Below are 121,896 nucleotides of genomic sequence, written 5' to 3'. Positions count from 1 at the left end.
CTTATGTGGGCAAACCAACTTTCTATGTGATGAGATAAAAACATTACAGCTCATGGGGGGAAAACTCTCCACTTTGATGGTTTTGCAAAGAGATGTTGATATCTCAAATGATTAATTCCTGAAGTGTTGATGGGTAAGAAAACATATTTGTTTATAAATAGTAATATATAAGTGATCTGGTATATTTGTATTTAAATGTGTGATGTGAAAAAACTCATAATTACAGCAGGCACTTTGGCTTTTTCTGCGATCACATGCAGCTCCTTGAAGGACACTCTGAAGGGTATCACTCTGTGCTGCATGTCTGTGCGTCTCTGCAGAATCGTGGTATATCCGTCTAATATCAGTTAGCATGCCATTGCTCACGGTGCATGCACAACATTTCATAAATCTGTCCTCATGTGTGAGTTGCTGCGCCCCCTGAGGGTTAAACATCATTCACTGTTTTTCCCATCAGTATGTGAACTTCCCCAGCCTTTCTCAGGGTCATACAACCTCCGTGATGCATAACGCATTTATGACAAAAGGAGCATTCGTGAGATTGCACACAAACATCCCTCTCCATCACGCTTATCTGGATTATGTGTCGTTTTGTAAAAATAAGATTCATGCATCCCGACGTGGCTGTGTCACTTGCTGATCCATCATGTTATTTGTTCTCAGCTGTTTTGACACTTAATCCTTTGCATCATTGGCCATATATGTTGTATTTTGCCACAGAAGCATCACATGTTGACTACAAGGAGGATTTACATTGGTGTTTTCCATCCCCGTTGGTCATTAGTGCTTATAACTGTAATAAGCTGAAGACGTGCAAACGCTTTATAGTTTTATACAACAGTTTATTTGGAGGTGTGGCAATGCTTCAGTGTTCACTCAGGACAGCGCTTCTCAAGATAATCTCCGACCAATCCGATTGATCTTTAGAAGATTGCACTTCTTAGTGTGTAGTGACAAGGTCCCTGTGGAGAGGGCTAATTCAGTAGCTGTGGGAAATGCCACTTGTTGCCTGTCCTCCCATGGAGGCCATTCCTGTTGCTACTGGTGTTGTTATATTATGATCGCCAGAGAGTCTTTGGTTGTAATTCTTCTCAGCCCAGATGAGTCAGGAGAAAATAACACTTGCCATGTAAGTAGAGTGTTGTCCTCTCCATCCATGTGGACTTATTTTGCTTTGATTTGTCCAGGTCGATGCAGTCATTGGTTTTAGCTGAACAAAAATGCCTCAGGGAATAAATGTACTCTGTGTGCTTTACCTGCACAGTTTATAGGTTTTAATTACTTGCTGCTCTGTCACGGTAAGGTTCAACTGTTATTCACAACAAGCATCCTTTCTGCAAGACGAAGTAGTGAAGGTTTTAAGGGAATTAACATTTCCATTTGTTTCTGTAAACTTTGTTAATTATTCAAGATTTATTTTTTAAAATCTTGGTATGACTGTTTTTATTGTCCAGGAGATCACTATATGGACTGTACCCCTACAAGTCCAGCATGCTTGGACTGGAGACTCTGGGCGATCCGTCAGGTGACTGGGATATAGTGGAAACCATTGGCAAAGGAACTTATGGAAAAGTCTACAGAGTGACCAACAAAAAAGATGGGAGTCAGGCAGCAGTGAAAGTGCTGGACCCGATTAATGTAAGTCCGATTGAAGTGTGTTTACTGCTGGACCCGGCTTCTTGTTGACCGTTTTCAATCTCACAGAACTGGTTAGGGTTTAGATGCAGTATCTGTTCAGGCTATTTTTGCAGAATAGTAATGATGTGTATGTATGATGTCAGAAGGTTTGAGGTGTATGAGTTTGAGCTGATGCTGTTTGGCAGCGAAGTAATGGTGATTTTAAGGTGTTTTGACTGTTGTGGGAGTAGATCTAGCTCTGGATGAGCACCCATTAGCTCAGTGGTTCCCAGCTTATCTGGTTTATAGCACCCTGAAATGACACTATTTGATTTAACCAAGATAGCAGACAGAAAGAACAAATGAATGTTTGCAAATGCAGAAGAAATCTGTTGAACAACTCCTCACCTGACTGCCATGACCTTTGTGATTATGAGAGGAATATGCTTTGTAGATTTGAGCTTTTGCTGTTTGCCCTTCCTGGTGCTACCTCCGAGAGATTTGTGTTTCCTCTTGGTCTTGAACCAGGGATCATTTGCATGTTAGGTGAATGTGTAAACCACTACCTACACATGCAGTTAAGACCATGGAAAATACAAATACCTGAATTTCACTAAACTTGGTGCACAGACTTCTTGGATATGAAGATAACATATAAACTGCACAGCAGTTATTTGTCAGATAATTGCATTTCAATAAGAGAGAGAGATCATTTGGAAAAATAAATTATTTATTCAAAGACAGAATTTGAATAAAAGCTAATTGGTGATCAGACTCACATGAACCATTCCAACAGAGCAGACACCCATCAGTGATAGAAACTGAAGATGAAGATGACAGCTTAGATGGGGCTCCGAGAGACTAGGGTAAAAAAAATAATTATAGTTGAGGTCTAACCGACCACCTGTTTAGATACCCACATGTTGCTCACAGGAACCACACATGACTTTAAGTCTTAATACAAGTTAAGCAGCTGAATTATAGAAGAATGTATCCCCATGGAGTTGTCACAAAAGGGAGAATTGGAGACAAATCCTTTTTCTTTTTGAAATGTCACTGTCAGCCTCCTAGAGTCACTTGCATGGCAGTGGACCGTGCTGTTAATTGAATCTGAGGGCTTTGACCCACATGTTGGGAACCACTGATTTAGATTAGGGCATGCTAATGTCATGATGCACGTGTAAATACAGCCAGTTCTGCCAGGTGTTATCTCATAGCTAAACAAAAGCATAACTAAACCTGCCTAAAACTCCTAAGAGGTTTTACTCTGCAAATCCATTTTTAAACACTTTCTTTAGTTGAACCTGCACCTTTTTTTTTTAAATTGTTTGTTACCTTCTATGGCCTTTTTTGGCTCTTTGTACATCACTCACAAACCTATCTTGTAGAAGTAAAACTTAGCTTAAAGATGTAATTTAACTGCTGGCTCATTAAACCTCCAGGTTTTTCTGATGAATGATATGATATCTGACGTTGCATGTATGGCTCACTATAACCTTTTATTATATAGTGTTGGTGAGGAAGTTTCTACCTTGCAAGACCTCATAATACTGTGACAGAAAACTAAAACCACTGTGTTTTTCTTTGTAACCAACTTGTCTCAGCATTCGAGCCATTCAAACAGAGTAAGTTGCCGGTACTTTTCCCCCTCTCCATCTTGATGCAGTCGTACTTGCACTTGCTCCTGTGATATATATCAATGTCTCCCCTTTTCATTTATTTCCTGTCGTGCTAAATTTAACGTGCTCTTACCAGAAACTGTAGCTCCTGCATCGCCTGTATCCTCTCTGTATAACCGTCCATTTGTTTGCGTGATAAGGATACTGTAGACTCTGAATTGGCAGCATATTGTGGGAGTGTGACTCGGTCTGAGGCGAGCCTGTGATTGTGTCAGTGGAACAATCCCCATCCTGGCAGCGCTATCCACCATGATGCGCCCCTGATGGCCATGAAGATGAAGCTGCCTCCTCTCCCATCCCTCTCCCTGATTAGACTGCTGACACTATCACTCAGACATCCAGGAAGAGAAATTCTGCCTCTCTGACTGTTGATCTTCCCTCCCACTGAGATTTACTTTGATAGAAAAGTGCTTCCAGAAATAGTTCAGCACAGCGGCCCATCCCTTCCTTTTTTACTGAGTTTATAACCCCATCTTTAGGTTTCTTATTATAGTAGCCTAGTTCACTAAAAATGAAACGCAGCCTGAAATATTGAAGCACAAATACACCTTTTATAACACATCACAGTGTTGATTTATCTCTTTCCTTGCTGTACTTAAACACTGCTTGTTTGCTGATGCTGTTTAAAGGATGTGGATGAGGAGATTGAGGCAGAATACAACATACTGAGGTCCCTGCCCAACCATCCTAACGTGGTGAAGTTTTATGGCATGTTTCATAAGTCGGACAAATTAACTGGCGGACAGCTCTGGCTGATACTGGAGGTGAGCACTTTATTATGTATATTTGTATAACACGTGTTACACTTTTCATACTTTATGAAGGGCTTATTGTCAGTTCTCATTAATGCAACTGTGGTTGGGAAAATTATTGCGACCATGTTCTATAAACTGGCAATCTGAAGAAACTGAAGACAGGGACCAGGTCTGCCACAGCACACAGTTAGTTGCTGGCTTCAAAGTGACTTTGGTGTTTCAAGACAGCCATTAAAACAGTCACTCTGTCAGTCTGTTATCAGTATGTGATCTCATTGGCCCTGACAGGCTAAGATCAAATGTAATGTGTTGGCACTTATTTAGAAACTGGCTGACTGCAGTCTTTCTGAGTCAGACTGCGATTGTCAGGAAATAGGTTGCCTCCCGTCGAGCAACCTGTGCAATCGCTTTGTGATCAACAGCTAGTCTCCTTGCAGTCTGTTGCTTATAGCAAACAAATTCAGTGCAATCACCAAATTTTAATAGTTGCAAGAGGTTGCTGTCTAGTTTTTACTCTAGTGTGATTGAGCCATAAGAGTTAGATCCTTATGTTTGTAGGTTAAATATGAATCTACACCATAGCCAGTTAGCTTAGCATAACAAAAGAAACAGCTAGCCTGGCTCTGTCTGAAGCTGTCTAAATCTGGCTCTCAGCCCCTTTAAAACTCAGTAAAGATGATATTCTGTCACTATTATTTAAATCCCTGCAAACAACAGTGTAGAAAGAAATAACACATTTTGGTTTTATTACCAGGTTTATACCACTTGGAAGCTTTTGCTAATGCTTCATGTCTGCTTTGGCTCAGTGGGAAATGGGCCATTTGTGTGTCAGGTGTACTCTTCAGTTTGGCCATAATAATGGTGGATAAAGCTGTCATTTACCTCAAAGACCACCCATGTCTCTGACAGTCCACAAACGGCAGAAAGGAAGAAGCGTGCTAGTCAATAATAGCATTACAAGTTTCAGAAACAAAGAAAATGAGAGAGAAAAACGCGTTATTAGGCCTGAGGGATACACAGTGTGAGTTTGGTGGGAAATGCCAGGGTTGTATCAAGCTTCAAATTAGCCATGCGTGTATGCACAGTTAGTGCAATGATTGTTATACCAAACAATCTGTTACCTGAAGTGTCTTTTTCCTGTATTTCGTCACAATTTCATAATCAAATGGCTCAAGTTAATAAAACCACTCCTTAAAAAATGAAGTTTAAAACTCTGAAATCCTTTTTCACATAGATTGGTGACAAATTAAAGGAAAAACATTAATCCACTGGGTCTCACAGTCCGAGAAACCTGGGAATTAGTTATGCCAGCAAAGACATTTTGCTGGGATAGCTTTTGCATTTAGTCAGAAGGTTAGTGCAAATCAATATAAAGTGTTCTGAGTTGTCAGCTTTACAGCTTTTCAGGATCAGGATCACAGTGACTGGTTTGATTAGAAGTCACCAGTTCTTAACCTATTTGAATGCTCTGAGATGTTTTGGAGTGATGTGTTAGGTTAGCTGATTCACAGACATGAAGAATCTTTGCATATTGACGCTGCTCTCTGACCAAGTACTGACCAAACACAATAACACCACACTGAGACACTTTATGTTGGTTTACCCTTTAATTTGTCGCTCTTCTGTATATAAGAAAGCATTGATCTGGGTCTCAGTTAGCCAGGAAACACCACCTACATGAATGTCAATGCTATTGTGCTGCGTGTGTGTGTGGGCTAGCTCTTTCCATGAATCATAATCTGGAGTGGTGAGTGATGGACGAGTCACTGGAGTTTCTCTGTCTCCCTCCCAGCTGTGCAACGGCGGCTCTGTCACAGAACTCATCAAAGGCCTGCTGATGCGTGGCCAGCGTCTGCAGGAGCCTGTTATCGCATACATCTTATGCAGTGCCCTGTTGGTAAGATGGCCCTCTGCAAAGCTGCAAATGCAGGGGGAGGAGGTGGGACACCAACATGCAGAGAGCGTGCTGAGGATTTATTTTCAGCTGGGGAAGTGTGACAAGCAGTTATTAATGTCTCTCCTTCCGAACAGCTGTGGGAGTTCTTTTATGTAGTTTGTACTGCTCAACTTTTTTTTTTTTTTTACGCAAATGACTAATTGTGTGTCGTGATTCATGCTCAGCAGCACCTTGCATTATCTGTCCTCTAATTTAAAAGGGGCTCCAGCATTTGCACAACAACCGGATTATCCATCGTGACGTCAAAGGCAACAACATCCTCCTGACTACTGAGGGAGGAGTCAAACTGGTTGACTTTGGTAATGATCTTTGAAAGAGGCAATTTAGCCGATCCAATCTTTTCTCTGAAGTGCGCTGTTATAGATAAATGACTCTTCTTTTGTGAGTGATCTTTTGGAAGTGTCAGCAACATTGTTTGTGAAGGCAAACACAAGCGCAGGATAAATCATTTAACCCACACTTTAGTCCCATGCTCACCATAACGTCTTTTAATTCATGGACCGTAGCCTTAGCCCGAAGCTGTTATTGCTCATTTAAATTGCATTATTTGATCCTTTGCATATTAAAAGAAAGCTGCTATGGCAAATGACTTTGAGTCACCCCCAGGCATGTTTATGTCCCCTGTGTCATGGAGATGAAGTGGACTCATGCTGATAAAAATCTGTCCTACATAATTTGAAATGATTATAGCCCATTGTTATTGCTGCTTGGCAGGTTGCCACACTAAATTATATGCCAGGATTTATTGATTAGTTCAAACATTTACTGTCTGCTGTAATTTATCCCAAGAAATATTCATGCTAATGAAGTAAGATCGAATTTTGCAATTTCTTTTCCATTTTTTTGTAGGTGTTTCAGCTCAACTGACGAGCGCACGACTGCGGAGGAACACGTCAGTCGGGACACCGTTTTGGATGGCTCCTGAGGTCAGAGTCTAAGGACTGCACACGCATGTTCATGTCTGGTAATGGAGCAGTAAAACATGCACACGTGTTTTAGTGGCTAATGGATTCTTTTTATATACATGTACAGTGTGATGTAGCTGTTAAACAGAGCGCCTCAGTTATTTCCGTGTGACTCTCCCTCCCATGTGTCATTGTGTATTCCTCTCCACGGGTGCAGCTCTTGAGGTCGCCTCAAGGTTAATAGCTGGGAGTCTGTGGCCCCTCGGCTTACTCTTTTGGCAGAAATGAGGTGCGGTGATTGAGCTGGTAGGGAGGGACCTCGGGGGCAATTAGAATAAACTCAGCTGTAAAATGTAGAGTCAGTTATAATTGTTGACTGTGGCAAAGAGAAGCTCGTACCCGGAGCTACTGCACTGACCTGCCTTTCAGTGCTTGTTTTTAAATGGGCTGTGAATAAGCTTGGCTCACTGTTTTTGGCATTAAGAGGATTTTTTCAGGTTCACAATGCTTTTTTTTTTTTTTTTTTAAAGTAATTTTCTTTGAATCATTAATCTGAATTCAATACCCTAAACATAAAACAAAATTAATCTCACCCCTCTTTCTAGAAAAACGGACTTTCCACTCTGTGACTGTCTAAAATGAACCCTGTGAATTGTTTCCAGGTCATAGCCTGTGAACAGCAGTACGACTACTCCTATGATGCCCGCTGCGATGTGTGGTCTCTCGGCATCACAGCCATCGAGCTGGCGGACGGAGACCCCCCTCTGGCTGAGATGCATCCAGTAAAAGCCCTTTTCAAGATCCCACGGTGAGTCCAGTAGAGGGCGCTCCTGCCACACAGCTGGAGGCAGCTGCCACAGGGACATAAAAAAAACCCTTTCCTTACTGTCAGGAGGAAAATTCTGAACTGAAATTTATGATCAAATGGATAAAAGGTAAAAATCACTGCGGCTTCTCTGACAACAGATTTTGTGCTGAATTTAGAAAATAAAAAGCTGAATCGGTAGGCTCTGCTTCACTCTCCCAGTTGCCGCTGCATTTTCGTCTTTGCCGTCTGAAAGGACGCATCTGCTGAATAATCAGTGTTTAAAATCTCCATCATCAGAAACGTAGAAGTGTTTGGCGTTAAAATTAATGCAGTGATTGAATCTGTAAAAATATTCACTGCTGGAAACCGTGTGTGTCTGATGATCATCTGAGAGCTTAGTGGCTACACGCAGTTGACCTTTTGTTATCAGTACAATCGCGCAATTATCTCTCAGTTAGGTAGAGATATGCCCCTTCTGATTGCAATTTGCATTGGTGATTAGCTCCATTCACATTGAGATGAGGCTGTCACCTCCTCCCAGTCACAATATTATCTCCTCCCTGCCAAGACTCGGGAGCAGGCCTTGTGTAGCAGGAATTATGGGAGCTAACGCAGCATTTCATCAGCACCAAATTTTAACCAGAATGAAAAAATAATTATACGAGAAATTACAGCTGATGGCAGAGCGCGTGGGTGAAGATTTTGTCAGGCTTTGACTCTGTAACACATTTGTAACTCTTTTTCTCGCTTCGGGATCGAGTTTGGAGGATTCATCATTCATGTCTTTATGTTTTGCAGTCTTCAGGAATAGTTTTCCAGGCTTCTTGAATGATATTCAAAGCTCTTCTTTGGATGTCAGCTGCCTTTTGCTTCAATAATGTTGAGGTTTGGGCTCTGAGGAGGCCAATCCATGACTGATAGTGTCCCACTGTGTGCTTTTCTATTAATGTTTGCTTTTACTGCACTGGCAGTGTGTTTGGGATCATTGTCAGGCTGAAAAATGAATCTGTTGCAAATCATAAACCAGTCTCCATGACGTTTTACAGGCAGCTGTAGACACTCACTGTTGTACCTCTCACCTATACATACATATATATACATATAGATGAAAATTTGAGACAGAAATTTCAAATTCTTTCCTATTTTTTAAAGACATGACTTTCAGTCTTTCGTCTTTTATCCCTCAGTTTCCTAATATTTGTAAGGACACACTGCACAACATGCTGTTATATATTTTAGGATAATGCCTCTTTGGGAATCACCTCGATAGTGCAAAAACTTTATTTTGGGCCTATCAAACTGTGCCATCTTTGGCATATTGTCAATTCAGCTAAAGACATGGAAACAAAATATGTGTTTTTGTGACAGGCTGCTGGTAACAAAGGGCCTAAAGATGCACTTTAAAATGTTATGTGTAGATGCGACACTGGTTCATCCCTTGAGTTAAGCGCCTTTCAGATGCATGTATGATTCAGAGGTCAGTGTTAAGTAGCTTAACAAAAAAAAACCCCCAAAAGTCCTCTAAAAAATGATGAGGTACCACAACTGAACTGGACTGAAAATGAATATAAAAGCACCCAGTGTCCAAAGAAACGTTTTAAAGACCTTCACAAAGCCGGGGCTGTTAGTCAAGACCACAAAAATTAAAAGAAAGTCTGGCTTATTGGAGGCAAAATATAAAGAAACAAGCTGCAGTCATACTTCCCTATTAATCACCAGCCATAATATTAGACTTTTCTATTTCACCAGACAGTTTTCAATCATTCCTTGAGGTTTCTTTGACCTTTTGCCCTTTATGAATAACTGTGATGATGATAGAATTGGAAACAAATACTTCAGTGACATTTCGTCATCTCTTTTCCAATCAAAATATGTATTTTAGCTTTTTAGTGTAAAACGGGACCTTAAAGATTTAGAAGTTGTTATAAATCACCACGAATGTGTCGAACCATGAAATGATTCTGTTAACATGTCATTTATCTTAAATATGTTTTCCCCCATTGCTGCAGGGGCGCAGACAAAATCATGAGAAAAACCTTTTATGACTTTGTGAATAAGGAAATGAGTTTCACCTTTGGGTCTTCGGCGGCAGTGAGAGTGATTCATGAGGAAATCCAAGAGATTCATCGTCACAGGTTTCGATCAATCCACAAATTTTTTTTCCTTCTCAATTTAATACGTCACAAACTATTACTAGAGGAGCCTCTACCTGGAGTATTGTCCTTGAGTGGTGCATGTTTTATGAAACCTGTGTAAGCGCGAAAACATGTAATAAGCATTTTCATCTCTCTTGTATTTTACAGTTGCACGTAATGTGTTTCCAGGCTAAAGGTTTCACTGTCGGGTAGTTAATCTTTTCTGTATTATCCACTTTGTCATTCTTTCTCAACTGAAACACATCCAGATAGTAAAAAGGAAGACAAATACGCACGGTTGTGGATCACATTCCTTGCTTTCCTATGCTGTTTGCTGGACAGTCTCTCGAGTCAAGCTGTGGATTTAATTGTCCATGTGTGGGGCCACTCCTGAGCCCAGCAGCAGATAGCCATTATGTCACCGCTTTGGCCGTGCTTTTGGTGGAAATGATTCTCATCCCAGCAGGCTACCATGGATGATAAGAGAAGCTCTGACAGCTGTCAGAGAGGACACTGATGAGCTCGATGAATTAGGGGCACCTTGGTAAATGGTCTGTTTGTGCGACAGAAAAATCACACACTTGATGAGTTGTGACACCCTGTTGAAGCATGCGTATGCTTGTTGCTTAATTTCTAAATTGAACCCAAGGTGTCCATGATGCTTTTTTAACTATTACCTGCTGTTTTGAGTGCGTATGACAGATGTATGATGATCATGGTGACCATGAATGAAGGTAATGGAGCATGTCAGAGGACAAAGCTGTAAAATCAACTGCAAAACTAATTATAGATACTCAAGATGAAGACGGTGTCTGATATTTAATATGCGGAAAGGTTAATTGCTTGAGCCAGTGCTCTCGTTGCCACACAGCCTCACAGTTTCCATGTAAAGTCGAACCAAAGTGTGTGTGTCCAAGGGTGTTTATTCAGCGTTACCCCTGTCAATATTAGATACATATTAGATAGTACATGTATGTGTCTGAGTAAGACCAGGACAAGCAGAATATAAGTAAATGATGGCTCGTCAGAGGCAACAAAGGCTAACACAATCATGCAGCTGAAGGAAAGATATCCAGACTTGTGCGCTGTTGAGTGTTATAGTGTGTGTGCAGCAGAACAGATGTCAACAGAAGTGGTGTCCCCTATTGCTTTCAGGATACCATATTTTGAAGCCTTGGTGTCAGCGCTTTTTTCTGCCAACATGCTGGTCCTCTAAATATGGGAAACACTGCCATATTTAGACCAGAGGATGGAGTGCTAATTCAGCAGCTGATGCTAGCAAGCTCGATCAAGAAGCTGCTTTCATAAGCTGCGTGGGTGGAGCGCACAGAAACAGACACCCGCTAATAAAGCAGGATATTAATACTAGTATTACTATCTCTATTTTACTCACCGAAAGTGCAGCATAAACCTGGTTATTTGCCAAATATTAATTTAAAAAAACAAACTTTGAAAGCCACCACAGATAGAGACGAGAGGTCCACATGAGGAACTGGAACTGTTGTGGTTGGCGGCAGCAATAAGTTGAACTCAATATTAGTTTTATTTTTTTGTAAATGTTCAAGGGAGATTGAGGTTATTGTAGCTGTCATAGGGCAAGAGGTGGGGTACACTCTGGACAGGTTACCAGTATATCTATAAAAATGTGGACTAGGTAAAGTAAAACCTAGTCAATATTCCCATATTTTCCCATTTTAGCGTCAGCCTATCCAAGCATACATTTGCCTGTGTGAACAAATCACTCTCCGTTGTGGTCCCTTTCACTGATTGCATTGCTGCCATCTCCTCTGTAACCTCATGTACACAGATTAGTAGTTGGCATATGCCATGGACATAACAGCTCTCATCCAGAGCCAGGGAGAAAAGTCAGAATTGCACACTTTGTTTATGGCCATGTTCCCCGAGTGTTATGGATCCCATCTCTGCTATATAGATTACTTCCTGGTTCCAGAGTTATCTGAGTTTCATATTGTAATTTTTTGTAGCGATTTCTCCATTAAAGCCACTATTTAAGCTTAAGCCTTGTCTCAAGAGTCATGCATTTGAGTCATGCATTCAGCCTGTCTCGCAGCTACTCTTGACAGATTTCCCGCAATGTCCTCGATCCATCTTGTCACGGTTCACTGCTTCTTTTTTCTCAGGGAATACGGCAGAGTCCACCAAACAATCTTTGAGAAATTCTCCATTAAAGAATAACTTATTGTTTTTTGCAGTATTGTGGGAAATTGCTGAATTCTGGTCTTTTAGCACAGGAGTGTATGGGGATTGACTCGTGTTTGCAGCCTGCCTCAAGTGGCCATTGAAGGAACTGCAGATTTGGCACTTTAGCTTGGCTTCATTTTTCAGTCCTGAATGTTGCTGGTTGATATAGAAATGTTAGCATGTATGTGCCCTGTGCTGTAACCAGTGGTTAGAAATTAGTGAGTTTCCTTATTTCTCAAACTGTGCCCCAGCAGAAAAGGCCATTCTTCTGTAGAGACTAGGTCCTAAAGCTGCAACACAATCAAACCAGAAATTTTGAAAGCTATAAAGGAATTTATTTTGTACAGCTTCCCTCTTTTGCAGGAGCAACAGTGTCTATAAAAATATGAACGAAGAGTGTTGTTTGAATAAAACAACGAAATAAAACAAAATGTCAAAATACGGATTATTCCTTCCCCTGAAATTAAAATAGCACAAGGGAGAAAATTGCTTACTCAATGGCTTGCTGTGCCTCTGATTCACCAATTAGGATTCCTCATGAGTTATGCATTGACCTGACCTCCTAAATGCCAAAACAGAGGCCAACAATTCTCCAATTTTTCCTAAAGTCTTTTCAAAATAAAAGCCATCTAGGTTGTCAGACTGTCCAAGTGATTTGTACAAATCTTTACTGTATTATTTAAAAGGTCCAGACTTTGGTAGCCTCGTAGCTTGTTATGACAATGATCTGTGCCTAAGGCTGTTTTTAGGATTTGTTTTAAATGCTATTTTTTTTATTGCAATAACTGCTGATGAACATTTAACAGGTTATGGAGCTAAGACTGAGAGAAAACGCATCCATCCTTAGTTGCTTTCTTGGCTCAAAATCCCTCATCCAGCAGCAAAAAGGAAACATTTTACATGTGGATGATCAGGGTTGAAAACCTGCCACATTTTCTGTCACAGAAGAATGGCAGAAATAATGCTGAATTTTGAAACCGTGTACCCCACCGATGTTTTATCAAATCGCTCATTGTTACTGTAAAAAACCTGCCACATCGCCTTGATTTTTCTATATTAGCATTTTATGTAGGAAAAAAAAGTCAGTGTAGTGAAGTAATTGTACACTTAAAGTTCCAGATTTCCCATTATCTGACACTGACGATCCCTGACAAGAAATCACTGTCTGGTTGGATGACTTTCCAATCACGATTAAAGGCTTCTCATATCTCCACCTTTGATGCAGTTATCTCACCGTCTCTGTGTGCTGTCCTGGACTGGAGCACTGGAGATGTAGCTACCAAGGACATGATAAATGTAGCCGTAGTTTCTCAGTGTTCATGCATGTATGCTCAAAGAAGTACTGGTGCTGTGGCGGCAGTGATGGATGAGCCAAAATTTTAAGTATGTGCTCCATTCGCTGAATAAGTCTTTATTTGGGGCCCTGGTACTCCTTCTCTGTTAAGCTTATATAAAGCCCACTGTGTCTCTGCTTAATGCCCTCTGCAGTGTGTACTGCAAGCTGGAGAATACATCAGTAGTGTGTAAGGTACTGAAACCATAAGTGTGGCTTTATTTGATTTGTGAAATTTAAAGGGTGTCACTGCTTGTTTCAGATGTTGAAGAATGGTCAGGTTATATAATGACGATGTTGACTGTAATCACACGTGCTGCATTGTGTGTCCAGGCTGGAGAATAGACTATGGAGAGGTTTAAAGTACTTCTTAAGTTTCTCCTTGAATAAAAATTGTAATATTTTATGTCCTATGGTAAATACAGGACTTAAAAATTATGCCTATCTAGTATCATATTCAGACATTTTACTGACTTTATTTTTGTCTTGCTACAGCTGTCAGGGGTTGTTGACACCTCTCTGGTTTTGCCTCGATTTGACTCGAGCCTGACAGTACGAGCTCTGCCTGGTCCAAAATTTGAATAAGCCATTCTTGTTTACAATACGAGCTGCCAGTACTCGCAAAAACTGAAGGAAAAAATGCGGCCTGAGTTCGCTAAGCACAATGAGCGCTCTTGACAGTGTTATCAGCAGTGCGCTGCTATATTGACTACGTAACGTATAAGCAGTATGGTACAACATCAAGGCTAGAACGTGTCTTCGGGCTCATATTAGAGGTTGCATTGAGGCAGTCAGTTACTGGCTTTGATCTGCACTTTGGAAAGGATTGCCTGTCTGAATTCTTATCAAAGACTCGACTAACTTAGTGCTGTAGAAAATGACAGATTTTGTGCCCTAACACCCCCCTCGCCCTTGTATTTTTAAAAAAAGATATTAAACATATGCCGTGTTTGTCATAAACTAAACATGTTTTCATTTTTTAATTCAAACTGTGTTTTCCCCCTCTTTGCTCTGCTTGTCTGGCAGCTTTCTAGAGCAGCATGTGCGATCTAATTAACACAGTCAGTAAATGCATTGACCAGGTGTGTCACTGTTTGCCTGACAGTGACAGAAAGCTCGGCCTCCGGCTGTCAGGCTGACGGCTCCTGGTGAAGATGACTGTACTCTGGCTCTTTCCAGCCTTGGCTCCTCATACAGATCTGCTTCCTGTCATCGTGCGCACTTGAAAAGTGTTAGGCTCATTATGGATGGCCTCCGTAAATGCTGCTGACAGAGGTATAACTAGCTCCCATAATTTTGGCTCCCAATGGCAGATGCTTCCTGCCAGACAGTGGAGGAGCAGTTATCATTTGTCACTTTTTCTCTGGCTGCCACAGACCTGGACCCCGATCAGCTTGTCCTCGGACCATCAGACTCTCAGAGGAGTCTGATGGTCGCACTCTGTCAGCCGTCATTTGTCAAATGATTCAAGAGACATGCTGACAATCTTGGTCATTTACAGCAATACTCATTTAATGCGAATTTCCTTTAATATCTCCTTAGCTTTTGTTTTTTTTTAATGTTGTTTTGATTTGTGTTTCAGAAATCCCTCACCCACATTACGACATCCTGAAGAGTGGAGCAGGAGTTTCAGCCATTTCATCAGCCAGTAAGTCTCCTCTAACTTCAGCCTGTCAGCCTTTGTCATCTTACAGTCAAGATGTTGTAGAAAAGTGTTCGTTTTCACAGAAATGGCTGTGAGGAAAATTTTCTGTTCTTGAAATGCTGCTTCTTTTTTCTCCTTAATACAGTTTGTGCTGTGGATAGAAGTCTGAGCTTCTGTCCACAGCACCTTTTTTTCCAAATCAATTCCTGTAATGCTTCTATTTGTTTCTTGTCACCATAAATCAGCAAATTCTGTAATTTCCCGCAGGAGGCCCAAAAAGTTATCTGCTATGTCATAAAAGTGAAACTGAGACAACATCTGCTCTCACAGCAGGACTATGATCCACAGTGGGCTTCAGCTTTACAAGCTGTAGCTTATGAATTAAACTTTTAAATTCCACTGAAGATCTTTGAGGTGACCTTAAAGAGGCTGTGAGTACCAAGGCAACCTAAAAATACTGTATCTCAGAACTATGGGTGATCTACATTATTTCATATTAGTGCCATTGATACTCAATAAAGGTCTGAGATTAAAGCCATAGATTTACAAGAAGAACTTGACATACACCAAAAGTCTGTAAAATTGTATAGATTTACATTTACTGGATAAAGTAATACTACCTTTCAAAATATGTTCATGAAGAATGTTAAACATTAAATGTCCCTGGAAAAATAATAATAATAATAATTTTAAATATAATACTTTCATTACATTGCCTCAAATAAAAGAGGAAACTTCAAATAAGAAAAGGTCAAATGTACAAAGCAATAAAAACTGTGGATAATTAATTGAATAATTATTAATTCATTAGTTATTAGTTTTCACATATGGCAGTTTTTTATGTCACCAGTTGTCTGTTCATGCACAGAGTATACTGAAAGAAAAGCTGGGCTTGTTTTTGTCATAATTATGTGATACACCCAGTGAGTACTGGTCAGCTGGACCTTCAGATAATTTTATGATGAGAGCTGTTTTCTACAGACAGATAACAAAAAAACAGAATTAATTGAAGAGGTCACTAAAACATGACCTCTGAAATTTAATTTAGACGCGACTCTCATAAACCTGTTTTCGTTTTGTTTTTTGTTTGCTTTTATTATTTTTAGTGCTTTATTAATGTCGTTCTGAAGCGTGTTGATGTGTGTTTTTAATGGAGACCCCTAAATGATCAGCTGCCCTTACCCTAATGGGAATCCAAATAAACAAATAAAAAATACCAGGTCAGTGCCTCCACACATAAGACAAATTCCTTTTTTTTTTTTTTTTTTTTGCATTACTATTTTAGTAGTGCAATGAGTGTGTGAAACTATAAAACCTATATGGAGACAGATCTGTACATCAGGGGGAAATGTGCATGTAAATATAGAGGGAACTGAAATTGATATTTTATTGCCCGATTCTATCAACCTCTCTTTCTATTCATTGACTTTCTTTTGTATAAATCTGCCACACAGGAACAAACTAATTCACCTGAGTTATCAGTGCTATCTGAGGGCCAGATAACTTATCATTTCCTACACTGTGCAAAGCTAATAATGTCAGAGGTGGCTTGTAGTGGAGGCCTAGAAAATACAACCCTAATATCTACTGCAGAGAGGCGTGCAGGCCTTAACCGTAATGAGAAAATAAATTCAATTTGTTTGGAGGGTTATTTGTGTAGGGATGGTTTCTGATTGCATTGGTGGAAAAAAGAGTAAAAGCAAGCAGACGTCATCTGCCTCAAAGGCCTGTTGGATCTTTTTTATCACTTCAGTTTTTGATTGGTCAGGAGGCATATTTCTCCTTAAATCAGCACACAGTACAGATATTACTTTTTTACAATGTCATTGTCATGGTTTTTATTGGCTACTCTTTGGATTGCAGCTCTGTAATCTGGGTTAATGGATTGTGTGATATCATATCAAAGTTAATCTCCTCAAACAAAGCCCACCAGAGTTCAATGTGAGGAGGCTGGACAATGTTATCAAGCTTTGCAGGCTGTTTGTGAACCCTGTCAGGCTTGTTGTGTGTGTGTGTATGCAAGGAGGAAACTGAGGCGGAGGGTGGGGAGGAGATAATAAATCCATCACCGGTGTCTGCACTTGTGCAGCCAAAGAACTGACTCCTATGACAAAGTGGCCTGCCTTTCAGTCTCCCAGCAGCACAACCTTGCTAATAGCAGCAACCTCCACTTAATGTTCTGACGCTAATGAATTCATGGAATTAACTTTCTGAGCCTAAACTGATAAAAGAAACAGAATTTCAGTATAGATTAGGTGTTAGAAGCTAGATCAGTGTTTTTACTCCTATCTTTCCTCTGAGTGCAATTGTTGGTGTTCAGAATCTTTTAAGTCTTTGGCTGTAAACGAACAGCACGAATCTGGATGTCTGGTAGATGTATCGTGGCACTCGGGTAGTGATTTCCAGTCTAGCAATATATCAAAACTGTCAGAGGGTGAAGCCAAATGTGTTCTGCGGGTGTTTCAGTGTGTGTGTGTGGCGCTGAAGAGTCAATATTAGAAGAGCGTTTGTATCAGCAAACTGACATCAGTGGCTGAAGGGTTGCTGCAGGCAGGCCTGTATCACAAAGTGACATCACTTGCTGGCAAACACTGCACATCACAGATAGGACCTGCCGCTGTGCCACAGCAGGGCTTGTTTGGACTTGGGGCCATGGTGATAGTGACCATGTGGTCCTCGGAGAAGGATCGATTAGTGACCCACGCTTAAAAACACTTGCAAGTGGCACCGCACTGGTATGAGTATCACTCACAGTTGATCCAGACAAATCAGCTCCCCGCAATGTTCAGGTGACTGCAGTTAACTGTTTAATTCACTCTGATTTATAGACTGATGAAGGACAGTTTGTCTGTCTGAGGGTTTTAGAGGTAACTGTGTGATATTTTGTTGCTTTAAGGTGTCTGATAAAGGATTTTGAGGCACGTCCATCTGTGACCCACCTTCTGGAGCACCCCTTCATCAAACAGGCCCATGGCAAGGACATAGCTCTCCGTCAGCAGTTAGCAGCTCTCATCCAAGAGCAACAACAAATAGGCTGCAAAACCAAATCCAAGTAAGTATCCCAAATCTTATGTTTTGTTTTTTTTAATTTCCCTGTTATGAAATAGTAAAGATGCAAACTGTATTAGTTCATTTGGATTTTGAAGATCTGTTTCTCTGATAGGCATTGATTGGGTGCTGATATTTTTTCTGTCCAGTAGGGGGCAGGGTCTCATCTTCTTACACTCCAGCACAGGAATGAAGATGAAACAGAGGGATGGAAATTACAGTATGTGATTAAAGAGAAGTAAGGGCAGTGTGACTAATTCAGAAGGAGTTATTGTGCTGAGTAACCTTAGATTAATAAGTCCCAATTAGTCCAGTGGATGTACTTAGTACACATCACTTCTCCAACCAATTAACCCAATGATGGAATAATTAAATATAGATTTGCACCCAGAAATAAGTGACATGGCAGCATTACAGCCTGTTCACTTTTAATGAGCTAATTATTTATTTTCTTCATTAATTAAAATAGCAACTACCTTACAACCTCCTTATGTGTGTAAAAAATGAACGCAGCCATATGAAAAGGCACATCTTGAAAGTTAAATCTTCACCCTGACACTCACATGGCAGCAAGCGACAGAGCAGAAAGTCTCCTGTTTACTGGAGAAATACTGACTTTGGCATTGCTTAATCTTCATTATAAAGGAGTTTGCTGAACCTGCCCTTGACTGAGAGTCTTGATGTTGTGCCAGCTCTGTTTACTCCCGGGAGTGTGCAGAGTCTGTGCCTGAGCCTGATCCCGAATTCCTGTCCACAGTGAAAGTGGATAATGGGATTAGGAGCTTGTAGGGCGAGAACTGGGCTCGCCTGGTTTAGTCTCTCATGCCACAGATCAGCAAACAATGACTCCAGATAAGAATAAAGACATAGAGAACTTAAAAGTAGCTGCCGTAGGTGGAATAGTGTGATTTACTTCAAAGCAGGAGCGAGTGAGACGCTAGAGGTCTCAAGTCTTTCTCTAAGGGACATGATGACGGGGATCGACTTTATAGGGACCACATACTGAGCATATTTCTGTGCTGTTGCATTTACACTATATTCAGAATAGAGAATTAATTCAAAAAGTAGATGAGGAAAAAGCTCCTAACCTGAAGCTTGAATTTATATTTTGAGCTAGTCTTATGATTGTATATTTATTATAATGGAATATGGATGCATGTTACAAATGTGACAAAAGAAAAGAAAAAAAACAATTGTTTGTTTGTGTTTGTTTTTGTTGAAGCCCCAAACCACCAAGCATTAAAACGGGTTGCACAATGCAACTTAACTAGTCCACGTTTAGAGATTACTTGTTACTGTTACTTAACCTTGTTTTATCATAAGCTCTGCAGGCTTACGAGTCAAAGAAGTGAAATTAAATATGGCCCACTTATCTGACCTGACACTTGATTAAATGCTTATTAATATTGTTTGAAAACTGGGACGGCTTTCAGCTGCATGTTACAAAAAATAGCATAGACAAGTGAAAATGTCATGATACTAATACTGGACTGGTTAGGTTAAGATATGTTATGGCTATCTCAGTATTACTATAAGATTTTGCTGAGTACATTACAATAATCGACAATCGGCAATATTATTATTGTGGTTTCTAAAAAAAATCTGTCAAATTAATTTTTAATTGTATTTACTTTTTCTTTCTTGTTTGGAACGTTAATAACTCTGGAAACAAAAGTGGTGAAAGAAATGTTAACGCTATCCAAAATGCAATATTGCTCCCTGTGTTGTAGTACCAACCACAAAGCTACTGGTTACTTATAGAAGTGCATGCTGCAGTATTGTTTAGTCTGTCATGCTGCTAATAAACTGATGTACTTAATCACACTTGCAAAAGCAAAAATAAAAAAAACAAAGTAAATAAAAACTAGGGGTGTTAGATGTTGTTTAGATATAAATGCACTGCTTCCCCTTTCAGCCACACACTTTCCACCCCATTCAAGTATATATAATGAAAAATTGGTATGAAAGATTTTGTTCAATTAAATATAAAATCACATGGTCAAAGAGGATTTCACAATTACCTATACGTGTAAATAACATGCTGGAATTTTTTTCCAGCAAGACTCATTCTAGTAGCTTTAAATGCCTTTGCCTTAAAGTACAAATATACAAATATTTTTCTAATATTAAAATCTTGATATGGTCTACAAATACAGTAACCTTGATTTCACAAGGTAATGTGACAATTAGTGTAATTTATTATATGGAAATGCAAATACAATTTGGAGATGCATAACAAAATGAGTGTATTGGTATTTACTAAAGCAGATGTTACTGTTGTGAAATTAAAACATTACAGAGCTTAAGTGTCATATATGTACATAAGGAAATGGGTCATTTTAGCCCAATGGTGTGGTTGCTGTGCAACATGATGTCATAATAGAACCTTCAGTAATTTGGTGTATTATAAAAAGGTTATCATAGGAGGCTGGACAGTGAATATTTATATTATTAGCACAATATAAATATTTGATATCAGTAGTCATAAATAGTAACAAAAAAGTAGGGTAATACCTAAATAACCACCTAAATTTAAGAAAGATTGTAAGTTAGATTTTTTTATGCTGTCTTAAGCAACTATTTTTGGCAGTTATCCTCAGATTTGTGACACTTTATTGACTTTCTGTTTAGACTGTAAATGGCCTTTGACTGGATGTTGCTACAAATGGCTCCCAGCAAGATTTTCACACTGAAGTCTTTATTGGAACAAAGTGGGTTAAGCTCAGCAAAGGGCTAGATTGACTAGCTAGTACTGGTAGTTACTCACTTGTAAAAGGCTTTGTATGCAGACTTAACTATTGGAGTTTGGATTCATGGTAGTATATGGGATTATTGACTCCACTAAACCATATTAAAAATGGTCAAAATTTTATGGCTGTTAGGTTTGGCTGATGTCAGTCTCTTCTCTGTGGAATTGACTACATTCATGTTGTCCTAAGTGACTATTATTGGTAGTCATGCTAAAATTTGTGATGCATTACATGTCATAGAAATGTCAAAATGTCCACTCTATGTTGTGCATATACACATACAGCACACAAAGCAGTAGGCAGTCACAAGCACCGCTCTGTTTTACTCTCTTTTCACACTCTGTGGTTTCCCCTGAGGTTTTCGTGGAGCCAGCTGGAGGTTTGTTGACCTCTGTCCACGGGGGCTCTTTGGAGAGTGATAGGTCAAAACATGAATAAAGTGCAACCACATCCTGTGATAATAGGAGTTTTGTCCCCTGGGAAAGCTTGAAGGGCCTCGTGAAAAACGTGGAAGTGACTGGGTATTACATCCAGCCAGTCACACTACTGTTTCTCATTTAGTGGTCACTTTACAGGCTTAAAAGGCATCTCGTGTCCTTGACTTCATACAGGCACGTCCGGATCAATACTCGTAAAACCCTCATAATAGAGAGCTGTCCTGATGATGATCTGGTGAACCTGGAGTTCTTAGACGAGGTAGGATTTTATGTGTTTATCTCGTCATGCATTGATCAGCCCAAGCTGAAAAGTTGTTGATTTTAGGCTGCGTGTGTGTGTTTTCTTTTCTGCAGGAGACAATCATCAGCCATCTCCACAAGAGGTATGATGAGCTGCAGGTGTACACTTACGTCGGTGACATCCTCATCGCTCTCAATCCTTTCCAGAATCTCAGCATCTACTCTCCTCAGGTCGGTAACACATCAGTCACAAATCGTTTTTGTGTTTTTTACAAACACAGTGGAAATGATGAATGGATGCCAGTCATGATGCAGTTTCTGCTTTAGTGGATACTGTATTTGTAGGGCTAGTTATTGTTATTATTATTATTTTGTTTTTGTTCACAGTAACAGTAACTATTATGGCAATTGTCATATTAGTTAGTGCAACAGTCTGGCCCCCAAATCAGATTTTTAAAAATTAATTTTCTGCTCAGTCAGTTTAAATCAACTATTTTTAATCTTTTAAATTACTCTAAACATCTCTAATGCATAGTCAGCAACTTTGCATGCATTTTTCCTCAAATTTTCTCTTCACTGGATATCCAATATTGATATTATGTGACGCTGCAGAGTTTTGTCTTCTCCAAGCTGTTGGTTGTTAATTTCTTCAAAGCCGTAATAAAAATAAAAGTCTTCGTGAATACTTTTATGCCCCTTTTAGTTCTCTAAGCTGTACCATGGCGTAAAGCGAGCTGACAACCCTCCACACATCTTTGCTACTGCAGATGCAGCTTACCAAGGCATGGTGACATTCTGCAAAGACCAGGTATCTTCCAGAAAAGTGACTGAATAGGTTGAAGCATTGTACCGTGCAATCCTAAAACTGATAGAATAATAATGAGAATTATTTTGTAAAAAGCACTGTAGGTTTTACAAATGCTTTAGAGCAATTTCTTTTAATTACAATCAGTTATTTTCATGTCGATTTGGAAACTTTTGGACAAAAGCAAAAGAGCAAGGAAATGTTGGTAAATAGCATATGAAAAAAATGATGGTATATGATGTCAGTGTTCCCGCTTGATGAACTGTTATCTCGTTTGTTTAGTGTATCATCATTAGTGGAGAAAGCGGTGCTGGGAAAACAGAAAGTGCTCATTTAATTGTTCAGCATCTTACTTTCCTGGGAAAGGTACTGCATAGTAGCTCTTTGGTCACTTTTTTCCCTCATCATTTCTAACTTGTTAATACCAGACTTAACTACTTCATATAACTACTTCATAAACTATCTTAAAAATCTACCAGAGTTCATGAAATAATTATTTTGTTGCTGTCAGGCAAACAATCGGACACTCCGTGAGAAGATTTTGCAGGTTAACCCTCTCGTCGAGGCCTTTGGAAACGCTTGCACGGCAATCAATGACAATTCAAGTCGCTTCGGCAAGTACCTGGAGATGAAGTTCACGCCGACAGGAGCAGTTATTGGGGCCAAGATATCTGAATACCTGCTGGAGAAGTCGAGGGTCATCAAACAGGCTCCGTAAGCAGCTGCCCTTGCTTTTTTCCTTCCTGCGGTTGGATTTGAGTAATTCATCTAACTTCTGCTTGTTTTTCCTTCAGAGGGGAGGAAAATTTCCACATATTCTATTACATATATGCCGGCCTTTACCACCAAGACGAGCTGAAGACTTACAGGCTGCCAGATGGGACACCTCCCAGGTTTGTGATGCAAATAATCCCATCATTCGCTCCTCACAATGTGGAAACTAATTTGACTGTCATAACATGAATCTGCAGGTACATTGACAGTCAGCACTGCAAAGTGATGCAAGACATTGTGTCAAGGAAACAATATAAAGAGCAGTTTGATGCCATTCAGGAGTGCTTCCGAAATATCGGCTTTACAGAAGAGGTACTAAACACTCAAGTAATCAGATATGCAATGTTTGGGCACAGATCTATTGAGAGCTGTAATATATAAAATACGTAATATGTAACAATTTTCTTTTGATATCTTGTTTTTAGGAGGTCGACTCTGCTTACAAAATTCTCTCAGCAATTTTGAATACTGGGAATATTGAATTTGCCTCCATCACATCCCAGCATCAGACCGATATTAGTGAAGTGCCTAACTCAGAGGCCTTAAAGAACGGTGAGATGTTAGGCAATGTGTGTTGTAAGCATAGACTGTAAATAAAAAATGGTCATCGGTGACTGACACGAAAAAGTCATCAGTACTTCCCATAAACTTGTACGACCTGAAGTGTTTTAGGAAGTTAATCACTGGCTGCAAAAAACCCCCAGGATTGTACATCTTTAGTTGCTTTAAAAACAAGAACTTGTAGGGTGTAGTGTGAGTTTGAATGTATCTTGGATATTCTCTAAACCACACATGGTCAAAAGTATGCATATAGGCTCAGACATATACATTACCTCTCACTAATATTTGGTTAAATGCCCCTTAGCAAGCTGCACCTTAATCAGCAAGCTTGGATATTTGACCACTCTTGTTGGGAGAATTGGTAGAGCTCAGCTGGCTTTTAAATAAAGTCCACAAATTTTTATCCATCCCCAAAACAGTTTAGATGTGTTTGGGATCATTGAGCTGTTGATTTGAGGTCATGTTGTAGAATTTGAGAAAAGGGAATCTTTCCACTTTCCACTTTAAATATCTGCAGTATAACCATGTTATAGTTTGTTATTATGGTATTGTGATAAGATGCAGCAATCTCTTCCCTGTGCAACTGATTGACTGTCTCGCCTTTTTCTCAGCTGCGTCTCTCCTCAGCATTGGACCCGAGGAGCTCCAGGAAGCACTTACCTCTCAGTGTGTGGTCACGAGGGGCGAAACCATCATCCGCTCCAACACCGTGGACAAAGCCGCCGATGTCCGAGACGCCATGTCCAAGGCCTTGTACGGACGCCTGTTCAGCTGGATAGTGAATCGCATCAACTCACTCCTGCAGCCTGACATGAATGTCTGGTCAGTGCGTGCTAGTGATGAACAATTTGTTTGCATGCCCACTGTTTTTGTCTTTTCTGTAATTTCTTGGGGTGGATCACTCAGTTTCTGCAAAGCTCTGATGACCTTTCTGGAAGTCTGCAGAGGTAGATGCAAACATGAAGAGGAGAATATCAATGGGAAAGCACAAGACAAGCAAAAGGAGAGCAAAAAAAAAAGAAAAAAGTTTTAATAAATTTTTGATACAGAGTTGCGTGCAGAGAAAATAATGTTCAGATGATTAAAAAGACTTCAGAGAGACTGCAAAGAGCCTTTTCATTGATCCAAAAGAATTCCTTCATAAATATGAGCATTGACTGTCAAGGAGTCGTCTCTCAGAGATGAAGCCAGAGTACCCGTCTGCATTCCAGTCATCTTAGCCGTTTCCTTATTGCCATTAATAACCTGGTAGCACTGGTTAAAGGTGACCTCTACATACTGTGGGTAATGACTGATCATGAAAGTAGCAGCTCCAAGCACTGAATATAAAATACAGGATCATAAATCTCTAAGCTGTGTTGCAGAAGTGAGTATTGTTAGTGCAGACATTGAAAATAACTGGAGGTTAAATCAATAGAGACTGAAATAAAAGCCATTTAAGAAGATCTGACTTTTTCAAAGACGGTGTTTATGATTTCTCGTCAGACTAGGCCATCCAGACCAGATTCCATATTTGGGTGGAACTTGGATTATCATTAAAGTTTTATCAATTAATATGGCTGCTGGGGATTTGCTTGTTCCATCGCATAGAAGAATAAGTTTGTTTGTCCCCCTTTTTTTCCTTTGAAGTGCCGTAGAGAGCGGCATGAATGTGGGAATCCTGGACATCTTTGGATTTGAAAACTTCAAGAAGAACTCGTTTGAGCAATTGTGCATCAACATCGCAAACGAGCAGATTCAGTTTTATTTCAACCAGCACATATTTGCTCTCGAACAGGTGAGTTCTTCATGCATCAATAGGTTTTAAATGATCCGCTCTAATGCACAAAGTAGAAGATACCACTGTAATGTGTTTGGGGTGAAAGAATAACACAAAATATGCAGAGAATATTCCATTTAAAACACTATTATGGAAATTAGTCACTTAAATAAATTTGGTGTTTACACAGCTACCAATGCAGAAAAGCTCTCAACATAAATTTTTCCTACAAGTCACCCCAAATTACTCTCTTAATTGATTTAATGAAGCTGTTTACCCTGAAGTGTGAAAAGCCTTTTTTCCTTGATGGAGATGAATTGACATCAGTCAGAAACCCTTTTGTTTGAAGTAACTTTGCAACAGTCCTTTTTAAAGAGTGGCTCGGTTTAGTGATGTGGCACATTTTCTCATTAGTTAGCTCAGTGTGCATTTCTTTAGAAAAATACAAACTATTATTTATTGAGGCCAAACTCCGCACGCCATATGGACTAATAATAGCCTCTGCACTTTCATTTACATTCTCATTTTTAGCTCTCTCCAGGACCAGAAGTGTTATTGGAAGCTACATTTTCCCCGTTCAGATTAATTATAGCAGTGATCTCTGAAAAAAAGGCCTTTAGCTTGTGGAAAACATCCTCCCCTGATGTAGGGCTAATGCTCTGTGGAAAAGGGATCTTTATTTTGTGTGTGGATGTCTTCAGTCTTGCTGTACACAGAAACTGATTATTCTGACTTAATGATTTAAACATGAGGATGGTTTAGATCCATTGGTTCCACTTTATTAGTAAAATATATATTTAAAACAACTTTTTGATCTGAAATTAAATAGATGCAATAATGTGATTTGACTCTGGGTTATTTGCACATTGAAATAAATTATGAATAAGTAAGTGGCTCTATTTGTTGGTTTGGAGCTGTTCTGTTTTATGCATTCAGTAAAAGACTCGATTACGCTGTAAACTTCAGCCGTAGACACACACAGCTGGCTGCAAGTGTGTGGTTTGCTTGATTAGAAACTCTTTTTTTTTTTCTTTTTTTTTTTTAAACCACACATGCACATTGCATATTTAGCCTAGATTGTTTAATTGGGTCATTTAGGGAAACCATAACTAGATTATTATTCTGCATTCACTGGTTCTAATTAGATGGAATACCAGAGCGAGGAAGTTGATGCCAGCCTGGTGGAGTATGAGGACAATAGGCCCATTCTGGACATGTTTCTGCAGAAGCCCATGGGTCTGCTGTCCCTGCTGGATGAAGAGAGCCGCTTCCCTCAGGCCACCGACCAGACCCTAGTGGGTAAGATTGGAACTACAGTCGCAAACATGCTGAGATGTAGCACATAAAATAACTCAGTTACATAAGAGTTCACAGATCAATGCATAACGAGCCTTCACGTGTCGTACTTTTCTTCTACATGTCTTCTTTACAGATAAGTTTGAGGACAATTTGCGCTGCAAATATTTTTGGATACCAAAACGAGTGGAGCTTTGTTTCGGAATTCAGCACTATGCCGGACAGGTATCAGATACTTCATTGGATGTGTTTAACTAACAATCTACTGCCTTGATGATGATGGGTGTGAGCATATGTAAACCAATGTTCAGGCCTTTGAAATGCTTGGTAAAACCTTCTATTTTGATTATGCCTTTACTTTGAGTATTTGAAAAACATCTGCATACTTTATGGACGGATTTTTCTCTACATCTGTTTTGGGGTCTGATTAGGTTTGTTGTGACTCAGAATTTGAACAAATTCTTTACAAAATTATTACATCCCATATAGAGAAAAATAGGAAACAAAATCTTAGTTGATCCTTTACATTTTCTCATAATGTTAACTTTTTTCATACTTATTTCTTATAAATATCTTATATGAAGAAAACGTGAAAAGAGACACTTTTTTGAGTGGATTATAATATGAGACATGCGAACATATGAAGAGTGGCACAGTGCAGCAGTGGTTAGGACTGGAGCCTCATAGCAACAAGGTCCTGGGTTCAAATCTACCACCCAGCTGGGGCTCCCTACAATGAGTCTACCCTCTTTCCCTGCACCTGCATAATAATAATAATATTAATAATAATGGATTGGATTTATATAGCGCTTTTCAAGGCACCCAAAGCACTTTACAATGCTACTATTCATTCACTCTCACACACTACTGGTGGAGGCAAGCTACGGTTGTAGCCACAGCTGCCCTGGGGCAGACTGACAGAAGCGAGGCTGCCATATCGCGCCATCGGCCCCTCTGGCCAACACCAGTAGGCGGCAGGGTAGAGTGTCTTGCCCAAGGACACAATGACCAGGACAGAGAGCCTGGGGATCGAACTGGCGACCTTCCGGTTACAGATACGCTTCCCAACCCCCTGAGCCACGGTCACCCAAAAACACAGACGTCAGACTTCTTTGGACTAAGAGGACTCTTAGCTCAGATTCATTAGTCAAAGAATAAATTGTATTTTAGGTCTTTTAGGTCACCATAGATTCTCTCTGGGTACCCGAGCTTCCATACTACAAAGATCTGCCTGTGTAGGTAACTGGTGATTCCAATTTGGCCAAAGGGGTGAATGTGAATGGTTGTCTGTTTCTCTGTGTTATCCCTGTGACGGATTAGAAACCCTGCCTGTCAACTCATGACAGCTAGGATAGGCCTCAGCCCTTTTTTCCTGTTTCCCTTCTTTAAGAATGGCTTCTTGACAGCCCTCCTTCGCTGGGAAACCATTTTTGACGAGGGTTCAGCAAACAGTAGATTTCTTCCTATTTCTTAAGGCCATGACTTTCAGATACTGTTCATCTGCTAGACATTTTTTAGTGCTGCTACTTCTTCCTTTGTCCTTTAGTTGTTCAGTTGCCTCAGATTTTTTAATGACATACTGCACACCATGCCGAGATATGCCAAGCTTTCAGCTAATAGCTCTTTGGGAATAACCAAGCTGTGTTAACTGTGTTATTGGAATTTTTCATAAATCCAGGACTGGATAGCGGCACAGCAAACCTATCGCATGTCACTGAGGAAAAACGCAGGTGTTTCTAAAAACATCTGTATTCCAGTAAGCTTTGACAGTTTGGCAGAAGCAGCATGCACAACACCGGCAACTGAACCTCAAATGGATTTAAGCCATCAGTATTTTTATTGCTCACACCTGTGGTTTTTCTGTGGTTAAAAGCAACATCAGTTTTCTCTGGGATCTTCTTACCCTCACATAAGATGTGTGTGTGTTTATATATATATATATATATATATAAAATTAATTAATTAAACCATACCCCAGCATTAATTTCAGCCTTATCATAGAGTGATGACAATTCAGATTCAGAAAATGTGAATTGACTGTTACATGTACGTGTATTTCTCATGTCCTACTCAACAGGTAATGTACAATGTGAATGGCTTTTTGGAGAAAAACAGAGACACTCTCCCTGCAGACATTGTTGTGGTGTTGAGGACGTCAGAGAACAAACTTTTGCAGCAGCTGTTCTCCAGCCCCTTAACTAAAACAGGTATGATATAATGCTATTTAGAAAATCTCAGCAACTAACCACTAGCCACAGAGGAAATGGAAACTTTCCTTTTGTTAACAATTGTGGGACTATATCACTCAGTGAATAGTGCTGCTGTCTACTCTTCCCATAAATGTTCAGGTAAGTGGGTTTCTTTAAGACGCGACTCCCAGGCATCTGCTGGCCCCCCCTCAGCCCCCCTTCATTTCAAGCCTCTGCGTGCCGTGCTCGGATAAATCTGCAGTCTCCATTATCTCTTGAGAGGCTCAGCTCTCCGCATGGCGCTCTGTTTTTATTTTCACTAAGCTGTCCCTCTTGGTTTCCTTCTGCTGAATGCTATCTACAGATTGTGGGTGCAGTGGGATATTTTTATGATAAGGTTTCTAAATACCCAGGGGATGAAAAAAGAGTATTTAAAGAACACAAAAGCAACTCTTCCCACCTCTTTTCTGTTGGTTAAATGAAGGTAGAGTAATGTGCTTGTCATTAGCTGGGGCTGGGGCCCTCCTGGTCACTTGATTTAGCTGAAATACTAATAGATGTTTTATATTATCAGATTCCCACTTCCTACTTTTATTTCAGCTAAGCCACTTTATGTGCTTCACTTCCTTTTTTAGGCACCTGTAAATGCCTGCTTTCTCTCCCAGTGGCATTAGACGGAGCTTCGATTCACAAAAGGCACCTAAGCTGAGACTCCTGTAGAAATCTGTGCAGCGTGTCTGTAAACTTCAATTGCTGGCTGTGCACGAGGGAGCCTTCAGCCACTTCCTTTCTGCAATTACGAGCTTCAGAAAAGTACACTCTATAAAACCCAATTCAGTGAACACTTAATTTCAGTGCACAAAGGCACTGAATAGAAAGTAAGATGTGCTGCAGTGTTTACTGCTGCAGTCCTGAAAGCTTCTTTATTTCCTTTTTTCTTTTCAACTGTGTTTGTGTCTGTCCTGACTTTTGAACGTTTTCCTCCTGAAATGTTTAAGATTCTTTTAGAAACACCGTGCTTACACAGATCTTTTTTAATTTCAGAGTCAGAGGTCCGATTTTCATATTGCAGCTTGTGGACCCGCAGATCATCTCGTTAGATAAAGAGCTATGCTCGGGCTTATCGTGCCGGAAAAGATGGAGCACTGTTTAAGTGAGATACAGTAACGCATGAGAAAATTATAAATCTATTCTTCGGGGTAAAATTTGTGGGGAGATTTAATTTGCATTTTACTCCACATTATGGATTCTCTGTTATCTGTGAAATTACCATTATCTGGGGCGATCTGATGGAAATCTGTTTTACACCAGGGTGGTTTCACTGTCTGAGCCGCCCCCTCAGAGTGTCACCACTAGGGGACACCATCGTAGACCTGCAGCCGCCTGGATGCAGAGATGAAAGCGAAATGCTGGATCTGGGGTTTTGGACTACACATATTGTGCATGAATGCACTGGAGGTTAATGTTTGTGGTGATGCACATGTCACACTGCAGTGAGGACACAATACCTATAAATCAGACAATTTAACTTTTTGGTTTCTGTCGACTGTAAAACAAGCGACCGCAATTTGAGAATGTGATGTCCCGACTGTCGACGCAGTTCATGATTGAAGGGTAGCAGGGAAGTGTGAAGGCCTCAGAAAGTAAAAAGTTCCCAGGCGGTGAATAGCGAGGGCACTTGAGCCTTGCAGAATGTGGGTCCTTGAGGCTTGGACATGTGGTGGTGTTTTGTCAGAGGAAATGGGATGTATTTGCATGGACAAATTCCTCAGAGCCAGGGCCTTTCCCAGATCAGGGGGATCACAGTGTTTGAATTGGCAGAGCTCACTTGGGTCTACCAGGGCTTGGGCAACCCACGGTCACAGTACAGTGGACGTGTGTGTGTGCGCGCGTGTGTGTGCGTGGCCTCAGGGCTGCCTGGCCCTGCTGATTGTAGCATAGCACATCTGCACATGCACACTGCTCATCGAGACTGCCAGTTCTTTGTCAGAGGATGGAGTTCACAGATAGTGGGCCGCGCAGGCACACACGTGCTATATTCTCATTTAACCGATAAGGTTTTAACATATTATACAGTACGCTGAAAAATAACAGGTATGAACGGGACCTGCACTGATGTAATTTGGTGTCATTTTGAATTATTCATTAGCAAGCCACCATTTAGAAAAATTAATCACGGGATAATTTCTGTATATAAAGATTTACTATTACATACCGTCTTTGGAGGGGATGCTATTAGCACCTAATACATAGCATTCGTGACTTCTTATTACCAGCTTCTAAACAAATAAACCCTCCCTGAGTTTGTATGCATCTTTGTATTTTCCTCTTTGTATTTGCAAAATAAATAAGTAGATATATCATAGATCCTGCACTATCCTTCAGAACAAATGTGAAATATTTATCCTCTCTCTGAGTTTTATTTTCAAGTTAATACTATAATTTAATATGTCCCTTTGATTACATTTATTTCATACCTAACTGTTTCCCCTAGTTATTTTGCAGATTTAAAAGCAAAAAGCTGTTTTTAATGGTCAGTTTTACCACGTCACATCACAATCTGAAGTGTAATATTTGTCAGCTGGAGCATTTATGATATTGCCAATTGCTGCAGTTGCTAAAGAAGCTCACGCCGTAATATGCTCCGCAAGATCTTTAGGGCTGTGGAGTTCATATCGAACAATTTACATATTGGTTTTACATCTTCACACAAAGCCACAGTTGCAGCTCTCCCATCCTCTGCCATCTCCCTCCGTCTCCCTTCATGTAAGGAGATCCTCCTGTGTGGAAGTGACAGGCTTCTCCCAGCGATATGACATATTTGGCTCTTTGTTCTCTGCCTTTTTTCATCCCAGTCGGCAGACACTGCCGTCTTTCACTGCACTTGCACATATTCTCTCTAGCAGGAGAGACACTCACCAAGTAATACTTTTGTTTGAATTCTCTCCTAATCGCAGTATTGGGGAATGTTTTGAGTCAGCAGAGGGATTTTTTATTTTTTTTTGATGGGCCTTGCACATCAATAGCAAGAAGCCGGCTCTCCTAAGTCACATGGTACAACATCCTTTGATAAATGCAACACTGTGTTGTGTCACTAAAAGCCAATTACACCATGCTTTTTTATGATTGATCTGCTTTGACAGTAGTGGATGGCATTTAAATCAACAGCCCCCGAAGCCATCTCTAGGCATAAACGGTGGTGGTTATAGAGGGTGGGTAGGGTGGCGGGGGGTTACGGGTGCTTTAATCTAATTTGCTTGGTTGCTGAGTTGAGTTTCTAGATCACATGTTTTCAAAAAGAGAGCGGGAGAGCGGGCAGAGATATCCAGCAAGGCTCTGCTCACTCAGCTCAGGAAGGCTGCTCTCTCTTACAACTTTGATTGTCCCCCGTGTCGACAGCTCGATCCACAGCTTCTGAAGTACAAGGCGCACACTGGCACTCATAAAAGCATGTAGGGAGGTGTCATATTGAACGCGGGATTGCTTTTTAATCCCGAGCACATTGACTATTCTTGTCAATAGAACCCCAATACAACTGCCAGCTTGAGCTTTTTTTTTTCCTACAGGATTCTTGCTGGGCTTAATTTTCAAAGTGAACGCACAGATGCCAAGGAAGGGTTTTTTTCTTCTCTTTCTACCCCCCACTCCCCACACACCGCTCTGCCTTTCTCTGTTTGCGTCCTGGTAGTCCATGCCAAGAGCAACATGCGTGAAGCAGAAACGATCAGTGGGACGCTCCTCCACCTGTTTCTCAAGTCTGAATGACCTGGGAAATATTCCCCTCACCTGCTCGCCCTCCTTTTCAATTATTAACTTCTTATATTTCCTTTTCTCTTTTCGTTTTATTTTTATCATGACAACTCTGACCGAGAATAAGTGCTGTCTCCATCTGTAACTTAAAACACATGTAGCCTATTCTTCAGCTGAATCCACTTTCAAAGAACAAATCTTCCTTTTCTAGCTCGTCTCTGTGTTTGAATAATTATTATCCACATCATTAGACAAGCTCCTTACTGTATCTAAATTAGAAGGTCTTCTTTTCAGGCCGGACATCACAGGTGTTCCCTTGGCTTCGTGTCTCAGGAGGCAGAAATCTTTGAGGATACTGACTATTAACCAATGCTCTAATCATCTAGTCAGGAGGGGATATGAAACCCGCCGGAAGAATGAATTAATACGACCCGCCAAGGAATACACGAAGAAAGCAGCGAGTGTCCATTTGCAAGGCTTAGGTACAACTGTCATAGTTTCTCTCATCGCAGCGCAGCCCCTTCATCTCCTCTTGATGGTGTCATGGAAGTGAGAGGCGTAAAAGCACAGTGACACTCCACGAGCCCGTTCCACTCGCAGCCGCTAATTCATCATGACAAATGTGCTCAGATGATCTGGCCCAGCAGCACTAATGGGGAGAGGAGAGAGCGCACTTCATTTGCACAAGACCCACTCCAATTAATCCATCCAGCTTTACTCTGGGCTAATTGGAGCAGGGCCCTCCCTGCCTGTGTGCTGGTAATATACCCGACACAGTTTAACAGCCCCTGTTCTCAAAGATCATACTTTTTGTGCGTGCGTGCGTGCGTGTGTGTAGGTTTTGCCGAAGGGGCCTTTGAGGTTGTAAAATCTGTTCCCGGTATCCTAAACACAAGACCTTCTCACAAACATGTGTTCATAATGAGCAATTAACTGCTCACATTTCCATCATATCGGGCTTTACTCTGTCCTTTCTTCTATTTTTGGGTTCCTGTTTTGATCTGTTGGTTATTTTTCCAAACGTATTTACAACAAATATAAAAAGCATATTTTAATATGGCAGAATGTCTTGCATTTAGTTTGTTGCCTGATGCAAAAAAAAAAACCTGATTTATTAGCAGAATAAACAAACAGATGCATAAATAGAAATTGGGAGATAACTGTCAAAAGCTAAAAGCAACATCAGTACTGGCTTAAAAGACTCTTTTGAAGAGTGCTCACATCATATGTTTTTGGTTGTTTTGACTACAGCAGTGTGTGTGCACAAATTTGTGTGTGTATCTATGTGTGCTATGAACGGCACATTGCTTTGGCTCAGTGCAAAACCCTTTGGCACCAGTAGGACACCCTTTGTCTATAGTTAGAAGTGCACTGCCTGTTAATTAATCCATCCTAAATTGATTTTGATCAGTCCGGCTTTTGATTGAAGCTTCTAATACACTTTTGATAGTGCAGCGTCCTCTGGGAAAAGGCAGGCACTGATCCGGTGTTTAAGTTTCTGGCTCGCTGTCAGACGATGTCCTCACCAACCGATGCGAGTCTTGAAATGATATCGCGGAAGACGAGAGTGTATTTGCATTTTCGAAGTTTGTCTGTGTGCGGTAGAAAATCTAGAACAATTGTTGGGCTGTCAGTTTGGCTTTATCTTTAAAAAAAAACTTAAAAAGGTTTTCCTTCTTGCCATACACGGCTGCTCGGGTAATGCTGCCTCCTGTGTCTGCAGACGTATTTTTCTAAAGGTGTGTGTGGCACATCTGTGCAGCTATTGTTTATTCATGGAGTAAACCCTTTGAAATGTGTTAAGATACTTCCCACTCATTATAAAAATCCTGCCACCCATGGATTAGGACTTTGATGTCACCAATCCTGCTTCAAAGGCTTCTTTCACTGCTATTAATCACAGTTTAGCCTCTGAAGATATAGCCAGAGAAAACATTTGGACATCTTGTGCAGAAACTTTGAAATGTTCAGACTGTCTTGCATATGCTATGTTCACATCCTTTCCACTGTGTGTGGGGCTGTTGGACTGCTGTGCACACAGATGCACTCCTGAGCCCATGGATTCAGCTTAGTTTCTTTATACTCTCCTGCTCTATGAACACCAACATAGTGGTGCACGCTTTATACACCTTTTCTTGTATGTTGAATAAAAAAGAAAAGAAAATCAATCCCAGAGCGTGTACTGAAACGCCGCTGGCTCATTCCCAAATATTATTTGCTTTCTCATATTACTGTATGAAAGTCCACTGGCGTCATTCTTGTGTTCAACAGGAAATCTGGCGACGTCCAAAGCGAGGGTCACCGCCGCCTCCAGATCTCTCCCACCACAGCTCGGTTCAGGACGCACCAAGGTGAGCATTCAGCTGTAGCCCAAATCATCACGTGCAAAAAAGCCCCATAATGCTTTTTTACATTTTTTTTTATTTGTTGCTCACAGGCATTGCACCATAAGAAACCCAGTAAAAACCTGTGCTGTGAAGCATAGCCACATTAATTGACTACCCTGTTACGTTTGCTGTCTTGCTTGTGGTGATACAGCATCGCCATCTGGCACTCAGTGTCTACATCATAAAAGTAGTTTCTGAGACTTAGTGAATATTGTTGTTTTTGTCGCTGGCAGGCAGCTTTTTAAATTTTAATAATGACTTTTGCAGATTCTCCTAAATCAGCTTAAATCACTGCATTGGCTTGACGGTTTTCTTTCCATGATATTTCATGTAGAATCTCTTGTTGCATCCAGCAATGCTGATTGTTCATGTTCACTCTGAGTTTGTTTGAGCTGAGTCTTGGCAGCATCAGTGGCTGGAAATTTTCTGAAAAGAAAAAGCTCTTACTGCCTCTCTCTCTGAACTTTAACACATTCATTTCTGGACTTTCTTTGTTTAAGGGGCAGCATTTCACAAGCTAATAATATCTCTAAGATCGCATTTCTTAAATGACTGAAAATATTCAGCCTATGTTGACTAACTTTAATCTGATCTTTGTGTAGGAAATACAAAGTCACATGATGCTTTTACACTCAAACCTCTCTTAAAACTGATTTTCAGATTCCTCTTGTCTTTCCATTTCTCTCTTCCTTTCCTTCCATGTTATTCGACAACATGTGCTGTACTCAAAGTCTCCCAAATACCTGTTGAAGGTAAGACCCCTGTTTGATAATAGTAAAACTTTCTGAATCCAAATGCACCACCTCTGAACCACAGGACAGATCTGAGAAAAAAAAAACCCAACATAGTTCACTGAAGTTATCGTCGCATTATTGTGATCCAAAAACTAAAACTTCAAACTGCGCTTCACAGACTGACTGTGCAGCTCCAGTCATAAAACATCAATCACAAGCTGCTTTTGGAAAATGTAAATCATCCCTTTTGAACCATTTTTTTTCTCCACACAGCCACATTTCTGAGTTATTAATGTAAACAAATGCACTGCGATGTGTCTTTTAGATTATAAAAATGCTTCATGTGAGACGGAAACAAAGGCCAGAATAACAGTGGGAATAATAACAGTCCTACTTTGTTGAGCTTCCACTAAGCACCTACTCAGTTATTCTTGAAGAAGAGAGGACTTCTTAGTAATAACTCTGTGAGACTGATGTAATATGTATGCGTCTCGTTCTCAATCAGAGTTGGAGAAAAGTTGACAGAAACTGACGCTTACGAGAAGCTACCAGTGCGCTCAGATTAATGTGACAGTTGTTAGAACAGTGGAAGTGAGTCTCCGATAGCCGTTTGCTATTCTGAAAGCAGATCATACAGAAGTACAAAGTGTCGGTGCGTCTCGTTCCTATGCAGCTCGCACAGCCTTTCACGTACCTTCCTTTCTCTGTGCAAGGATGAAATAAAGTATTAAGATATTCACTTACTATAAAATATCTATTGCATCATTAATTTTGATGAAGCCATGAACTGCGAAGGCCATTAGAAAGCTTATATTGTGTCCTCGTTAATCCGTCGTCATCGGGATGACTGTCTGCTCGGTGACGGCTAGTCTCATTACTCAGAATGCGCTGCAATTTTCCCATGCCCCACAGCAGTGTCGAATTATTCTCTAGATTGTTAGCTTTAAGTGTTTATGAGGCTGTGTTATACAGACGGCACAGTTAGTACAGCTGTGTATTCCCAACTGGCCCATTTAGACGAAGGGGACCTGCTGTAATAATACCTTTATTTCTGCAGAGCCCGCTGAAGACGTCATGTCGCAAATGAACAGCATCTCATTTGAATCTGCTGCATTTTATGTTGCAGTGGCCTAAGTCTGGCCTGATCATCAGTGCAGCGTGCTTATCGCGACTGTTTGTGTTCAGGTGGACACCATGGAGATGATCCGCCACCCAGAAGAAACCACCAAGATGAGGAGACAGACGGTGGCCTCCTATTTCCGTGTAGGTGTTTGCATTTCTCACTAAAAATGACTGCCCTGATGACACATACTCCACCATACATCAGCAGGAAAATGAGACTAGTCTGCGTGCTGGTCTCATTTTGCTGTTGAGCATTTTTAAACTGTGTACTTTGTCTGTAAGAGTAACAAAGAAAAGCTTCAAATGTGAAAATAAAATGATAGCTGCTTTTCAGGTTCAGCTGAGCAGCTAATGATCTTCATAACATATGAAGCTGCAGACTAATTTGAAGCTCATACAAATTTGATTAATTTATGCTGTATCAATAACTCCAAACAGCAAGATTCAATGACGTAAAGCAGGAGCACTGATTGTCTGAAAACAACTAAAAGCCTTCCACTGATGAGTGGATTAACTTGTTATTAATATGATGTCGTAACTGATCAAACCAGCAAAGTCTGTGATATCAATGGATCCTTCAGTTATTACTGACAATATTTAGTAATATAATATTTACATTAAATGAATTATGGGTATTCATGTGTTCTTTATCAATTTACCTCTGATGAATGAATTTAATGAATTTGTTCTGTGTAAATCAGTAACTGTCTGCCAACAAGTCCACTGCAGTTTTATAAAGTAGGGGTTGTACTCACTTGTGGACACAAATAGTTGCAGACACCATGGATGAGTAGTCATTTCTGTTATGTTGCCTTGTAGGACGAGTGTGAAGTTGAACGAGTTAACACAGAATTGGCAGGTACATGAACGTATGCAGGGATGTCATGCTCATGGCCTGATGATGAAATGTGCTCTGCTTTGGTCAATTGGATCCAAGTGAGAGGACCTTAGCATAATCATAGACTACAAACCTGTAACACACCTTTCATGTCATAAAATGTAAATACATCTCAGTAGATACGTCTTTAATTAGTGCTTAAAAAGAAAGCAAGTGGACTTTTTTTGGTTTCTGAAGACGTCAATTCTAAAACAACTGATGGACAAAACCCTATATTTAATCCCAAAGCAGGTCACATACCTTGTTTTTAAGTGCTGAAGACTGCCAGGACCTGGATGAATGAGAATCTACTTGGACACTTTAATTCGTTTTGTTATTACATTGCATTTTTTTTAACATTACCATAACTGATACCAACAATTCTGCAAATAGAATTACACAGTGTTGGTTTTTTTTTCAAATCCCTAAATAATTCATGATGTCTTTTACTTTAGAATTGAAAACGCTGAAAAGCTTAGAAATATGGTATCTAACCAGATTCTTACTCTGGATGGCATTACCTTGGCCTCCAGTAACACTGTGAGGAACCTTGGAGTCATTTTTGACCAGGATATGTCCTTCAACGCACATATTAAACAAATATGTAAGACTGCGTTCTTCCATTTGCGCAACATCTCTAAAATTAGAAATATCCTGTCTCAGAGTGATACTGAAAAACTAGTTCATGCATTTATTACTTCCAGGCTGGACTACTGCAATTCATTATTATCAGGATGTCCAAAAAACTCCCTGAAAAGCCTTCAGTTAATCCAAAATGCTGCAGCAAGAGTACTGACAGGGACGAGAAAGAGAGAGCATATTTCTCCTGTTTTGGCTTCCCTTCATTGGCTTCCTGTTAAATCCAGAATTGAATTCAAAATCCTGCTCCTCACATACAAGGTCTTAAATAATCAGGCCCCATCTTATCTTAATGACCTTGTAGTACCATATCACCCTATTAGAGCACTTCGCTCCCGCTCTGCAGGCCTACTTGTTGTTCCTAGAGTATTTAAAAGTAGAATGGGAGGCAGAGCCTTCAGTTTTCAGGCCCCTCTTCTGTGGAACCAGCTTCCAGTTTGGATTCGGGAGACAGACACTATCTCTACTTTTAAGATTAGGCTTAAAACTTTCCTTTTTACTAAAGCATATAGTTAGGGCTGGACCAGGTGACCCTGAATCCTCCCTTAGTTATGCTGCAATAGATGTAGGCTGCCGGGGGATTCCCATGATGCATTGAGTTTTTCCTTTCCAGTCACCTTTCTCACTCACTATGTGTTAATAGACCTCTCTGTATTGAATCATATCTGTTATTAATCTCTGTCTCTCTTCCACAGCATGTCTTTTATCCTGTCTTCCTTCTCTCACCCCAACCGGTCGCAGCAGATGGCCGCCCCTCCCTGAGCCTGGTTCTGCCGGAGGTTTCTTCCTGTTAAAAGGGAGTTTTTCCTACCCACTGTCGCCAAAGTGCTTGCTCATAGGGGGTCATATGATTGTTGGGCTTTTCTCTGTATCTATGAAGCGCCTTGAGGCGACTTTTGTTGTGATTTGGCGCTATATAAATAAAATTGAAATTGAATTGAAAAACACTGTTGTGTCCTGTTGGGATAGATTTGTTTATTGATTCATACTGATTCATTCTCGTGGGTACCATTGAGCTTGTTATGAGACTGTCTGGAAAAAGTTTGAATGCTTCTTCCAGTGCAGATCTGATCTGACCTTTGAACCCTGATAATATGAAACGATATAACTGCTCTCTCGTGTCTTCTCTTGCTTCTGCCCGTGGTTTACTGTTGCCTCATTGTTGTGTTTGTGCAGTACTCCCTGATGGACCTGCTGTCTAAGATGGTCGTGGGCCAGCCACACTTTGTGCGCTGCATCAAACCTAATGACGACAGGCAGGCACTGTGCTTCTGCAAGGAGCGGGTGATGGTGCAGCTGCGTTACACTGGGATCCTGGAGACGGTGAACATCCGCCGCCAAGGCTACTCCCACCGCATCCTGTTTGAAGACTTTGTCAACAGGTAAGAGCGGCGTCGAGACAGGCGGCGCCTCCACTCTGCAGCACGCTGACACAGCCCCAGAGATGGCGTAGAACAAGTGAGCCGTGCTCTACATCACACAAAAACACGGGTTCTTTAATTAGATAGGGGTACATGTTGAGCAGAGCAAGAGGCTGACTAATTGGCAGTCATTAGTGATAGTGCAAGACTAAATCCTGCAGCTCTTTTAACTGGGTGGATACTCCAGTCTGGAAGATATGGATTAAATTCAAACAAGGAGGAACTGTGATTATAAGGGGTGATGCATTTTAATAGATTTCCTTTTACTATTCATAAAGAGTTTGTTCTTATACTCGGTGACCTGAAAAAGCTCAAACATAGTCTCCTTGTCCCATCGGTATTACATTAGAGCACAATTAAAACAAGTCTCATCATTAACGGGGGGCTTTACGTAAGGGTGTTGTTTTGGGTTTTTAAAAATATGGGACAGGATCCGTTTAACTGTTACTAAGCACTACACGCTTCCTCCAATTTAAAAGCGTACACCTAAATTTTAAGGGGAAAAAAATCCACACATTTAGATGAGGCTGTGCGAAAATGCCAGAAAGCTTATGTTTGATCAGTGTTCCTTTGAAAAGTATTCCAGCCACCTCTAATGTGGAGACTTTAAGATTATATAAAATTTAATTAACTTAGACTTGTGGAAAGAAGAACTTTGAGATGACTGGTTAGTGTCGTTGCTTCGGGGGAAGCTTTAAAAATGTGGGCCTAATTTTGGCAAGCTGAAACTTTGAATGACCACATGGTGTTTCCCTGCATGTCCTACTTTTGCTCCCAGTATCGAAGGCCGATTACTGGAAGATCGCACACAACCCCCGGCACGATGACGTCCCTGTTGTCTCCTGTGCCTGAAGTGTGCCTGTGTGAGAAGGAGAGTGTGTAAATATATTTTAACCTTGCTATTGAATCCATATCATCCTACCTGAGCCAGGCAAAAGTCATACAGACAGACCTGAATGGCTAAACTGCACCTTTAGTGAAAACTGATTTAAATTTGTGCTCCCATATCAAAGGCTCGTCTGATGTTGCAGTGCTTTGTATTTACCATCAAAGAAATAACAGGTATCAACAGGAATTAGAATGAAAGGCTGTAGACTGAGGCGGGGAGGGGAGTTCAAAGAAGTTTTTCTTCTTGTTGTTGTTCTTCTTTTTGACCACTGCCAGAACACGAAAGATGAACGAGTATTTCTGGAGCCTTGATGTCCCTGAGCAAACAGTTAGAACCACTCTGTCCTATGCTGGTATTTTATAAACAGCAGGATCAGTGGATGGATCCAGACAATGTGAGCAATAAACAGCGGCGTGGGTGATGCACACTGATAGGCCTGCGCTAATGAGGATCTTCTGTGGCCACTGAAATAGGAGACGATGATGCATTGAAAAGAGATCCAGCATTGGTCTCTGTTAAAGAGTCATGTTTGACTCAGATTTCTGAGCAGCAGGAAGTTTTTAACTTTGGTTCTCTTAACAGTACTTCTAGTAGCAATGTGCAACAAGATGTTGATATTGATAATGTCAAGATCATCCCCTAATCTACCAAAACTAAGTTAGCTAAATTATCAATATCTTGTCAAATATTCAACATTTCAAGTTTTGTATATCAGATGGCTCCAGTTTCAGACACATGCTTGATTTATTCTCTATAGTTTAGTGGTTTATATATTTTCCTAATAAGTGAAAGATTCCTGGTTCAATCCCAGGAGAACACAAATATCCCTTTGAGCTTGCATTAGGAGGGTATGAAGGCTTATTTCACTTAAAAAAAATCAGAAGTTTGAGGCTGTAAGTCAACATTTTTAGATACCTAACTTGAAACTTTTAGACTGCCTAACCAAACAATAAATAAATAAGTGGCAGAACAATCTTTTATAGGAATGACATACATTAAAAATGTGTTTAAAAAAGTTGCCAAATCAAATATGTGATCCCTTGTCACTAAGAAAGCAGTTGAAAGTAGCTTTTTAAAAATTCTTTAAATCTGTTTATATTGTTCTGTTATTGGCATGTCAGTGTCTCAGGAGGTAAAGCAGAAAGTTCATAGTTTGATTCTGGGTCTTCTAGTTTGCACATAGTCTTCTCTGCATCCATCTGACTGCCTGCTACATGCATTTGTGTGCATGCACAGATGCATGTAGCATGCATTTGTGCATGTAGCATGCATTTGTGCATTCGACTGCTTAAAGACGTCGAATAAAGCTCTGTCAGTTGTGTGTCAGTGAATTTGTGAATGCAGCTTGTAATAAAAACACCTTCAGCAATTCGTTAGCCTCTTGACACCCTGTGTTGTCATATCGGGACACTGTATTGTGGGTTTTCTGCACAGTTTTTCACTTAACTCAGTGTTTTATCCAACATTGATTTTATTGTGTTATGCTTTCTGAGGACGTAAAAACTATGTAACAAAGTAACGACTTCCTGTGCAAAGATAATGCTTAGTTTTTATATTTATCAGCTCCAAATACTCCCAGATTTTTTAAAAAAAGAATAGCAAAACACAATATCACTGCTTGAGTAACTACATTTGTTCAAAGTTGTCCTTTTTCTCTTCATTGTCTCCTCTTCCAGATATTACTATCTTGCATTTCGGGCTCACGAGATGCCTGAAACTAGCAAAGAAAACGCTGTTGCCATACTGGAGAGGGCCAAATTAAAAGACTGGGTTCTGGGAAAGACAAAGGTGGGGTTATTTTTAAAACAAAAAGTTTAATATTGAAGTTATTTTTATTTGTAAAAGACGTTAAAGTTTGTAAAGACATAAAAGAAATAGACATAATCAAGCTTTGGATGTCCTAACCAGAGCAAAATGTCCTGTCAGATTTTTCTGAAATACTACCATGTGGAACAACTGAACCTGCTGCTGCGGGAAGTAATCGCTCGGGTGGTGGTGATGCAAGCTTACACTAAAGGCTGGCTCGGGGCCCGGCGTTATCGAAAAGAGAAGGAGAAGAGAAGCCGTGGGGCCACAATCATCCAGTCAGGTACGCTGGTTTTAATTAAACAGTAAACAGGAAGAGTGATTATTCAAACTTAAGTAAAAAATATGAAAAGAAAGATGAGTTGTGATATATTCTTTTATCGCTCGTGATGAAACAGGTGCAAATTTGATGTGAGGTGGTTTCTTAATGACATCTAGCCTATTATGTGCCTGTGAGTCTTCATAAAAGAGATAGTTTGATAACCACAGCTTGACCTATGAGGGTTAAGAGCAATGCTTCAGAGCAGACAATAAGACCTCAGAGAGTTCAAAGGGATCCATCCCTCTGCCACCTGGTTTAGCAGTGTTTTGAAGTGGGATCTTGTGTAGTATGCGCAGTCTATTTTGTTTCACAGAGGTAGGTCAGCAATCTCTCGCACACACACACACACACACATACACACACTGTCTCTTTCTTTTCCCCTTAGCCTGGAGGGGCTATGTTGCTCGGCAGAACCTCAAGCAAATCAAAAAAGAGCGGGAAGAGGCAGCTGTCCGCATACAATCAGGTAAAGAAATGTTTAAATTTTCAAGTTCAAATATTCAAGTGGAGACATCTGGAATTTCTCACGCGGCCCCATGTCCGGTGGAAATTCGCGCCACTGTTTTCATACATTTTCAAAAGGAAACGGGATAAAGGCCTGGAAACCTTACATCTTTGTGAAACACCTTTTTGATCTCATGAGTGGCCTACGAAATAGTAATAATTAATTAATAATGCATACAGAAAAGCTTTTGAAAGTTTGGGCAGCATTTGGTCCCTATGTTTCAGAAGAACAGTGCATACTGAGATCCTTTTTTTCCTTTCATCTCTTTCCCAGTAAAGGCAAGAGAGGGGCTTATCCCTTCTGTTTCCTCACGACTTCCTCTCTCAAATTCCTGGCCTATTACACAGCTCTCACATACCAGAAACAAGATGCCTTTTTATACTGTCAACCTTTTCATCTGAAATGTAAATTAATTCTTACTCAGTGTGCCTTGACGAAGATCAAAGTGGGCACATTAACCTTCCCAGCCCCCCTCCCCCTCCTCAGAGGCTCTCACTGGAGGACAAGGGAGGGTGCCAAAAGGGGCAGGAGAGAGGAGGGCAGGAGGGAGGAGATCTGGCATTGTTTCCCCTGGCTCTCCTAAGGGCTGCCCTCATCTGGCACATGGAGCATCTCAGTCGCCTGCACACCTTGTGTAAATGTCCTCCATTAAACCCTTGTAAATAAAGCTGCAGAATGGGTAAACATGGTTTTGGTGTTGGGAAAGCCTCTCTGTCGCCGCTGTCTTTCTTTTTAGAGAAGCGTGTTTGTGTGTGGCCGCCGGGGTTCGGGAAGGAGATGGAAGGCGGGGTGGGGGGAGAACCTGAACCTGACATAAGTGGGGCCTCAGCCCCCCGGCGGAGCACTCCAGCACATTCACTTTGTGTGTTCTCTGCAGCTTATAGCCTTTGAGGTGGGCTGCATTTGCATTCTGAAAATAAACAGATGCCTTTCAAATGTATGAGCCTGGTGGCTTCTCAGATCTCAGCGGGGCCTGGGGGACATGCTCACCATCGATCAGATTAGACCATGCAAAATAGAACCATTGCTCAACAATGTACTTGAGCCTTCTTTTCCTGTGCATATAATTTTACCAGAAAAACACAAAGCCCGTCGACGGAGTAAGTCAGCAGGCTCCGTTTACCATCCATCTGAGCTCAGTGTGTCTCAATAACCGCACAAAGTTTCCTCACTGCAGCGCCACAGACCATATATGCATGCTAAACACATCTCACTTCCTCGCGGGTGAATCCAGAGTTTCTTCATACAAAACTGTTTGGTGCTCCTGATTAATATATAATAAATACACTTTGTGTGTAATTGTGTGAGCATGCAACGTGTATATGAGGACAGGGGTGAGGCATTTGACCATTTGACAGCGTGTCTGGCATTCATATCCTGTGCAGCTTACAGGGGCCATCGGGTGCGTCGGGACTGTGGACCCCAGGAGCACAGATGTCACCCTGAGGCTGGAGAAAAGACCACCAAAGAGGAGCATTTAGGGTGAGCTTTGACATTCGTTGTCCTTCAGCATCTGTTCTCATTGGTCTCATTTTTCCTGTACTTTGATTTCTTTTGTAATTTAATTTGCTCCTCATTGCACAGACAATAGTCCACCAGTAGCCATGGCTGACTGAGCAAGAGGCCTCCCATGCTTGCCATTCATCTTCAGCCTTTGCTGGATGAGCTGCTTTTGCCTCATAATGAACTGCTGTTTCACCCAAAGGAGAAAGCTCCTCCCTGCGCACCACCTCTTTCAGTTTTATAAACGTAATAAATAACTTTCCACCAAGATAGCACACTTGTCTGACCACAAGCGGGGCTGGGTGCTGCACTGGTGTCCAGATGTACGAGCTTGTGTTTATTCAGCATATGGGCAGGCCAGACATTAAGAAAGTATTTGCTAAGGGGGAGAGCAGCCACTGAATGAATAGCGGCACACGAGGTGTCGATGGCAGCTTTTACCTTTTTTTTTTGTCATTAAAAAAGTCTCTAAGCATCCTAAAAATTGTTTTAAGTATCCCCGAATGATTTCAGACCTTTGACATTAGCTCTTAGAAAGAAAGCCGTAAAATTAGAGATGCATTGCATATCTTGTTTAAATCTTCTGCGACATTTTGGTCAAGGTTGCGCATTTCTCTCCCGACTCCAAAACTCCAAAATACTAGATTTACACATCTGAAAATGTTATGCTCGTTGTATACTCAAACCGAGCAGAGCCTCATCTGGGGATTTTTCTCTCCATGTTTACAATCATATTCCTTGGTGGGAAAAAACTTCAAACCTCCACTTAACAATTCTGTTTAATCAGTGTTGGAATCTCTCCATATATATTTATTTTGACATGATCTGGCCCATTTTCCTGCGGTAAGATTTGTGTTCTCACCTACATGCTGTTCTTTTCCCTTTTGATATCCCTCCTGTCTGCCATGCATGAATTCTGTGTCTGCATCCAAACAGCAGAGCCTCCGGTTGCATTGCCAGTTCCAAACTGGATGAGATTTTTGTTTTTCTAGACCCGAAGCATGAATGCCACTGGCTCGCGGCATTGTGCGTGCAGATGTTGTCTCGTTGGTGTTTGCTTTTTAAATAATGCAACATGAGCGAACGGGCGCAGAAACACATCGGCGCTTTTTTGCTCCGCAAATTGCATAATCATAAAGTGGAGATGTTTTAGGAGCAAAAAAGACAAATACAAATCATCCTCAGCTCTGGATTTCTTTGTAATAAGCTGATGCAATATGCGTTATTTTGCAGTGATCATTTTTGTTCATTTTAGTTAAAAGTGCGTCTTAATTTCACAGGTACAGCCCGGACAACAAAGAGGCAGACGGAGATTATACCCATAAAGAAGATGTAAGTAGCAGAATATCAATGAGCATTTTCCTTATGCCTTACTAGCTGTGTATGTAAAAAAATAAAATAAAATAAAACAATGCTGCTCCTCTACAAAGCAGCTTTAACCCAGATTATTCTTTGGGAATTTTTTGAGTCCTTGAGACAAAAGAGTTCTCTTGCTCCAACCTCAATCTCAGCAGAGAAGAAGACAGGGTGGTACAGGAACGAGAGAATCAAAAGGCTGGAAATTCACGGCTGAGAATAAATGCTCACTCTTCCCTGAGGTGATTTGTCTTTGCGCTCTTCTTTCTACAGATGTTAGACCCCTTTTTTAGTAAAGACCTGAGGTTCTTTGGTAGCACTTTGATATCCTGCTCGGATTCAATATGTGAAATAGAAGAGCCACTCCGTGACTTGGAGCACATCACAGTCTTTGAAGTCTGATCCAATTTTTGCTGCTCACCATTTGATGTTGAAAGGATGAAATGAGGAAAATGTACAGTTTTTGCCAGTAACTCTGCTGAGCATATGTAAGATTAAAAAAGCAAAATCCTTTGGAGGATGTACTTAGAAATGTTAAGCAGATTAATACTTTCCTATAGCTCTTTTATTCAAAGATAAAATTAAATATGAGAGGAAGTCTGTATGTGCTGTTTTTCACCCTCTCACAATTAAGTCAGTGTGGTGCTGTTTGCTAGGAGGTAGGGCTAGTAAAGGGGGGGATATGCAATTGCATTAGCATTTGATTAACATTGCAAAGCACATTAATGGGTTTGAGTTATATGAGTGCCAAATTGTAAATTGTAAATAAATGAATACAACATCTACATGACTAAATTGAAAAAAACAAAAACAAAAAAACGCATTACAGGGCATGCTTTAACTTGTATATATTCATTCAGTGCTTTCATTGACATTGCTCTTCTGGGTGTGTTTACGCCTCCTCTTTCAAGGTTCGCCCTGACAGCCAAGACAGACAAGTGAAAGACATCAAGAGAGACAAAGGCAGAGCAGAAGACAGTGTAACGAAGCCGTGCAGGGAGACGGCAAGGCTGCGAGACACGCAGTGTAAACAAGGTAAGCCCGAGCACAGAGCTGGCGGGTGCAGGTAATTACACAAAGAGACAGCAGAAATCCCGCTTTAATGGATAAAGTGCCATTTTTAATACGAGACCCCTTTCAACCTTTCATCCCAGCCAATCCCCTGCTGCCATTCTTTGTTGACAGAAAAAAAGAGCGGCATTATGGGTGATCATTTCTGTGGTATTTTAATAACTCAGGTCAGCTCATCATAAACGTCTCAAGGCAAGTGGAGGGGGGGGGGGGGGGGGGTTCGAAGTGACACGAGCACTTCAAAGCTTTCGTTCTCCTGCATGGCGGGCCCTTCACTAAGGATCTCATCAGTGACTCTAATAGACCTGCACAGTAACGGTGACACGAAAATACACAAACCCTGATTTGTTGAACATATGTTTGGTTTGCTTTTTGCCCCAGGCGACGAATTACATTAATTCCTGCTGCCTGGAAGGCTGAGTGGGTGGCTGTGCAGGGGGCCTCTGATTATGGCCGTCACCCAGCCCACCGCTAGGGTAGCCTTGGTAATGGGGCCCGGCCCTTCATTAATGTTATTAAAGGGGTATGAGGTAAGAGACCGAGGTGGAATAGTGTTTAGCGTTGCGGCTGAGAGATTATGGGGATTAGACATGATAATGTAACACAGACAGGGCTCTCCAGCAGGCCCGGGATTAGTGTCAGCACGCCACAGCAGGTCTGGGTTAGATAGCGGCTAATTCGGTAATGCTGCATACAGGTGACCCCCGCTCCCAGGCATCACTGCCGCTGAAGGGAGGCAGTGTTTGATGAATTTATAATGTCAAAGTGATTATTGAGAGGAAACATGGCGGTAAATGTGAGGGTATTTTGCTTAAACTGGCTCTTTGCTTTGTTTTTTTCCTCCAGTCGGTCCACATGTAAGTTTAAAATAATAGCTGAATGATTTTCTTTTTTTTTGTGTTTCTTTACAGTTTAAAGCCCAAGAATTTGTTCAAATGTAAAACAATGAATTTATAGCATCATTGCATCAATAATAAAGCATGCCCACAGTAAGGCTTCGTGGGTATAGCTGTAAAGATGGCTTGTGTCAAATTGCTTTCTTTCCTAGATTAAGTAATTTGAAGAACATTTTTGGGCCGTGCGAGGTGAAAGGAGAATAAAGCCACTACAAGCAAATAAGCAATGCAAAGAGATTAAAAAGAAATGCAGAAGAAATGCTTCTGCAATTGTTTAAGCATCCTTTGATTGCTATGCATAAAATGTCCATCCTTAAGAAATTAAAATGCAAAAGTAATGTTTCTGGAAATGTTCCTCTTTATTCGTAAAGAAAAAAAAAAAAAGCAGGTCGCTCATGTGCACTGAAGAAAAATTACATTTGATTTTGGATCACTGTGAAACATTGTACAAAAGACTTTGGTCAAAAAAGACTTTTAGGGTTCATGTTGCTGGTAACAAGGAGAGTTTTTTGCAGTGATCTTGCAACCTCTGAGATTTATCCTGAGGGTACTTAGAGGTGGGATATGGGGTCTAAATGAAGGTTAGTCTTTTAGTCTCTTTTCCTGCAGCGCGTCAAACTCTAATGCTTTTTTTTTAAGTAGGTAAGTTTTAAGTTTTCTAGATCTGACAGTTCAATTCTGTTGAAATTTTCAACAGAAAAAATAGCCTGGACTAATTCCTTAGATATTATATGTGGAGAGATTTTCAGGTATTCATCATTGCCTCTTTTCCTGCTTCATTTATGTTCCTGCTTGTGGCTCTGACGTCTTTCAGGAAACCCCATTTGAATATGTTGAGGGAGGCCACAGTGGCTCATGCACCCAGGGCACACTTTGATCCCTGCAGATCTGAGGGTCTTTTTTTTCATCCCGAGGTTGAGCGAGTCATGGAAGCCTTGCCCTGCCAGATGTTTGGAGACCAGACTTCTTCCTGTGTCTCATCCTGCCGTCGCCTCTGGTGATCGCATTGGTTCTCTCGGGCTAGAGTTCGACCTGGAGTGTTTCAGGACACCAGTAGAGGGAAAAAAAAAAACAGAAAATTAACCGTGGTAATCGAATTACTCCACCCCTCCAGACACCCGCGCGCTCTCTACACGCTGCTCCCATTAAAGCCAAAACACCAGGGCGTGACCTGGAACCTCTCAATGTGTTTGACGGACGTTGGGTCTTTCCTGCATGATTTTAAAAAGCCTGGTGTTCAACTGAGAGATCTGTTTCACTGTGTATCCGACACCAGGCTAAGCGACTGTTCTCCCTCTTTAGGCAGATACCCACAGTGCTGTATTTTATGATGGGGAGAGAGCATTAAAACACTTTGTACTCCAGGCGCTTGCAGTTGTCTTCAACACCAACCTTTGATTTTTCTTTTTTTCTCTCTCTCGCTCTCTCAGCGGAAAAAGTTACACATACGCAGTGTTGTCTTGTAAGCTACACGTTCAAGGCGATGTCACCTTCCGTCACCTGTCTCCTGAGCACTAAATATTAATGCAACATGTTTGGAAATGAGTCACAGAGATGTGTGCAGAAAGAAAGCCTTTGCTAGCAAGCAGCAGATATGATCAGAGCGCTGCTTATGCTCCTCAGCGTGGTAAACAGGATGGTGCCGAGGATCAGTCAGAGCTGACTTTATGGTTTATGAAAGCTGAGCTACTTATGTTAACAGGCTTTTTGAAGATTATAGTTGTGGTAAACATACATGTCAAGAGAGAGACAGTGATAAAGTGGGGCTACGACACAGCCCAATTACCTCTGTGCCTCAGAAGATGGTTAACCTGCTGGCTTGAAAGGATGAAACAAGAAGAAGAAAAACAGGAAAATAGTTAAAGTAATGTCTTAATGGTTATAGTTGCATCCCCTCTGCACAGAACACGGTACAGTCAATAAGAATTGATTTGGGTTGTTGCTCTGAGCTGTTTCTGTGCTTTATAGCTGCAGCTGGGAGCGCTTGTTGGAAATGTGGGCGCAGTTTTTCCCCACACTGAGGTCATCCCACACTCACAAGAACATCTCACTTTCCTCTCCGCCTGCTCCTTCCCTCAGCTCATAAACGTCTTCCTGCATGTCCTCCCACAAGGTTTGCAGCCACCAGGTGCTGCTCCACAACGCCCCCCCCCCCCCCCCCCCCCCCACACACACACACACACACACACACACACATACACCAACACCATCACCACCAAAGCAGCATCACGGTATCAACATGCATCTGCCAGACAAATGATCCACCCTCTCCATGTTCTCTAGACAAATACTCTCCCTCCCTCTCGCTGTCTCTCAGCCTTTTGATTTATCTGTCTGTCTCCACATATCGCCGCGTCTCCACCGGATGCCTTCAGTTTTAGGCAAATTACAGGCTCGACGTAGCGGCAGCAGAGATTTGGAAGGGATAGGAAAGACTCAACTTAACGGAAGGAGTTGCCTCTGTCTGACGCTACCTACGTAATCCTCTTAATGTCAGTGGGAGTAGTTAACAGGATGTACTTCCAAACTACTCATCATCACAATTCCAACAGAATAATCTCCTCACACATTAAAATCAAGGTGGAAAACGATGCTCAGAGTTCTCTGTGATTTTTCACATGTCGATTGAGTCACTTGGTGTACTTTAGCAAACTTTTCCAAGCACAAAATGTTATTAGGTTGTTATTGTACTAATTTTATTTAGCAAAATTTGCTGGTATTCCACTGATCAAGAGAGAAACGGCTCAGTGCCCTTCATTTCCATATTTAATCTGTTTTTGGCTTTTCTTGTCATTCGTCTCTCCCTCATCATTCTTTATTCTTTTTTACTTGTCCTTCTTGGTCAGGGTTATAGATTACATGTATTAAGCTTGTGACAAATGATCGACTCCCACAATCAGATCTCTCCTCCTAGCAAGCATTTTTTCAGGAGTCAAAGTTCCAAAAGTTGCTGTCAGTGGAAATGATTGATTTCAGTGTGAAAAATTGCTTGTAAGTAACAACATCCTCTGCTTGCACTAGTGAAAACAGATGAGGATCTGCCCCCTTTTTCTGCATTATCTGCGAGGCTTGATCAGTTCGGCTTCTAATTTAAAGCACATGACGGGCTATTAAAGGAATGAGAGAAAGTTCTGGAAATGCTCTTCCACTTTGCATATCTGGTTTGGGTCTTTGTTTGCAAGTTAAGAATAATATCTGTTACTGTTTGCGTGCATGTGTGTGCACGTTTGTGTGCATGCTGTCTGGGCTAATGTGTGTGTGTATGTGTGTGAAGAGACGGTTGTGAGGTAAAGAGAGGGGTCTGGATTGCACATGCCTCATTTAGACATCAAAGGCCTCTGCTGATGATTTTTCCTTATAATCCATGCCTTTTGGTGCCTCTGCTCTCTCCATCTGAATAAACAAAACCCGAGCGGTTCTCTGTGGTCTGGGAGAAGTCAGGTGATTGCAGCACGTGACTTTGGAAGTAAATCGATACATCTCTAATTTATTCCACTAAAAATCCCTTTTAGCGGCTCTTTTATGTTGTTTCTGAAGAGCGTTCTGATTTTCAAGGGATTTCAAAGTGGTATTTAGAGATGTAATACGTCTCATCTGCTAGTCTTTGAAAATAAAAGAAGTACCTATCTCAAAAAAAAGAATTCTTTTTATCTCAAGAAGCAAACATGTACAATATGTAAGTCTTTCACCAAGAGGAGAAAACACTGCTTGGCTTTCTTTTGATAGGGAGAAATCAATATTGCATGAAACTTACTGCCTCTGTATTCTCAGTTGGCTATTATTCCTCCCCACCCCAAACAGCAAACGTTACCCACGATCATTTAGCAAACCCTTGGTGTGAGCCGCTGCCTGACCCCTTCCCAGCTCTGCCCGCCCGTGTCCAAGCTGTGCTCCCATGCCAGAAGCCAGTTTGGCAGGCTCCCCTGCCTGTAATATATCTGCAGGAGCAGCATTCCTCTGGGGCTGGCCTGGATCAAATGACAATGATTTCCCAAATGGAGGCACAGAGATGGGAGGCCTGACCCATCCTCTGATCTGCTACACGCTCTGATCGCTGCAGGTCAGGATGGATAAATTGTGAGGCTAAACCTCCTGTGAGATCTGCAGGGTTAGATACAGCACCTGAGAGATAAGAACTGCATCTGTAGAAACAGACACATTAATATCTCATCAATGTCAGTAGGAAAAATAATGTCTTAGTAGAAACTGATAAAATAATAAAGCTGCTGAGAGATTTTACAACATTTTCCATTAAAAACATCAAAGAGTGCAGTCGTTGTTGTGTGACTGTAGGTACTAAACTACAAGGTCATTGTCCTACATGATAATTTTTTTTAAAAAAGGGATCTGGACAAGAATTTAGTGGGCCCTTATTTTCCAAATTTGCCACTTCTGCCACATTTCAGTCACCATCCTGACAAAGAGGAGCTGTAAAAGAGCGAATTCCAGTGCCAGTACCCTATCCCACTAATCTGAAGTAAGCGATCCTGAGCCAATGCTGAATATCTTTCTTCTTTTTGCACAAATGTCAGCTCTCAACCAAGTTTCATGAAATCCATCTGAGTAGCTTTTACATAACTTTGCAGAAAAACAGACAAGATTCCACATTTGGTTCCTGTCTTGATAGTGGTATTTGCAGTAAACACAGCTTCGGTTGTAGGGAATGTAATTTGGAGGTATTTAGTCTTTTAGTTTTAGATCAGTTAATACTTTTCACCTGCTGTGACATTTGCTGGGAAAAAAGATATCATCAAGGGGTTAGAATCTATCCTGACCTGAACACTATTAAAACAAAATTTTCGCTAGCTGTTGAGAGTTGTGGGGGGATCGGCCAACGAACAGATGTTGTCATTCCTCGCAGTACGACTGAAAGTGATGCAGAGTTTTGTTTGTTTCGCAAAGCCATTTGAAGCTCATGTTTACAGACACCAACTGGTAGAAAACAGTGTTTACATTTATTTATGTATTTATTTATTTAGCAGGATTTATGTTAATTAGCTGCCGCTGAGTAAACTTACTGGCCACAGTTTTCTTTACAGCCAATCATCGGGTTTAGCTTTCACTTGCTACAGTTCTTGGGACACAGTTAAAGCATCAGCTAAAGAAACCTATTGTGCTCATTTCCTATCCTATATATTTTTTTAAATGTAAAAGAATAACTGACTGAGAATGACTCACAGTTTAAAGTAATCCTTGTTCATCTCATAGTAGACCTTGGCGTGGCCCCCTGAGACTTTTTACCTCCCTTTCCCTTCAGCCCAGCTTCTTTCTGATTGGCTGCCCCTCGCGAACAGAAGATTTGAACAGCAGGTGGGTAGGACTGCTGTGCTCACAGCAAGAGCCGCGTGCCTGAGAAGACAATATTGAGGATATTCATAAACAGACATATAAAAGCACGAGTAGAAAAAATAGAGAAAAAAAAAGAAACAGAGCTTCAAAAGCAGACTGATGTCTGAGCTTTTGGCTCACAGGGATTACTTGTACATACTCTGACCTCATTATTATCTTTAGCCGTGTTTATAAGGAGTATCCAAAGCTGTAAAAAAAAAAAAAAAATATATATATATATATATATATATAAAAAGAGGAAAGACATAAATCCCCGTTAATTTAATTTCACTTGAGGTTTCCAATTGTTGTTTTTCTGCATTTTCAACATAATCTATGAAACACTCAAGTCATCAGGGAATTGGGTATTGTCCTAATTGCACTATATGCAGGTAAGAGTTTGCATTATTCTTAAATACTTGTGGACGTGCTGTCACAGCTAATGTGTTTTGTTGAAAGCACAGAGTACGCAGTCTGTTTCATAATACGATTTAATTTCAAAAGTCTGTTCAAGGACGTTAGGATTCATTATTTGTGATTGAGGGCTTTGATGCAATTTCAGGGGAATAAAACATTTGCTTATCAAAACCATTTTCTGCATCATTAGCAGAACAACGTCCTACATACCGACATTGTTTAACTGAGACGTAAAGTGTGAACATTTTATTTGTGCTGATTTTTCTCTTCGCTGCAGCATGTCATGCTCTTTCAGGTTTCAAAGGCTAAGCAAGAGCATAATGTCCAATTAATTTTAATGTGAGACTAAAACCTAAGTGCTTCTGATGCATCCAAACCCAGCTGCTTTTTTTTCCTGAGCTATTTGCCTCGGTACATGAGATTTCTTCCAAATATCCTCAAATACTCAGGGGTAACGGGGATTCACACAGCGGACAGTTAGCACCTCTGAGGCATGGTTAGATAAGATTCACGGTAAAAGTTGGCTAATATCTCAAAACTGACAGTAACTTTCTGGGCATTTACAAAGTGTGACTTTAGTAAACCTGTGCTGGTTTGAATAACATCAAGAAAGCCGAGGAAAGATTGAAGGGGTGGCGGGGGATCCTGCTCTTTGATGTATAGGATTGAGATGTGATGAGGTCTGTTCAAAGTGAGTACAAAGTAGTGTTAAGATGGAAAAGGCAAATGCAGCTTTAGTCAAGGTAGAGAAGCAGAGGTAGCAAGACATGATGAAGAAATGTCCTGTCTCACATGAAATGCAGGCAAAGAGGATGAAACGTTGTCAGACATTAAATATAGATGCTTCCTAGTAAAGGTGAGCTTTAAAAACACACTTTTGTAACCAATGAATTTTGAAATGCTAAGCAAGGTGTAGTAAGGAAGAGTACCCAGCCCTTATTACTGTGTTATGTTCGAATATCCACGTTATCACATTTCTAATTGTCTTTGGTAAGCCAATAAGATTTCCCTTTCTGTGGTGCAGTTGGGAAGAACAGCCTTCACACATCTGCAGAGAAGAAATCACTCAGTAAGACAGGATCTGAATGTAGTAATTGCTTTTTATTACTTTTGACACACTGACCGCAGCTTCCATGTGTCACTCATTTGAGTGGAAAGTGGAAGGGTGAAAATCTACGTCTAGAATCCTGCAGACCTGCTTAGTCAGGCTCTTATTGAAGTGTGCACGGTGAAAATATGTATTTATTGGCCATAAAATAGACGTCACTTCTCTTTAAAACCGCTAAAACTTTTAAATGTTAAATTGCATTCACTTGTGTTTGGGTGGCATAACCATAGACCACATATGGGCATAGCCACAGTGACGTCACCCATTGGTTTATGGACTCTCGCTTGGAAGCCTTGACTTGAGCTTTTTTACCATATTGGAAGAAAGGGGAGGCTCTGACTGAGGGGAAAAGGGGCACTGCACATTCTTACACCAGTACTTGTCAATTACAAAGTAGCCATGCTCTAAAACATACTCATCTTTATCTCTCTTGGAGTATAATGGGGGCCACAATTTACAACATGAACATCAGTTTATATTCTGTATGACCTAAATCTTGCTATTGAGACTATAAATTTATCAGATAAGTTTTTACCACATACATAGATTAAGTGAGAACTAAGGCCATTTTCCAATAGACTTCCATAAACTAAGATTCCTCTTTTTTACCCAGAGGAGTCGCCCCCTACTGGATATGAGTAAGAATGCAGGTATTACTGCACTGGTTTTACTATGTTGATCTCTGATAGATATGACACTGTAGTATCATCACATTTTTCTCCTTGCAGCCATCCTTCGTCTCATCTAACTAGTGTTTTTTTCCCAAAATGTCACCCTGTTGGATTCCACTTTATTTTCCAGTCTTTATTACTTTGTTTGAATTTTACCATCACACAGAGCTCTCTGCCTCTGCCATTAATACTTTGACATTTTCACTAATTTCCGTTGTGGTACACTGGAAATTGCCACCTGACCCTAATAGTGTATATTGTCAAATAGTTAATTAATTCTGTGTAGCTAATCATAAGCCTCTGAATACTCGTGTAATCCAGAAAACTATCAATGCTCCACTGAACAATCCTCCGCTGACTACTACTGCTGCAATTAGTAGATGTATAACTGATCAGCACACGTTTTGATGTTTCCTTTAATAGGTTATTAATATGGAATTGGATAGAAACAGGCAGTTTTGCATTTTGGAGAATTGTTTTCTGGTTATTAAACTACCACACGTTTCTGGGTAATAAGTCACAGCATTAAACACAATATGTACTCTGTTACCTTTATTTATTCAAAGAAGAATGCTGCAGGCATAAGTCAGCATTAATTCCAGCACTGTGAATAGTATCCTTATGTGTTAAACCATCAACCAATATTACTGTTTTATGAGATTAAGGTCACAAGTTAGTATTTAAAATTTTTAATGCACAGATATTAACATTTTATTGTTAGCAGGTCCTGTTGTTACCAATATACTATTATTAACTGATTTTGCCTCATAATCATACACTTGTTTCCACATTATTACACCCACTTTCTACCCTCTTAGTACCAATTATGTGATATTAGTCTTATAACTACTACTATTAACTACTTGGCATGTGGCTCTTTTGTCCTGGCTACCTTTCCTCACACCCAACCAGTTATGGCAGATGGCTGGCCTTCCCTAAACCTGTTTCTGAGTTTTTCCTTCCCACTGTTGCAAAGTGCTTGCACATAGGGGGCTGTCTGATTGTTGGAGTTTCCTCTGTATTGTAAAGAGTTGAATTGGCTATTACTCTGTATTACTTTGGTTAATAAGTGATCATTACCAAGCTAGACTAGAAGGTGCTGCCCAAATGTTTCTCCTCAAACAACAGATACTAAGATTTCTCATCTTGTAAAGATAGTCATTTAATTCCCTATAAACTCTTAAGTACCCAAGATTCCAAATACTTATTTTCCATTTGTTACAATCACACATCCATTGAATATTTGCAATGAGCAGTACTCATTACTGAGTGAAATACAGTTAATGAGATTATCTGCACTTTTAAATGCTGACCTACTTTTTCTGTGCCTACATCTTGCAGAGTTGACTGTCAGCAACAAATATGAGATCTTTCTTAGCTTAAAACTACTGACGTTATTTCCAGGATGAACTCTTCTCTGAGTGTGAAGGTGAACTTTTCATGAATGCACGGTGTCATTTCTGCCTGTTTCTTTTGTAATTCGGCTACTGCAAACATCCCCCGCTGTGCACCTGTGATAGATGCGGTTTATGTAATAATAATAAGCTGTTATTGAGTCATCTCATCAATGAAATGACATAATCTCACTTAAGTCAATTTAAAGTGTTTCTGTCACTTTCGCATCACACACGGGCGCCGATTCAAAAAGAAGTCGAAGGCAGAATCGGTTTACCGCCGCTGTCATCATCGTCGGCATCATGTTGGAGCTTGTTGTTGTTTTTGCCTGGTTGGATCACTGCCCTCGTTTCCTCTGTTGCAGGTCCAGTGATGAAGCTGCAGCAGAGAACTCCTCGCCGGCGGGGCCAGCAGCCCAAGCTGCTCAACAGCCCCGAAGACAGCCTGTACTACAACCAGCTAAATGTGAGTTCAAAGTGCCGATAAAGGCCTTTGTCTGACTTTGGTTCCACATGATAATACAATTAAACCTACCTGTGCCAGACCCTGGAGCCCCACCCCCACGCTTCTCTGCCTCTTGTCTTGAACATGTGCTTATGCTCTTTATCTGTTGCTTTCATGTCAGGATGTCTGCCTTCACGGTGAATAATTGATGTGGTTTATCAAAGCTGAGCAAGATGCATGCTTCATCAGACTCACTTGAGCCCTTTGATCAGAAAAAAATTATGCTGTGACTTCTGATATTATCAGCATCTGCTCGCATTCAACACAAAATCACTTTGAATTAAAAATTAATGACTCTCTGCTCATCTTTTGACTGTGTGCTCTTGGCCCTTTCCTCAGAGAACTCTGGATTACCAGGGGAGCAAGAGGAAGCCGAGAAAACTTGGGTAAATAACTGCTTTCCTACTTACAGCAACTCTAAACAGAGCAGGCCCTTTGTGGAATAGGAGAATCCAGAAATGGAGTTGTTTTCTTATAATGTAAATGGAGAGCCGAAAATAACAGGGTTTTTATGAGGAGATGCTCTGCGTCATTGGAGAGGGGGTTACATATTAGGGCCTTTGTCATCATGCTAATTTTAACTGTTGAAGGTCTGCACTGTGCCTGTACTGTAATTGACATTCTATTTCAGAGCAGTATGCTTAAGCAAACACCTCATCTCAGGTGCATCTGCAAATAATACTATTGCAAATGTCTAGCTTTACACAATATTAAACTAAAAAAAGGCACCATTCCTCTATCACAGTACTGTCTCACCACTATCTTTTTGTCTCCTTAAAAAAAATCACAGTCAAATCAAAGTGCTGGATGGAGAAGATGAGTACTACAAATTACTGTCAACTGTGGAGTCGATCCCTGAGGAAGAGCACTCCACCACCGCCTCTACCCACCCTTTCTAGTTGGGCCCCTCGTCAGTCAGAGCTGAACCTTACAACCATGTCAGCCGGTAAGACAGACGCTTCAGACGTGTAGACAGACACTCCAAAGAACATCCTCTGCTTTGGATGTGCTTCGGTATGCGGAGCAAGTAGCAGCGGTGCAGAATAAGCGACCTGCGCGAGCCGTGCCCTCGTCTGCTAATGCAAAGCGATCAGAAGGTGTTTACAGGAGCAATTTGCTCGTCATCAGTGACAGTGTTAGGATAGTTTCTTCCTTCGACTCAGAGTTTGGAACACATAATTCTGCTAGATTCTACTAGACTAGACGTACTAGATTTCTACCTCGTGTGCACAATTTTTCCAGTCTTGTTTTTTTTTTATTACGATAACTTTAACTCTAGTAAGTTACACTTCCGAGCTTCTGTTATATGTGTTTCTACTGCATGGTAAAGAATTTTATTTCTAGAGGCTGAAATCCTGCATTTAATCTTCAAATTGCAATAAAAATGGTGCAGAAATTCATAAAAACACACATAAGAGAAGGATAAAGAGGAAGTAACATTGTCCCAAATATCCAAGCTCCACAGGGCTGCATATAGTGAATATTCCTATTGTCCATGTAGCTGTTAATTGGTTTATCGATTGATTCTTTTGTCTAAATAGTTTAGTTTAAAAAAAGATAAAAGGAAGCACGTCTTATATAGCCTCTAATATTCATGACTAGATAAATTATAAGCTCATTAAATGGCCATTGATAATTTTCTAATGGTTGAATTGAGCCATCGTTTCTCTGTTACAATGAAGTGCCCCTCATTTTGCAGGCAGTGCGCTGCTCAGCTCAGTGGTGTTAACCTGACGTGGAAACATCTACCTATTCCCGAGCATTATGTCTATTGTCTAAGACGGATCCGGAGACAAATCCTCGTGAAACCCAAAACTCTTTCGACGAGTTCTCCCACAGCGAGTTGCCTGTAGTTAAAGGGGCTTTGTGCTGTCTGAGAGCTGGAATCACCACACATAGCTTCACAGAGGCAGAGCTAGAACTCACTTTGAATTTCACCCTAAATACAGGAATTTTCTTTTAAGATGTGAAGTGTCGGAAATGCAGGGCTGGCGAGTTGATTTGTAGAGCTTTTTTTTTTTTTCTTTTCAATTTGCATATCATTTACTGCATCTCCCTTTGTTGACACCCGAGGGCCTGAGAGGAGATTTTGATCTTAATAGGAAGAGTAGGGTGGTATGACTGAGGATCTCATCCTCCTTATACTCAGCGGGGAAAACATTAGAGCTCTGCCTTGATAGCAAACCCAGCTCCACTTAGGTTCAGATTCACAGGAATCCTGGTGGGTTTAACGAGGTCCAGGGTGTTCATCAAATCCTACAGCTCAATGCTGTGAGGGTCAGACTCGGGTTGAGGCACTGAGGCTTTACTTACTAGCTGTAGTAGTAATCTTTGATTTTCCTTCTTTAGCCTCTCAAGTCTCCTTTTAATTTTCTGCATGGTTGACGCTTTTGTCTCTATTTTTTTTTTTGTCACTTGACACCACTGTGGTTTAAATCTGCCATTTTCCAACCATAACTATGCTGTTTGTTGTTTTAAACAGCCACAGTGTCTTTAGTGGTGATGTGGTTAATCCACATAGGTTTAAAAGTTATACTGTCTCCTGTGAGGAAGACATAAATAGAGGTAGCTAAAAGGTGTTTACATCTTTCAGTAGACTTACTGCAAGGTACACATATTTAATTTTATTAAGCCTTTGGTTGAGCTGGTCTTGAGCTGATTGAGCTTTTTATAGCATAACGTCAATTGATGAGGGCTTTTTTCTCTATGCTTTATAGCCTTGTGACAAAGTTTGGGAGCTCTGGACAAGAATATCTGAAAATATTTGTGATATTTATAAATTCTGTTCTGATCCAGATTATTTTTTAGGTAATATTTTAAGAATTAGAGCTATAAAATAAAGAAACAAGACAAACTAGCATCACAAGAGGCAGACTGATTAGATATTCTGATGATAGACTGAATTGTGCCCACAGTACAAGGGTCATATAAATTGAGTTATGTATCCCAGATCTCCCAGGAGTACTAGACTACAAAATGTGCCCATTATAAATGAAGACATGTGTTGACAGCCACATATTTGGTGAATTTAAGTGGTGAGAGTATAAATATAATGTATAAATAAGTAAAGTATAAATAGCTGAAAAACTCTGAAACTGAACACGGCACAGTTTACAATAAAATACGAAAGGAACATTTTTTTTTTTAATTTTTGGTTTTTCTAAATTAAGATTTTATAATTAAGCTAAAAAACAAACTATTTTTCAGTTTATTGTCATATTTAAGTCCATAAAAATTCAAAGCATAAAAACCCCGGACCACTGGCAGTGTTATAATGTAGTGTCACAGTTACTTGAGAAGCATTTCACCTCCGGTCGTAGCCACAGATCCTGCAATAATTAAAATCCTCGTTGTGCATTACTCCCTTGCTGGGATAGTTGGTTCCTCTGAAGAGCAGTCTGAAATAGGTCACCCCAGCACCCTGTAGTGCATCTTAAAAGTACACTGAATCAATTAAGTGTGATCATGCTCCCTTGATTATTTTGGCCCTGTTTTACCACAGAGAGGAATTTCAAATAGGCTCGCTAGTTTGAATAACAAGGTTGGACTGTAGTGACAAATGGTGCCAGAGTGGGTGTTTCTTCCCCTGTTTTCCTCTGCCAAATTAACTCCCTGGCTGATTGCCTGCTTTAGCATATGAGAGGAGGTGAGCAGAGGTGTGCGCGTAATTACCTCGGATAGCTGATTATGTGTTGCAAAAAGGCAAATGTTATGAAATGCTGTTGTCATTCCGATGAGGGATGTTCTGACCTGACGAACCAAACCCCCTGTGTTTGTTCAGCCTCTGGGTCATTTTGGGGGACAGCGGGTAGGTTAGGCCAGCGTTGGAGGCCTGACACCTGTGTTTTCTTTAATACGTTTTTGTAAAAAAAAAAAATTTAAAAAAAAGCAGCTCCTTCTTGTTTTCCCTCATTAAATCTGACAACATCTGGTGTGCGGGAGAGGACTCCTTTAATGTGGCTAACGTTACTGCTGGTGTTATTCTTGCCATTTTAGCTATTTGCTTCATGTGCTGCACATTCATTAAAGCTACATCCAAGGCAGCTCCAAACACTGTTATCCAAAGTTTTTAAACCACCTTTATGAAAATCGCCTGCGCTGCAGCCTTAACAAATGATGAAAAGCTTTTATTTTCTAAAGAAGCATACTTACCTTTTCACCTAATAGTGATGTCTCACTTCAAAGAGGGAACACGATTAGGCCAACATTGTCCTGTTTCTCTATCCTTTGAGTTCAAAGGGAGAGTTTCGATGCAGCATTTCATGTGCAGCCTTTTCAAATACTGTTTTAATGCAGTTTACGTGCTTTTCATATCCAGATCTGTCACATTTCCACCACACTAAATGTATCTTGCTATATTATGGTTGCATGCCATATGTTGGGGTTTTTTGTGAGTAAAGAATTAATGCCTTGCTTCATAATGCTACAAACTCAGCATTGCAGTGCTGTTTTCTGGCTAGCGTTGGAAAGAGTGACATGCAAGAGTGTCAGCCAGATGTCAGATGTATGTGAAAGGGCAAAAAAAGAGAAACATGCCCTAAAGAATGCAGTAATAAAGAAACTTGTTGAGCCGGGTAAAAGCAGAGAGGAAGAGGAAGAGGAGGAAGAAGGAGATAAAAGACTGTTGAGCACATACATCAAAGGTCTCTTAATGACAAGGGATGCCATTAGGGTTACAGTCGCTTTTGTTTCAGCTTCCTCTCACCTGCAGTTTGTCGAGGGCGCTCCATGTGCTGTTTTTGTTGTTGGCATTTGCATGAATGTAAAAAGCATGCATGAGAGGAGGAAAGAGTTTGCTAATCTTACAAGTGACTAAATGTTTTGGTCAAAATTACAGCTACCTTTTCATTTGCAAAGGAGACATCTTACCCTTGATGTGAGAGGGACAAAGCTGGAGAAAGCCAGCATAGAACGATAGGAACAATATGGGAAAGCTGTTATCCTGTATGCCATGAAATTTATTGACTTAAAAGTTTTTTGGGTGCCTCCGGTGCTGGAATGGGATTTGACAAATCAGAGCGTGAAATTATGATTAGCCCCTCTCAGTTTGTTGAGGGAGCGGGGCACTAGCAGACTTGGCATGGCCAAAGGTGTGACCTGTTTTGTTTTGCCCCAGCATTGCTTTCCCAGATGGTGGGACCAGCTGCCGTTGAATAAACGCTGGACTGGTAACAGTGTGAGAATTACCACGGCCTTGTTTCGGTTTGGGATGCATAGCTGAAAGCTTGTCATTTTTGCCACTGCCAGGAGGAACCGGAGCGGTCACCTGGTGTTCAACCAAACAACCTTAATTGAGGTCACACTAAAGTAGTATACAGTGTAATTGTTTAAATACATTCCTTATATGACCCATAAAATACTTTTTTTTTTACCAGAAGACTCTTAAAATAAAGGTGGACATTTGCAAATTGCTTATAAATTGTGTTTTTTAGTTTATTTGCTCAGTTTTCTAAAGTAGAGAAGTGGCTTAACACAGTTCTTGTATAGAAACAGGGTTTTTTAGGCAAACAAGCTGTAACTATATAGCACATTTCAAACAACTTAAATTAACAACAAAATGGAAATAAAAAAAATTCAAAATTATGAAAGATAGCCATAAAAGACAGGTAGTTAACACAGTATTCATCTTTTATTATTTCAGGTAGATACAATACTATGACAGCTGGGATAGGCTCCAGCGCCCCCCGCGACCCTGAAAAGGATAAGCGGAAGCGAATGGATGGATGGATACAATACTAGTGTGAAGAAGAAGGACATTCTTTCCATGCAGATTATTTATCTTTTATTTGTTTTTGCTCCTCCAACATCGGTTAAGTCATACTAACATTAATTTTATATAAATCTGAGCAAATTAAAGATCTTCTAATTAAAGACTCAGGCATTTTTCTGTGACTCCTAATACTATTGTACATGGGGGAAAACAAAGTTTATTTTGAGCAGCTCTAAAATCTCAAGAATAGCTTAATAAATGCCTCTCTTCAGAAATGCCATTATATCTGCCTGTGTACCAGTTGATGGGGCGATCCACTTTCTCTGTATATTAACTTTTTTGGCTAGCTCTGCATAGTAATCATGGCAACATTCAATGATGTATTATTGACTCTCTGAGGTCAGAGCTACTTTGCCTGTTGTCGGTTGGCCTGATCTGAATTTGTTTCTGCCACTGGAAAATAAATAAGTAGATAAAAATGTGGTTAGTACCTCAAAATTTTGCCTTGCTGACCAAGTATCTTGACATTTTGGCGTACTTCTGATTAACTTGAAATTTTGGGATACATAAAATTTTGACTGGCAAAAAAACCTGCAGAGATGCCATATTAATATAAAAATCTATAGAAATACACATATAAAAGGGGGGGGGGGGGGGGGGCACTTGTACAATCTACATCTACTACACAACAGCCCCTTGCATTGAAACTCCTATAAGGCAAAAACGGCATTAAGCATTGCATAGCTATATAGTGACATATTCTGCCACAATATCTGACAGCTTGTTACGTCTCCTCGAGGGCAGGAGGGGATAACACAACAACTCTGGAAACCCGGTACAGGTGTTATAAAAAAAAAAAAGATTAATGGCAGCGCTCTCACAAAATAAATAACCCAAATTCAAACAACAAATGTGGGGGAGAAAGGGACAGTTAGGTTGTGCCAAAAAAAAACCCATCAAAAAGACAAAACCAAAACGTAGCTGAGCTATTATCCTAGAAAAACAAAAACAGGGGGGAAAGACCCTAAACCTCAACTCAAAACAAGCTCAGAATTACATGGGTGGCACCAACCTACTTACCTAGTGTTTCTAACAAAAAGACTCTACGTGAGTAAGTGTATGGGGTCCCCAAACTTAACTAGTCCACTTTACTCCCACCACAACCATCAAACAAAAGAAATACAGCAGAGGAGTTTTACACATGTGCCAAACAATTCGAAGGAGGGAAGAGAGCCACGCCCAGCCACAGGTCAGTCTCCTTATCAAGGTGTGCCCTCCTGGTTTGTCCAATCAGGGTTTCCCTCCTCTAATTAGTTAGAGATCCCCAAATTGACATCAGCCTGCAGTCTGCGTACCTAAGGGAATGGCAAACAAAAGGAGAGGGAAAGAAAACATGCAGCCTGCAGACACGTAACACAGCTTTATGTTAAAGCAAAGTTACAAAACTGAGTTGAACATACATAACTTTGTAAATATTTATATTCCAACTTCTAGTGCTGTTATTTTCTTGTGTTTTTGCTTTTTGAGGATGACAAGAATTTCTAGCGTAAGGTTCAAATTTCTCACGGTTATGTCGTTGCCACCTGCTGCTTAGTAGATCGTGGAAAAAAGTGATATATTTGTAGCAGCTCACAAACATTTCCAACAAAAGATGACGGTCATATAATAAACAAATGTTTAAAAAGCGAAGTGCAGTAAACTGAAGGGTTGATAGCACTTAATTATCACAGAAGTGTCCATTGGATCTGAGTTTGGTGATTGGAGGTGAGGTTGTTTTATTATAATGTTCCTGGGAGAGCGTTGCAGGCTGTAACTCACTCTGTTCAAGTCTGTACATCATCATCATCATAGAGGGGAGAGAGTTTTCCTCTTTAAGGCTGGACTGGATTAGCACATTCAGGGTGGGCTGAGAGAAGGTAAAACGACCTGTCCCGCCTTACTTGACCCCCAAGCCAACCCTGCACATTGCCAAGGCTTTGCTGTTTGCTCTTGAATATGCAGAGATCCCCGGCTTCATAGGCCTGGAAGAGGGAGAGAGAGAGGGGAAAAAAAAGACTTGTATCGCGTTGCAGGAAAAATTAGTGAGACCAAAGTTGGAGTTTCTGTGTGTTGGGGGCTGTGAACAATGGCAGCTTTCTGTCAGACAGCAACTTCAAAGGTCTGCTGAGTGACTGCTCTGAGTTATACTTTGTTGTAGATCACTGAGGAAATTCACAGATGTTTTCTCATACGAGACACCATTATAGCGGCTCAAGTACCCAGTAGCCTCGAGCGCCTCTCCCTCTCTCCCCGTCTTTCTCTGTTTCTCCCACACATTCACACTCCCTCTCACACATGCAGCACCCCCTCACCCACCTCCACTCATCCCCAAGTCTCTGATATCTCTTGCATGAGACAGATGTGGAACCTGTTTTCTCTCCAACTGTCCAGAGAATATGGAAAGTTAAAAAGGGCTCGTGTTGTGGCGTCGCCCCGCGACTCTGTCAGATCCTCTCTTCTCGCTGTCAGTTCGCTCAAAAATGTCAAGACCGTACACAGCTACACTTTTTCACATCCAAAGGCAGAGGTCAATAGAATAAGGTGGAATTCTCCCTGCTAAAATAGGATGTTAGTGCAAACCTGGGTAAAGATAATGAAAAGCATTTTGCATGTACTGCTTAACATCTTTATTTTTCTCTCTTATCCTGCAGATTGCCTTCATTTGTCTTATGGATCAAAACAACCTGCTTCCCAACATCGCACTTGACATCTGTTGTAAATTTATATTTATTTCATGTAAATTGTTGTTTTATAAGAGTCAAATAAATGTGTCTAAATGTTTTTTTAATTCATATTTATTACTGATGTATAACGGTATTTTGATATTGTAGGCAAAACTATTTTACCCGCCACAAATCTGTTGTTTTATACATTTTTTTCTCATTTTAGATTGATGAATTATTTCCCTCTCCCCTTTTAGATCAGACACAATAGTTTGGTTGCAGCTAATTGTTTCAACGCATGCTGGCACTTGCACATACTGTAAAAAACCTATGGCAATAAAAACTTAATGAGTCGTTCTTTCTTTGCCTTAATTGCCCTTTACAGAAATGATTGTCACCTGTTGAACGTCTATGATCCACCCCACTGTTTTCTTTGATTTGCACTGTCAAGAAAGTGTAAAAATATATACATATATACCTACGATGAGTGTTTTGTTTTTTCTACATACAGATTCCTGAATGCAGGTTCCTGCATATCTGCACTCTGAACATTATTTCTGATGCTCAGCTCTCCACTTTATATTAGAAAAGGCTTTATGAAGTACATAGTTGGTGCTGACTGAGTCCATGTTCAAACCTCTCCAGGCAGCAAACTGTTGCAGGGGGGGTCCCTCCAAGTTAATTTTACCCATCAAATGCCGCGGGCAGAAATTTCCTTTAGCCAAACTGTCGCTGAGGCGGCCCTGTAAAACTTGAGGCATGGCCATAAGATGGTGAAGGTTTGGAGCAAGTAAATTACCTCGGGGACCGGACAATGTGTTAAGCACACTGTTATGAATTTCTTACAAACTATATCAAAGTCCCGCTTAGCCAAATCCTTCCCTCAGGTGGGGTCCTATTGAGATGCATTAAAATGTAAGAGCCCACATTTAGGGGTGAAACGAACATCTCAAAGGAAGATATCAATAATTTCTGACTGCTGATGGCTCGCAGAATTCATGCAGTTGTCACATATGGCTGAAATATGCCTTGCATGGCATATGACAGCTCGCATGTAAAGCTGATTTAAGTGGAAATCCACCTTAAATCAGAATTAACATCTGATGTTTTTAATGCCTATGAACCAGGCTGCTGTAGTAGAAAAATGTTGTTTTAGGGTGGATTCCTCCTTTACTGTTGGCATAAGAGAGCAGATTGCAACATTTGACATTTATCTGACATTTAAACCTGGAAGTAAAAACTAACTGACAGCACTTTGCTGCACAAATACAAACTTTACAGAACAGACTATGGATATGTTTTTTAACCAGTGACATCTGAAGTCTTACAAATAGCTGGTTAAGCAAATTTACAGCATCCTGTAGTTTTATCGTGTACCTTTCATGTAGTTTGAGCTCCTTTGTGCTAAGATCCTTCAGACAGTTTCGCACCAGTGAAGCTCACAAAAATTTGCAATGAGGTGTCATTTATGAAGCCTTTATAAGTTTTAACAGCATTATAAAAATTTTAAATGTGCTTCCTGCTTCTTCTCCTTCTTTTGCTTGCTCCTTTTAGGTGTACACATAAACCCGCTATTAATGTGTTATCAATCTTTTTATAACAGGTTTTTCTTCTGCCTGCACTTCCTTGGCTACACTTGTTTAAAAAAAAATATATTTATAGTATTGGTGACTAAATTATTAGCAAATATAAACCAAAAGCACAAATGAAAGGATACTTTTCACAACCTGGCAACCCCAAACTACATCTTATCAATGTCTCCTAATTAGGTTATTCAATAAATCTGTTTTGAGCTTTAATAAAGCTATGCAGTGTCTTAATTGGTCATCATCTCACGATAAGTTGAAAACAAAGTGTGATTTTAGAGGATCAACGGTTGGGGCAATTTTAAAGTGACACATTAAAAGTAAATAGCACAATTTTTTAGTACTGCTTGTTCAGATTTATAATTTCATGAAATCTGTGAGGTGATTTTCAAGCTTGTTGTCTTAAAACCTTCCTGATTGCCACATTTTTTGCATATTTTGAAGCAGCATCGAGCTCTGTGGCTGCCACAGCTTGATGTAAACAAGGTTAACAGTGTGACTACACCACTCACTCCTGTAGCCAGTCTTGTAGTTTAGCATGGCTCCAGTGAAGCCCAGCAGGACTCCCCCTTTCCCTCATGACTGTGTGTAAAGCCGTGGGAGAGAACTGGGAACATTAATCCCTTCAAAGGAACAGATCTAATTCAAAATCTGCCGCTCCAAACTAGTTGAGAGGACAGTGATTGTTTCTGCAGGGAAGCCAGATAAAGATCAGAGAGTTGAACTACAACTTCCATTTTTTTCCAGCTCGGCAACACATTTTTAAAAAAAAAGTTGCGGATGTTATCTTATGAAAACTGCATACTTTTGCCTTCATTAAATGCTCTGAAACAAAAAGGATGCAGTATTACAGGATGTGTTAGCTCAGGTTTCTTTTTTTTTTCTTTTTCAAGAAGCTGCAGTGGATGGGATCATTAGTTTCTTTCTGGTTTTCGGGACCTCCTGTTCATTCATAAAGATATAAGAAGAAAACATAATTGAGATGTCCACATTTTAAGTGCTACCTTTGTCACCTCACTTATCTGATGTGTTAGAAAATACTCATTTAAATTACCTGCTGGGAGTTTTTCTTTTTCTTTTTCCTTCAGGCTTTTAGTTTGGTTTGGGAAAGAATGAGCTGGATTGAGGTTCTGATAAAACAACTGATTGAAATGAGTGAAGGGGAAATAAGTATTTAAATAATTCAGAGAGGGCATAATTAAGTGTTTCAGTTCAAAGGCACAACAAAGATTTTTTTTTTTTTTTTTTTTTTTTTTTTTTGTAATTTAAGCTTGAAATGTAAAAGAGACGCAGATTCTTCAGAGATGAGAACTTTGTGTTGAGTCACTTGATTTGGTCTCTTTCCTCCATCAAACAGTGAGGCAACGCTCTTGGAGATCTCCAGAGATAACAATGTCACATTGTCACATAGGGTTCTGCTACAAATCCTTAATTACAAAAAAGAGGATCAGATGACTACAGCATCCAATACTGGGGTCTCCAGGCGGCATGGGGGTCTTTGATCAAGAAAATCCAATTATTTGTGTATATACATTTCCCACATAGTGATTACTTCATTAATTGTCCCGCCTTTATCTCCTCCCTTCCCAGCCCCCCTAATAATCAGCTCCTTTATCCAGACCAACAAACACACCATAGGAGCTTTGTGGATTCAAAGGATTTGCTTTCCCCTCTCAAAGAGCCGCTATTCTTTGATGATTGGGCAGCGGCAAACTTCAAAGTAATAAATCTTATTTCTGACTGGCTGGCGGCCCACCAAAGTCCTTATCAAATTCTAAGAAGTGATCCCTCACTCTTCAGATAGACCAAGGATATATCGGAGAGAGGAAGCACTGGAGAGTGAAGCCCTGCTCGACAAGATATATTTTTTGTGTACCGCGAATGAGCATATTTGTCTAAATTAGTGCTTTTATTTTTTATTCGTCTTCACCGAGCGGAGGAGGACGTTTACCATGGCAGCAGTGGCTGTACTGCGGAATGAAACACTTCAGGCTTTTCTTCAGGTTTGTGCGCAAGTTTCTCTTCACTTTTCACCACTTTTAAGAACTTGTGAAGTTGCTAACTCCAGTTTATGCTCAAAATACGTGTCTTCTCATTTCCGACGCTAATTGTTTGGGGGCTTAATGAGTCCTGCTGCAACATGCCGCCAACTTTTGTGTCACATCATTACGATTGACTTCATCATTTAGATTCAGATTTCAGACCAACTCAGACCGACCATTTCGTCATAATTAAAAGTGGCATAAATGTGTCATAAATGTGTTAAACTGAGATCATAACGTTAAAAAAAATGTGTGTCTCGGTTATCCAGGATCGCACTCCAAACTCTTCCCCAGAGAACTGTAAGCACTCTCCGCTGGCTCTCCTGGCTGCCACTTGCAACAGGATCGGGCATAACCACGGATCAAACCCCGCTGATTTCCTCCAGGTCCCCTACGATCCCACGCTGGGTTCTCCTTCGCGTTTATTTCACCCGTGGACTAACGAGGGAAACCCTCAGAGCAGCCTGGCCAACAACTCTACTTTTGGACTATCCTCCAAGCCCCAGCTCTCTGCGCACATCCAGAGCCCCTTCAGCTCCCACCACGAACTGCCCCTCACCCCTCCGGCGGACCCCTCGTACCCCTATGACTTCTCCCCCGTGAAGATGCTGCCTTGCTCCATGCAGTCCACCTGCCCTCCCACCTACGTCCCCGCCGTCAGCTACGCGGCTCCAGCGCCCATTCCGCCCGCGATGCCAAGTTTTGTCACGGGACCCTCCGGCCTTGTGCACCAGCAGCAGAGACAGTTGTCCCCAAACCCTGGAGAGGATATTCCGTGGTGGAGCCTCCAGCAGGGGAACCACGTAAGCCACTCTTCCTCACTCGGTCCTCACCGCTTCCAGCTGCAGAGGGGCTTGGTTCTGGGACACACGGACTTTGCGCAATACCAGACGCAAATCGCCGCTCTGCTGCACACAAAGTCCCCCCTCGCGACTGCGCGGCGGTGCAGGAGATGCAGGTGTCCGAACTGCCAGTCCTCCACGTCCAGCGACGAGCCAGGGAAGAAGAAGCAGCACATTTGCCACATACCGGGTTGCGGGAAAGTTTATGGGAAAACTTCTCACCTCAAAGCGCACCTGAGGTGGCACTCGGGGGAGCGGCCGTTTGTGTGCAACTGGCTGTTCTGTGGCAAGAGTTTCACCAGGTCGGATGAGCTGCAGAGACACCTGAGGACTCACACAGGGGAGAAGCGCTTTGTTTGCCCGGACTGCTGCAAAAGGTTCATGAGGAGTGACCACTTGGCAAAACACGTCAAAACTCACCAGAACAAAAAGAGCAAATGCCACGACAAGACACTAGATCACGTGAAAAGAGAGGACACCAGGATGTTGTAACACACCTTATAGTCATCTTAAACAGTAGACTTTAAAATAGTGCAATACATTCAGTGCTACACTAGTTACAAGTTCACAGTGAGCTGCATTTTTGTAGGGTACTTGGTTAATTTTGTTGGTCGATTTCTTACATCCTGACAATAGTTTCTAACATTGCTGGTCTGTGTAGCACATTTATGTGTGTGTGTATATATATATATATATATAAAGTTTCATAAGTTAATTTGGGACCATGGAGGAGCTCATAAGTTTGAATTCACTGTCTATATCATATCAAGGAAGACAAGTTTTCAACTTGTGTTTTGATCAATGTCTTCGGTGGAAGATTTCACTCCCCTGTAAATGATATTTAATAGCTTTTGTTGAATGAAAGTGTCTGTTTTTGCTCCATATGGGGTGTTTATAAAAGCATGCTCTCCAGAAGATCTGCTATTGTTAATATGACCTAAATGCTGTGTGAGAATAAAAGTTATGACGTTTTCCTCATCTCAGAACAATTCATTTAATATCCCTCAGTTATATGAGTGATGATGAGGCATCCAGGCGGTATATATATTTTTTATTCATATCACCTGGAATAATGTGTGTGCTTTGTAAAATGCTGCAGACTTAATGTTGTCAAAGTTTCCTGCCAGTAAAATCCAGTCATTAATTTTAGACTATATATTTTTAAATACTCGTTATTCTAAACGGAAATGTTTCCATCTTTTGATTATGGTAAAAAAAAAAAAAAAGTAGCAGGACAGTGATTTTTTTTATGACTATTACTAGTATTATCATTACTTTTGAGGCTGTTCTGAAAATGTAAAAGAACTCTGTCAAGTCCCACTTTGCTGCTGTTTTTTAAAACAAAAGCCCAGAAAAATTTAGGCGAAGAGGCGACAGAATTTGATTTGGTGGGGAGTGAATTTTCAAAATTGCCACAGAAATAATGGAAAAATGTGCAGCCACCTTGTCGAAATGTACCTGTGAGTGCTGAAATTAGGCCACCAACTGGGTAAAAAGATGGACAAATAAATATTAAACATCCGTCTTCGTAAAAGGAATGAAAAGGACCGCTTCAAATATTTAATTAAGCTCCTAATTTCTGTATCAGAAGTGTTTTCCAGACCTGTGACACTGTCGTGTTTGGACTATTGCACATAAGCTCATATTATCATGGTTTCTTATTCTCAGACAGTCAATTGCAGGAACGCTCTTCAGTATTTATGCACTCTGATAGGTGGTGGATTTGTTTTGTGCCACTGTGTTGGACATTTCCTGTATTGCAGTGTCATTGTAATTGGAAATGTGACCAATCAACAGAAAAACTCTTACTCTGAACATGTGATAGAATAGGTGACCCCGGGATATGCAGCAGCTGGATTTTTATGGCACTTGTGGCATACTAGATGTCACATTTACCACTGTGGTAATGCCTTGCTCAAAAGCATTTCTCTGTTTTACGACTGCATGCTCATGTGCTGCTGTCTCATCAGTTATTTCAAGTGTTTCACTTTGACTTCCTCCGCCCACGTCATCTCTTGGTGGTTGGGGAGTAAAAGTGTCGACCTTCGGAGAGAAAAAAAATCCTGGGTTTCTAACCTTGAGGCTCTTCCTTTTCATACAACTTATCAACACAACAAAAAGTATTGAACTTTGAACAGATAGTGATACAGATCCAGTCATCTAATTTACTCATTCAGTAAGTAAAGCAGAGCAGCATCACTGCCTGCCAGCAGTCAGTCTGCTTGCCTCTATGTGGGATCTCTGAGAATGTCAGCATGAAAAGGAGGGCTGCCATTCAGAAGAGTTTTCAGAAAGAGTTTTCTGCCTCAACAGCGCCCCCTTTTGTAAGTTGCTGTTATCCATAAAAGCAGGCAAATATTATTCTTAGAATTGTAACAATAACATTTGCTCTCACAGATCTTTTTTCCTGTTTTTCTAACGCTCAGAGTGTAGTCACGGACAATTTAGAAAGCACGACCTACTGAGCCAATGTTTCAGTCACTTTGTCAAACCTTATCCACCAGTGCACATGCAGCCCTAGCACTAGTTTAGTTTACTTAATTATTCTGTTGCAAACTATTTTATGTGTTGATTTAAATTCAAGTATTGTTCCTTCACCAGAATTGAAAATTCAGGATGCAAACATGCCGTCATTCTTTAAACTTCAAATCCAGGTGGAATAAACTTGAAAAAGTTTATTAAGTGGCAGGAATTCATCCCATTAGTTTTAATGAATAATCGCATGAAAAATGCTAAATACAGTATGGTCATCAATACTTGAAATGTTCAGGTATATTCTATACGCCACCAATAATTGTAAACTGGGCCTTAAATACCCAACAGATGATCACAACTGTTGCAGTTCTATGTTGAATTAAATGTTTTAAAAGTGGTATTTAGACCGGTTTTTGTCACTCCCTTATGACGTGTTGTTCGTGTGAGGCTGTGAGTTTCATTAGCCTGCTTCTAGTTTTCCAAAGAATCTGCAGGATATTAATGTATCACATTCGGCCAAAGAAGAAGAATAAAGTAGAAAAAAAATCAAAAGCTACCATATAAAGTGTGATTTGACCACTTGAACTGTAAGTCTTTATCCAAATTTCATGATCCTATTATAAAACGAAGCCTATGGATGGATGTGTTGATTGCACCCAACCCGGCTCCTCACAATGGCTGCGATTTGGCTGCTATTCTTCGACTCTGCTGGAGGCCATAACGCTTAACCGTTTGTAGTGAGGATATCGTATGTTGTGGCTTAAGTTTATCTTCTGAAAGTTGAATGAAAGATTTATGAAGTTTTTAAATTCCATATCACAAATACCTCCTTAAATGTGACTGACAGAAAAGCTTCATTAGCTTTGCTGGGATAGGTATAATCACAGGTTAAATGTTCATTCCCATCATTATACTCAGTGTGATTCCCCTTCTTTAACCCACTTTAAGACTGTCTATAAGTGGTTTATAAATATATAAATTAATCATCCAGACAGAAGGATGTTTTTACCCAGTGATATATATTTTTTTATTCTTAAATGGACTGCTTACTTTAACAAATACTCTAAGACAGTAAGCTAAAGATGTGTGTAAAACTGGTACCTTTTAAAGTACTGGGTCCAAATAACAAGTAATAGTGTAAAATTATAAACAGTATATAGTTACATGGTAAAGCTAACCCAATCTCAAGCCAAGTAGGGTACAGTTTTAAACTGCTGATTGTTGTTGCAACCATAATGAATGACTGACTATAAAGCAGCCGTTACCGTATGAGAACATTAGTGAATTTGCCTTGAAAATATTTATAACTGTGTCTGTTTATTCATTAAGTATTTATTCATAAAAGTCCATTTTCACTCTCAGTGACTATTTCACGGGCAAGATCCAATAAAGCTCCAGAAGCGATCGAGTAAGTGAAACTTGAGTCCAAACCTAGTTGCTGATTATGAGTGCACGTGTGACCAGATTTAAATTTGTGATTGAATCTTTTTTAGCTTTCTAAGGGTTCACTTACTTAACAGCTCTTGACAAATACATCTGTATCTGCATGTTGTGAGTGGTTACGTCTTTGTATGCCGCTCTGCAAATGTGAAGCTGCTGTAACTGCAGCGTTAATACAAACGCTGGGTAAATGATCAAAGAACATTGCTAATACTTTAGTGTAACATTAGGATATTCACTGCCATCATAGCAGTTCAGCCAGTGATCCTTCCTCACTCTGCAGACGTTCAGAATAAAATGACTGACGAGTAAAAACCTGATACCAGCGACTCTGCTGCAGTCAGTGGAGGACACACATGTACAGCCGATAATCTTACAGCCTTGGAGCTGATGCTACGTTTTAGTTCAGCAAGAAGAGAAAAGGTTTGTTAGTAATTTCATAGGTACTGAGTCTGTAAGCTGAAATCAAGACAGCTATATCTGTCAATAACACTGGGTTTCCTAGGGAACCTAGGCTGAATTGTCCTAGCATGCAGTCTACAGCTACAGAGTGATGCATGATGAGGGAATCACTTCCTATGTGGATGACCCATTAAGCATAATTTATTTTTCATATGATTTAAAACAGTTTTCACAGTCAAATAAAAACATTGTCAACATTTTGAAGATTGATGGCTATTGTTTGTTTTTTGTTTGTGTTTTTTTAAGAACAGAGAGTAGTGTGCTTTTAAGACAGTGGCCTATAAAAGCCGTAGCCAGCTTTAGGTCGAACTATCTGTCTGCTGCCATGTTGGCTTCTTTAAGACAGAAATTAACTGTCATCTTTCGGGGTCTGTGACCACCCAAGTTTAATATTTTAGTTTTGTTAATTTTGATATTTTCTGTTATTTATATTTTCATATTCAGGCCTTATTTTCTTTTTTTTTTCTTTTGGCTTTTTCATGATATTTCCAGGTTGTGTTTTCTTAGTACTTTTAATAACTATTTATTCCACAAAGTTATTTTTCTTCTCCTTCTGTGTTTGAATTTATGCATCCTGTGTTTAGTCACTTCCTGTTTTAATTTGTTAACTGCTAATTTTGTGTTTTCTTTAGTTTTGTTTCCCCTTGACTTGTTAGCTAGATTCTGTGCACCTGTGTTTTGTTTTACACAGCTGTGTCCCCTCTCCCCAATAACCTTGTGTGTATCTATTTAAGCCCTTAGTTTTCCTCAGCTCTTCGTCACATTGTATCGCTCATACTGTTCTCCTGCTGTCTGGTTTCCCTTGTTTGGATTTATGGACATTTGGTTTCTGCTGCTTACCTGAATATAGATTAGTTTGTTCATTAAGTTTGGCCTCAAGTCTTTATTCTGAGTCAAAATTATTCACCAAACATGCCATTAACTTAGCTACATTATAATCAGTGGATGGAGCACTAAGTTAACAGCTAACACTCGTTAGCTTGGTTAGCAAACATTAATCACAAACTGTACTAATAAAGCACAAGTAAATGCTGGAATTTCTCTCACTAAAACAGAAGCAAACCATAAATTAGCTGGGCTCCCGCATCACACACACAGAGCGAAGAGGTCCAATTTAATCACTCAATGTAGTGGATGAAGCCTAGCAGACACCAGCTGGCTCCAGATACCAATATTGGGACGTCTGTCAATCAAAACAGCCACACCCTTCATTCAAATATTCATGTGGATGAGTTATACCCATATGGGAAAGATATATATAAATCTTATACATTTTGTATCTGTCTTGTGTGAAATTTGTATGAAAGGCATACAAGAGTGAAAACAGATATAGGAGCCCTTGAAAAATTATATAAATGAAACTTGTATGTTTTGGATACTTACTAAAACAATATGTGAAAGTAATGAGAAAGTGGCCACTTTCATGAGTAAATCATATAAGCCTTATATGATTCACTATATGAAGTAGGCCACATCTTATACAAGTCTTTTATAAGTTTTTACTATTTCTTTTCCATATGGGTAAACACATCCAGCATACTCAGAGTTCATAAAATGGAGTGAAAATATCCATAGAAGGTAAGAATGTTTTGTACCAGAATCTAAACATGACTATTTTTTTTTAACGAGGTAAAGTTTTAACGTTTAAAACTAAAGGGATTGACTCCATGTTTGAGCCAGTGGAGGAACTACCGTTTTTGCCACTTTTGTGTTAGCTTAATTTTTAGCTCGGAAGGTTGCCAAGCTAGTCAGTGCTAGCAAGCTACATCCATCCATCTCCATATCCAGCTCAAGCAGCCTCCATTGGAAGAACTACAGTTTTTGGTGTTTTGGTGCTGGAGACAGAAGACAGGCTGCAGAGGTTTGTGTTTTCCTCTTTATTGGTGATGTCTTGCAAAGATTGGAGCCAGTAAAAGGCTTTCTGTCCTATTTATCATTATCCGCATGAATAACACATTTGTGACTGAGGTTAGCTGCTGTTTGTCATTATTATATGGAAAATATTAAACCTCCTTATTTTAAATCTGAATGCTAGCCTGCCAGCTGAAACGAGGGGCCTTACCTTGTGGTTTCCTTGCTTGGCTAATTCCTGAATACTTGGCGCTTCCCTTTTGTGAAAAGCAATAGTTTCACATACTGTGAATTTGCAAGGCTTGGGTAAAAGTGAGCAAACAAATCATTGAAAACAAATAGTCAGCAAATTGATTTGTAATTTCCGCCCTTATCCTAAAACTGTCTTCATAGGAATGAAAGATGCTTTCTGTCACTTTAATCGCTGAGGAAATGCATCACAGGAGAAACTCGATTTCAGCTCTTCTATGCATTCACAGCCGAGTGTCCCTAACTGCGAGAAGGAGATTGTGATTTTCATGTCTCACAGGAGGCCCGTTTAAACCGTATTCAGTGGTTAAAAAACGGACTCAATCAGGCGACGGTAGTAAACCTCATATTGTAGTTTAATCAGGATGACCTCATCCCATTTGTAAAGCAAAACAGTGAGAGAGAGAATCAGAAACACAAAAGAAATATAATCCCTATGTTGTACTTCTCCTACATCGCAGATGTCATTGCTGTATGATTATATGGAGACGCTGAGATTTATTTTCCAGTGTGAAATAATTCCTCTGATTGCTACCAGTCATTTTGAGCCATTTACATTTTTATGAGAAAATTAAAGGATTGTACTTTTGTACGTTTTAATTGGCTCTTAAGGGGGGAAAAAGGCTATTGGGTATTTAAACCATGAAAAATTGTTAAATTGGATTCTAACTTTGACTTCTTACATCGAGACATATAAAAGTGTTTTGATAAAGAGAAAATTTCATGCTAGTTGTGATTAAAAAGGGGGACTCGTGAATGGAGATTTATGTGTAAGAGGTCAGACAGACTCAGTCTCACGCTGGGCCCCATGTTTTATACATCAGTACACAGTGATTAAAATGTAATTAAAACATGTCATTTTCTTTATAAATAATTCCCCTTTCTCCTTTATTGATTACATAAATATGTTTAAATGCTGATAAGCATTTATTCAGCTGCTCAGTGTATGCCCCAGTAACACAATGCAGTGCAGTGACTGGAACCAGCAGCTCCCCTTGGACATGTTTTATTCCCTAAGGAGTCAGGATCTTACAGTGTTTATATTCTGTCCTTGACCCTGTTTAAATTTGACCCACACTGAGGAATTATTTTTCTGTGAACTTCAACTAAAGAAGTAAAGAGCCGTTTTTATTCCTAACAGCTTAAACAGTTTGTTAGTATTGTTTTCTGTACAGTGACTAAAGATGCCATTAGACACTTTATATGTACACCTTGCTTAAAAAAAGGGTAGTACCCCCTTTAGCCTTCAGAACTGCCTTAATTCTTTGTGGCATTGATTCAACAATGTGCTGCAAACATTTAGATTTTGGTCCATGTTGACATGATAGCATTGCAGAGTTGCAATAGATTTATCACGTGCACATTCATGATGTGAATCTCCTTTGCCACCACATCCCAAATACACTTTGGTTTGAGATTTATTTATTTTTTAACAGTCGAGGCCTTTGAGTACAATGAAGTCATTGTTATGAGCAAGAAAGCAGTTTTAGATGATGACAGGAGTGTGAAACAGTGTGGTCTTCTGCTGCCGTAACCCGTCTGCTTCAAGGTTTGACGCGTGGAGATGCTCTCGGAGATGCTCTTCTGTTGCATTGATGTCAGCTTGAAGCGGTCTGGGCATTCTCCCTGACAGCAACAAGGCATTTATCTTTTTTTGTTTCTTTATTTTTTGCCTTTAACGTTCATTGGCAGGATAGTAGAGCAGACAGGAAAGCGGGAAATGATATGTGAGAAAAGGCTTTGGCCAAATGCAAATCTGGGCCTCTGCAGTAGCCAACATGTTTTTTGGCCCTTTTTCAGGTTATTCCCTGTAAACTCTAGGGATGGTTGCTTGGGAAAATCCAAGTACATCAGCAGTTTCTGAAATACTCAAACCAGCCTTTCTTGATGTTTCCATTTTCAGAGTTGATACAAACATCTGAAATATTTATGCTTTTTTAACTTAAATTAGATTAAAATGTACAAAATGAACCTCATGTCCCGTTAAATAAGACTTGAAACCATCAACTCAGACCATGAACTAATCAGAAACGTGTTTATTGATGTTTTAAAGCAAGTTAGCAAGTGTGCCCCTCTCTGATGGTATATTTATTTGTGAAAACAGAGAAGATGCCCCCTGCTGGCTGGTATAGTAAATTAGGACATTTTTGCACTGACTTCCTTTTTCAGATGCAGGCTGAATCTGACCGTCATCCTAAATGAAAAAAAGTCTACTGGGTGCACTTATGGCGCATGCTTAGTTATTGTGTTGTCATGTGGTTTAAAGGTAATCATGGATGACTGAGCAAACGGCATGCAGTAGTATGTAAATTTACAGATATCTATCATTTATTCATTAACAGAAGATGTCTTTAAAGTGGATCTGTTATTTTTTTCCTTATTTTTTGTCAGAGATCATTATTGTTATTATTATAAACATCGCGAGTTACAGATAATGAGGTTAGTGCAGGTATAACCAATACCTGTGAGCCACAAGCTTGGGCTTCAGTTTCCCTGACAAGAGCTGATTATCTTGAGCAGTAAGCCCCACCCACAGTCTGTCCAAACCTTCTGTTTTCACATGACAGCCAATCAGGTCAAAGATGGCTTAAATATAGAGGGCTGCACAAAGGCCTGCTATAAGTTAATTTTTGATTAAGCTGTTCCTTATTAATTCCAAGATAACTACTTAGTATTTTATTTTACATGCTGCATTGTAAACAACTAGCAATTAAATGCTTAATTGAATAATTCTATTTGTGAAAGAAATAAAAGCAGTTTTAAACACTTTCCTTTTGGTTTTGGAGAAGAGGAGGAAGTCTGGGATTTGGACTGATAGCTCGAGGTCTTCTAAACATCCTGGCTATGGCCCTGAAAGTTTTATGATTGCTGCTGATGGTGTCATAGTTTCACCTGCTTTAATAAGATCAAACAATGATTTTCACACAGTGCAGTGTTAGCCCATTTTACCCTTAATCCACAGCGCTGAGCTCCAGGTTAAGAGCTGAACGTCACCTTGCTTCATCTCTCAGCAGGGGTCTGTTTGCTGCAGGCAAAAGAAGAGTTGTTTTTCTGGGTTTAACTGTCAGCAAAAGATGTGACTGTAATGGCAAATGATTAATCTGTGCTGTTAAAATGTAATTTCGTCTCTTTTCTGCATATTGTTATGTGAGAACTTTATAATGTACGACTTGGTAAAGTCATTGATTATAAAGTGGCACTTGAGATCTGTGCAGCCTTGATTCAGAGATGGAAAGACTAAAGTCAGGATCAAAGGAGATTCACTTCCAGCTCCAAGCTCAGGGGGAAGCAACTGGACCCCGCACGCGCTCCTTCTTACTGCCACAAAAACAGAAATGGATAAACAGTTTTCCTCCTTGAAAGCTCCTTCATTCCTCCTTCTCACTTAGCTATATATAGCAGACGCTTGAATTCTGCCCCCTCTTGTGGACAGTTTAAACAGCTTCTGGTGGAGATCAACTTTAACTCTTATTCCTTCTGGTTTTTAATCATTTGTTGTTGTTGTTGTTTTTATAATTCCTCCTTTTCAGGTTACACTCTCCTTGTTTAACACATCAGCAGCTGCTTCTTAGTAAAGACCTCCTGGAAGCAGATAGGTGAATAAAGATGTGACTGAGAAGAAATGCATAAAGCTGGAAGTGAAGTGAAATGATAGCAAATTACTGAATGCTGTGCATTTTTAAATAATTATACATTTGCTAAAGCTTGTTTGCTTTTTTCTGCTTATCCAATTTAGGGTGACAGAGGTGCTGGAGCATATCACAGGACAAGTTTCCAGTCTGTCTCTTGAGGCACCTGTTCTTTTCATTTGGAGCTATATAAATAAATTAAACTGAAATTGAATTGTTTTAGCGCTAACCCAGAGATACAGACAAAGACTCACATGCATGTCTTTGGTCTTTGAGAGGAAGCCAGAGTACCGAGAGGGTATCAATGCAGGCACGAGGAGAAAATACAAACTCTACACAGAAAGGACCCCAGCCAATCGGTAGATTCAGAACCAGGAACCTTAAATTATTTGCACATTAGCTGTAATTTGTATATAGAAGATTAAAGGTAGCAGCAGCCAAGGCTTCTAAAGCCTTTGTTTTAGCATTTCAGAGTTATGAAACATATCTGGATGAGTTATGAGTTATGAGCCAAGTTATGAGTTAATGTTAGCAAGCTTGGTTAGCAAAGTGCATCCTCAGAAACTAATTAGTGCTGAGTAGGACACAAAAAAATGCTGCATTTTCCCTCAGAATAAAATGGGACCACTTACAATCTGTTAGTATAATTAAGTACACAGCAGCATCTCAATGAGTGAATCTTGGATATACAAATTAATGCGTGTCCCACAGTTTATTAGAGTTATACACGTCCAAAACTGAGGTCATATTTTTAGGCCTTCCAGTATTAATTGATGGACTGAAGGATAGCTTAGGCTCTTTAAGTTCTTTTATTAAAGCACAGATTAAAAACAGATTTCCCCACTTTGGGATGCTCTTGCACACTAATTTGAAATTCGACAGATAAATTAATACTGCCATCAAAAGCTGGTTCTTTGAGCTCAGAACCATCTCCAGACTAAAATCTTTCTTAAAACAATGAGATCTGGAAATGGTTATATGTGATTTTCTTACATCCAGACTGAACTGCTGTAATGCACCATACTGTCGAGTTAATCAGTCAGCTCTTGCTTGTCTACAGTAGTCCAAAATCCAAAAGAAAAACCGAGAGAGAGATTACATTACTTCAGTGTTGGCAGCCTTGTATTGGCTCCCCGTGCGTTATACAATCCAGTATAAAGGAAGACTGTTTGTGTTCATAGCCTTAAATGTTTCCATACCTGCATATGTGGTAGATACACTTCATCCACGCACTCCCTCAAGATCATTAAGGCCTGCTTCCCAGTCACTCTGTCCCATTCTTCAGTCAAAGCTTCTTTAAAAAAGGGGGTTGTGCCTTTGCTGTCGCTGTACCAAGAATCTGGAATGATCCTCAGAAATGCATCAACTGTGACTGTCTTTGAACCCAAGCTAAATACATGCCTTTTTGTGTTTCAGGCTCTTTGTAACAGCTGATCTGAACTGTGGTTGGCAGATAAGTTGTTACTGCACTAAACCATTTACTTTGGTTTTAAATGTCCTACATAAATAAAATGTACCTACTTACTTATATTCTTGATGTTTATGAGATAATTGCCTTTAACCACAACCACACTGCCACAATCCAAGTGTATCCAATAAATCCAATTATTAGTTTGGCAGAAAGCTTAGTAATAATTTGAAATTCTTAAATGTCATATTTTTTCATAGTATGAGGACTTTAAATTGTACCCTGTAAGTCTTCTTCTTTCTTTAAGTCTTGCCACAGATCATCTGCTTCCATCTCACCCTGTCCCTATTACCCCCTTCAGCCACACCAGCCCTCTGCATGTCCTCCTTCACTACATCCATGAACCTTTTAGCATTAGCATTATGTAGAGTTACAGTGGTCAATGATGCTTTAGACATGGACATGTGGATATTGTTAAAGTTCAAGCAATTCAACTTCCCCTGACTGTAGTTGTAGGTTATTCCGGCCCTGACTGTCTTCAGGGAAGTCAGGCCTGGGCAGCAGTAGGCTTCTTAAGCTTTTTCCACAGACTGTAATGGAGCTGTCCAGTGCTGAAAACACCACAGTCTCAAAAACAGTTTTTATAGATCGTGACACAGCGTGTGATGTGACCTTTAATTGGTTTCAAGATGATCCATCATCAGAAGAACAAGGATAACAAATCTCCCAGAATCCAGGAGTGGGTGATCTTTGCTCCTGATTGGGCGCCTCATGCGTGTCCACTCATGTCCCGTGCCTTCACGTATGACGGTGACGTGTTCCAGATTAATGGGCCAGTTTATAATTAGATTCATGGAGTATTTCTGGAAATAGACCACTTGTGCTGGGCTCCTGGAGTACCCATTCTTGGTTTCTCACTGCCACCTTGTGGATTTTTCGCCCGTGTCAGCGCGTCGCTGGTGTCGTAGGTTACATCTTCACCGCTCAGCACCGATCTGTCTGCACAGAAAGTGTGGAAATAAGATGTTTGTGACAGCTCTATGTTCTGCATTTAATCACACGTCGCGTTGGGACTGCTCGGCATGGCTTCTTATTGATTTCCCGTTCGATGTGCTGAAATAGAAGAATCCCTCGTGGTGTTCGTGGGGTTCTAATAAATAAATAAATAAACAAACAAGAGCAACAAAATGAGTGTTTCAGGCTCGTGATTGTGGCGCTTTGTGTGATGCCCTCTTGTTTTTTTCCACAAGAGCAAAAAAAAAAAAAAAAAAAAAAAGCAGCGCTCCCCCTCCTCCCCCCTTTAAAGATCCTGATCCCTCCTCATGCTCACAGAATCAAACTTCAACTCCATGTTCGTGACTAGGATTCAGACCAGAGCTGTATAGATCCGGAGACAAGCAACCCCCCACCCCCCCAAAAAAGTGGCTCTTTAGGGGGCCGAAAGCGTCGCCATTCAGTGTCACACCTGCAGACTGCTCTGCTGCCTCACAGATATGCTGCACCGCTGGAGGTAGCACCGTGAGTCATCCGTGCGCAGTGACAAAAGAAAGACAAAGCTCGCTTTAAATGTCAGCAAATCAAAGTCTCATCAACAAAAGCAAGGTCACCTTGTGTCGGATCTAACGGAGAGCCGGCACTCGGGTCTATTGTTTCTTCTTCGTCTTGTTTGAGTGGAAGAGCGCGGCAGGCTCTCGTCCAGGATTCAGTTTAGTCACAATTTTTTTTTTCTTTTTCTTTTTTCTTTTTTGGACTATACCTGTTCACCTGGACACACATAGGCGCGGTAAGTGGCTTCATTCTTCATTTTCAGGGTTTACTGTAGGAAGCCAGCACGCAACAAAAGTCTCCTTTATTGCCATCGATGCTCTAACAGGTGTTTTTATAAAGCGTGAGAGGTTCCTTTGACACTTCTAGGTTTAAATTACACGTTGGCCCAGTTTGCACGGAAATTGCACGTATTTGTATTTTTTATTTTTGAAAAGGTTTCGAATATAAAAAATAATATTTGAATCTTTAATAACCGCATGGGGGGAGGGAATAAAGATACACGTCGTCTATTTCCGTGGGTTGACTTTAACCTGGGCCGGTGAGAGGAATGATCACCTTGAACTAATATTTGTCATTGATATTAGTGGGGCTCAAGCTAATGACTGATTACCAATAAGGCCATGATATTAATTGGAGAAAGTATAAATAAATAAATAATATTATTAATATTATTATTATATTATTTGCATTTTTTTTTTTACTTTTGGCCTAACATCCAGAAACAGTATGGATGTTTTACATTTTTAATAGCTTAGCCAGAATAATTAGGATTATTAATAAGCTCTGTTGTGGTAAAAAAAATAACCATCATTCAGGTCTCCTGAGCAGTAGCGATGTTACTGAAATGATGTGATTCTGTCAGAAAGGGTTTAATTAAATAGTTAACTGTTAGTTGTGCGTAAACGTAATGTGGTAATGTTTTAGTTATACATTTATTTTTGTAGCTTGGGCTGAGAATTTGAAACCCCAAATCAACTTGTTGGAGAGACTGTGCCCTTGTCGTCCACAGAGTCTCCAAGTTGAGCATCTCTTTCTGTGTTAAAGAGGAAGAGGCACATTTTTGTTTTTTAAGTCATACACGCTGTATTGTTTCTGTTCCCCTGTCATTGGATAGCCCAGAGACAGCTTTGGGAGGGGAATAAAGAAGGGAAAAAAGTGACCAGGCTTTTTGAGGTGAGGACTTTGGCACAGGGTCTCGGGAGTGATGGCGGCGTCTGCACCCTCCTCTTCTGGCGGCGATCCGGATCCCAACTCGACAAATTTACGGCCACCGGGCTCAAGTAGGTCCATTACAGATAAAATGCTATTTCACGTGTGCTATTTACTTTGTGGGCAATGCCATTAATCATTTTCATCGAGGGAGGGAGAGAAAGAGAGAGAGTGAGTGCGGGTGGTGGTGGTGGAGGGGGGTGGAGAAAGAAAGAGAAAAATTCCGCTGCCATTTGAGAGAGAGAGAGAGAGAGAGAGCTTCCTTCGCCACAAATCACCGCTGCATTTCATTCACCATACGGACCCCTCATCCCCACCCTCCACCCCTCCCGGCATCTGCGTGGCAGACCAGTGCTGCTGTCAGAAAATGATGTCCTCTACTAACATCACACTGCAGGCGATTAGCCTGGAAGACAAGCCCGGAGGAGCACCACCGGAGAGATTATTATTATTATTATTATTATTATTATTATTATTATTATTATTATTATTATTATTATTTTATGTTTTTACTCATTTCTAAATTAAAGTGCATACATGGAATAATAAAAATTGCGTCTGAAGTTGCTGTTAAAAGCCTGCCCTAATAAATTGCTCCTAATGGCACACTTGAGCGCTGTAGCCTTCGGGAAAGGGCACTGTGCAGTCCTTTCACTGGCAGCGGTTATACAAGCACGAGTCTGGGGTCTAAAATCATGTAACAGGTGTAGACGTGAAATAAGCACAGATGCTGGTGAATTTAAGGTTTTGCTGTGTTTCTTCCAGTCCTGTGTGATTTTGGATAACCTGTAGGAATGGCTTTGCGCGTGCAGTTTATATGTCTCTAATGCACTGCGCTGGTTGCTTCACATTAGGCCCATGCATTGCCTGGCTTTTCTACATATCTGCACGTCTGCAAATGTATTGTGTGCTTTTAATCCTATATGAAAATGCTTGTTCAGCCTGTTTTTATTTATTTATTTTTCATTTTTCTATTTTTCTTTTCTCTGTCTCATTTCTACTGGCTTAGGGGGGGGGCCCAGTGAGCTGAGCCCAGCGATGATTTATCTAATGAGCCAAAGCAAGGGTTAAATTGGGATGTGGGAATGGGACCGATCACCTCCTCCTCCTCCTCCTTCTCCTCCTCCTCCTCCTCCTATCTCCGCACTCCTACCACCCCACCCCTGCACTCCCTCCTCCCCTAAATTGCTGTGTTTTTCTTTTTTTTCGAGGATTTCGCCTTTGCTTCCCATCCAAGGTGCCCCATCCCCTCTCTGGCTGGAAGCACTTGATAACACAGTAATTCTCTATCTGTCACTGGCCGGCAGGCTCATGTCTACCCACGCTTGCATTTTTAACCAGCATCTTTTCATTCAATCAGGCTGGCTTAGGATCAAAGAGCTAATTAATTTTAAGTCCTTGCCCAGGTCATGAACGGCGACAGGCGCTGAAAATACAGCACTGCCCCCCAGAGTGCGGCTAAATGTTAAAATACTCCAAAGAAACTATTTTTTTATTTTTTTTATTTTTATTTTTTGCTTTAGCATTCTTCATCATTCTCATTTTCTTCTCATCATTTATTTTCATGTGTAACTGTTCAAGCTAAAAATAAATAAATGCATTCAAAATGAAAGAGTACATTTCTTTCTGTGAGGCCTTCTCTAATAGTTTTCCCTTCTTTAAATGTCAGGTTATGATGCTTGGTGTGGAGTTGCGCATGGCTGTACTAGAAAATTGGGGATGAAAATATGTGGTAAGTTCGCCCCTTTTTTCCAATATTATATATTTTTTTCTGAATAAATCTGCATCTCTCAGTGATCGAAGCTAATATTTTACAAACATGACTGTAGGCTTCACGGCCTGCATCGTTTTACTCGCGGCTCGTTTGGAAACAGCGCTGATTTCTGCTCTAATTGGATTTTTAATTCCCTTTCTCGCGAAAAAACGCAAGTCTAACCAGTATTATGCAGTTTATTAAATTACCCCCCCCCCCCCCCCCAATCTCATCTCGCCATTTCACACAAAATGGGGGGGAAAAATGCTTCAGCTGCCAAAAACCCATCAATTGATGCCCAAGTCAGAGCTGATGAAATTAAAGAGGGAATTATGCGGGATGGATTTTCCGATTTCCACCTTAAGAGTCCATTTGAGCCTGACACTAACTAACCAAGGACAGTTACCATACTGGTGAATGTCACGCACCAGTGCGCACTACAATTATTTTTTGGTATCTTTCACCGACACCGTTTTACCGTTTTACTGGTTTTTATTATGGTCATTAAATAGAATCCACAACTACGCGCCAAAATAGAGAAAGAAACACAAAAACAACGATTTCTTATTTAGAATTAAAGTAAGACTGTAATGTCAGAGGTTTTTAGTTGTATTATTTTATTTGTATTCATATATTCATATGAATGTATGACTACTTGTGTTCTCCGCTGCACAGTAAAGTACACAACGTGTCTTAATAAGAATTTACATCCACTAAACGACAGCCATTTGTTTTTGCCTGGCTGGAGTTTGGTGCTGATGTCACTGACTTCAACCTCCCAGAGAGGTATCAAACCCCACCCGCCCGTGAATAGGACAGAATGGGAGCCTCTTCTCATTCAAAATAAAGGCAGAGAAAGGACAGAGCGAGAGAGAAAGCGGGAGAGACGAGATAAACTGGAGAAACACGAAAACAGAAGTAGCCTACTCGTTATTGTGCATGTTATAGTAGGAAAAGCTGCAGCTCTCATCATGTTTGGGAAGTGTTTTTATCCTCCGGACTCCTCTTCTTCATATTTAGGATTCCTGCAGAAGAACAACAATCTGGAGGAGAGGGGCAGGATTGTGAGTTCCTTCAAGGAGCGCACAGCCAAGAACCTGCTGTCCTGCGATAACAGCGGCGGAGAGGCGCGTTTCAGGCGAACAGAGTCCGACTTCTCCAATCTGTACGCCAGAGGTAGGCTTAAAATAAAAAGAAAGCCCGTATGTTCGTTATATTTTAACATTATCATTATATATTAGCTCTAAATTCCCCCATAAACCTGTGGGAAATTCTTGGATTTTTGTGCAAGAATAATTTTCTCAAAAATGTCCTTATTGAATTTGATGGTTTAAAGAAAATGAAAACATAACAGTAATAGCTTGTAGGGAGATCCTGAGGTTCCCAAAAAATAAAAATAAAATTGTAAAACATGGAAAAATCAGAAAGAATAATTTAAAAAAGAAAAAAAAAGGATGAACCCAAAAACACAAATAAATGCAGATGACCTTTGTCATTTTTTAGAGCTGCTACCTGCCAAAAATGGAGAGGAGCCAACCATGCAGTTCTTGCTGGAGGTCGTGGAAATCCTCACCAGCTACATCCGGAAGACCTTTGACAGGTCTACCAAGGTCCTGGACTTCCACCATCCCCACCAGCTGCTGGAGGGCATCGAGGGCTTCAACCTGGAGCTCTCTGACCAGCCTGAGTCTCTGGAGCAGATCCTAGTGGACTGCAGAGACACGCTGAAATATGGAGTGAGAACAGGTATGAGGCCTGCAGGCTGTAGTGCTAATCAATAACTTTCATTAACTCACACAAATTCTTAGATAATAAAGTGTTTTTTGAGTATCTTTATTGCATCTTCATCAATCGCAGGTCACCCCAGGTTCTTTAACCAGCTGTCCACCGGATTAGATATTGTGGGGTTGGCAGGAGAGTGGCTTACATCTACAGCCAACACTAATATGTGAGTACTGCAATACAGCCGGGATCAGAGCAATAAAAATGTGATGTTTTTGAAGTTATTAGGTTCATTAGATTTAGCCTATTTTAAAGCTCTTTTTTTGTACTCACTGTTTTTAATGGCCCATGAAGAGAGAGGCTCCCATAAGAGGAATACTTCAAGGGACATACAGTAATTACTGTGTTTGACAGAGGAATGCCCAGTATGCTCTAATAGATTGTCAGTCAAGCAAAAAAAATAAAGAGCACAAAAGAAGACATTCAGATGGCTACTCACTGGCAGTATTGTCGATGTTGTCCTGCGCTTAGGCTGTGGTCACATAATTCAGCCCTGCAGGCAAACTAAATTGCATATTGATTTGCATTCACAGTTTACATGTTGTCTTTGTTCCATGTGCTGCTGGTTCCTGTGACATAACAATGCCGGGAGAGAAAAATGAGTCTTTTCCCTTCACAGGATCGGTACAGCAGCCATTATTGGGGCTCTGCTCAGTTTTGCTATAGTGCAATCAATCCTGACCGTGAGTTTTAAATGACTCTTTGTCAGAGAAGACTGTGCAGGTGGTCGCAGTCAGGGCTGTAGTCTGTGGACATGTTGGACTGTATTACGTCATACTTTATAGACTGAGAAGAATGAGCGGTGTTTTGCCACCTAATGCGTTCAAAGGGGAAGGAATAAAACATACATAGCAATAGTGCTGCATTTGCATGCATCAGCGTAAAATAAAAAAGATGAGCGATTAGTTTTGTTGGTAATTTCTGCAAAATCTAGCCGATGAATAAAATAACAGGTGGAAATACTTAAACATTGCAGGTTTGTTTATCAGAGCTGGAAGGTCTGAGGGATGTCTGATCAAATCAATATTGTACATTGTACCAATGTAACAGGGCGAGCTGTATCACTGAGCACCCCAACAAACAGGACTCACAAATCAGTGTCATACTGAAAATGTTACCAAGCTTAGTGAATATGTTCATATAGAGCATGGTTAGATTTCTGTCCACAAATGAAGTTATGCAAGAAAACAAATTTTTATAAAGCAAACATCACAAATTTCTCAGTCCCATTCCAGATATTTATATTTACTGACATCTTCAATACAGTCAACGTTAATGGATACATGTCAGTGCACCTGTTTGATCTGCAGTCAAATATCATTTATTTATATAGGAGAAAAAGGACACACACAAAAAACATCAAACGGGTATTAAATATTCAAAAAAGCAACAATAACAATGAGATCATAGTGAGTTACTCAGAAGACTTACAGTATGAAATGACTTTTTCCAGTCTATTTTTCCTGCATGTTGGAATACAGAGACATAAACAAGTTAAACTCCTTTGATAGAGGGAGGCTAGGATCAGCCGGGAGGTCATTCGGGGTCACAGTGTAATGATACCTTAAAGTCTCTTATTGTTTTTTTTTTTTTAGGTTTAGTGACCCGAACGAGCTGAGAATATAATAAAACATTCTCATAAAAGTGCTAGCGACATGAAAACGACAAAGCTTGTGATAAAACTACATGTGCTGGTGATTTTTGAACTTCAGGTAGACATCATCCACCTGAACGTCAAAGGTCAGCTTATGTAGAAATCGCAGAAGCGTCGGATGCCTGGTTTGATGTTAGCCATGGACCTTGTTTCCTGTCTCCTCTTAGAAATTAAATGATCTTTAAAAACAAAAAGAAAAATGCTTTTACATTACATTACAGTCTCACTGTTAAATGGCAATACATGCATCTATCAGCTAAAACCACTTATATACTAAACAGACGAGGAGGGTTGGCAGCATGGACAAGTCATCTGTGAATCACACTGCTTGCACTCCAGATGAAAATTGGACTTTGCTTGTGATTAAGCTACATAAAAAAGCCAACAGAGGGTTGTAAAAAATGGCTGTTGACATAACTTAATTGTTCATTAATGTCTTATAGATCAGTCCATTGTTAAGAACAAATTATGGGTTGCCAAACTGAAAAATCCCTTTGCCTCATTGGTCAGCTTAGTTATTCTCCTTCAGCACAATAAATGACGGCAATTTTCTTTTTTTTTAATAGTTTATAACCGATCTGTCATCATTTCTGAGCAGAGCTCATCCTTCACAACAGATTATCTAGAGATTAGTGGAGCTTTTGGAGGGTAATAGATGTGAAGGTTTATAGTAGGTCTCATTGGTTGAGACATCAGTCCATCATGTGGCTTTCAAAAAGTACCCTCACCTTTTGTGTTGCTAGCGACACCCCTGTGGAGGAGTTGAACCCACGGGTGGAGGTTGCTTACACACCAATTTACCTTTATTAATTACTCTATCAACCCTAATTACCCCTGGCAGATATTGACTGACACTAATAGACTGACAATCACATCCTGGTCTTACATAATCAGAATGAGTGAGCCTCGTCTGCATGAATGAATCTGACTTGTTTATGTTTTTTCACCTTCATGTTGCCATGGGTCTATACATGTTGAAGATGCTGTGAGTTACAGTGTGACATACTGCAATGTTCCTAATGATTTAGTTACTTTCTTTACATGGATGGACAGATATTTGTGCAAGCAGAAGAATACTGGTTTGGAGAATTTGGATGAGTCTTTTTGTGCTGTAATTCCAAATTGGCTGTGTGCTTCTTTGAGGTTGTTGGTTTTCATCTTGTTTGGTTATATGAAAAATCTTATACAGTCAGGGTGAAGAGAAAGTACACCTTCTTTCAGTTACTAAATTTTAATAACTTTAATTTCAATATGACCGGGCCATTGCAGCATCTTGATTCTTTTCTTTTTTTACCCATTCTGTTGTAACTTGTCAGTTTAGGCCAAACCTTAGGTGCTTGAGCGATAGCCTCACATTTGTCTTTAGAATACTTTGGTATACATAGGAGTTCGTGTTGGACTGTGTTGGACAAACCTAAATCCTTACACCTCCACATCCATGCTTGACAGTTGGTATGAGGTGTTTGTGTTGAAGACTGGTGATTTGTTCAAATCGAACTTTGCAAACCTAGGACACATTGCCATGTTCTTTGGTCACCAGGAGAGGCTTTTTCTTGGCAACCCTTTCAAACCATACTTGTTCAGTCTTTTCCTAATTGTACTATCATAAAGTTTAACATTTAACATGCCACCCATGGCCAGTAGAGTTTGTCTGAGCATTGCGTGGTTTGACCTCTGGGTGAATTCGTCCACTCCTTATAACCCCTGATGGGCATATATTGGTCTTATCTATCCAGAGCTGCAAAATTTCTGCTTGAGATGATCTGCTGTGGTGACCCCTAAAGGCTAAAAGAAGAAGAAGAGCTTTATGGCATACAAAAAAAGGATTAATTTCATATTGTTTTCAAGCAGCAGCCAAGTGCTGGCATCTCCAACAACCTTTTTTTCACCCCATGAGTATAACAGATGACTACTTTCCTTTAAAAAATACTTTTTGTTCTGATCAAGACTGGCCCTTTCAGTGTCACCAAAAACTAACTTACTGCTCATGCTGTATACAATTAAAGTATCCAAATGCACTTCATGCCGCTCCTCACCTCACAACTGAGCTGATGTTTTTTTTGTAATCTAATACTGTCCATCTCTAAAACATTAATTAGAATTAAAGACTGTGCTACATTTTTAACTGGAAATCAAACAGCCGGGTTTCATTTACATGTAGCTCTTCAAGTTTCTCTGCTTTTGGTTTGGTTCAGGTTCACCTATGAGATCGCCCCCGTTTTTGTGCTAATGGAGCAGCTGACTCTGAAAAAAATGAGAGAGATTGTTGGCTGGCCAGATGGAGAGGGTGATGGGATATTTTCTCCAGGTAAAATCTCAACCAATGATTAACCTCCAATTGAAGCACATGTGCATGAAAACAGTAAAAATGCAGTCATCAAACTATACTCATGATGCAAAGTGTCCCATTTTAAAGACAAAAGAAACAGACATTGGGATTATAAAATTACAAATGTGTAAAAAAATAAAAGGTGAGGTTAGTATTAACTGCTTCATATACAGCTGACTGCTTTACCATTATCAATGTATCATAATTATTTTTAAGTATGTGAATCTACAAAGTTATTAGTAACTGTCAGGGACAAATAAAGAAAGTAGTAGAAGAAGTTTTGCCTTTGAAATATCCATATTATCACACATGTCGCAAATTTTTAAGCCATGTTTTGATTCTGCAGGTGGAGCAATTTCCAACATGTACAGTGTGATGATTGCCAGATACAAGTTCTTCCCAGAAGTGAAGACCAAAGGCATGGCAGCTGCACCCAGACTGGTCCTCTTCACCTCAGAGCATGTTAGTCAAACACTAACGGTGTCACTGAATATTAGCGTCTCACCACCGGAGCATATTTACATTAGGTGGGCAAATAAATATCAGCATCATTGTGATGAGTGATGAACTCCTGTCCCTGCAGAGCCACTACTCCATCAAGAAAGCAAGCGCAGCTCTGGGCTTCGGAACAGAGAACCTGATCCTTTTGAACACAGATGAAAGGTTTGTTTTGTTATTTAACCTACCTGCACATAGTTTAGGAAAACTATTTAATATCTAGATGAGATACTACTGCATATCCTCTTCTTTTCCAGAGGGAGAGTCATTCCTGCTGACTTAGAAGCCAAAGTAATAGAGGCCAAGCGAAAGGTAAATGTCTGCAGCAAGGACTCAGACATCGCCTTGCTAACATTTTTACTCCCTCTGTTCAGCTACTGCTTAAAATAAGAAACACTTACATGAGCTGCAGAATTTGCTTATAGCAAAGAAAACACTCGGTATGCTGGAGCAGTGAGGCTATTTCAATAAAGTTAATGCTTCTGTCTGTTCACATACGACGCTTCCTCTGCTTTTAAGTATCTCTTTCCTTCAAAGGCAAAGTGATGCATAGACTAGAAGAAATGGGGAAGCAATTTTGCCCCGACAATAGGTGCAGATGGAAAGAGCAACGTGTTTTAGCCGATCTCTTTGATGTCAACAATCAGACAGAAAGAAAAGAACATAACAACCTGAATTCAACCAAGAATTGTCTTTTTCTTTTTTGTGTGTGCTGTGCTTTTGCCTCGTAGGGGCATGTTCCACTGTTTGTGACTGCCACCGCTGGTACCACCGTCTACGGAGCCTTTGATCCCATCAATGAAATTGCCGACATCTGTGAAAAGTACAATATGTGGCTTCATGTGGATGTAAGAGAATATTGATCTCCAATGCAAAAAATGAACACAAAGCTGTACAAATCAGCAGTCTGCTGTGGCATTATGATCAATATCAATATGTTCAGTGTTATTACCATGTTGTGACCCATGCAGGGTGCGTGGGGAGGAGGTTTGCTGATGTCCAGGAAACAAAGACACAAGCTGAATGGAGTGGAGAGGTAAATGAACACATCGCATGATCTTGCAAACACGCGTTTAGATGAATTTCTTGCACATCTGCTTCACTATTCAGCCTGTAAAAAGCAGCATCTTTTCTATATTATTTAAGACAGTCATTTTGTCTAATGAGCACAAATCAAGAGCTTGCCTACCAGGCGTTTTCAAGCTGCATATAATGAGAAAAAAAAATCTCAACACTCTAATTTAACAAAGGAAGCACACTTTACTCAAAACACACAAAGAGAAAGACAAGAGTCAGGCAATAAGAGGGCCAAAACAAGAATCTGAATGCCTTGTAATGCACAACAAGAAAAAAAAAAAAAGAAGTTCTGGATAGCTGTTTCATGACGATCTCAGCTATGTCGTGTTAGTGAAAAGAGGCATTCTTGGTGACCTCATTTATTCTTTCAGCCGCTTAAAATTTAGGTGCTGGAAATTATGTAACTTCGAGCTTTTCAGAGAAGACCAGCAGGCCAGAATATACAGGCACATACAGATGAGTAGCATGTATTGTGATAAATGTGATCAAATTTACAGAGAGAGAAACTAATGAGGTGCAGAGCCTTGAGATAGCCCATATGTCTTTTTCTTTCTTTTTTTGAGTATTATATGTTCTGTCATTGAGAATTTTAAACATTCCTGTCTCAATAAGATGTAAGAAGAGTGCAAGTCCTAAAAAAACAGGCTAAGATTTTGAAAAATGCTTCAAAACTTGTCAAAAGAGGCACTGTCTGGCATTCAAGAAGTATTTTTTATTTGCTTTTTGGGAAAGTTTGACAATAGTTGCATTGAACAGAACTGGGAAAACCCGGAGAGACACATCAGTAATTTCAAAGATACTAAGAGACACCATTTGATTAAAATCAGTGTCTTTAGTAGAGTGTGTTTCTTTGGCCAGAGAGGAAACTGGAAAATCTGTATTTTAGTCTCAAGCCAAGAGTGCAATCTGTTGTCAGCTCCAGCTACAGATTGTAGACTCCATATTTCAAAATGCAAACATGCAAAATTATTACATTCAAATCTTGAGAGGGTCGGTATCTTTTTACCTTTCACTACCAGACTCCATAAGCACACAGACATACACATTTCCACACCCTCACAGAGCTGTGTTTACTGTTTCAATATCTCTGCAGGGCCAACTCAGTCACCTGGAACCCTCACAAGATGATGGGAGTGCCACTGCAGTGCTCTGCCATTCTAGTCAGAGAGCGGGTGAGTATGTGTTTGTTTCACTTTCCTGCTCCGCACCGTACCACCTCTGCACACACAAACGAATCTGTGCACTTTCACCAACACCATCTTGTTTATGTCTCATCACGATCGCTTCCGTTGCAGGGACTGTTACAAGGCTGCAACTCTATGTGTGCTGGATACCTCTTCCAGCCAGACAAACAGTACGACGTTACATACGACACCGGTGACAAAGCCATTCAGTGTGGGCGGCATGTCGATATCTTCAAGTTCTGGCTGATGTGGAAGGCAAAGGTGTGCTTTAATCTGCAGTGCTTCTGTCAGCTTTGCTGCCATATGCAGAAGCAGATGGTAACAGCTTCTTTTTTTTTCCCCTTACAGGGAACAGTAGGATTTGAGCAGCATATTGATAAGTGCCTGGATCTGTCAGCCTACCTCTACAATAAAATCAAAAACAGAGAGGGATTCAAGATGGTGTTGAATGGAGAGGTGAGATGACTGTTTCCACAGCAAACATTTTAAAAATGAACATCCAGAGATTCCCTGCAGCACTAACTCGAATAGATGAAAAATGTCTGTGCTTTATTTTATCCGAGTTTTCTGCTCCACAAAAGATATTTTTCATTTGTGATGAATAACCGCAATAATTCAGCACTTGATGCCTTAATTTGGTTTTGGGATTGATTGGGTCACTTTGCTTTGCTGACATGTTGACAAGAAACGCTGAAAATACAGAAGGCAGCTTTTTATCAGCACTCATTACAAATGTTGTTCCCATTTTCTCTTATCAGCCGCAGCACACTAATGTCTGCTTCTGGTACATTCCACCGAGCCTGCGCAGTTTACCTGATGGTGAAGAGAGACGTCAGAGGTTGCACAAGGTAATTACTCCTCAATCTGCAGCTCCCCTGCTCTCTTAGATTGATTTATGCACCACTTTTCTGCCAGGGTTTATGGATTCATAAAGTCAAATATGAATATGTATACATATACATTTGCTTTGAATGTATTCTCTCATTGACCACTTTGTTAGGTACACCTTGCCAGTACCAAGTTGGTCAATCTTTAACTTTCAGAACTGGATTAATTAATTGTAGTATAGATTCAACAGGGTGCTGGGAACATTCCTCAGTGATCTTGGTCCATATTGATGAGAACACATGGTTGCCTCAGACTTTTCAGCTGAACATCATTGATGCGATTGAGATCTGGTGACTGTGGAGTGAACTCGTTGTCATGTTCAAGAAGCCAGCTTGAGATGATTTGATGTCTTTGACTGTTCTTTAGCAACAACAGCCTGAACCAGCCATACAAGACAGAATGGATCTATGCTTTCATTTTATTTACACAAGATTCTGACTCTACCGTCTGAATGCTGCAGCACAAATTCATCAGACAAAGCAATGTCGTCCCAATCTTATATTGTCAGATTTTGGTGAGCCTGTGCAAATTGTAGCCTCAGTTTCCTGTTCCTGGCACCCTAGTGTGGTCTTCTGCTGCTGTAGCCCATGTGGTTTGTGGTCCAACATGCTGTGTATTCAGAAATGCTCTTCTGCATACCTTGGTTGTAATGAGTGGTTATTTAAGTCACTGTTGCTTTCCTACCATCTTGAAGCAGTCTGGTCATTCTCCTCTGACGTTTGGCCTCAAGAAGATATTTTCACTCACTGGATATTTTGGGTGTTTTTGACCATTCCCGGTGAATTCTGGAGATCGTTATGTGGGAACATTATTTGTTTCTGAAATACTCAGATTAGCCCATGTGGCACCAAGAAACATGCAACATTTAAAGTCACTTAAATCACCTTTGTTTGTCATTCTGATGCTCGGTTTGAAAATTCAGCATGTTGTCGTGACAATGTCCACATGCCTAATGCACTGAGTAGCTGCAATGTGATTGGCTGATTATATAGGTGGTGTGGCAGGTTAGTGTTTTGATCATTCTGAACTTTTTTTCCTTTTTTTTTTTGCAACAGGTGGCTCCGAAGATCAAAGCAATGATGATGGAGTCTGGCACTACGATGGTGGGTTACCAGCCACAAGGAGATAAGGTCAACTTCTTTCGCATGGTCATCTCCAACCCTGCCGCCACCAGGTCAGACATCGATTTCCTGGTCGAGGAGATTGAGCGACTGGGGCATGACTTGTAAGAGTCATACCTGTATTCTTTTTCTTAACATTTTGTCTTTTCCAACTCTGGAGAGACTCAGGCTTGGCTTCGTATCCCGTCTATCTCCTCAAGACATATAGATATGTTGCTTATGGGTCTTTTCTGCTAATGCACAACAAATAATAGCGCCATGCCCTGTGTGTTTCTGTCTCTTGTCTTTTGCAACCGTGACATATACTTAACATATTTGCACAACAGGTTCTCTGAGTAAAAAGGTTTAAGCACAGTGGCATTCTTGATAAAAACATACATGAAGAGGAGATGAAGCTGAGTTTAACATGGGTTACTTTTTCAATGAAATATGCAATAGCAAGAATGTCTGAACACTTGACGATTCTGTATATAGCTGCTATGAAAAATGAAAGACTGGTCAGGATCTAAAATTTAAATATTTTTTCACAGATGACAGTTCGGGGCGCTATATAGTATATATGTACTATATGTGATAATTATCATTCGATAAAAGGTAAATATTAAGACAGTTGCACCATGACATTTTAGCTAATATTTCCCTTTGATATACACAAGTGGGAATATATATAACACAGTCACTGTAACAGGTTCTGTACTTGGTTGCTGTGTTTTTAGAATTTTTTGTGTAGATTGTGTAAAGTACTGTTACATTGCCTTTGTGCCAAATGTGTCCTAGTTTTACAGTGAGGAAATCCTATATGTAAATCAACCATATGTTATGTGGTAGCTACATGACTTTATTTATATTGAGAGATTATAATTGTGAATAGGTTGTCTGCTATTTGTAACCTACCTTCCTTCCTTTTTGGGAACCGCTGCTGTATTATATCGCAATGTTTTGAATAACATTCATGTCTTTTAGTGTATTTGTGAACCAAAGAAGAGTTATGAATATGTACATGTCCCTTGTTCTCCCTTACAGAGAGACTCAGATGTTTATATAAGAGTACTTCATTTAATGCCTTTAACTTTAGTGCAATCAGTGTTGTGTAACCGTGCAATGTCATTGTGATTCACTGACTGGCAGTGTGGCCACTACTGCCGGTGCTTCGTTATTGATAAAAAAGCACAATGCTAAACCTTGATCGTGGGGCAGCTTTGATTCGAGGGACACATGATTGTCTGTATTATAATGTGTGGAGTGGAGTAAAAGTATAATATGCAAAATTTTGTCTGTCTGAACGTCGTCGCCATAGGAATGTTTTTGTGTTGAGAAATGGGGATTGTTTATCATAGTATGTTTTGCCTGAACAATGAAGTGCACAGTGTTTGCTACTATAACAAGCCTTATTAAACAACTGTACACTCCCTAATTAGAGGGACGCAATGTCTCTTGTCATATTCAGTTTAAGTACTTTGGCAAATCATTTGCAAAGTATTACTGGTGTATCTACAAGGCTAATAAAAACACAAGCTTTAGGGTGTCTGTGAACTCAGTTCTTTGTCAGAATGGCTTTTTTAGGTTAACAAAACTGGTGTTACATCTTTATTCCTTTAGGTTGAACAGACCCCACTGTTGTATATACAATAATAGTTATAATTATTATTATTATTATTATTATAAAGTAAGCATTTTTCTTCTATAACAATCCAGTTATATTTAACAAACATCCAATCCCTTTACCAGAAACTGGGCTTCCACATTGTGCACATTGAGGGAGAAAAAATACAGAAATTACCTCAAAGTATTACAAATACATCAAATAAAGAAAAGTTGTGTGTTTTATGGTTATGTGGATTGACTATATGTAATATATACTGCATAACTGAGACATCCCAGTGATAATAGAAGTCCAAAGTGGTCCCAGTGGTAATAAATTGATTAAGACCTGTAACCCCCTGTACCTGCAAGACTGGCTCCACCAGATTCAACATTTGTGACATCAGAGGTTTCTGTTCAGAAAGGTGCAGTGCTGGGAAAAGCTACGGTGCTTCTAGATAACCCAAGCTTGAGGAAGACACCCATACACCACCAGGTTTTTTTGATAGAATATGCAGTAATGTGCCCTATCGTGTGAATGCAGTTGTAGTCAAAATGTCAAAAATGTAGTTTGTGTAGTTTTGTCTCCGTACCCCATCACAGTAGATTTTTAATGAAACAATTAAGATATGATTGAAGTGCAGACTTTCTGCTGATTTTCAAATTCTCACGAATAATGGGACAAATGACTGACAAGCATTCTCATGGCCAGGTGAGGTGTTCTTAAACACGCAGTAACAGTTCTAGACTCCAGAAAGTCAGTGACTAAATAGGATTTTCATCCAAGTATAAAAAACAATCCTTCTGTTAGTTTGTTCAGTCAATTTGAATGATGTGTATAAAAATCTCTGCGATTCCCAAACATCTAGAAACATAATTGTCCAACAACTTATGGACTTAACTATTGGTGTCGCCATAAAGATGCACTTTAAAGTAATAAACTGTTTATGGACACAGTAGGAACACTAAAATAAATGATTGAAACAGATGATAATATTATACAGTAAAGCTTAATTTAACAACACTGTAAAATAACGGTTTAATGCTGGACAGTCCAGCTGCCAGTATTTTACTGTAATTTAATAGGATATTTTTACTAACTTTATTGACACTTAGATGACAGACAGGTTTCTAGGATATCTCATCAATTCATCATCATAATGATTTTTCATCATGTTTTCACAAAAGAAAAAAAAAGGCCTCCGGGAGATTCACGGTCCAAAGATTTATTGAATGCATCAAAATGGGTAAGAGGTAAAGGATCACTGATAACAAAACTGAACATATGAAAAAAAAAAATGTAGCAGAATATTTGGGGAAAAGTAAAAGAAGCTGACATGATTTTCCCCTTTATTTCTTCTGGTACATCTTTCCAGTCCACTTAGCTGTCACCAGTCGCCGGTCAGATTAATCACCCTGGAGGGACTTTTTATTGGCTGACCATCTCACAGCTGAGATTTCGTGAGCGACCCCTGCCAATCCCTTCACTTCTCTCATCACTCACACTTTTGTCATAAAATGCATTAGACTGTGATTTCTTAACATTTCCCCCCCGCAGAGCCCATTTCGAGGATCTGCCTGGCTGTGTTTTATTTCGACTGTTTTAGCGGCTCTCCTCCCTTCCTCCACCCGGCAGACGCTGGTTCTTCGTTTCACGCTTCAGTGCAGCGATCATTACAGAGCTGATGTCAGGGGTTGCTTTGTAAAGTTACAAAGAGCAGAGAATTAAAGGAATAATCATGTATTTCAAAGGAAACAATCACTTCTTTGCCACATCTACAAGAGGGAGAGCTTTTTCTTTTGGCTTGCAGCTCTATGGAGGGGGGCATTGTTGAAGGTTAAATGTGCCAAAGGATAATAACATGGCTAATTTGGGAGCAGGTGCTGGAGAATGTTATAATGATTAAATGCAAATGAAACCCAATCTTCAGCTACTATAGGCTGTTACAGTCTAGTAACTCCGGACTGGATGCTCCTCATCATAGCATCAGACAAGTAAGACTATCCCATTAATACATGTAATGTGGAAAGAGGAGGTTTATGGTTGATTTACACTATAGAAACAATATTTGAAGGCGTTAGTGACTTTGATCCAATATCAGTAACTCCATCAGTTTTAATTATAGGCATAATTAAACATTGGTGAAAAGAAGATTAGGGGGAGTGAAATAAAAGGAGGATGTAGCAGCTCTGTTTTCGCAGTAATCTGTGCAGTGTGGCCGGCCCGCCTCTCTAAACACCAGACCGTGAAACACTTAATGTCTGTCTCTGAACTAGTCTGTTCACCCTCCATTTCACACCTGGCACACACGCGCTGAGGATTCAGCACTCATTATGAGACTGCAAGTGAAGTGAAATAAAAGGCTGTGATCATTCTCTCTGCGTTTTTGTTTCCGTGTTTTTGTTTTGTTTTCTTCATTTCCACAGCGGACACATTTTTGGTTTAGTTGAATATTTTGTGGTTAATGCAGAAGTTTCCTCTTACACCCACTTCACCCATCCAACCCCCCTCAGCTGCTGCTCCCCTCTCTTATATATCTATGATTCTTGTCAGTGGTTTCCCAATGTGCCAAATATATCTCCCACCCCTGGGAATCACTGCCACATTAGCTTCCTGATAGATACTGACAGTCCCATTGTGCGAGGCAAGTCTAATGAAATGATGATGATGATGATATTGACTGCAGGCTGCTTGCCAGCCCTCACCCTCCCCCCCACACACCATCACTACACACATGCAGCTATCACCAAAGACTCGTCTGCAAACAATTTATGTTTTATTATCAAAAGTAAAAATGTTCCTGCTTCTATTCTTTTTGGTTAAGGGCGATAATCCTGTGCTCCTCTCTCCTTTAAAAGGTGTTTATGTGCTAATGAAATCCGTGCATGCTCTCAAATTCAAGCCAAACGGCAGCCTCGCTTGACAACAGGGTGATAAGAGAATCAATTATCAAACCTTGGCGCCTTTCACTTCTAAAGTAATTATAATGGGTTAAACTTATCTAAATAGCTTTCTCTTATTGACTGCGCGCCCCCAGCTTGATTAATCCTGGCAGAAAGTAGGAAATTAATAGTACAGAGACTGTAACTTGCTTGTCTCCATAGCTGGGGAGTGTAAACCTAATGTGGTGCTTGTTAAAATTGAAAGGCTGCTAGTAAATGTCTCTGCTGGACATTTTCTAAAGGAATAAGCGCAAGCCCTGGAGCAATTACAAAGCAGCTTACCAAGTTTCCCCATGGCGATTGCTACCACGCATGCTAGATGAACTAAAAAAACCCTCGGCAGAAGTGTTGGCGCTGTTTTCTGCACAATACCACACACTGAACCATCATAGCCTCTTTTGAACAGGAACAATAGTGCGGGAAACGTGTGTCTGGTCATGCTGCTTAAATTCAAATGATAAACAGCAACAATAATAATAATAACGCAACAAAGGCCTGTCCAGGTATTTGGCTCCACTGCTTTGTCATCTTAATGCAGGTCTTTCTAATTCACTTAGCATTTTATCTCTACCTCCCAGAATAGCAGAGTACATTATGTCAGCAGAGAGCATGTATTTATTAGATGCTTTCATGCTACAAAAACTGACCTCTCGCAGATGCTCGGCATTAAGCAAGTAACCCTGACAGTAATGGCTTATTATGTTTGTAGCTCTGGTTTTGCTTTCTGTGTCGAAATGCAGTGTGCGTGTTCATGTGTGCATGTGTGTGTGTGTGTGGACACCAGAGAGGGGCCATTAATGTCTTCCTCGCCAGCTCAAACTAGGCATCTGTGGTAAAAATGCCTGAACAAAAGGACGGTGCATTTCTTTGCAGCTTTAGCTGTAAATTTGTTGAGGGACTGAAGAAGTATAAATCTGAGAACCAGATCCAGATCAGTGATTGTGCAGTTTTCAGGCGTCAGCAAGCTGCTGCTGAAATACAGCGTTTATTTATCTGCTTCTCGAAGGAGCAAGCGTCAACATGTAAAGTATATTTCTAACTGGCATACAAGGTGACACGAGGAATCATGTACAATGAAAGGTTTAAGTGTGAATGAATGGTTTATTAGCATGCTGTTGATCACAGTGCATGATAAATGAAAGGGACATGAAGCCAAAGGCCTTCAACTTCATAAATAGCATAAAATAAGAAAATAACATAAAATAATAATAAGTAATCATAATAATAATGAGAATAAGTAATGCAAATAGTCAATACATTACAATTTGGCCAGTGATAAAAATGGTAATCACCAGGGTTTTTTTTAAATCAAATAATTTTTTATGCTTTTATCTGAAAAGTTGTTCCTGCTACTGATATCATATTGCTTTTAAATGGAATTTGAAATAAAATGCTTATTTACTTAGAAGATTGAACACATGAGTTGTTTACATTTTTCTTGAAGCAATGATGAAGTCTTATATTCTAGCAGCAGCTATATTTGCATAAACTCCTCATGGTTATTTAACTAATACCTTATAAGTTTAAAGTCACAGTCCTCTAACAACAGAAAAAAATACTGATTGTCTAAAAGAAAAAAATACATAACTAACAATGTTTTCCATCTTTTACATCAGCAAACAGAATTCTTACTGAGCATCTTATTGTTTGGTTTAATTACTAATGCAGGAATGTTGCTCTTGCAGCCCTATGATGCTGTTATAGTCTGCTTGGAGCTGAATGCTTTCTAATATGCTGATGTTTAGCAGGTGGAATGCTTACCATCCCTAAAATGCAAAGACTGAGCAGGATTTTAAGAAGTTTTTGTATCATTAAAAAAATATACATGTGAATGTTGACAGCTTACGACAATTACTGCTACATCCCTTAGCAGTAGCTTCCCTTTTAGTCCTAAACATAAAGCATAGCAGAACCTACTGGGAACATTAGTAATATTTGCATTTGTGTATGTGTTAAACTTTTCTGTTGTTTCCTTGGAAACGTGTGTTTTTTTTTAAATACTTGTTATACACATTTCAGTATTTTCATAATTAAGAAAACTGAATTTCTTTTACATTTTCACTGTTTCCTAATTTTTTTTAACATGAAATAAACTGTAAAATCAGAATTAAATTGCAATCCTTATTTGTATTTTTTTTTTATTATTATTTTACTATAAAGAATAAAACATTATTCTCAGAATTTATTAGAGTAAAGCTTGACTTCCTGTCTTACATCACAATCCAGCTTACAGCCTGCATAGACACACGATCAGGCTGAGCTCTTGTGGATCTGGAGACTGACAGGATAACTGATGACTGATGAGGGGAATAACAGCACCGAGCAAGTTTATTTCAAATTATTTGATAAGAGCTGCTGCACTACAGAGATATTCAAATTTATATGCATTAATCTACTCGGTGAGCTCATGCTCTTTATAGAGCTGATGATCTCTCCTATCACAGTTTGATCATAGAGATAGTTTTTTTCATCTTCGGTCTCTCGTATCTGCTCTGGCAGAGCTATACTGAAATGAAATCAGCCATGATGTGAATAAACTGAGAATTCTACAGACATTTCTCAGTCAAGTTGATGTTACAGAAGGTGACAGGACAGGATCTTAAACTGTAGCACCGTGCTCTTTGGCAAAGCATGACAACTGATACTGTGTTTGCAGAAGGCAGTAATGCAGCAGTAATGCAGCAATTCTCCAATTTTTGTAATTTTAAGCCACAAAATGTATACAATATGTAATTGAAATACAAATTATGCACAATTCAAAATCCTCAGCATTAGTCAAACAGCACTGCAAATATCTTCATGGTGCATGGGTTGGTCATTTGCAAAAGAAGCCTTAACTGGAGTACAGCACATTTTTTTAAAATTACGATTGTCAAAATGTGACCTCAAGCTTAATTTGGTGAATCTCAGCATGAATAAAACATCCCCAGACAAACTTTGAAAGGCCACAAACCTTAAGTATCATAAGTCACTTTATTTAAGAACAGCAAACAACAAGTGCAAAAACCGACACCAGACATGATTTGAAAATGACAACCTAAGAGATTCAAATGATTTTAAATAAATGAAACTATCACTAAAAACAATTAAGCAAACACACTGCACGTGACAAGCTTGAAACTGGGTGTGACGTCCTCTCTTATTTCAGTCTTTCCTGTTCTCCACACTGTCTGGTTTCCTAATCTGAAAATGTCAGTGAGAAAGAGGACATTTTGAGTCATGAGTCGTCCTGCTGGTGAGGTAGACTACGTGATCTGGAGGTGGAAGAGGCTGTTTCAGACTTTCAACTGTGCACACAGAGCAGAATCCCTTGTTTTCACAACCAGCTGGCTCATGGAGATGTTACCAGTCACACTGCTCATGTTGAGACATGACCTGGGCTTCTCTTGTTTGACTTGCCTCACAAGAAAGTGGCTAGATTAAGTTAAAAGTATATATCTGCTGGGAGACTTTTCTCCCTTCATGTGCTTAACCTGCTCTCCCACAATGCATCGCATATGTCATGATTTATATTTTATAACCACCATGGATTCAGACTACTTGCCCCTGGGTTTTGCGCCCTTAATAAACACGGTTATTTAAGAATATTTAATATTATGCTAAAAATAATGAAGACCAACAAATATAAAAGCTCACAGGCAGGAAACATCTTATTTGAAATCACACGAAAATATCGTCCTCATTAGGTCCCCCTGCCCTGAAGCACCCAGATTTAACGTTTAAAGCCTCTCCGCCCATAATCTTATTACTTTACAAATAATCAGACCTCAAAAGACGCAGATGATGAAACCCTGCTACCACAGAGGGATGCACCTCCCGCTCCTCCTCCTCTTCACTATCATCGTCCTCATGAGCGGAAGTCCTGGGAAACCAAAGCCACAGGAAACACGGCATGATCCGAGCCGCCTGCTAACTAATCACCTAACTAACCAGCACAGGTGTCAGTCCCACCCTGACTGTCGCACTCAGGGAAGCATGGGGGGCTCTCCGAGCGTCGAGATACCAGGTGGAGGCAAAGAGGGATACCATGTCCTCAGGGTAAGAGAACATTTTAATGTGGACGTACGGACTGTGACCTCCTGTTAGCCCGCGGAGGAGCAGCTAACGCTAGGATAGAAGGGTTATTTTTCCTTTAGAGGAAGCGACCTCTACTACTGGCTAAATGCTGATGCTAGTAGAGGCTTGTGTTTGACACAGACCCCGAGGAGGACTCGGACACACCCAGAAGTCTCTTCACATAGCTCGTTGTCTTTATTGTAAACGGCTAGCTGTCACCGCCTTTGAATGGAAGCTCCTGCTACGCCCACTCTGTAGCACCAACCTCTGATGTGTGAGCCTGCTAATAGCCTCTCAGTCTGCACTGTTTAAATGATATATATCCATATTAGAAACTGGACACGGTTAATTATCATTCAGACGTGCAGTTTGTGAGACAATCAGCAGATGTCCCCTCACTCCCCAGCAGACTGAATGATGCCAGAATAACCGGTGTGGCTGCTATACGTGATTTATGGAAATGGGTGTGTGTGGCTGTTTTCATTTGAAAACGTTATACTCCACCAGTCAGTCCAAGCTTTTAAAGAGGTTTCATCACCAGATCACACGCAGGGAAAATGGGCCACACTAAAAGTAAAATGCTAAATGTTTGCATTTTGTACTTCAAAGACCATTATCTGTGTCCAATCTAAAGACCCATTGATCAAGGATCATTAAGAAAAAAGGATCACTTTGAACATAATTCATTCACAGTGGGTCATTAGCTCGGTTTGTTTTATAAAAGCCTTTAAAAATTCTTAAAAAGATACTTTAAATACAATTCAGGGACACAAAGTTGCAATGAGACGACAACAACTCATAAAAACACTTGCCCCAACAATCAGGTGATCAGCTCTAGGTACCCTAGATGATGGTGGGAAGGATACTAAGAAAGGGAGGAAGGAAAATAAACACCTGGGGAGTGGAGATAAGAAATAATGCATCACAGGCAGTCCCACACCAGCCCTGAGCCTATAGCGGCATAGCAAAGGGATGGTTTTGGTGATTTTATCAAAAAAGGCCAGTTTGAAGCTAATGTTAAATGTAGAGAGGATGCCTGTCTCCTAAATCTAAACCGTGAAAAGAAAGAGAGCGGCCTGATACCTGAAGGCTCGGCCTCCTGTTCTACTTTGGAAACTTTTGGTATCAGAAGTAACCCTGCCATCTGAGAGTGAAGTGCTCTGTTAGGTTATTATGGTAATATGAGGTCCTTAAAAGACAATATTCCCTGAATATTCAAGACTTTGTACGTGAGAAGGAGTAAAATAACCAGTTTAAGGCTAGTTTCCAAGAAGGAGACTAATGAGTCTTCTTGGAAACCTCACTTGACACACTAGTCTTAAACCAGTGAGAGGAATGTTAAACTACACAGGAGTGTGTGCCAAAACAGACATGTACAGGTTTTCATTGAATGCTGCTCGTCCTTTGTGACAAATCCTGTTGGCTGTCTTTTTGTTTCTGTGCTCTGTGACCATTTACTGCTGAGTTTTTGGTCTCAACCACTAGTTTAAAGTCTTATTGAATACAGCATAATGTGCTTTATGTAATGTCTGCCCATTTAGTGTAAAATAGATGATAAAGCAAAGTTTTCTTTGGTGCTACCTTGTGATTGGTGTGCAGTGTCTGTCGGTGTCTCAGACCCAGCTCTCGCTCATCATGGATTTATTTATTTATTTTTAAAGCCAAATATTTAGAATTTTCAGTTTAGACACACTTGCAGTAATTTTATCCTGTGTGCAGATATTTAAAAGACTGGCATTAACTTGCTTTACTTGAAAACCTTCTGACCGGCTTCTAATCTGTAGGTGCAAGAGAATTCTCCCGGTCGCCGGGCAGGACTGGAGCCATTCTTTGATTTTATCATCTCAATCTGCGACACTCGGCTGGTGAGTTTCCGGTTAGGTCAGTGTTAGTCACGGATATTCCTAGGAATCATTTGAATATACTGGTTTCTTTACAGAACAGGGACAATGACACCCTGAAAGAGCTGCTGAAGATGAACGTGGAGAAGCCCGTCAAGATGTTGTTGTATAGCAGCAAGACGCTGGCAGTGCGGGAGACGACGGTCACGCCCAGCAACATGTGGGGTGGCCAGGGGCTTCTGGGAGTCAGCATTCGCTTCTGCAGCTTCGAGGGAGCCAATGAAAATGTTTGGCATGTCTTGGTGAGTGTTAGGTTCTGTCTGAGGCTGCTTTTTTTTGGGGGGGGGGTTCATATTTATTTCTGTGATCTCATGTGTTGATAGCTGCATGTTTTTGAGTTCAGGAAGTGGAGCCGAATTCTCCTGCATCCCTGGCAGGTTTGAGGCCGCATGCAGACTACATTATAGGAGTGGACACCGCCATGACTGAGGTGCCTGCTTAAGATTTTATTTTTTATTTTTTTAATGCAGGAATTAAACCAGGAACAAGTTAACCTGATGTGTATTTTTGTGGTTTTTAAGCAGAGCGAAGATCTGTTTTCCCTCATTGAAACACATGAAGGGAAGGAGCTAAAGCTCTACGTTTACAACACAGACGCAGACAACTGCCGCGAGGTGGTCATCACCCCAAACTCTGACTGGGGTGGAGAAGGCAGGTATGACAGTCACTAAAAAAATGATCCACCCAGTTTCTGTTGCTGGTTAAAATCTGTGAGCTTTCTTGATATTACGTAAGAGGGGAGTTTACAGTCAATCCTGCTAGTTTATTTAAATGCAGAATTTGTTCTAGGCTATGTTTTTCTTTTCATTTCTGGATTTAAAAACTGTGTTTGATATATAAGTGCTGAATGCAAAGCCATATGCTGCCTTTGTTGGTGTGGTTGTTGGTGCCAGATGGACTAATGAGTATTTCTGAAACTGCTGTTGATGTCAGAGGTGATTGGTCAGCCTGCTTCAAGCTGATAGCAAGGCATCAATAACTCAAATAAGCTAAGAACAGGAAACTCTTTAGACATTAGACACTACATGATTTGAAAAACATCTGCGGCAACATTCAGATGGTAGGGTCAAAACTTGGTGTAAACAACACAAAAGCATGGATTCATCCTGCCGTTTGGCACACTTTAAGTACCAACGAACCTTTTTTTTTTTTTCTCGTTAATGCTATGGCCTGTCGTTGTTGACCACATCCATCCCTGTAAGTTTACCCATCCTCTGTGACACGTAACAAAGCTCACATCATCTTAAACTGGTTTCTTGAACATGACAATGAGTTCCCCGCACTTAAATGACCTCCAGAGTTTCAGAGCTCAATCCAAGGTGGTGGAACAGGAGATTCTCATCATGGTTATGCAGCAAATCTACAGCAACTGTTTGGTGCTATCATGTTAATATGGAGCAGAGTGTCTGAGGAATGTTTTCAGCACTTTTTTTGAATCTGTGCCATGAAGATTTAAGGCAATTATGAAGGCAGAAGTAGGTTCAACCCAGTGCTAAGAAAGTGATGGTGTATACTTCTGCTACAAAGAAAGTTAGAAAGTTATGAATCATGCCATCAAGAAAAAAGATACCCCTACGTTTAGGTGTATCTTGTCATCACTTTTATGGTCCCTGAGTTTCAGTGGGTTTGATTGTTGAAAATACTGTAATTTGAGTGTCAGGTTTTTCTTTTACAATGTTTCTGATGCTGCCCCTTCACAGTATTGCTCTATTTCTGCCATGCAGTCTAGGCTGTGGGATTGGCTACGGTTACCTGCACAGGATACCTACCCTGCCATTTGCTGAGGGTAAGAAGATGAGTTTACCAGTACAGACTCATTACAAACCACCTCCTTCACCAAAAGATGGCTTCACAGAGGTAAGTTGGCATCTTTAATAACTGCATCCAGAAGTAAATATCATTTTGATGCTGTCTGGCTTCCAGCTTTTTTTTTAAAATGTACAAAACACTGAGTCCAGGTCCACCTCTCTGCCGTCGTTCCAACTGTTCCAATTGCTGTGTCGTCTTCTGCTTCGACGGGATTGGAGCAAGGTCTCGCTAGCTTGTCCGTCAGCTCAAACCCAACATCGGTCCTGAGCAGTCATACAGGTACACTGTGCTCTCTGACTCTTTAGCATTTACAATTTGAGCTGATCTGAGGATGAAATCTCACTGAAATTAATTAGTAGTTCAAATGAAACCTAAGTGGAATAACAGAACAACAAGAGTTAAAGGTATTTAGAAATCTATAATATCTCCTCCTTGTTGTCGCTTTCTCATGTAATAAAACATATGATTATATAATTTCAGGAGTTCCTGCTGTCCCGCTGCACAACCAAGTACCCCTCTCACAAACTGTTCCACTGTCTGTCAGTCCTGCTCCAACGCTACCAGGTTGGTTAAATTACATTGGGTGTTCATAGCTCCCCAGTTTTTGTGCCAAGTACAGTCTGTAAAATTCATACTTTATGATCCATGATGCGAGTCTGCTACACCTGTCTATTTTTTTTCTCCCTTTTCTTTTTGTTGCATAGGCGTAATGCCCCTACCTGGAGGTCTTTCACCTTTTCCTAATCTACCAAACCTAAATGTCTCATTGCCAGATGTGAGTCATGTATTGCCACCGGGAGTTGGAATACAGCCCACAGGTATAAATGTGTTCTGTCAAGCATGCTTAGGTTCAGATGTAAAGGCTAACGCTGATATTTTGCTTTCTTACTATCCAATGCATATTAGTAATATATTGTAAAGACGTACAGTGTAACGACCACAGGCAGGTGAGAATAGTCCAGCTAAATACAGTTTATTACTACTGAGTGACTTTGATGGAACACGCCCAGCTTAGTAACATTTTAGCTTTTAAAAGTGTGATGGCAGGCTCGCTGTTTTTGGTGTTGCCAACATTTGTTTATAGAAACAAATGTTTAAGGGTTTATTTTTAATATTGAGATAGCAGCGACTTAGTGAAACTTGGCTATAGGATTTAGATTGACTGACTTTTAAGTATCCTTGAAAATTCTGGAACAGGTTTGACTTATTAACATCACTCCTCCCATTACTAGTCTTGACATGATCTTTTCATAACACAGTTAAGTGACAGAGACATTGTGCAAAGATGTATCCAACAGTTCAACCTGGTAAATTCTAACGGTTGGAAGAGGGGAAAAAAAGTATTAAAAAAACAAACAAACAGGTTTTCTTCTTTTACAGCTCTGTAAACATTTCTATTTTTGCCTCCATTGTTTGTGTCCATTCATATTTTTCCTCTAGGCTTTATTTAAATACTTCAGATGTGTCATGTTGACTAGTGTATTATGTCATTTTACTGGATCCTCTGATTAATTGGTTAGTAAATGTGGGTTATCTATGTCTACATGGTTATAACATTCAAACACAGCATCAGGGTCAAGTCTGGATTCAGTATCTTGCCCAAGGATAAACTGACAAGTGGACTGGAAGAGCCAGAGATCGAGCCACCAAACATCTAATTGGCAGACAACCGGCTTCACCTCTGACCCCTGTGTAAACTGTTTTGAACTAGCCAAAATGTTCTTGAGACTCAACAGATGACAAAAGTAAAACTGAGTATAGTGTGGGTATAAGACATCCTCCTAGAAAGGCTTCAACTAGTCTTTGCATTGAATGTTTAAAGTCTTTAGAATACAATTCTTCCAAAAGATATTCCCTCATTTGGGACTCATGATAGAGAGAACTAAAGTCAATTAAAAATCTCCCCGAGGTGTCCAATTAGTTTGAAATGCTCATTTCCATAAGCATGTTATTGAACCCTTGAGCCATGTAGATGGGATAATGTCATCATAGAGGAGTCTACTACCATCGTGATCAATCTTTTTAATTGTCTGGCATACTAGAATCCATAACTGGAAGGGTCAAACATTTCCTTTAATTTTCCTCTCATCCACATGTTTGCAACTGCAGTCTAAAGGACCTTTAACTCTTTTACCCTATAAAAGGGATAGTTGTAGATCAGTGTAGCAGATCATCAACTAATCTGAAGGTTGGTGGCTCGATCTGTAAGCCATAGTATCCTTGGACAAGATACCGAACTCAAAGTTATTCTCAAGATTTATTGAGAATCAATCCACTTATCATAAAGACGACATCTGATAACCACCCTGTATCCTTAATGATGAGTTGACACCACATTATATATCCATTAAGATGTGGTTTGACAACCAAGGCAGAAATCACCCTCACTAACTTCTGATGCACACCAAGAAATTTCTTTTTGGAAGCAAACCTGAAATGACCGAAAGTGTTCTGTTCAGAAAAGGGTTACCCCTCGTAGGCATCCAAGGGTGAAAGGGTTAAACCAATTACCAAGTTGATCATTTTAAATCATGTCCAATTTGCTTAGTGTTTATATTTAGAGTAACTTACCTTTAATATTTGAATACATAGTTGCACAGAAACTGGATTCTGACTCACACCTCTTTGAAAGTGCTTTACAAAGGCATCTTTCCAGGATTGGTTGAAATGGAAGCAAACACCGTGTCAGCCTTTTCTTTAATACTGAGTGTCGTCTCCAGGCAGGAAAAGTAAAAGTGTAGTGTCCAAGAGCTAATGTTGTTAAAGTAAAATTACAATTTTGCTAACTGCAGGGTTTTGTGTCATCTTCTGCAGGTCTTCCACCTCTTTCAGCAATTAACCTGCCAGGTGTAGCCCCCAGTGCAACTCCTCCCCTATCCAACTTTGTTTCACCCCCAGTCTTTGCCAGTACTTCTCCTGCTTCCACTATCCTAATGAACAGTTTTCATGCCAAAACCCCCAACTCCCCATCAGTGACCACCTCTGGATCAATAAATATTACAATGTCTGCAGACTCATCTTAACAGAAAGCAAAAATTGAAGATGTTGGCATGCTCTCTATAGAGTCTTTACACAGTGTAATCTGCCCATTCACCCCAGCACTCGGCTGACAAATTACACATGCAAACAGACCATCAGGATTGTTGTGCGAGCTCAGCTGCAAGAATGGAACTGGTATTAAATGCAGGACATCCAGTTTGTCCTGGAAATGGTGTGTCAGAAGAAAAGCCCTGCGTCTGAAGGCAGTTAAAGGAAATTTGAGAGCATTTTGGGGAGTAAGTTCCTTGACAGAGGACACTTAAATTCTTTTTAAAATATGGAACATGGGTTATTCAAATTGTGCAAATCAGCATCTTCAAGGATTACACTACTTAACGGGAGGGCTCAACTTATACTACTGGGGATCTTCCATTAGAAAACAAGGCTTGCTGGCTGCAGCGTTGCAGACATTGTTTTCTTGTATTGTATGAAATTATTTGTAAAGTGAAATATTGTTACCTTGATTAAACTCATGTATTTTCTCAATGTTAGCCTCTGGTTTTTCTCATCTGTTGTGAATCTTATCTGCATCCTAGTATGGCTTCTATGTAATACTAAACATAGCCAGAGGGTGTCAGTATAATCACAGACATAATGGTAGGTAGAGCACACCTGAAAATTTACAGTGAATAAGCACTAAATTATCTTTTTATAGATGCAATAAGAGTGGATTATGTGCACTAAGATCAATGGGGAGGAAAAAAAGAAGTTTCCTGGTATTTATTCACTCTTAGCAGAACTGTACAATTTGTACCCGAAGTGGAACATAAAGCCCTTGAAAAGTAAGAGCAACAAAGCAGCAAAATGAAACCACTCCAGGAAACTACTCTTAAATTGGGAAAAATTTGAACTCTTTGTACACATTACTGCTGCAGCTCAAAATTTGAAAATTCACCTGTACAGCATATACAGTTTCCAATTTATCTGTTAACATTCCTGCATAGGGTTTTCTTTATACAATTTAATTTTTTCTACATTTGGTTATTTTGTGCATTAAACGTAAGTATTCTGCCCCAATCTACATGACACTAGTTGCCACTTGTATGCTACACATTACATTCTCATGGCTAAGTAACTCAAATTAAAGCCTAACATTTGTGGAAAAACAAAAACAATTACCCAAATCAATGGTGAAATCTTTGTAGTTCTACTTAACAATGACTGTCTTCTCCTCACAGTAAATTAACTTCTAGCAGCTGAATCATTTGCACCCTGGCAGGACCACATTATTTAATCTAAATGGTGACCTGCCAAAGTCTCCCTTCGGCCCTTTAAGGCTGTGTCCATCAGCAAGATCTGAACCGAATGTCCAGTCACATTTTCTTCAAGGTATGTAGTCAGTTTCAGTGCTTTTTTTTTTTGTTAGACCTTCAACGAGATCCATTTACCCATGTCCTTTACCCGTCCCTTTACTGTCCCTCCAACTGATCAAGCCCTGGTAAACAAGTAGAAGCCTGGCACAGGTCAGAGGAGGCCAGGTGATGCCCCCCACCTGAGCCCGTTCCTTCCATCGCTGGCTGTTCCTCCTCTTACGAGCCCAAGCCCCTGAAGAGCTCTGCAGGTGCAACTTCAGTCATCAAGTTTTAAATTTTTATGTGTGTTTTTGTTTTTTTGTCACAATTCAAAATTGTCAATATGAGATGTTGCTGGAGGAGGCTGGACTTGAGACCGCAGCACTCATTTGCAGATTTCCAGAGGAGCTTGATCTCCGGATGTGAGGGAGCAAGTAGGGGTCACTTCCCAGCTGGTGAACGTCGATCCGGTCCTCCTTCCTGTATGCCAGGCACCGCCGTATGAAAGCCTGAAAGTTGAAGAATGTATTCAAAATTAACAAGTCATAATGCGTGACGATATTTAAAAGACAGCAACCGTGTGCAAGTTCTGCTACCTTTGCTTCGTTACTGGAAACTGGCTTCACAGGGAACTGAATGTCGGTAGCTTTGAGTATGGTGTTCTCCTGCAGGATATCTTGTTGTGACTGATTGTGGCCAAAAGGCTGGAAAGAAGGACAGAGCTTTGTCATCAGGCATGAATTAACATAAACACTGCTAGAAGACCAGCTATCGTCCTTACCTTCCTTCCATACAGACACTGGAAAAAGATGACACCCACAGACCACACATCCACCTTGTTGGAGATCTTTGGAGGTTCTTTACCAACCACAAAACACTCAGGAGGCAAGTACCTGATGTCACAATATACATAAATCAAAGGACAAGGTTGGCACACACATTTATGGTCAGTACCGTTTTTACAATTTTAAGTTACTTATAGATTACTACAACTACAAATAGTAGTAGTAATAGTACTGTTACTACAAATGGATGCCTATTTTATGCTACTTTTTTCTTTCCATTATACCTTGCTGAAATAAATAAATCATGCCAGGTATCTATACTGATATGGACTGGGTAATACGTTAGGAACAAAAGGACGCAACATCCTTTGATGGAAATGAAAATTATTAACAATACAGAGAATTCAAAGACAGCCCAAAATCAAAGTGAAAAACTGATGCAGCAGGCTAGTCCAAAATTTCATCACACATCACAACTCAAAATGACACTCCGTAGTTTGTATGGCCCTATGTGCTTGTATGCATGTCTGGCAAAGTCGGGGGATGCTCCTAATGGGATGCTATCCTGGGGAATTATCCTCCCAGATCTGGACCAGGGCATCCCTGAGCTCCTGGACAGTATGAGATGAAACCTGGTGGTGTTGGATGGATGGAAACATAATGTCCTAGAGGTGTTCTATTAGATTTAGGTCTGGCGAGCGTGAAAACCAGCCAGTGGTATCGGTTCCTTCATTTTCCAGGAACTGGCTGCATACTCTCGCCACATGAGGCCGGTCATTGTCACGCACCAGGAAGAGCCCAGGACCCATTGCGCAAGCATACAGTCTGACACTGGGTGCAAGGATTTCATCCTGATGCCTAACAGCAGTCAGGGTACACTGGCTAACCTGTAGCCTTTTTGTCCAGTTTCCTCAAAGGATGCTCTACACAGCATGTCAAAATATGCCAAGTTTTCAGCTGCAGCTAAAATATAGCTCTATTCTCTTTGTTAATAGCCAACAGAATTATCTCTTAATACGTTGACACAACACTGCCACTGAAAGACACCGAATTCAAAATTTATCCCAGGAGTTAATGCCTTTATGCTTGAACGATTCAATGACTGGTATCAAGAAGCTGACACAAAAGTATTCCTCTAAAAGTGTGAGTTACAAGGAGAGAACTGAAAATGAGTAAAAAGAAGTCATTTTCCAAAGAAACCCTTTAAAAGATTTTCACATTATTATATAAAAGCACTTAACGCGCTTTTAAACTTGGTTCCACCAGGACCATCATCGACATTTAAGGTGTTTCAGGACTGTAACGATGCTAAACACTCAAAGTGTCTACTTCACAAACAGCTTTTGACACTTTCACAAGAGCACAAAACTAAATACGGGATCTTTGTTTATAAAGAAGTACGCCTATGATATGTTACTGCTACTTTTAGGTAATCATCAATCAACATTTAAAGACAATTTTAAATGTCTGAATGTGATTTAGGAGCATTTCTTCTCACCAGTAGGTTCCTGCACCCTGTGATGTCAGGTCCATCCCATCTACGCCGTAGTTGTCATCATCCATAATTTTGGAAAGACCAAAGTCAGTGATTTTAATTTCCCCACAGGCTGTGCCATCCACCAACAAGATATTACCTTCAAATCAAAACACATTAGGTCAGAACTGCAGCAGTAATCACGCTCAATCAGAATCCTTTATTAAGTCCAGGGGGGAAACTGTTTAAGACTGATCCGTTGTTCAGAAGGGGGTGTTTACCTGGTTTAAGGTCATAATGGATGATGGGAGGTTTGATTTCATTCAGGTATTTTAGTGCATTTACAATCTGCATGACTATGGACCGTGCCTCCTTCTCAGACATTAATTTATGCTGCTTCAAGTAGAAATCCAGGTCGTTGCCCTCACAGTACTCCATAACGGTGCAAAACCTGTTGGACGGATAAATTAAGTAAGAATTACTTAGTGCATTTTTTTTGACACCTTTCACATGCTATAAAATGTGCAGAGTGACTGACGTGTCTGTGTCCAGTGAGAAGTAATCATAAAGTTTCACAATCCTGGGATGGTCCAACTCCTTGTGTATTCTGTACTCTCGACATGCATGCCTGTAGAGAGGATGATATTTATCATACCATTAGCAACCAAAGCGGGAAGGTGCTGTGCTCCCTTATAATACAAACATATTCACACAGACTAACATACTTGTGATAGTTCTCTTTTTTTTCTTCTCTCCAGTTTTTGTTAAGTTGGTGGATTTTCACAGCAGCATATCGTTGTTCAATCAAGTCAAAAGCCTGAACGACACAGTGACGGTTAGAATAAACCTGCACAGCAACACTTATTGAGAGTATTTTTCCATGTTTAATGACTTACCTTGTAAACTTCACTAAAGCCTCCTCTGCCTAGAAGATGCAGGAGCAGGTATCTTTCATTCAACGTTGGGTGATCTTTAAATCTTTAGATTGGAGAAAAAATAATAATAATAATAAGGGAGGGAGGAGTAAAATTAAAATTTGGACCTATATGTGAATCACAAATTAATAAAAAATTAGCTTTGCTAGATCAATTTATTTTAGGTTCAGTACTACAAAGACGAGCAAAAAGTCACATTATGCTGCTTATTAAAAACTTAACGGCAAGTCTCGCATAACAGTTGAAAGTGTCAAATTTCAGCTCCAAATACTGCACAGATAAATAATTTCACCCAGCTTCTGCAATGTTTTAAGAGGTCATTTTTCTGACTACAGGTGTAATCATGAACTGCTGCACACAACGGTTTACAGTAGAGTTCACCGAGTGAGATAAAGGAGCAGCATACTGCATTATAGCTGATATACAGACATGAATAAATGAGGGGGGGGGAAAAAACAAAGAAATTCTGTTGCTTCTCACACCTTCTCATTTTAGCTATGGCCGTCTGTGTAAGACAAGTAAGATGTTTTGGTTATAAAAGTCCAAATTCTAGCTGCTCAAACACTGTTTAGATGTTAACATGCAGATTTTATGAAAACATTTCAGTCACATTTCAAAATCCAATCACTCTCAAAAGAATCAAAAATAAATACATGATAATCCCTTTACTGAAGAACTTGCTATATAAAAATAAAGTGCAGGCAAGCGCACAATATAAGGAGAGAGAAATCTGATGTAATCAATAAACCGAAGCAGAAAAAGCAACCTCTTATTTAATTTTCCAAATCGTCTCAAAGCTCCCATAATTTTTAATTTTACTTTTAACACAGCTGTAGTCTGTGTGAATACAATCAGATTAATGTAATACTGACAACCATATTTAGCAGCATGATGTGCCAACAAGAGGACATTTGCTATTACTCTAAGGACATTGCAAATACAAGTAATCCACTGGGTCTTCATTCCCCCCAGATACTGGAGTACATGAAGACTTATGGGCTGCAGGAGCAAACACAGAACAGACATTTTGTTCGGTTTGCTCATAGCTAATGCATCTCTGAGTTAGCAGACATGGCTCTAGCAGGGAAATAATGGCAGACTGTGAGCTGTTCATTCAGAATTCAAGAGGATGAATCTGTTTTCCAGCTGGGGTGGGGTGGGGGGGTGGCGTTAACCCATTCTGACACCACAATGGTCTATAAATCAGAACAGCAAGTTCAGACACACTGAATGTGACAGAGAAAGGAATAGACAAAAAGAGATGGGCTTTCCCCCCTCCCCCCCTCATTTTGTGGGTCTCACAACACACTGGAGACAAGACATAATGTTGAAAAACGACGAAAGCTTAATTTCACACAATCCAACCCTTTATTATTCGACTGCAGACAAGGACTGTAGCCTTGCTTGTACATCGTGTTCCAATGTCAATGCAGCATATGTCAAAGAAAGTGATTTAGACTCACTGTGAGCTGTCTTCGTTATTTATTCTCTTCAGTTCCCGAATGTGAAGGTTGCGCACTCTCTCCAGACGCTCGAGCTCTGCCTGGATCTCAGCTTCTTCCTATAAATGATTCAAACACAAACACACAAATGCACAGAAGGAACTTCAGAGCACTGACTACAAGGAGAGTTCATCAAAACCCACTCATACACATGACGAGCTCGCAATTAAATATTAACATCTGACTTGGTGCAGAGTCCGTTAGGGCTTTTCAGTGAAGCTTTTTTTCCATGAAAACAATGAGTATATTGACCTTATATTCTTTGCACAATCTTTACTAATGGAACAGGATTTTTAATCAGGAAACTGAGGAAAAAGGTGGAAGAGATAAATGCAGAAAGTTTGGCCACACGCTAAAATCTAAATAGATGAACAGATTTAAAAAGTCAAAGTTACAATTCTTTATTGTTATTTTAAATAGCATTAGCATTTTTTTTTTTTTTATCCCTTTTACAAAGATGTTAGTCATTGCAATTTCTAAGGCTTGTTTACAACCACTGGGAAAGGTCAGGTGATGCAAATTTCAAAGGTTTATGAATATACCAAGTCAACCTTTAGCCCAAAAATATGCAGCCATAGCCCAAAAAGTAGGAGAAGGCTATGCCTCTGCTGTACAGCCACATCTGCTCAAATTGGATGTTCATGGAAGGCTCGGTACAGTTGGCCACATTGAGAGGTGCACGCTAACAGTTATGCCTGGGCCCCACGCAGATCCCCAGCCTAAACCTCATCAAAAATCTGTAGTCCTACCTAAAAAGAGCAGTGAATGCAAGATAGCCCAAAAATCTGACAAAACTAGAACCCTTTTGCAGGAAGAAGGAAACCAGTTCCTCAAACAAGTATTTAGGTGGCTATTAAAAGTAACCACTCTCACCAAAGGGGGTGTTACTAAGCAATAAGGGCCATACGTTTAAGTGTATAGCACTCAAAAAGGAAGACATTGGACCTAAAACCCAGCACTGCAATGTTTCTATTTTTTGCCTTTTGTCATACATTTTATTCCATTATAATCTACATTTTTTATTAATATTTTATCTTTTTTTTTTTTTTTTTTTTTTTTTTTTTAATTGATTCATCCTACTTTTAGGCCATTAATGTTTTGTCTGTTTAAATTTCTTACTGTTGCATATTTATTTTGTTCTTTTACTTTGTCAATTATCTGTCAGGCACTCTGAACTATATTAACTTGATTGAACAATCAAACAAAACGTCACATTTCTGTTTACCAGGCTTCATATTTCTACAAACCTTTTTCAGATGTCCAAGTCGCAGTTTGAAGATCTCTTCCTGTTCATGGTACTCTGCTAACGTCAGCCTTTCAAGGATAAGAAAGCATATAGAAAAAAAACATGAGCCTAATTTAACAGTGCGTCTTAAATTCAACACTTTCAGTTAATACTGTGCTACAGGCTGTTAAAATCTGCTTTCCTGGTAAAGATGAGGTAATAAAGCAAAACACAGGGGGAAAAAGGATCCTACACAACACATACACAAGGGTGTGGACTTACAGCTGAGGTAGGCTGGGTTTTAGAAAGGGATCGTTTTCTGCTCCATTCACTGCCTTGGTTTTCCGTTGCTTTGGCTCAGAGTTTGTGGTTGGTGTTTGGGAGTTGTTGGAAGATGGAGGTTTCCTCTTGGCAAGAAGTTTCCTCTGCCTCTCAATGTCTTCTCTCTGTTGGTTTATCCACTCCTGCTGCCTGCCGAAGGACATATTAAAGCTGTTAATTTTAGAGGTACAACTACATTTTAGAATTTTCAACTTGAATCTGACGATGGAAATACTGCAGATGAAGGCTGCAATGCAAAACTCTGAAATTATACTAAAAATACTAAGTCTGTTTTGACAACATGAGGTTAAATCTACTCTTAAGCGAATAATGTTAAGAAGTGACGTGGCAGCTGTCCTAGGAAATGAAGCCCTGGAGCTGAGCTTACAACCCCCAACTTTTCAGTAGCAAGGGAATTAAATGTGCATGTACTGTGCAGCTTTAAGGTGTGCGTGGAGAGCTAAACTTAAAATATGCAAAGCTTAATAAATAAATGGGAGATAAACAATTTAAAAGCTTCTCACTTGACAAGGTTTTGGAAGGCATAGCCGTCTGTCCACTGCTCTGTGAATGAGGCCCCATGTCTCACTGTAGTAAAGTGGCCTAAACGTAGTCTATCCTGCATGCTCTTCTCCCGACAGGCCTGCTTCTCCTGGGTGCTCTGAACAACAACAACAACATAAAATACAGCATGCAGGTTCACAGCCACACAAACATTCCTAATTTTAATAATGCAGGGCACAGAAAAAACACTTGTTTACCTTTTCTATAAGTAACTTCTTGCTCATGGTGATGCACTTATTCAAGCGTTCCTTGTATTTCTCAAGTAACTTTTGCTGTTCATCTATCTGTCTCCTGAGATCACAGTTTGCCTGTGAAGCAGAAAATGACACTGGATGAGCAGACAGAAACAAAATGCTTTACTAAACACAATTACTATAAAACTGAATTATGGGAAGTTTTATCCACCTTGTTTTTAAACTAGTTCAGTCAATAAAACAGTAAGATGTTCCCCTTACCCTTAACAGGTCATCTATCCTGCCCTCCTTCTTCTCAAGGTCTAGATTCTTGGTGCTTTCGAGGGCAGCCAATTTTAACACTGTCAGGTCAGTCTGGAGAGAAAAACAAAAGGAGTTAAACACTTGTCATATCAAACATGTTTTAAGAGTGAATGCAGAAAGGCTTTGGTTACAACCTCCTCACCTGAACAAATTTGACTGCTAGTTGCTTTGGATGTGCCATATGGTCCCCAAAAGACAGACTAGTAGGAGATGAACTATTTTGTCTAACCTGGAACACAGAGAGTGATGATATTTTATTTAAAAACAAGTCAACACTATGGTGAGCTACAAAAGAGTTATTTTGTTATTATCACAGCTTACAGAAGTGCCCTGAGTCGAGTGGGAATGTGAATTCTGGGGCGAACGAATCACTGGTGGGGGACCTCTCACAGGACTGGACCCATTTCCTCCCTGGAACTACAAGATGAAAAGAGAGGATAAGTAGCACCGCTGCCTAAGATCTGGTAACAGCAGACAGCCAGCGGTTCCTTTTATTTCACTGTAATGTGGTTACAGACAGGAAATGGATTACGCCTAAGAGCTTCAACAGACTGATATAGCACACATTATTTTCTGGGCATTATATATTCATATATAGTGCCATGAAGTATACTGTTCATACTTCATACATGAAATATCTGACACAAAACTTACATCGAAATAATCACTTATTTTGGGTCCTCGCACAGTTGATTTTCCTAAAATCAAGAGAAAGCAGGGATGAGTGTTGTGATTTATAAAACATATTTTATTGGAATAACACAAACAAGAGGAGTAAAATAATTATAACCGGTATAACAGAACAACACTTACCTTGGCTGCTCTCTGACTGGATCTCGGGTTTCCTTTTTCTGCCTCTAGTTGTTTCAGTCTGTTTCTTCTCTGGGGTCTGAAACATTCAATTTAATTTGGTATAATTTTACAGTACGATTACTGC

General features: G+C 40.1%; 5 protein-coding genes across 8 annotated transcripts in view; 4 read left to right on the top strand and 1 right to left on the bottom strand.

Moving 5' to 3' along the window:
- Window positions 1–1,100: 1,100 nt before the first annotated feature.
- Window positions 1,101–66,481, top strand: myo3b (myosin IIIB). Its single transcript, XM_087829557.1, has 37 exons — window positions 1,101–1,129; window positions 1,455–1,638; window positions 3,222–3,242; window positions 3,926–4,060; window positions 5,844–5,948; window positions 6,208–6,307; window positions 6,858–6,934; window positions 7,576–7,721; window positions 14,974–15,039; window positions 17,933–18,088; window positions 21,446–21,530; window positions 21,626–21,742; window positions 22,215–22,319; window positions 22,599–22,682; window positions 22,828–23,030; window positions 23,111–23,209; window positions 23,288–23,402; window positions 23,516–23,642; window positions 24,263–24,473; window positions 25,281–25,428; window positions 26,556–26,709; window positions 26,843–26,931; window positions 28,784–28,913; window positions 34,917–34,996; window positions 35,764–35,784; window positions 36,952–37,029; window positions 39,581–39,786; window positions 42,391–42,502; window positions 42,641–42,803; window positions 43,228–43,308; window positions 44,733–44,829; window positions 46,131–46,182; window positions 47,118–47,241; window positions 57,457–57,557; window positions 57,936–57,982; window positions 58,387–58,542; window positions 65,997–66,481. The coding sequence occupies exons 1-36, from the start codon at window positions 1,101–1,103 to the stop codon at window positions 58,493–58,495; spliced, it is 3,957 nt and encodes a 1,318-aa protein (XP_087685683.1). The 3' UTR covers window positions 58,496–58,542; window positions 65,997–66,481.
- Window positions 66,482–69,237: 2,756 nt separating this feature from the next.
- Window positions 69,238–71,509, top strand: sp5a (Sp5 transcription factor a). Its single transcript, XM_006788489.2, has 2 exons — window positions 69,238–69,597; window positions 69,906–71,509. The coding sequence occupies exons 1-2, from the start codon at window positions 69,547–69,549 to the stop codon at window positions 70,968–70,970; spliced, it is 1,116 nt and encodes a 371-aa protein (XP_006788552.1). The 5' UTR covers window positions 69,238–69,546; the 3' UTR covers window positions 70,971–71,509.
- An 11,344-nt stretch (window positions 71,510–82,853) lies between these two features.
- Window positions 82,854–98,555, top strand: LOC102778396 (glutamate decarboxylase 1-like). 2 transcript variants are annotated; one of them, XM_006788488.2, is made up of 17 exons: window positions 82,854–83,775; window positions 84,655–84,820; window positions 86,419–86,481; window positions 87,523–87,678; window positions 88,006–88,248; window positions 88,360–88,450; window positions 92,134–92,246; window positions 92,614–92,729; window positions 92,851–92,930; window positions 93,023–93,077; window positions 93,497–93,613; window positions 93,737–93,801; window positions 94,936–95,014; window positions 95,138–95,287; window positions 95,375–95,482; window positions 95,785–95,874; window positions 96,970–98,555. In XM_006788488.2, exons 2-17 carry the CDS (start codon window positions 84,745–84,747, stop codon window positions 97,141–97,143), a joined length of 1,776 nt encoding a protein of 591 aa, XP_006788551.2. In that variant the 5' UTR covers window positions 82,854–83,775; window positions 84,655–84,744; the 3' UTR covers window positions 97,144–98,555. The 2 variants fall into 2 exon arrangements, with proteins under 2 accessions (XP_006788551.2, XP_087709135.1); XM_087853009.1 differs by lacking the exons at window positions 82,854–83,775; window positions 84,655–84,820; window positions 86,419–86,481 and adding an exon at window positions 87,258–87,420.
- Window positions 98,556–105,311: 6,756 nt separating this feature from the next.
- On the top strand, window positions 105,312–112,850 carry LOC102777926 (Golgi reassembly-stacking protein 2-like). Of its 2 annotated transcripts, none has more exons than XM_006788486.3 (10): window positions 105,312–105,597; window positions 107,400–107,480; window positions 107,555–107,758; window positions 107,860–107,946; window positions 108,041–108,171; window positions 109,241–109,373; window positions 109,475–109,604; window positions 109,806–109,889; window positions 110,030–110,143; window positions 112,140–112,850. In XM_006788486.3, exons 1-10 carry the CDS (start codon window positions 105,340–105,342, stop codon window positions 112,346–112,348), a joined length of 1,431 nt encoding a protein of 476 aa, XP_006788549.3. In that variant the 5' UTR covers window positions 105,312–105,339; the 3' UTR covers window positions 112,349–112,850. The 2 variants fall into 2 exon arrangements, with proteins under 2 accessions (XP_006788549.3, XP_035762544.2); XM_035906651.2 differs by having other exon boundaries at window positions 108,038–108,171.
- Window positions 112,851–113,069: 219 nt separating this feature from the next.
- The window catches only part of tlk1a (tousled-like kinase 1a), a 14,999-nt gene continuing 6,172 nt past the window's right edge, over window positions 113,070–121,896 (bottom strand). For both annotated transcript variants that reach the window (XM_006788485.3, XM_087830251.1), the window contains exons 5-22: window positions 121,773–121,848; window positions 121,614–121,657; window positions 121,281–121,376; window positions 121,102–121,188; window positions 120,918–121,010; window positions 120,660–120,770; window positions 120,423–120,559; window positions 119,860–120,048; window positions 119,600–119,666; window positions 118,314–118,411; window positions 116,812–116,893; window positions 116,641–116,732; window positions 116,454–116,543; window positions 116,197–116,366; window positions 115,940–116,075; window positions 114,438–114,549; window positions 114,253–114,360; window positions 113,070–114,165 (exon numbers count right to left, since the gene is read on the bottom strand). In XM_006788485.3, the coding sequence (XP_006788548.3) occupies window positions 113,995–114,165; window positions 114,253–114,360; window positions 114,438–114,549; window positions 115,940–116,075; window positions 116,197–116,366; window positions 116,454–116,543; window positions 116,641–116,732; window positions 116,812–116,893; window positions 118,314–118,411; window positions 119,600–119,666; window positions 119,860–120,048; window positions 120,423–120,559; window positions 120,660–120,770; window positions 120,918–121,010; window positions 121,102–121,188; window positions 121,281–121,376; window positions 121,614–121,657; window positions 121,773–121,848 (1,959 nt within the window). In that variant the 3' untranslated portion in view covers window positions 113,070–113,994. The remainder of the gene's footprint in view (window positions 114,166–114,252; window positions 114,361–114,437; window positions 114,550–115,939; window positions 116,076–116,196; window positions 116,367–116,453; window positions 116,544–116,640; window positions 116,733–116,811; window positions 116,894–118,313; window positions 118,412–119,599; window positions 119,667–119,859; window positions 120,049–120,422; window positions 120,560–120,659; window positions 120,771–120,917; window positions 121,011–121,101; window positions 121,189–121,280; window positions 121,377–121,613; window positions 121,658–121,772; window positions 121,849–121,896) is intronic.

The sequence above is a fragment of the Neolamprologus brichardi genome, chromosome 16 (genome assembly GCF_056152115.1).
Source record: "Neolamprologus brichardi isolate AB-2024 chromosome 16, ASM5615211v1, whole genome shotgun sequence".
Taxonomy (NCBI): domain Eukaryota; kingdom Metazoa; phylum Chordata; class Actinopteri; order Cichliformes; family Cichlidae; genus Neolamprologus; species Neolamprologus brichardi.
The sequence above is the reverse complement of the archived record's forward strand: the minus strand, read 5'-3'. Positions and strand labels throughout refer to the sequence as shown.

Coding starts and splice junctions, on each gene's coding strand:
- myo3b (XM_087829557.1), top strand. CDS start 1,101: ATGAGTCAGGAGAAAATAACACTTGCCAT. Junction 26,710..26,842: donor CACCGACCAGACCCTAGTGG/GTAAGATTGGAA, acceptor TCTTCTTTACAG/ATAAGTTTGAGGACAATTTG. Junction 46,183..47,117: donor ATTATACCCATAAAGAAGAT/GTAAGTAGCAGA, acceptor TCCTCTTTCAAG/GTTCGCCCTGACAGCCAAGA.
- sp5a (XM_006788489.2), top strand. CDS start 69,547: ATGGCAGCAGTGGCTGTACTGCGGAATGAAACACTTCAGGCTTTTCTT. Junction 69,598..69,905: donor CACTTCAGGCTTTTCTTCAG/GTTTGTGCGCAA, acceptor TCGGTTATCCAG/GATCGCACTCCAAACTCTTC.
- LOC102778396 (XM_087853009.1), top strand. CDS start 87,261: ATGTCACTGACTTCAACCTCCCAGAGAGGTATCAAACCCCACCCGCCC. Junction 93,078..93,496: donor TAATAGAGGCCAAGCGAAAG/GTAAATGTCTGC, acceptor TTTGCCTCGTAG/GGGCATGTTCCACTGTTTGT. Junction 95,875..96,969: donor GACGTCAGAGGTTGCACAAG/GTAATTACTCCT, acceptor TTTTTGCAACAG/GTGGCTCCGAAGATCAAAGC.
- LOC102777926 (XM_035906651.2), top strand. CDS start 105,340: ATGATGAAACCCTGCTACCACAGAGGGATGCACCTCCCGCTCCTCCTC. Junction 107,947..108,037: donor TGGACACCGCCATGACTGAG/GTGCCTGCTTAA, acceptor GTGGTTTTTAAG/CAGAGCGAAGATCTGTTTTC. Junction 109,374..109,474: donor CAAAAGATGGCTTCACAGAG/GTAAGTTGGCAT, acceptor CACTGAGTCCAG/GTCCACCTCTCTGCCGTCGT.